Raw genomic sequence first — 133,250 nt, 5'->3', positions numbered from 1 at the left:
TTAGCTATACATGCTGACCCTTTTGACCTAGACTATGAATTGCTTAGGGATAAGGGACTGTATCTTCCCGTGCTTCACTGATGCTTCTCGAATGCTTTCATTTTCTTTGCCTTTACCTCTTTGTTGAGTCAGAGAATCTTGTTCTCACCTACCCTCCTACAGGAGCTGCTCTAACTTTCTGAGAGGTTTTACTTTTTTTCCCCTGAATCTTATTCCAGTGGGGTGCAAAGAATGGGTTTACTGGAATGCCCCTTTGACACCATTCCTCATAGTACGTATTGGACGGTGTCATCAGCATATAAATAACTCCTTGGCTTTACAGGGGCTCTTCCAAAAATACAAGAGCTTTCTTTATCTACCATTGTGTTGGTTTTCACCAAATCTCTGGAGACAGTAGTGAGTATGATCTCTCGTTTTATCATTGTCTATCCCAAGCTAAACAGTGAACATTAGAATCAGTTACATTGCTCACAGACATTGTTTTACAGAATGTGTGATACAGAGTACATAACTGAAGGAACTGGTAGAGTTGAAAGTGCAGCCAGAAGGCCCAGGTTTGAGTCCTGGCTCGGCCATTTAATGGCAGATCCTTCTCATTTCCATGTCCTCAGTAGTTAAATAGGATAAAAATACCCACTTCAGAGGGCTGTGAAGATTAAATGAGAAAGGTTCTTATGAGTTCTCCAGTACCATGGTTAGTATTGAAAGTCCTGCAGCATGGCTTAGCGCATAGAGCTTTGGCCCTCAGACATGGATGGACAGAGGAGAAGGAGAGAGGACACTGGTGCTACAGGAACCTATGGAGAACGGGCCTCCCTTCTCTGGAAGAGGCTGGCCTCAAGACTCTATAGTTTCCCTAAGAATCCTCTCCAGGACCACCTCACCCTTTTCTACCTTCAGGCCTTTGCTCTCCCTATAGCCTTTGGGTTGCAAGCACTGTACTTTTCTCCTAAGCCCTTGCCTGAGTGAGTGAAGTCTCACCTGCTTCAGGATGCAGTTGTTTGGTGCTCCAAACCACTGGCTTCTCTTCCTCCTCATTAATATTCCTAGTATTAGATGGATTTGTAAGGTCCTTAAAGGATGGCCTAAGCCCTAAATATCCAGGATGGTACCAGTCACAGGAAACATTTGCTGAAAGAATGAACACATTAATAACTTTTTGAACATCTATCGTGTCAGGCTTTGGTGTTTTGAAGTTGATAAAATTCCTGCCCTCAAGGAGCTGACCACGTAGTGGGGTAATGTAAGAGGCATTTATAATACATGATCTTGTTTCAGAGCGACCCTTGAAGGAAGTTGGAGGTAAAGAGATCCACCCAAAGTGGTAAAGTCAGGCCAGGGCTAGTCTGAGAGCCAGCCAGGCCCTGGCACTGAGGGAAAAGTAATAGTTCCCTATGGCCAACTCCTGGGGTGCTCCGAGACTCACTCCTCGCTTCCACGAGTAGTGCCTAAAGATTGGAAGGAGTTGGGAAGGTGGCCACAGTGTGCATCAATGAAGAGCTCTCGCTCCAGGATCTAACTATGTCCCAGCTCTGTCACTCATTAGCTTTGTAACCTTGACCAAGCTACTGCGTCTCTCTGAGTATCAGTTTTCTTACCTGTAAAAGAATACTATAGTGGGCATCCATTGTTTTTACCTGCACAACATCCAATCCTACTTCTGCAAACAGCACTCAGTTGTGGCTTTCCATCTTCCCAGTTGTCAGTAATATGGGTAGGGATGCAGGCATGTTATTCAAGCTAGCCAGTCATTTGCTGTCTGGAAATGAATCATTAGTGGGATTATCCAAAGATGGAATCCCACTGGAGGTCATTCATCCAGGTGAGGCCCTGGTTCCTACTCCCTGGAGAGGGGGCCTATCTGGTTCCTGACCTTTTATGACTAGTTCTGCTTCTCCTTCTGTTCTGTGAGCTCCCCACCACATCCCTCTAATAAATTTCCCTTTTTGTTTAAGTTCATTATGGTCAGTTTTTATTGCTTGCAACAATAAAAAAAAACTAGTTGATCCAGACACCGACCTTGGGGTGTTGGAAGGACTAAATGGTCGAGTGGAGTTTGTGAAGTGCCTAGCCCAGTCTTAGCAGCATAGCAAGCCATCCATAAAAGGTGGTGGCTGTGTGTAAGTTAACAGAGGGGCAAGGCACAGTGAGGTGGGGAGGGAGATTGTTACTGATTTTGGTTCCACTCAAAGAAACCTTCCCCCAACAGACAGGACAACAGAAGGGAGGGAAGTCCAGGCTATGGTATGCTCATTTATTCAAAATGTCTTTATTGAAACAGAATGATAGAGCAAGAATGAGGTCTGGGAGGATGTCTTTGGGCACAGGATGGAGCCCAGACCTAGTGGTTAACACTGTGGAGCTCACTCCCTGTCCCCTGACTCTTGCCAAGGAAGTGAACACAAAGCAGCAGGGAGGAGATGGGGGTGGGGACAGCCCTCTGAGCCCTCCTTGATGGCTGGCGTGAGGTGCCTCTCAGCCTTCTGGGCAGCCCTGCCTTCCTCACTCAGTGCTCCCAACCTGCTTGCCAGGGCCTTATGCCACCTTTCAGTATGAGCCAGCCTCCTGCCAGGGTGCTCAGAGGCCACTCAGAGGGCAGGGTTGGGGGTGGCGAGCAGTGGGACATGGTCACAGCGGTTAGGGGGTGGCTGCCGCAGCAGGGAGGGCCGGCGGCACAGCTCCCCATCCCGGAGCACCTCGGGCAGGAGCTTGCGCTTGGTCTCCGGCAGAAGCATGATGCTGAGGATGCAGAGGAGGGCACAGGCCGCCAGTACCACATGCTGCAGGAAAGCTCCATGGCCCATGTGGAGGCGCTGAGCTGGGCCACTCAGCCCTCCAAGAGCCCCCAGTGCCATGATCAGGCCCAGGCCTCGGCCCCTGGTAGAGATGGAGGAGGCACTCAGCCTCTAGCTGTGGGCCTCACCCCAACCTTTCTCCAGCAGCCTTCCCTCCCTCCCTCAGGCCCTTCCTTAGCCGGAGAAGCACTGCTCTCACCGGACAGTGGTAGGGATGACTTCAGCAGCAAGGAGGGTGCTGAGGATGCCAGCGGCTTGGGAGGAGAAGAGGCCAAGGACAGAGAAGGTAGTGATGGCAGCCTCGTTCAGATCTGGAGTACCAAGAGGGAGGATGTGAATGGAGGTGAGATCATGCTTGGCCTAGGCCCTGGCATCATCCCCTTGGCTCTCTGATCCCATGGCTCTAGCCGGGTGGGCTCTGGGCATCCACTGATGGGGAGAACAGACAGGGTTGTGTGGCCACGGGGAGGACTGTGGAAGCTCTGGGCAGGGTCTGGTCTGGTCCTGGGGGGGGGCCTGTGCCAGAAGCAGTGGCTGAGCCTGTCGAGGCACCTCTGCTGGGGTTCCTTTGCTCAGCCCACACTGTGGGGAAGGGAGGATGCTCACAGTCCCACAGGCCCAGCAGGACCAAGGACGCAATGCCAGTGAGGGTCATTGAGAGTAGCAGGATGCCCCGGCGGCCAAATCGGTCCACGGTGACCCCCAGGAAGACACAGGCCAGGGCTGCTGTGCCGCTGGCTAGCAGGGAGCACAGGTAGAAGTCCGATGGGCTCCCTCCTCCTCCCACAGGCTGGTAGCAGTGGCGAATGGCGTGGGCAATAAAGCTGTGAGAAGGGGGGGGTAAAGCAAACAGCAGTGTCTGAGTCCCCATGCACGGCCTTCCCCTGCCCTGGCTGCCCTCTGCAGGGGTCCTCAGGCCTTCCCCACCCAGCCAGCCCCCATTCCAGCTACTGGCCTGGCCCTTGGCTCGGACACCCAGGCTCACTTGGTGAAGCCCAGGATAAGCAGATTTTTCCAGATGTTGCGGTAGTTGAGGAGGGAAGCGAAGGAAAAGGAGGATGTTGCAGGGAGAGGGCAGGTGTTCTCCAGGTCTTTGGGAAAGAGAGAGGGGCTGTCAGAAGAAACGGCTGAGAATCCAGGGTCCTCCCACGTGGGTGGTGGGGACCCTGGGAGGTGACACAGCTATAACCATGGAGAGGGTACTATCGTGTGCATGTGAGGTATCACCTATAGGGACCCCTGTCTCTTACCCTGCAGGGCCTCCTGGGCCTCTTCTCCCAGCATCTGCCCATGGGGCCGGTTCCGCTCAGCCAGGATCCTCAGCACGGATTGGGCCTCCTCAATCTGTCGCTTCACTATTAGCCACCTTGCAGACTCCAGAAACAGACCAGGCCAGCTAGGGATGGGGTGGGGATGGGGGTGCACTCTGAGGTCTCCCATCTCCTGATCCAAGGGTGGGAAACTCCCACCTCTGAGGGGCCGGGGCTGGGGCAGGTCTGGACAAGGGGTAGTAGAGAAGAGGAAGGGTCTCTGGGCTAGAGCCAGGCTAGAGAGAGAGGTCGGGATGGCCAGACAACAGGTGGAGGATGATACTAACCCATAAAACAGGAAGAGGATGCAGGGAGCGGTGATCATTCGCTGCAGAAATCGCCAGTCCTTAGAGACAAGGGCCAGGCCCAGGAACAGGAAGTGCCCCCCCACCCCCACCAACTCCCCTGCCAGGGCCACCCGAAGCCTCTGGGTTGGGTCGCACAGCTCCAGGCCTAGAGATACAGGAGGATACGCCAGGGAGGAAGGAGGAATGGGAGAGAGGAGAGGGGGAGGGAGGACAGAGAACGAGGTCAGACCCCGAGTGGAGGCCGCAGCCATCACCTCCCACAGACTAACCTCTGAGTGGCAAAGAGTGGAGAGACTGTTCAGTTCTCTCTTCTCTCCTATTCAAACCTGGGAGGGCTCAAGGGCCAGAGTCCCTGGTAAGTGTTCATTCCTATTTTACAGGCCCTTTCACATCAGACCTCTTATTTGACCTTCATATCAACCCTTATCCAAGGGCATACAGCTATCAGGATTTCATTTTTAAATAAGGCACCATTCTCTGACAGCAGTAAGTCAAGGGCAAGGAAGGCCTTAAAGATTTGTGGGGCGGGGGGGAGGGGGCCTAAGGAGGAGGGGTGTGGAGAGAAGCAAAGTCCCTGGATTCTTCAAAGGCTAGGGCAAAAAGACAGCTGAGATCCCGGACAGCTGAAATTTGGGGCTAAGAAGGGACTGAGGGGACCCTAAGGGGCAGTTGGAACAGCCTGGGGATGCAGACAGGCAGGCAGGAGCCTCAAGGGAAGGACATCTGGGAAGCTGCCACTCACGCATCAGGTAGACACCAAGGTCAACTCCAGCAAGTAGAAAGCCCAGGAGGAATCGGAGGGCCATGACACCTGTGGAGGAGCCTGCAGCAGCCCCTCCCACTCCACAGGGGCCCACCAGCCCCAAGGTCAGCAGCACGATCCCTCGACGGCCGAACCTGGAAAGGGAGGAGGGCCTCTGGTCACCCAGACTCCCTGGAAGAGGAGTTGCTGGGTGGGGCCAGGGTGCCTGCTTCAAAGCTGGAGGTGTGAGGATGAGGCCCTGGGATAAAAAAGTTGGACTGAGGCTAGAGAAGATGGGAAGGGATGGAGACCATGGGTAAGCGATGTCTGGGTTCTGGGCACTGGGGCGTAGCTATGGATCTGCAGGGGATTGACTTGTGGATGGGCCTGTTGGTCAGAGATGAGAGCGTGGAAGTGAAACCGACCATTAAAGGAGATTAGATACTGCTTAAGGGACATGGAACCATTGATCCTTGGGGAGAGAGCTATTCGCCAATGGGGATAGAGCTTGCCTTGCTCAGACTGGTCAAAGGAGATGAAGTCATTGATATATGGGGTTGGAACTATAGATCTATGGAGGCGAGGTCATTGGCTACTTATGCATGGGGATAATAGTGAAGATGTAGCTATTGATCTTAGAGAACTGAATCATTGATTTTGGGGGATGAGGCCATTGTTCCATGGGTTGGTTCATGGGTCAATTAATCCATAAAGATGGTCAGTGGGGATGGGGTCACTTGCCAGACGATCCAGTGATCCATGGGAATATAACTACTAATCCATGGGGTAAACTATTGATCAATGGGGATGATCATTAATCTTTGAAGACTGGACAAATATCTTTTGGGATGAGGCCATTGATTCATGAGGTGGGGACATTAGTCCTTGGGTGGAGGGGGCTGTTGGTCAATGGGGAATGAATCTATGGGGGTATGATTCGTGGTGATAATCCGTAAGCAGGGGTTCACAGATTAGGGAAGCTGAGACTATTGGTCAGTAATGATGGTCACTGACTATGAGTCAATGAGGACAGGGCTACTGATCCTTGGAGGCTGGACTATTGATCTTTGGGGATAAGACCACTGATCTGGGGTGCCTGGGTGGCTCAGTTGTTAAGTGTTTGCCTTCAGTTCAGGTCATGATTCCAGGGTCCCTGGGGTTCGAGCCCCGCATCAGGCTCCCTGCTCAGTGGGAAGCCTGCTTCTCCCTCTCCCACTCCCCCTGCTTGTGTTCTCTCTCTCGCTGTGTCTCTTTCTGCCAAATAAATAAAAATCTTAAAAAAACAAACAAACAAAACAAAACCACTGAACTATGGGGATGAAGATAGGGGTCACTGATCATTGGGAAGGGGGACTGATCCCTGACAGTGAAGCTTCATTTTCCCATGGAGGTGAACTTATTGGTTAATGAGGCCAAAGCTACTGAATTTAGAGACTGAATTATTCGTGTTTAGGAATGAGGGTATTATTCCATAAGAATGATGCTACTGGTCTGTGGGAATGAGACCACTAATGCATGAGAATGAGGGTTGTTGACCTGTGGGTTTAGGAACATTTGCCTAATGGGTGTGTGGCTATTGGGCAGTGAAGATAGGTATTGATTTTAGGGATTATTGAATGTTGGACTGCCTTTGATCCATGGGAGTTGAGCTATGAATCCATTTGGATGGGACTGTAGATGGGTGGAAATGAGTCTAATAATCCATGAGGATGGTCAGTGGAGATGGAACACCTGGTCAGTGGATGGTGTCAAGAATCAGAGGAATTGGGAGTTTTGATCCCTGGGAAGAGCTATTGGTTGGTGGGAATAAGCTGTTGATCTTTGAGATGAGGCCATTGATTCATGTGAATTGGGCTTTTGATCTGAGAGGATCTAAGAGCACTGAAGACCCATGAGGATGGGACTATTAATCTCCGGGGGGGGGGTGCTATTGTGGTTATTGATCCATGGGGTGACCCATAAGGGTGGAGTCATTTGTTTGTAGAGTTGAACTACACAGGTCAGTGGGAATGTGGCTGTTGATATTTAGGAATTAACATAATGATCTGTAGGAATAGGGCCATTGAGATGAAACCTGTCATGTAGATGGGGCTATTATTGGAGATGAGTCTATTAATCTATGAAGATAGAGAGGTGGTTAGTGGTGACAGGGACAGTAGAGGAGGAGCTAGGACTTTTGATCTGTGGAGGCAGGGTTTTTGGTCAGTGGGGATGGGGCTGTCTTTGGAGATGAGCCCTTGATCCATGGATATGGGGATGGGGGAATGGGTGGTATGTTATTCCCTTGTGCAGAAGAGGTATGAAAGGAGTATTTCTTGATGGGGAGTGAAGTTGAGACAGGGCTGGGGCTGCATATCATTGAACAGAAGTCCAGAAGACTGTAGAGTCCAGTGAATCCTCTTCCACCTCGCGCAAGGGCCACCTGTCTGTGTTAACCACCCTAGCATCCCCTCCTCTCTACCTGCCCTGTCCTCACTGCAGCCCTCACCTGTCCGCCGGGTAGCCCAGGAACAGGTAGCCAGAGGCAAAGCCCAGGATGAAGAGGATCTGCTCCAGGATCACCTGCCAGCCCAGGTCACACACTAGATCCCACTGGGAATGTGAGAGGGATATAGCCGCGTGAGGCCCGGTGCTCCCGGCTCTGGGCCCACCCCCAGACCCGCGGCCCAGCAGGCCGCCTCACCTGGCCGATGGCGTTGGTGGTGAGTACCGGCAACCCATTATAGTCCCAGTCCTTGAGACAATGGTTGAAGTCCGGCGGGGCGAAGCCGCTGCACGACGGGTCCGTACTGGTGGCGACGCGGCTGGCGGCGCTGGCTGCTAGGGCCGCGCTGGCGACGCTGACGCCGCTGGCATTGGGGGGCTGCTCCCAGCCAGACGCGTTGGGGGCAAAGCCCCCATAGTGGCAATGCAGTGGGGGCGCAAGGGTGAAGATGGGGTCCGAGGCCATGCCCAGCGCCACGAAGAGCACGGGCAGGCAGCAGAGGCCGAGCTGCAGCTGCTGGCCGCCGCCCAGCGCCCCCACCTGGGCGAGCAGCGCTTCAAAGCTGAGGGGGCCGGGGGGCACGGCCAGCGACAGGCTGCTGCCCATTCCGTCGCCGCCCGCGTCGCCCTCCCCCTCCCGCTCGCGCTCGCGCTCCCGCTCACCCTGCAGCTGCTCCGTGGGCACCGCATCTCCGAGGGTCCCGACCTGCTGGGGGAGGGCGGGGGGGGGGGAAGGGTGAAGCGGAGAAGCAGAGAAAGCCGCAGACCAAGGGAAGAGGGCGGGCGCGAGGAAGGCGGTCAGGGGCGGGGGGTGTGCGGGAGGAAGATGCCAGGCGCTTGGCGCGGCTGCGGGGGGGTGGGGGTGGAGGGGGATGATGGCGTAGCCCCCAGGGTGCGGGCACTTACTCCGTTGGGGCTGGGGGTGATCTCTACAGTGCTGTCGATTTTGCTGCCGCCCCCGCCATTAGGCTCGGGGGTCCCGGTGGCCACCCGGGGAGCCAGCTTGCCGACCGCAGGGGCCCTGCCGGCCTGCACCGAAAGGATGCGCTGTCCTCTGGCCCAGTGGGGGGCCCGATGCCCGGACACAGAGGCCGGAGAGACCCCGCTCTGCAGCTCTGCAGCCGCGGGCGCCTCCTTCGTCTCTGCGATCTATGTGCTGCTTTCCCCTCCCCTTCCTCCAGACTCTCCTCCCCCTTCCCCACGTCAGCAGAACCTTCGGTCCAGACTCTTCGTCAGAGGGAGGAAGGGGGGCCAGGGCCCAGGGGCTCTGTCTCTGTTCCCGGGGTCTGTGGGCCATTGCGGTAAAAAGGAAAGAAAGCTGAAGGATAGTAGCTACCCAGGCAGTTGCCAGAGAGTCCTTCTTTGCTTCCAATTCTTCCTCATCATTCATTCATCCAGCTATCCAGCCATCTTTCCATCCTTCCACTGATTCATCAGTAAAATTTATTAAGCGTCTGTTATGTGCCTGGCCTTGTGCTAGGCTTTGGAGGATGACAGGATGGACAAGACCACCTTGGAGTAGCTTACGTGGGAGACAGCCGTGTATACTGGCAACTACAGTTCAGGGTATGTTCATGGAGGACTGGGTTGGACCCTGTAAACAGCCCTCGTTGCGGTCCTCTACAAGGCCACCCTGTCTTGTCATTTCTCAACATCATTTGGCACTGTTGACCACCCTTTCCTCTAAACACTTCCTTTTTTGGTTGCTAAGTCTCATACATCGTTTTCTTTCTCTTGCTCCTCTTTTCTCCATGGCAGGCTCCTCCTCCTCCTTTTCACCATCATTGTGTCTGTGATCCTGGGTCCTCCTCTCATTTCACTGTTCTTTCCCACCTTGAAATCTCACCTATGTCCATGGCCTCATTCACCCCCGATATAAACAATACAAACCTGATCTCCAGATCTACATCTCCAGCTCCCACCTTGCTTCTGAGTCCCAGACTTTTGAAGCCACCACTTATTCATCCTCTTAACCTTGGGTGACTCACAGGGACCTCAAACTCCATACGTCCAAGACCAAACTCATGCTCTTCCCTCTGTAACATGGTTGTTCTCTAGTGCTGCTTTCCCCCAGTGAATGGTACCGTCAGCACTCAACTTTGGCCAGGTGCTCAGGTGACAGCCCTTACAAGGCCTCCTCCTTACCCCCATGTCAAATGCTTTACAAAATGCTGTCCATTTTACTTCCTGTGTAGTTCTTACTCTGCTTCTCTATATCTCTACCACCGTTAGTCAAGCTACCTGCTGCCCAAACTGCTTGAGCCTCCTAACTGGTGTTCTGCATCCACATCGTTTCTGCCCCCTTCCCCTAGCCTTATTTCTAGTGTAGGTGGAGTGATTTTTTTCAAAATGCAGATCTGTTCGTGTCCCTTTCCTGCTTAACAGCCTTCAGTGTCTCCTCCTCACCAACAAGGTAAATACTAATATTCCAGAAGCCTCATACATGCTCCTGCATGCTTGATCCCATGGGCTCCCTGGTGCTTCACCTCGCTTCTCTCCCCAGACTGCACTCATCGTACGGGCCTTCTTTCAGGTTTTCCAATGGCACAGGGCCCTTGCACAAGTTGGTCTTTATGTCTGAGGGCTTCTCCTCCCCTAGTCAAGTTCTCATCCTTCAGCTATCAGCTCAAGCATATCTGCCTCAGAGAAGCCTTCCCTAACCCCTAGACCTGCTACTCAAAGTGTGATTTAGAGAACACTACTCCCATGTTATCCAGGAGCTTGTTAGAAATGCAGAATCCAAGCCCTTGAATCACTATCTCCCTTTTAACCAGATCCCCAGGTATATGTATACTCAAGTTAGAAATACACTTCTCTAAGATATTCAATACCTAATACATGCTGTATTCTCTAGTCTAAGGTTAAGGGCTAGAAAGGAGTGTGCTGTTAGTCTCAACCAGGAAATCCATTGCCTCTTCTCTCTACTGAACCACACACTTCCAATTTGTCTCCTCTGTTCAGAAATTTTCCAAATATGGGAACTCTTCTAATACATTAAGCAGCTTCCCACTGCTCCTTTACCCCGACTCATTTCGGTATCTCTTTAGGATTTACTTTGGTGCAGTCACAGCCAACATTGCTTGGGGATCCAATTGTCCTTGTGTCTGTCCTGAAATTGTATATAATCCCTTAACTTTATGTGGCACTGGGCCATTCACATGCATTATCTTTGTTATGGCCTCACAACCCCGTGAGACCATTATGATCATCCTCCTATTAAAGGTAAAGCCAGGGGGCACCTGGGTGGCTCAGTCAGTTAAGCATCTCCCTTCCGCTCAGGTCATGATCCCAGAGTCCTGGGATTGAGTCCTGCATCTGGCTCCCTGCTGAGCAGGGAGTCTGCTTCTCCCTCTGCCCTGCCTCTGCCTGCCGCTCTCTCTGTCAACCGAATAAAGTCTTAAAAATAAATTAATTAAAAAAAAAAGGTAAAGCCAGGACTCAGAGGGACTGACAAGGATTTACCTGCAGACACATGGGTGCATGGCAGATCTGGGACTTGCACTGAAACCTCTGACTCTATTTCCGGGTTGATCTCTTGACATCCTTTCTGGGACATGATGGAGGATAGCCCTGTTATAAGTCTTCAACACACATCGGTGAATTTGGATGACCCCAGATCCTGGAAATGAGTTCTCTTGGAGAGTGAAATGAGAAAGAAGGAACCCAAAATGGAGAAGGCAAAGGCATAGAGGGGGCCAAGAGACTCAGACTGTGACTGAAGTTTGGGGTGCCTCTAATCCAGTCACGGTGCCAAGGTGTCATCTGGGGAAAGTACAACGGAAGCAATGGATCTGTGGCTTGGACTTCTTCCCTGGGTAAGTGGCTAGAGTGATCTCCCATCTAAGTCATGGCTTGTCAATTTCACCAGCGCTTGAAGACTATGGACTAACAGCACATTGCATTCACTTGGCGTCTTGGCTCCTCTAAAAGGTGTGTCTAGAAGGACGGTCAGCAGGAGTCCTGGGAAGGGGGACTGAAGAGGCCAGACCTTCTTGCGTTAACCTAAGGGAGAGGGCAGCCAGGCCAGCCAGCAGCACTGTCCAGTTGGCCAGAGCTCTCCTGTGGCGCCAAGCTGAGGATAGGCCTTCACTGGGGTGATCTCTTCAGCATGGCACCTCTCAAGGCTCACGTGAGGCCAACCTCCCTCCGCATATGCACCTCTCTAATGACATTGTGTGACAGTGAAGTCTTGAAGGAAAGGCCCCCACCCCAGTCAGTAACCTGTCTGCTTTCTGGGAATGCTAGTTCTCAGACTCTTCTTGGTGCTCTCATCCCTGGGGCCTCAGCTCAGATATCACCTCCCCACCATCCTGTCCAGTCTCCTTCAATGGCCTTTCCCTCATCCAGTTAGTCCCTCATATCACCCTGTTTATTTCCATTACCAGCAACTGATGAATCTGTGGCAGGTATTTTTTTTTTTTTTATTTACTTATTTTAACTGACGCAGTTATGTCCATCCCATCCCGGTGTACCTTCAGAACTGTGCTTGGCACATCATGGGAGCTGAACCCCGCCGAATGAATAGTTACTGAAAATAACAGCAAAATCTCCCCCCAAACCTAAGGACATCCTGCCCAGTGTGTGTCCCGTCGGTTTGGCCAAGGGCCACCAGGCCCAGCTCCTCCCCCAAGCACCCAAGAAGCAGAGGCAGAGAACCAGACAGCAGGGCTTACTGAGGCCCAGCTCTGTCCTGCCTCCCATGGGGAGGAGCCCTCGGGCCTCTCCCAGACCTCCACATTTTGGGCGGTCAATGTCCTGCCCTCACTCTCGGCCAACAGTGAGGTGCTGATGTTCTAGAGCCAAGAACCAGGACAAGAAAGGGGCTCCGGGTGGGCCCAAGATTCAGGCACCTGCTTCTCTGTGGGGCCATTTCCAGAGGTGGGGGCCAGTGCAGTGACCAAGAACCTCCACCCCAGGCTGAGAGAAAAGAGTCCAGTTCCTCCCTGCCCCAAAGGGCCTGGCACTTGCCCCTGACAAAACAGGGAATAATATTAAATATAAATAATTTATACAAAATGGCTCGTACAAAAAGCTGCGGGAGGGGGAGGAACATCTCTGTGAGAAACTGAGATGACTGGAAGGGGAAAGACGCCCCCGCCTCTCCCGGTCCCTAAAACGGAGCCCTCCGGCCACCCAAGGCCCAAAAGGGGGCTCCAGCAGGCAGGAGAGGGGAGGAGCAGGTCCTGGAGGGGGCCCTCAGGGGGCCAGGCTGGAGAGCAGAGAGGTGAACTGCAAGGCCTGCCCTGCCAACTCCGCCACGCGCTGTGCCATCTCTCGGGCCGCAGGGTGGGATGGGTAGCCCAGCGCGGCCCCCTTGACAGCCAGCACCGTGGCCCGTAGTGCCTGGCCCAGTGCTGTACCTGCAGCCCCGACCTGCGCTCGCAGAGGCGCGGACGCTGCCAGCCGGCCCAGAGTGTCCCCTACAAACACCAGGCGGTGAGCGGCCACCACCACCCGCTTGCCATGGGGCACGAAGAGGCGTGGGGGCTGCTTGGCCTGGGTGCTGGACATGAGGGCTGCCACGGCTGCCTGCAGTGCTGAGTAGTGGCTCTGGCACTGGCCTGCGTAGAAGTGCAGGAGCTGTAGGTCTCCGGTGGGCAGATCCAGCGGCTCCCCTGGGGACGGGGCCTCCTGGTGGCAAGAGGAGTGGTTGGCAGGCACGCTCCAGTGGTGCTACTCCTGCACTGCTTTCCTCCCTCCTTCCCTTCTTCCGTTCCTCATTTCTTCCTTTCACTCCCTCCTTTTTACCCGAGCTCCTCCCTCCGCCCACCAGAACGTTTAAATTCTCATAGCCAGGGCCAGGAAAGTGCCCGGAGGAGCTGATGTCAGATCAATCTGGATTCAAACTAGTCTCTGAACTTGGTTCCTTATCTCTAAAATGGGGCATCTGTCCCATTTTATGCTGTCCAGTATCAACATAATGGGAACCACATGTGTAATCAAAATTTTTCTAGTAGCCATGTTGAGAAAAGTAAAAAGATTTTTCTAACTCCAGATATAAAAATTGTTGTAATTTCAACATGTAATCAATATAAAAAAGACTGACGTTTCTTTTCATTCTAAGTGCAAAATCTGGTGTGCGTTTGTTTTATACCTACAGTGCCTTTCAGTTCAGACTAGCCACATTTCAAGTGCGCCGTAGCCGCATGTGGCTAGTGGCCACCTTATTGGATAGTGCCGTTCTAGCGTCTGCCTCCCACGGCTGCGGGGCAGTGAATGCCACAGCATGCAGAGAGGGCTTAGAACAGAACGTTGCACACGGTGAGCACTGTACCAGTACTGACTGTGGCTGTGATTAGTGCTGACCTGTGCGATGTGCTTAGCACAGGGTCCGCACTTGGCATCTACCTGATAAATGGTAGCTATGCTTAGGACCATTCTAGACAGTCGGGGAGACCATCTTACTTTCCTGAGGCCCAGAGAGATTAACTGGTGACTTCAGGGCCCCGGCTTCTTACTGGTGGAGCTGGGATTAGAAGCCCCGTCTCTTAGGAACCCAGGAATTCACTTGGAAGGAGCTTCAGAAGTCACCTGGTCCAGCCCAAAATTCTGCTTCCTTGGCTGCTTGGTTTTCTGATTCCTCTCCAACACATTCTTTCCCCTCTTTCTGAATTCCTGATATCCTTTTCCAGGTTCCAGTCCTTCCTGCCGAATTCTTGCTTCTCTCTACCCCAGATCTGGCTCCCTGAGTTCTTACCCCCACCCTAAATCTCTCTCCCTTGCTGCTTCCTCCAAGTTCCTGTTCCTCCTTCCTGTGCTCCTTCTCTAGCACCGTCCCCACAGGGTTACCTGCTGCTCCGGTGACCCCCTCTCCAGCAGTTCAGGATCCCCTGGGAAGGCCTTATCCAGGGACCTAGATCCCTGAGCTTTATCCATGCCCTGTGGGAGGGACCAGGGTCTCAGAGCAGGGGTGGAGGAGCAGGGCAGGTGCCCCCCACCCCTCTCCTGCTGTGTTCCTGCCCCTTCCCCCTCCCCGTTTCTTCCCCAGGTCTCTACGGCCATCAGAGGTTGCAGGCCCTTGACTCCAGGTCTCGGAGAGTTCTGGTGGCAGGTCAGATGGCTTGGGGACCCCAGGCTGGGTTTAGGAGTGTGGCACCGGTACACGTGGTGGGACCAAGTACTGGGGTCCCAGGCCATAGGGTGCAGGGCCAGTGGAGGAAGGAAGGAGGGAAGAAACGGAGGGTCCCTCTGGGCCCCAGGCCTCCTCACTCCTCCCTCTGGTTATCTTGGGGGGCATTTCTGGTGGGAGGGGAGCTCACCTTCAGGTGGACATAATCGTACTCCTCAGCCATCGGGATGCCCTCATACTCATTATGGTGTCCTGTTGGATCATCCTCTACCTCCCCGCCCTCTGGATCCCCCTCAACCTTGGGGCCCCCATAGCCAGGCAGGCGGGGTGGGGGTGGGGGTAGAGGTCGATCCTGGATGCTGCCTTTCCGGCCTGGAGCAGGAGAGGGAGCAGGGGAAGGGCTGGGGGCCTCAGGGACAGGCAGGGCAGGCAGAGGGCGGCGGGACAGGCTCTCGGCTGAGGGCAAGCGGGGCCTGTGTGGGAGTGGGGGGCTTCTGGCCAGAAGCAGGGCCACGGTGTCCAGGTCATTGGAGGCTGAGGCTCCTGGGGGCTCTGGAGAAGGGGGTGCCTCTGGCCCCAGCAGGGGCACATCGTAAATGCCCTCATCGGTGCCTCCACCTTCCCCATCTGCTAGCAGTTCCTCCGGCGCTTCGTATAGATTGAGCAGGGCTGAGGCCCGTTTCAGGTTGGAGGGGGCAGCGTAGAGGGGGGGCTCGGGTTCTCTGCCCCCCTCCCACTCCAGATCCGGTTCCAGCTCTGACGGTAGCTTTGGGGTCAAGGGCACATCATAGGGAGCTTCATCCTCTCCAGGGGGCTGCGGGGCAATCCGGGCCAGAGGGCGGGTACAGGAGGCAGGGGAGTCATAGGGGCCACTGGATGGAACTCGGACGGCAGTAGGGGGCACATCATAGACCTGGAGAGGGAGCAGAGCCATCGGTTATCCTGACTCCGCGGTGGACGCCCAGTGAGAGCCCTCTGTTCCCTGCCAAACATACACATGGATGTCTAGCCCTCACCTCCAGCGTGTCTCCAGGGGCAGCCGGTTGGGCCCCACTCCCTCTGGGGACCTTGTAGATGGGATCAGGGGAGGGCAGGCAGGGTCCAGCCGGAGGTCCTAAGGTAGGACAGGGCCGAGCTGGGGGTGGCACCACATATACCTGGGGGGTCAAGACAGACAGGTGGGTCAGGAGTGGGGACGAGAGAAGCAGCTAATATATGCCATAGAGGAGCTAACACCCCTTCCAACCCCCCCCCCCCGGCCCCCGTGCCAATGGGATGAGAGCCCAGGAAGGGTGGCAAACAGGTTTCACCCAGTGCCGGGTGGGTGAAGAGCAGCGGTCTCAGGGATCGTCCTGCCCCACCTTGCTGCAGGTTCCAGCAGAGCGCAACGGGGCTCTTCTGGCCTGGGGTGGGGAGGGCTCCAGCTCTCACCTCCTGGTCCTCATTGCCGTGCTCTGGGGCTGGATGTGGTGAGCCAGGCTGGGCTGGGGGCACCTGGGTGACGCTGGGCTGGGGTGCCGGGCCCGCAGGAAGAAGCTTCACTCTGTTGGCGGGCACAATGCCCTGCTGGCCGTGCAGAGAGCAGAGGCACCAGCCATCCAGCCCACCAGCGCCCTCCCTCTGCAGTACCCGTAGAACGTCCCCTCGGCGGAAGGACAGCTCCTGCGGGGACTCAGCGGTGTTGTCGTAGAGTGCCCGGGCCAGCTGGGCCTGCTGGGTGAGGCGGGGGCGGGGAGAGGGGTCTCACACACATATCAGGTCATCAGGTCCCTTGCTCAGAAATATCAGAGAGCCCCCCCATTCCCCTCAAGCTACAAATCTGAACTGACTCAGCTCTTCTTGACTGGGTCCGGCCTTGTCTCCAGCTTCATCCCCTGTACTCTTCCTCTTCCCTTCTATTCCTTGAACTAGAGAAATTCTTTCCCGCTTCAGAGCCTTTGCGCTTGTGGTTTCCTTGACCCAGAATGCTCTTGGCCTGACTCATCACCTGACTGGCCCTTTTGCATCCTTCACTTCTGCTTAAGTGTCTCCTTCTCAAAAAGGTCTTTTCTTCACTCTTCTCCCTACCCCACTCTGTGTCTGTCTCCACCATTGTTTCCTTCATCTTACTTTATACTATTTGCCAATTTCATTTCTTATTATCTACCTCTTCCCTTACCCTGTAAGCTCTGGGAGAACAGGGACTGCTATATTCCTGGCCCCTGTGAAAGGGCTTCACCTGGAATCAGGTCTCAGTGAACATGTGTTGAATGAATTTCCTCCAAAGCTTTGTGCACATGAGAAAGCCCTGCTAAGGTCTGCCAGAGAATCTCCTTCACCTTCCCTGTTTCCCAGTCAGCATCCCCTACAAGCAGAATTAGATTGAGTGGCAGCAGAGACCCATCAGTCTGAGAGAGACTGGGAAAAACCCAGCCCAGACAGTGCCTAGGCATAAAAAGGAAGAAAACAGAGACTGAAGCAACTGTTTTGTTCTCAGTCTCAGCAAATAAGGTTCTATCAGAGGAAGCTGACGTTACCATGGAGAGGAGAAAGAGTATACACTCTACTGTGTGTGTGTGTGTGTGTGTGTGTGTGTGTGTGTGTGTGTGTGTGTGTGTGTGTGGAGGAGGGCCTGGCAGACCAACCAAGAGCAAACATCTATCAGCCTGTTTCCAGTCCTGTCTGGTAGGGACATCTAAGCTTTGTTGCTCTGAGAGCCACCTGCTCAGGTGGTAAGTCACAGATACCAAGTGCAAATTATGTATCCAGACATGGTGCAAGTCTTTACACTAATCATCTCATCTCATTTAATCTCAAAACATCCTTATGAGGAAGGAGCCATCATTATCCCCATTTGGAAAGGAGGCCGGGACAGAGAGGGTAGGACTCCGCCCACAACGGAGAGCTGGTGCCGCTGGTGGAGGTGACTTGAACCCCAGGCTGTTTGACTCCAGAGCCAGCACTCTCAATCAACCCCTACTGCTTCTCCACGATCACAAAAATGAGGTTATACTTTCTTCTTCTTCTATTAGTAACTTAACCTCTTGGTTAAGTAGAGTCCATGACTCAAACATGACTCAAGCGCATACGAAGTCTTCATTATACTCGACTTTCCTTTGCATTTCACCCTTCACAGGGCTCCGGTCCCATGCTGTCCTTCGGTAGAATCAATCTTACACCACTCAGTATCGAAATATATTCTGGTTGGGTTATGCTTGCTAAGTGACCATGCTTGCTGGCAGGACCCCAAACAGCGGTGGCAGAAAGCAGGTAGTTAGGCATCACCAGAGTAGGGAATCCATGTGGCCTAATTCAGTAAAACATCTCAAGCTAAAGATCTCCGGCAGGGGTGCATTTGGCCCCCAGACCCTGGAGAGAAGGAGGCCCTGCTCAGCCAGCAGGAGTGCATGTTTCTCTTGATTGGCATTTCCCATGTGCATGGAGAGGTGGTCCAGCCCTCATGGCTGGGTGATGTTAACAACAAACTGACTTTTCCTCTTGCCTGGTTCCAGATCAAACCATTTTCTGATTATATTTTGGCTTCTAAAGGATATTATCCCACAGAAAGAAAACATGCTAACCAGATGGCACAAATTCCTGGTTAGTTCAGCACTCTTCTTTCTAATTGTAAATTAGAAATTAGTGTTTTGGATTAGGCAGGGGGTGAAGAGCAGAGTTCTGAGGCAGACAGACCCAGGGTTGAGTCCTGGCTCTGTCCCTTTCTAACTGGTGACTTCGGGCAGGTTGTTTGACCTTCCCAAGCCTTCGGTCTCCTCCTTTGTAGACTTCCATGTCCATATCCAAATATCCAGTCCCGGATAATAACAGCACCATCCTCACGGGATTGCGGCGAGGACTGGAGGAGATAATGCACCAAACAACCAGGACAAACCAAGACAAAGCTTAGGACCAGCACAGGGCCAGTATATGCTCAAAAACTATTAGCTGTTATTAGGACCCTGTGAGTTTGATTAGCGCAAATGCCACTCCCCACCTCTAGGTAAAAAATCTACCTCCTGGGACTACAAAGCAGACCAGCTGACCAGCTAGCCCTGAGCTACTGTTTTCAGGACCTCCCCCTCTCCAGGCTCTGAGTTAAGGTCTTCTCACCATCATACAGACTGAGCTAAAAGGAGCTTGGTCTGAGAAGGAGTGAAAACTGAACTCGTCCTCGAGGGGTATGGGAGGATGTCAGGAGCCATGCTTCTCGCCTTTCCAGCCTCACAGTCCTCCTTCCCAGAGTACCCATTTGGAGGGGGCCAGAAAGCAAGCAGCAGCCTTGCCTTCCCCGGGAATCACAGGGTCTAGGGAAGGGTGGAAAGGGGACAGAGTTGCTTGGATTCACACCACAAGGCTTGCTGGGCAGAAAGCAGAGGTGGGGCTGTGGAGAGCTCCTCCTTGTGTTAAGGTTTGAATTCCGTCCAATGGGGCCAAACCTCTGGGCCTCACGGCTTCAGGAACCCAGGCCAGAGTTGCTGATAGACTGATTGATGATGGGTGTGGCCACCTCTGCCCTACCCGCTCCTCAGGGGCCTGGCTGCCTTGCGAGGGAGTGGCTGCCTTAACTTGGGGGTGGCAGTGGGCCACACGCTCTCTGGGAGGCCTCCTCCCACCGTCCCATCATGCCGGCTGTCTCCTCCCTTTGTCACCAGTCCCCGGAAAGTGGCCAGAGGCTGGCTGACATCACCTCTCCTGCTCCCTCTATTTTCTCTCTCTCCCCTCCTGATCTCCCTCTTTTGCTCTATCCCCCCCTTTTCTCCATCCTTCCCCCAGAGAAGGGCCTCTTTGACCTCTCCCATTTTCCTGGAGCCACCTCCGTTCTTTCAGCCCCCCCCCCAACCTTTTACTTGCCTCCCAATCACAAGCCCCTGCCAACCACCGGTGGCCATCTGTTCCCGCCCCTAAAACAGCAGATAGGACTCGGGCTAGGCTTGCCCCCTCCCCTCCATCCAGGGACAGCCTCTAGAAAGAAAAAGAGGAGAATGGGGAGGAGGAGGGGAGAGGGGGAACCTAGACCCAGAAGCAGCTAGGGAAGGGGAGTGAGAGGGAGAGAGGGAAACAAAAGTGGGGGTGGGGGGTGGAGGACACAGCCTCTCGGAGAAGAAAGGGCCCAGGGAGAAAGACAAAGAGAAAGCAGAAATAAAAGTGACAGGAGTGCAGGGCAGACCGTGGAGGCCTATGGCCCGCAGCCTCCACTCCCTGGTGGACTCACCGACGTGGCTATGGCCATGGCCTTGGCCTCCCGCGCGGCCCGCTCCAGGCCAGGCTCGCTTTCGCTGACTTCAGCAGCGGCCGCCCGGCACCATGGAGGCGGCCCCCGGCTGCGGCGCCTGAGTCGTGGCCTCCGCGGAGGTTGGAGGAGGAGAAAGAAAACCCACAAAACTCCCCAAATGGGAGGCAGCTTGGCCGGGCAGGAGGAGGAGCGGGGCGGGCCGGGGCGTCGCTGCGGGACCTCATCCAAGGGCGTGCGCTCCGTGCCGTCCCGGGGACCACGGGCTTGGCCAGGCCCCTGGAGCTGCCTGGCCTAGGCCGCGGAGGGACCCCGGGTCCGCATGGGCCGAAAGCTCCCTCCCAGGGCCGGGGCACCGAGGAGGCGGGAGCTGGGGCCGCGCTCGACGCCTCGCCAGGCCGCTCAGGACGGCCCCGAGGGCTGGGAGAAGCCGCCGGGGCGGTTGGGCTGGACGAGCGAGTTCAGGGGCCAACGCTCCCCAGCCGGGGGCCGCGGCAGAGAGCGGTGCTCCCAGGGCTGTGGTAGAGCGGCCCGGGGCCCTGTGGCTGCCCAGCTGCGAGGGGGTGGGGCGAGCGAGCACTGAGACGTTCGCCCCTCTTCAAACTCGCCCAAGTTGGCGAAAGGAGGCCAGGCTGGCGCCGGAGGCCTCCGAGAGCGTGGCGGTTGGGCTGCGTCGCCCGAGGGCAGCGCTCGGCCCAGACACTCGCACGCCCGGCGGCGAGGCGGGCTCACACTCACGCACACTCGCCCTCTGCACGCCCGGAGCTCGGGGGACGCCGCGACGGAACCTCGCTCCCCGCACGCGGGCTCGGCCCGAAGGGGCGGGACGGCCTTCCCCACGCCTCCGCGGGGCCCCCCCCGCGCGCCGCCACCCCGCGGCCCGCTCACGCGCACCCTCCGCAGGGCCCCTCGGCGCGCCCTGGAGCTCGGGGCAGCTCCCGGGTGTCTCTGGGGACGGAGAGAAAGGCCACAAAGCAAAAGAGGCAGCAAAGAGAAGGCGAAGGAGGAGCAGGGGCCAGGGGCCCGTGGACTCGCCTGGAGGAGGGTCGGGGAGGGGGGACACTGAGGGGGCTGCGAAGGCTCCGAGGGGTCTCGCGTGGCCTTCGGGCTCAGCCCCCGCGCGCGCGGCTCCCCTTCCCTCCCCTTCCCCGGCTCCCGGCTCCCTCTCGGGGCAGTTCCTTTCTCCTCCCCTCGGGCCCTCTCCGCTCCGGCGCGGGGCTCAGTCCTGGGGATTAAAAGAAAGGAGGGAGGGGAAAAGGGAGGGGAAGGGAAGGGGCGGAGGAGAAAGGAGGACGATCCCTCCAAAGGCGGGTGTTGAGTTTCAGCTCGGGACCCTCGGGCCAAACTGCACGCCCCCTCCCGGGCCCGCTCCCCGGCGCCTCTCGGCTCCGGACGTCGCGACGGACCTCCCGAGGTCTGGTGCGCTCGCTCCTGGGAGCTTCCCTCACCCCGCCACGCCCCCGCTCTGCCCCGCCAGCCCCGCGCCCCTCTCCGCGTCCCTTTCATGAGCCCCACATGTCTTTCCCGTGGGAGGGAGCGCGCTCCTTCCTCCTTTCTGGGGTCCTCAGCCGAGCGTCTCCTCTCCTTGGCGTTGCCTCCGCAGCGGTGACAGGGTTGGCTGGCCGTGCCTGGGGGGCGAGGGGGGAGGGGACGACGAGTGGGGGTCTGAGCCTGGTCCCAGAGCTGCGGGCGGGCGGGTCGTGCCGCCTCTTACACTCCTCTGCCAGTCTGGGCCTGTCCCCCGCCCTCACTCTGGCTCGCTCTGCGGCCTCGGCCTCGGGGAGCAGGAGTGGGGGCTGCGGGCACAAAAGGGCAGACCTCTTTCAGAGGAGCTGGGATCAGCTGAAAGGACAGGGTTCTTGGGTCCCCACTCTCCTTAGTGTGTGCTGTTTCCCTCCACCCACCCCCATCTCCTGCTTCTTCCTTTTGGGGCACACCTCAAGGCCTCTTAGGCTGGAAGGGAGCCTCCCTTCTTCCATTTTTGAGGTTCCTGGTGTTGAAAAAGTGAGATGCCACACAGGATTGAAAAATTGTAGTAGATTTTCAGTGTTCACCTTGAACAAATTAACACTTCAAACCTATAAAACAGACGATGACTCTATGTATAACCTCATATGGAGATAACATCAGAAGTCTAATTGCAGGCCCTTTGTGAACCTGAGGCCTTGAACAGGTGCTCCCCTCCTTCTCTCCTCCCATTGCACAGGCCCACACATCCAGGCATGTCCTAGCAGGGGAGGGGGCTGGCTCCCCCTCCCTGTCACCTGGGCACCTGTGAAGAATCCTGTGCGGAGGGGAGAAGTGGTACCTATGGGACGGGTTAGGAAGAGATTCTGGGGTGAGTGGGGGGATGGACAGTACAGTATTGGTTCTGGGCTTGGCTCACAGCTGGGGTGCAGACCTGAGCATGGGCCTGGGGATTCTGAATAGACTTAGACCCCTCAGGATGGTAGAGGAACTTATAAATTTCCAGATGGATCTGAAGGGAGAGCTCCGCATCCCAGTCCAATCTCCTCCAGACCCCAGCCCCAGGGCGGGGGCGCGGGTGGGGGGAGGCCGGCTGCCTGCAACACCGACATTCAGTTGCTGGGGAGTGACTTGCTTTGCTCTGCCTGGGGACTGCCAAGGTAAATTGGGGCCCGAGACAGAGGTGGGCAGGAAATCCAATTCCCAAAGATGAATGCTCAGAGGGGCACAAGAAGAAATAGATGGTGGCCAAATAGGCAGGACTAGGCAGGAAAGAAGTGCTAGGACCAGGCGAAATGGTGGTTTGGGAGGAGGGCACTGGGGCTCACTGTCCGAGCTCAGTGCCCGGGGAAATAAATGTAGGTGAGGGGAAGCAGAGTACAAACCTGCAGGATAACGAGACAGTGCTTCTGGAGTGCCCAGGCATGGAATGGAGCCAGTCGGACTCAGAAATGAACCCTGGTTTATTAGCTGTGTGACCTTGGTCAAGTTATGTAACATCTCTGAGTCTCAGATCCTCATCTGCTGCAGTGTCTTCGGTGAAGAGTAAATATATGTGAAATGCCTAGCACAGAGATCTCCCTCCGTGGCTTTTCCTCACCTTGGCTCCCTGCCCCCGCCCCCTCCTCCCCGCTTGTACTTTCATGAAAACTGAAAGTGTTTCTTTGTTGAGGCCAAGAGGAGTCTTTTCCCATCCTTATCTCATCTCTGCCTTCTCCTTTGCAGAGGTTTAAGGCGATTCTACCTGTTCAGGGAGAGCTCTGGGCTCCAGGTGAGGTTGGGCAGAACCCGGGCTGGGCAGTTAGACCCTGGGTGGGCGGTGGGTGGCAGCCTCAGGCAGCTGGGCCCTCCCCTTCAGGGCTTGTCCGGGCCATATTCCAGGGGTAGCAAGGAAGGAACCCCTCCATCTGGCTTTCTGGGCCCCAGTTTCTCTCCCCTTCCCAGCAGGGCCAGCTGCTGGTTTCTTCCATCCCATATCATGAGTGTTCTTGTTCCTCTTGCTGCTCAAAACTCAGGTACTCAGGGCTTCTTCCAGTTCTCCTCTCTTGGGACCCCACAGCAACCAGATTGTCTGGGTTCTAATCCTGGTTTCAACACTGGTTAGTGACCTTGGCATGACCTCCTGGAGCCTCTGGTTCCCTGTCTGTAAAGTGGGAATAATAATGAAATCATTAGGGGCTCCTGGGTGGCTCAGTCGGTTAAGCGTCTGCCTTTTGCTCAGATCATGATCCCGGGGTCCTGGGATCAAGACTAATCCTCAGTGGGGAGCTTGCTTCTCGCTCTGCCTGCCGCTCCCCCTGCTTGTACTCTCTCTCTCTGACAAATAAATAATAATGAAATCAATAGCATCAGACTTTTTGTGAGGATTAAGAGATTCCTGAGAACAGTGCCTGGCCCATGCTATGTAAATGTTGGATAAAAGCAACTATTATTATTGCTATTTGATGCAAGCCCTATGGGGGCAGCAGAAGGCCAAGGACACAGTGCATGCCCTTAAGAAACTCACATCACATAGATCATGCTTGAATCCAGTCAGGACCTTGGAATAAAATCCAAATACTCTGTCACAACCGGTAAGACCCTCTGTGATCTGGCCACTGCCCCCCTCTTTGCCTTATCTCATCTGGCTCTCCCCTTATCCTTTGTTCCCCATCCACATCGTCCTTTCTGCTCTCAGATACTCCCAGCTCTTTCCCAGCTCTAGGACTTTGCCTATCTTGCCACCTCTGCCTGGACCACTCTTCCCCCACACGCTTTCCATCATCAAGTCAAATTCCTCATCCTCGGAAAGGCCTTCCCTGGCTTTCCAAGTCCCAGCAGCACCCTCCTTCTACCTTCCTTCGCCCCCTGTCTCATAACACTGTTGCATTTTCTTCATAGCACTAATTATTATCAAAAATGATCTGGTTTCCTTGTTTATCATCTGTCTCCTCCTAAAACGTGAGCTTCACGAGGGGCAGAGACCTTATCTGGCTTGTCCTCCTCTGTACTCGTAGCATTCAGAATAGTGTCTGACATATACTGGTGCTCAATAAATAGCTGCCGAGTGGATGAATGAACAGGGCAGCGGTGACTATGGGAGAAATCTGAGCAAGCCCAGGGCTTCCATGGGCGGGCAGCAGCACTGGGCTGAGGGGAGGGAGTTGCGGGGCTATTTGTCCAGTTCACCCGGATTTTCCATGTGTCTCCCAGGCCAGACGAGTTTCTCTCTCTTATTTTCTTTCTTTCTTAAAGACTCATTTATTTATTTGAGACAGAGAGAGAGAATGGGGCAGGCAGAGGGAGAAAATCTCAAGCAGACTCCCTGCGGAGCGTGGAACCTGATGTGGGGCTTGATCTCAAGACCCTGGAGATCATGACCTGAGCCGAAACCACGAGTTGGACACTTAACTGACTGGGCCACCCAGGGGCCCCAGAGAAGGTTCTCTTTGAAAGCAGGCTCCTAAGCCTAAGCATCTTCGTAACTAAAGGTGATACTACCAATAACTAGCAACCAGGACCATTATCACTTAGTAATCAGGGCACGGGAGCAGTATTCTAGAGGCCTCCATCCGGGCCAGGTGTTCAGTTGCTGGCTTATAGGTAGGTTGTGATCCCAGAGATGCCCCCGGGACCGAGGACAGCATGGATTTATCAGTGGGGGCAGAAGGATTTCAGCATTTTAACCGCCGGTGCTGGGCCCTCACGTCAGGTGTGTGCAGATGAGCTTCTGCAGACCCTGCTGAGTCCTGTAGTTTCAGCAGTATTTCGGGAGAGCAGGTGAGGACTGGCGTGTCTTTCTGTGGAAGGGCAGGACAGCCACGTTCTGGCTTCCTGCAAGCCCGCAGGGTCTTGCCTCCCATCCCATCTCCCCTGCCCCTCCCTGCTGGGTGCGGATCCCTCCCCCCAGGGGCTTGGCCAGCCCCGTCTGGCTGCGGGGACCATGCCTAGGCAAGTGAGGACAGGTGTGAGGTGAACTTTCCTTTGCTTCCGCCTCCAGCGTTCTTCCCATTGCCACCCCTATCTCCCCACACCCCTAAGGGTTCCCTGGAAGCTGAAGTGACTCAGGGATTCCAAAACTAGTTCCCCCAGGAGGAAAACCCTCTGGAAAATATTTCTCATGGCAGGGAATCACCCAAAGGAATCCCACAGAGCGGCTGGGAGATAAGGACAGAGGCTGAGCAAACCGGAGGGGGTGGGGTGCGTGTGACTCAGAGCCCGGGTTCTCAGGTCAGAGCCGATCACCACAGTGGGGGGAAAGGCCAGCCCTGGGGGCCACTGTGTGCTCGCAGGGGCCTTCCCTTTGCCCCTTAGGGCTTTCCTCAGAGGACGTCCGGGTACAGAGGCAGGAGGACACCCCAAAGACCTCTCCTGAAAGGTGGTGTGGGTCTCTGGCAGCATCAACAAGCCCAACAAGCACTTCCAGTTCTTTCGAGCACCCCTCCTGGACAGGGCCAAGATGGGAAGATCTGGGCCAATGTCAGGCTCTGAGGCTCTTATTGGTTTGGGGGACACCCATAGGGATCCAGCTCTTGTGGGAGAGCAGTGCCCCCTCACAGCCTTCTCTGGCGTTAGGGGTTTCTCAGGAGCACCAAAAGCCACCCTGGTAACCATGTGCCAGGCCAAAGGCGGGGGAATATGGAGCTAGAGCAGTGGATCCCAGCCCGCAGGGCTGAGTGCCCGAGTGGGCAGGAATGTCCCATGGTGGCCTCTGGCAGGTTCAGGTGAGACCTGTCCCGGCCCAAGCTTGGGTAAGCAGGAAAGCACAGACGGGGGGGGGGGGGGGGGGGGGGGGGGGGGGGCGGGGGATGGGGGGGGGTGGCGCTTCTCTTCCATTTGCAGCTGACTGGGGGTCAGCCCAGTGTGGCACCTGTGTGCCAGGAGATTAGATTTTGAGCTGGTCAGGGCTGGAGTAAAAAGTCAGCTCTGCCTCCTCCTAACTGTGCAACCTTGGGCAGGTTACTAAATTTCTCTGGGCCTTAGTTTTGTCATCTGTAATATGGGTGTATTAGTTTCCATCTCGTGGTTTTGTTGTAAGGATAAAATGAGCTGATGCATGTAGAGGGCTTGGCCCTAGCCTGGCACATGATACACAGGAGCTGAGGTCAGTGGCGTGCAGAAGCGAGAGGGCGTTGGGGAGCATAGGGCAGACAGCAGGGCAATGGGAGTGGGGTGGCATGTTCCCCGCCTCAGTGCTTTTCCTAAGAGCTCCTGCTCTCCCAGCTACCACCTCTCTCCCCTACGCCCCCGCCTCACCCCCAGTTCCACGCTTCCCCAAAGCCACTACAACAGCTTCTCCCAATTCTCCAGACCGCCCCCTGATCTCATCACTCCTCTGCTCTGCAGCTGCTTTTCCCTGCAGCATTTGAAGAATTCCTCCTCACTCTGCAGTTTCACTTATTCCTGGTTCCCTTTGTTTACTTTCGGAGTCCCTGGTTACTAGAGGAGTATTTTCTAAGGGAAAGCACATGCAAATCAGAAAACATGATTCTAGAGACCATGTCTGTGTATGAGTGTGTGTGTGGGGGGGGTTGTGGGTGTGGGGGATGCAGGGGATCAATGGGCAAGATCGATAGGAGAGAAAAGGCTTGGAGGGAAGTAGGTGGCCCGCTCTTGGCACAGTGTCTCGCAGGAGCAGTGACCCCTGGCTGACTCATGTCTTTGGGGTTAGGCCTAGTTAAAGCATTTCTGAGCACATATGCCCCTTCCTGGCCAACAGTGGCCCACGGAGCTGGGGGTGGAGCTGAGGTTGGATGGACTTGTCCCATGGTCTGAGAAGGGCAGCTACCCCAGCTATGGCCCTTGTCCCCAGCACCCTTGAGTTGGGGTAGGGGCAGGCCTGCTCTGGAGCTGGGACCACCTGCTGGGTCTTAGGTGAAGCTGTTAAGAACTAAGCCCTTCCCCTTCCTGGCTTCACCTCATTCATGCAATGGAAGCAACCACCCACATCTTCTTCCAACAGACCTGCACGTCCAGCCAACAAACTGATGGGGTCAGGGCATTCCTGGCAGTCCTGTGGGTTTAGGCATCCTGCATCCCTGGCCCAAAGGGGGTCAGGGAAGGGTGAGATGGAGGGTGAGGCAGCCACTGGAGAGGGTGAGGGGAAGTTAGGGAGTGGGTAATGGACAATGAGGAAGAAGTCTTGGGTGATGGGGGTCCTAGATGTTGGCATCATCGAAAGCGAGGAAGGGGTCAGAGAACAGAAGGGTTAAGGGTCAAAGTAGATAGAGGGAAGTGTTCACTAAGGTGGGTGATCAGGAGGCTTTCTGAGAAGAAAGGGAATGGCTGAGACAAGGCCCTGGGTGGGGCATGGAAATGAGGCCTCCTGAAGACAGACCAGATGATGTTCCCGAATTTGGGGTACCAAGCCAACCAGGGAAATTCCCATAATGCCAGTTCTCCAATGCCCAGAATAGCAGAATACTATTACTTTGACCCCACACCCAGAAAGGTGCAAAGAACAGATTTTCCCCAATAGGCTCCCCAGGTGTGATGTGAATTATAACTTCCATGAATATAACATTTAAGCAGCTTTTGGAAACACTTGCAGGGTTTTTTTGGTTTTGTTTTGTTTTTTAATGTCAGGTCACTCCCTCCAAAAGGTCGTGGAAATAAATTTGAATAAACAAAACAGGTTTGCTGAAAATAAAACCAGGGCGCCCCAGCTGCTCCAGTCAGCCTGCTTCCACAAGGCCCCACCTGTCAGCCAGTGCAGCACCGTGGCTGGGCGAGAAGCATCAGGCATGAACCAGGTGAGTGCGAGGGGGCCTGACAGGTGCTGAGACGTTGCTGAGGGTGGAGAGAGGCCACGCTCTGGGTTTGGGGCTGGGGTCCAGGTGGAGCTGGAAACCAGGCTCTCAGGGAACAGCTGGGGAGGGAGCACCCTGATTAGTTGAGAGCAGTTCTCTCACTGGCCTTTCCCCGTAGGTGATTGTGTTCTTGGTAATGGCCATGGGAACCCACAGCCTCAATTTTCGGATCCGGAAGGACTGCACCCACTGGCCCAGATGCTGCCCCAGCAAAAGGCAGGACCCCGCTCACGAGTCTCTGAAGGGGAACACTGTGCTCAAGCTCCCCCGAGAGGCCACTAGCCTCACCCACCACCCAGAATCCTGCAGGGCCAGTGAAGACGGACCCCTCAACAGCAGGTCTATCTCTCCCTGGAGCTATGAGTGAGTCTGTCGCCCCCTCCCGAATGCTAGTATGTCTGTCCATCAGGGTGTATGTGAGAGGCCCCGGGGTGGGGGGGGGGAAGGGGTTCCACCCAAGTCCAGCCTGCCCGCCCCGCAGAGAGGCCATAAAGGTTTGGGTGTTAGGCAAGGCCTAGTCTGGGTTCTAGCTCTCACTCTTAGTGGGTGACTTTGAGCCACTTCCTTAAGGTTTCAAAGCTCAGTTTTTTTCATCTGTAAAATGAGGTAATACCCCCCAGGCCAACATGCAGATCAGGTGAAATAATGTACGTCAAATCTGTACTTAGTACAGAAAAGGTCGGTTCTCTCCTTTTCCTCTCTTCCTCCTCCCCCTCCTTCTTCTTCTGTCCCTACAAATGGGACATGTTTTTCTAACTGAAATATCAGGGAATAAGGGTATGCTACAGGTATGAAGCACCCCAATACCCAATGTGACTGCCCCGGTCCCTGGATGGGTTATAAGTGTACCAGGCTAGTGAAAGCCTCCACTCTGGGGGTGGTTATCTGTGATTATGGGCGGTCTTACTCTCGTTCAGTGTGCCACACAAATATTAAAATTCTCTATTGGTGCCATGCTGCAAAACATATTAGGAAGCACAGAAATTGGAACAATGTGCAAAATATTAAATATTAGGGCCTTAGGGATCTCTGTCTTGCGTCTTCTTGGGGTGCCTGGGTTCCCATTCCCCATAAGTCTAATTCCGGCTTGACCTTGGCTTTGGGGATGGCTGGACAAGTTCAGTGGGTAAGGAGAAGGTCAGCTTAGGCTGAGACTAGATCCCAGGTGGAGACTCCAGGTCATCATGCTTTGAAGTGGTCTTGGAAGTCTGGCTGGGTCCTGGGCTAACTCCAACGAGGTGGGAACCACTTTGGAGAGGTTGGGTGCCAGATGGCTGACTTGGCTGGGGTCCAGAACTCTTGTTTGGGGGCCACGAACCCCTGATGACTACTTGGCTGATCTTCCCCAAAGTGTTCTTTGTGATACTCATCCCACAGGCTGTTCCTCAGAAAAAAGTGATGACAGTGAAGTGTGGGGAAAGCTGTTCCAGCCCTCACCCCTCGGAGATTCATAATGTGCCCAGCACATTGAAAGTTGCAAGAAGTCCACAGAAAAGAAACCATAAATTCAGCGTTTCCCAAACTCATTTGGCCCCGGGCCCCCTTTCTTGCAGGGTACTTATTAGGGAACCCACGCCGGGAAACGCGGCTCCAGCTGAGCCCCAGCTCGTGAGGGCTTGTCTGCATAGAGAATGGTCTTAGAACCCAGCGGCTGTTTCCTGCTAGTCCTTGGGAGGACCAGACCTTTGGAGGGTCTACATTTCAAGTCTTGTTTTGGCCACAAAACCCTTTCAGAATAAGTAAATAAGTCTTACCGTGCACGCTTACATGTGCTTATAACAGATGCATGAAAAGTCTGGAAGGATGTGCAAGTAATGGTTGACAGCGGCTCCCTCTGGGGAGGGGGACTGGTAGGGAGACTGATGTCCTCACTTTACAGTGTTTCATACTGGGATGTAAGAGCAGTTTTTACTTTATAATAATAATTTTAAAAAAACCTAATAATGTAATAACAATTACAAAAAGAAACCTCATGCCCGAGCCCAGTGGGTACATCAGATGGAAGCAGTGCCTGTGTGGTGGAGGTCGCTCACCTTCCCCTGCCTCTGCAAGGCTCCGAGGCCAGAAAACCACCCCTCCGTCCCTGCCCCTCACTGCCCGCAGGGGAAAATAACTCCCAGAGGGGTGGGGGTCACTCAGGAAGTGGGTGCAAGAGCTGGGACAAAAGCCAGGCCCACCTCACCACATTTCCTTCCTCCAGCATCACCACTCTGGCACCCCACCCCATCCCCTGCCTGCCCGCCCCGCCAGCCTCCCTCCAGGGTCTGATTGAGTGCTACCCCCACAGGTTGGACAGGGACTTGAACCGGCTCCCCCAGGACCTGTACCACGCCCGCTGCCTGTGTTCACACTGTGTCAGCCTACAGACGGGCTCCCACATGGACCCCCTGGGCAACTCGGAGTTGCTCTACCACAACCAGACCGTCTTCTACCGGCGGCCATGCCCTGGCAAGCAGGGTGCCCATGATGGCTACTGCCTGGAACAGAAGCTCTACCCTGTCTCCTTGGCTTGTGTGTGTGTGCGGCCGCGAGTGATGGCCTAGCCGTGCCGCCCGTGCCTGGTTCCTGGTCGGACCACCCGCCACGGTGAGCCAGGACGCCTGAATGCTCGACCCCTCCAAAGCATTACTTGGAGCAGCAGGACCGTGGGGCAGGATCGGGGACTTTGGGGGGAACCGCACGTCTCACTTTTTGGAGTGGGTGGGAAATGTGGGGTGAAGCAACAGAGCTGCTTATGGCTGCCAGAAGAGGACATCCTGGCATTTCCCCTTGGGAAAGGTCTTTAAGGCTCTAGAGCCTACCACCCCCATCTCTTCCTTGTCTCCCATCCCCAGCTGCCCTGGCACAGCACAAGCACTTTCTTGCTACTTCCCCCTTTGCCAATGGAGAGCCCCTCATTTCATGTGTTCGTCCGTCCATCCATCCATCCATCCATCCATCCATCCATCCAGCACTCAGTGACATCTACTTTGCACATACCTGGTGCAGTTACTAGGCTCTGAGGAAGAGGCTGTTATTGAGAATGGAGAGACTTATCCAAATAAATAATCTGTGTTCAAAATGGCCTAATTTGTCTTGGCGTCCCTGGTGCCTGAACACCAGGCTCCCCAGCCTGATCCCTTCTCTTCCCGCACAGTCAGCCCTTACCTACTACCCTGTCCTTCTGCCTTCCAGAGTTTCCGCTGTGGCCTCCCATCCCTCCCTTTCTCTGGCTCCCTGGGGTGGGGGTCAGGCTGCCCTCCTGGCATGCTGGACAGACAGAGGCCCATTGAGGCACTGCAGCAGGCACACAGCGCCCCCTTGTCCCCCCAACAATCTGCCTTTGTCCTCCGTCTTGGCTGCTACAGCCTGGTCCTGGGGGGTGCTGCCTGGGCCGGCCTCCAGCTCCCACCCTCCCTAAAAGGAAAAGGGAGAAAGGACAGCCAGGAAGACAGGAGTTAGGGGAGGGGGATGCAAACTTCTTCAGGCTTGGGTCCTTGGGGGGCTCCTAGTCTAGCTCCTTCCTCGGCTCACCTCCCAGCTCCTCCCAGTTTCTGTGTGGACCTCCTCCTTTCCCCCCTCCTCCCTGCTCCCCTTCTCTGGGTGGGGGTTGGGCTCCAGCAAGGGGAGGGCTGACCACTCCTCCCCGCCCCGCCCCTCCCCTCCCTTCCCCACGTGCTTCTTGGGGGGGCCAGTGCAGGCACCAGCAGGGGCACTCTGGGCAGCTGGGAGAAGGCCCATCTGGGCAAGCCTCTCCCGCAGGCCCCTCGGCCGGCCTGCCTGCTTCTCTTGCAGGTTTCTCCAAGTGCCTCCCTGCTCCTGTTTGCTTTCCCATCTCTCCAGGTTTCGTCTTCCCAGTTCCCTTCTGGGCTGGTGGCAGTGGGGGCTGTGCCTGGTGGGGTCCACGGAGATGCTCAGTGCTCGGGATCGCTGGGACGGGCCCCCCGCAGAGGGGGCAGCTGCGGGGCTCCAGGGCTTCGCCGTGGACAAGACCTTCCTCTCCTCCCTCAAAGGCATCCTGCTGGAAACTGAGCTGGTAATGGCCACCTCCCCAACCTGGCACCTCCATCTCTCCCAGTTTGATCCTACTCCCCCCGCCTCTGCCCAGTGCCCCCACTGGGCTCGCCCCTCAGCGGTCCCCTTTCCCGGGCTCTCTGGACACCTCTCCTGCCCCAGCTGCCCTGCCCTCACCTCCCCGCCCGCCGGCCCTCTGGCTCCCTCTCCATCTGAAGGCCCTTACAGCAGCTTCAGTGGCAGGAGGAAGAACTGAAGTTAGGACATAAAGGGCACGCTTCCTGCAGCCCCCCTTTATCTGTGTCTGCCCCCCCCCCCCCGTGAACATCTGCTCTCGGGACAGGATCTTCCCCTGTCACTTAGCAAGACCTTAGTCTCAACCTAAGTTCACTGAGTTATGTGTCACCGACATCGCCAGAGCTGAAGCGTCCCTTAGAGTCCACCATGGAGCATCTGCCTTCTAAACCTCGTCTCTTGGTGTGAACCAAAGGCCTTGTTTTGATTCTTGTTTAGAGGAGTTTCAGACATCCGGGAGTGGGGAAAGTACTGTGGGATGGGGGTCCCTCCTGGGGTGCAGGGCTGCTGTGGGTGTGACTCCAGGGGCTGATGTTCACTCTGTACCCTGGGCTTCAGCAGGACACCTCTTTTGTGGGTTCCATAGAATGGTGCCCCCTGGAGGGGTGCAGCTTGGTCAAACTGCTGGGGTTGCTGGGAGCCAGGGGCAGGGGGAGCTGGGAAGCTGGAGACTGCCCTCAATGGGCAAACACCTTGGAGTGTGGCTCCCGCTACCAGGGATGGGCAGACCTCCAAGGATGGGTGGTGGGGGCCAGCCTGGGGGAGTTCCCGAGGAGGGGAAGGCAAAAAATCTGGCCAGGCCTGTGTCCCCTTCCTGGCAAGCTTCACACACTTGGTCCTGCAGGCCCTGACCTTCATCATCTTCATCTGCTTCACGGCCTCCATCTCCGCCTACATGGCCGCAGCACTGCTGGAGTTCTTCATCACGCTCGCCTTCCTTTTCCTCTACGCCACCCAGTACTACCTGCGCTTCGATCGGCTGAACTGGCCCTGTCTGGTGAGGGACCCTGCCCCCTCACCATTCTGGTCCCTTTCTTCTCTGAAGGCAAAATTTTCCTTTTCCCTCCCAGCCTCTGTCCTTTCCCTGGGGCAGTATGGGGCCCAGACCCTACACGGATTTCACAGCTATCAGGCACTGACAAGGGGGACGACCTCCCACTCACCAAAGGTCCCGCCCCACCCCTGCCCCTGGACCTCCTGGCCCGCATGCCCCAGCCCTGCCCCACCTGGAGTCCTGGCTCCTAGTCCTGGCCGCTCTGCGTTCACCTGCATCCCTTCCCTGGCTCTGTCTCAAGTGCTTTATATCGTGCCCAGGGGTATCTCCATGTAGGGGTTCACAGTGCCTGAGGGTCAAGCCCCTGAATAGCCTGGAAAACTTCAGGGTGATGTTCTCTTGCCCTCTGACTTCCCTTTGACCCTGCATCCCCCCCCCCCCCCCCGATCCCCCAGGACTTCCTCCGCTGTGTCAGTGCCATCATCATCTTCCTGGTGGTCTCCTTTGCAGCTGTGACCTCCCGGGATGGAGCTGCCATCGCTGCTTTTGTGAGTCCAGCCCCACAGAGCTCCCCAGGCTCTAAGGGCCTCTGGCTGGCGTTTGCACACTCTCGGTGCCTCCCCACAAGCCCAAGCCAGCGCCCCGGGCTTGGGCTCACACCGTGCCCCGTACCGCCCACCTCCCTCTCCCTAGTATGTGATGGCCAGCGGCCTTCGTTGCGTCATCCCCATGCCTACGTGCCTACTCCCACAGGTGTTTGGCATCATCCTGGTCTCTGTCTTTGCCTACGATGCCTTCAAGATCTACCGGACCGAGATGGCTCCCAGGACCACCCAGGGTGAGTGTCTGTGCTCTGGGGAGAGGACGTGCCCCCTCCACCCCGTGCCGTGGCTCCCTGATCCTGACACGCCCTTCCCGGCCTGGCTCCATATTCACAGAGGACCAGCAGTGACCCTGAGCTACCTGGCTCCTAGGACTAGCCAGACAAAAGGAACAGTGCAGCCCAGACACTTTTTCTTTGGATTCACTAGCCCACAGCCCACTGCTCCCCAGCCAGGCCTTCAGAGATGGAGTCTGGCCTGAGAAGTCACCAGGGACTTGTCTGTGGGGCTCAGTGCTCTGAGCTCTGTCTCCCGATGAAGCTCTACCAGGAAGGAGGTGTTTTGGGGAGGGAGGGCAGGAAGAAGCTGGTCATTCCCAAATTAAAATATTCGAATCCTACTGGTGAGTCTTTTTCTTCCCTAGGAATTAGGCAGATCAGGAAAGCCAGGAAGTATTCACAAAAATGGTCATGGTCCCTCCTCTGCAACCAGGTCTGAGCCATGAGGGAGGGGGACTGGACTGAGGTGCTGAAGACTTCCTTCAACACCAGACTTCCGCTCTACGATCTCTGTGTGCCAGGTCACTTTGTGGTGGGCCTGGTGGCTGGGCTCCCAGAGTCCTGTGTCTGAGAAGGCACAACCTTTCCCATGTGAGTGCCCACCTGGCACACCTGCGCACACAGGTTTGTTAGTGGGTTTGGAGCCAGGTGCTTGCCTGGGGCGTGTGTAGAGCTCCCCCTTGTGGTGTGGGGAGGACTTGGCCCACAGGCCACAGGAGAGAGGCGAGCCGTTGGCACCAGATGAGGGCAGAACTTCCCGAAATGCTGGCTCTGGAAGAGCTCTTAGACATCAGCTGGTCCCATGCCCTCATTTCACATAAGAGAAAACAAGCCCAATTACAGGAAGTGACCTCTTCACTTGTGACAGAGCTGGGACGAGAACCGAGCTTGCCGCACATCTCTACAGGTGATCAGGATACAGTACGGAACTCCTGCTAACTCAGGAAAAAAATGGCCCAGCCTCATCTCCAGCTCCCTCCACCAATGGGTCCACTCTCCCAGCTTGCCAGGGCCTCAGCAAACATTTCCTGAGCATCTCCTGTGTGCAGACCCTGTGCTGGTCCCCAGGAATTCAGAGGTGACAGGCAGGCCTGTCCTTGGGCACTCACAGCCTGGCAAGGAGACAGGCTAGTGAAGGACAGCCATGCCTGCCTGCAGTGAATGCTATGGGAGAGTTTGGCTGGGGGTGTTTGGAGAGCAGGCACTGCGACCACCCAGGAATCAGGCCTGCTTGGCCCATGATAATCCAGGGCAGCTGGGATGTCCCTGCCCACCCATGTGGCCTAACTCAGTGGCTCATACAAGCTGGCTTGCTATCCCTCTGATGCTGGTTTGCTCCTGCTCTGAAATACCTTCCCTTTTTTCTGGGGTGCTCCTTCCAGAGGCAGGCCCCAGCCCCCAAGCCCTGCCTGAACCCTACAACTCCAGTAGAACGGCTCTGCTCCCCTTGGTGATAATCATGGGTCTGTCTGGGTCTGACTTCTCCAACTTTCCTGTCCTCATATCCGAGCTCCTCACCAGGACTGGCAGCCTCCCCAGGGCTAGAACCAACTGGATTTTGTGTTTTTCTGGGTTTCTGCTAACATTCTCAGGGCTCTATGCATAGTCCACTCTCAACACTGATTGGGCACCCTTGGGGGAGGTGGGGTCAAGGCTTTAGAGGAGGCATAGCAGGGGCTTAGCCAGGGCAGTTTAGGAGATGGGGTGCCAGGTGAAGGGATGAGAAGGTGGTTAGGAGAACCTGGGCTATAAAGCCCAGCAAGGGGCAGGGATTCGCCTGGAGCCGAATGGGGCCGGGACAAGCCCTGCCCCCTGGGCAGGCATATAACCTGGGCTAGACTGTCCCTGGTGGGAGCTCAGAGAGAGTGGAAGTGTGATCTACGGTGTGTACCTGCTTATGTGCCTGTGCCCATCTGTGCCCGTGTGAGAGGCCGAAATGAAACAAGCAACACTTGGCTTTGGTCCACAGAGCCTGCTGATTCAGGCTTGGTGTCAGCTGGTCCCAGGGTCTTAGGATCCCCTCACAGTGAGGTGCTGACCACAGAGGCCAAGATCAGACCTGGGCCCCAGCCGACTGTGCCTGGGACTCCCTGTCGGTTACTCCTAAGGGTCTAGACAGAATGGGACCTGTACCAACCCCTTTATGGACCTCCACCCCCAGTGAGCCCTGAGCCTCTCCTGGTGTCAGTGGGAAATTCATCTGGGAGGGAACGGGTGTCCCAGGACACCTTGAACCCCTGCAGCCCAGAGCTGGGGTAGGTGGACGGGAGCTTCAGCTTCGACACGAAAATTCTCTCGGCACACAGAATCGGCTCACCCTTCTGGTACCTTTGTTTTCTCCCCTCCTGACCAGGGCTCTCCGGGCCTTGGCTGCCTCCTCTGTAGATGTGGAAAGCTTGGGCTCCCACAGCTCTGACACAGGGGCAGGGCCTCCCTCCGCTGGGGAGCTTTAAGACAGCTCCTGGCTGGCTGGCAGCCGTGGCGGGAAGGACAGGGCGCAGGCAGAGTCCGGCATTCAGGTTTATTACAGGTTGGCAAGAGGGGGCTTCCTGAGGCGGTGTCACTCCTCGTCATGCAGTTTTTGCTGAGAAAGGAGTAAAAGGTGTGAGGGGCCAGCTGGCAAGAGGGAGGCAGGGTGTGGGGAGGAATCTCTAGGGCTTTCAGGGGCCTAAAGGGGATGGCTTTAGAGGGAGAGGTTCTGGCCTCGGGGTCTTGGGTCTCACTTGGGGGCCTTTGTAGTTTAGTGGGTGGGACTGGGCTTTCTTCAGAGGTTCAGGGGGTTCTCAGGTGTGGGTGCTGTGGGACCCCCAGGTCTGCCATAATATAGGGTAAGGAGTGCCCATTCTGAGGGCCACTGATATTGGCGGATGTGCTGACACGGGGCGACTAGTGAGGCCCAGGGGAGGGACCCACCTTGGCGCCGATGTCGCGGCTCTTGGCCCGCAGCTTGTTGACCTGGGACTCGGCGATGTCCGCGCGCTCCTCTGCCTCATCCAGCTCGTGCTGCACCTTGCGGAACTTGGACAGGTTGGTGTTGGCCTGCTCCTCCTGTGGGGGTTCGGAGACAGGGAGGCTGAGGTGAGAGGCAGCAGGGGGAGGGGGAGGAGGTGGAAATTCCCAGCCTCCCAGTCTGAGAGATTCCCTGTCCCTGAGCCAGGGCTCAGGGCTCTCACCCCTCTACGTTCCTGCAACAGCCTTGTCAAGGGTATCCTGCTCCCGGCTTGGCACCCTCCTCAACTTGCCCAGCATTCAGAATCCTGCATGGCCACCCACTGCCTGAGATGAATTACATGCTGCCTGGTCCAGTCCCATTCAGAATCCAGCTTCACTGCATCTGCCCAACTAGGACTCTGATAGATGCTCCCAGCTCCGGGGATGTTCCCAGCTCTGGGGTTTCCTGCACATGTGTGCTCATCGACACCTTACTTTCACACTTTTCTGCCCACCCAGAATCTTCCCCACTGCCCTATGGTCAGGTCCTCTCCTGGGCTCACTTCCACGGCCACCTTCCAGCCTTGAGCACTGTCTGGCCCCGTGGCCTGCTTAGCAGCTACACTGCCTTCCCTCAGGTCTATGGGAGTACGGGTTCTCAGCAGTCTGTAGGCATTGCTCGCTCAGAGTGCCCGACCCAGCTCTGAGCACACGGACACGTGAAACATCTAGCCCCCAGGCTGGGCCTGACACCGTGGATTCTCACACATGGGAGGTGTGTTGACAGAGAGTAGAGAAAATCATGAACTCACCGCCTCCTCGGCCTGGCGCTTGTAGGCCTTGACCTTCAGCTGCAGCTTGTCCACCAGGTCCTGCAGCCGCAGCAGGTTCTTCTTGTCCTCCTCTGTCTGGGGGCGGATGGATGGGAGAAGCCAATTTGGGGGAGGAGCAAGTGCAATCATTGTGCCCTCCCTCAATCCGTCACTCTTCTCCCCAGGCCTCAGCTGTCTTCCCTCCCTCCGCTGGGCCAGGTCAAAGAAGGGGGGTGTTGGATTCCAGCTCTGCCTCAACTGGTAGGTCAAAAGGCCATGGCAAGGTCCTCAGTCCAGATCTAAAAAGCAAAGAGGGCTGTGGCCCTAAAGCTGGAAGTGGGGCAAGGGGCCCAGAACCAAACTGAATTCCTTCATCTGATAACATGGAGGTTACTGGGGCTGTTGCAGCCCCAGCCTGGAGCCCCGTCGGTGCTCTTGGCCGGTGGGTTTAGAGTGAGCGGGGAGGACTAATGAGGAACACAGGGTGAAGGCGGTACTGTCATAGGCAGACCATTCTAACCTATCAGATACGTAGATTGCATTGGGCAGATTTGGGCACCACGATCACTGGCTCTAATGTCACCTGATCATTTCTATCTCATCATCACTGCATGTGCTAGGGTGCCGCTCCCACTTATGTACACAATAGATCTGCCGTTCTCCAGCTGTAGCTCTTTCTCCTGTCTCTCACATCCAGCTGTTAAATGGACCAATACCCCCTTTCTCTGTCCTTCCTTCCTAGGCGCACTGTGAAAATAACAGGACAAGGGCAAAAGCTCTGAGCTACACAGGTGCAGGTCTTAGAACATTTTGGGATCATCTTTATCTAAGGCCATCTATCTGTTGTCCCACAAGTTCCAGGGGAAGGTCTGAGTCTTTCCCATCTCTGACTTTTATCCTGAAAGTGCCATACTACGTCCTTCCCTTTCAGGCAGGTAGAAAGGTTCTGTGGACTGTGCTAAAGCCTTTATGGTAACACTTTGGGTTCTTAAAAAAAAAACCCGAGGAAATGCTGGTTAAAAGAGCTTTCAAGAAGTAGAAATAGGTTCTCATTCGCTAGAAAAAATCATGGACTCAAGCCAAATGGACTCCAGGGAATGTGAAAGAAAATTCATCTAAAGACAGCTTCTCAAGAAGTAGGTGCCAGGGGGTTGAGGGGCATTCCCGGACAGTGGCTGTGCGTGGGGCCTGTGTGGCCAGGAAGTGGGGCAGAGGAAGTGCTTTCACATCTGCCCTTGACTGCCCCCCAGAGCAGCCACCATGCCCGCACCTGGTAGGTCAGCTCCTTGATGCGACGCTCACTCTTCCTCATGCCCTTGATTGACTCCGCATTGCGCTTCTGCTCGGCTTCCAGCTCATTCTCCAGCTCCCGCACCCGGGCCTCCAGCTTCTGCAGCTGCTTCTTGCCCCCCTTGAGGGCGATCTGCTCGGCCTCATCCAGCCGGTGCTGCAGGTCCTTGATGGTCTGCTCCATGTTCTTCTTCATGCGCTCCAGGTGGGCGCTGGTGTCCTGCTCCTTCTTCAGCTCCTCTGCCATCATGGCAGCCTGGGGTCAGGAGAGAGGTCTAAAAGAACTGGGCCCAGGGCCCCCTGTCCCTCAAGGATCGGCGTTTTCCCAGCCTGGTGTCTGTTTCCCGAGGCCCGCCAACCCACGTAACCATAGGAGTCGGCTTGTCACGGCGCAGCAGCTTGGCCGGGACCCAGGGCCCTTGTTCATGTCTTTAGTGGGGGCGGGAGGGGAGCAGTCACTCACATCGGTGATGGCCTTCTTGGCTTTCTCCTCGGCGTTCCTGCACTCCTGCACCGCCTCTTCCACTTCTGATTGGAGCTGGGTCAGGTCTGACTCCATCTTTTTCTTTTGGCTGATGAGGCTGGTGTTCTAGATATAGGTAGAGAAAACTATCAAATATATACTTTGTTACTAGATTCTACACTTTTATCCACAGAAAATTAAAACTAGTCATTTGTAATTTATTTTTATTATTTATTTTTAAAGATTTATTTATTTGGGAGAGAGAGAGAGCGCGCGGGCATGAGCGGGAGGCGCAGAGGGAGAAAGAGAAAGAATCCCAGGCAGACTCCATGCTGAACACAGAGCCTGATGTGAGGCTCGATCCCACGACCCCAAGATCACAACCTGAGCCAAAACCAAGACTTGGAGACTTAACAGACTGCGCCACCTAGGCTCCCCAAAAAACTAGTCACTTAAAAAAAAAAGTCTTGCTTTTGTTTATTTGTTGTACCTTTGTTATTGTATATTCCATGTTTTGTATCTGCTTTTCCTTTTCCTATGAAAACAGATATGTTCTAGATGTTATATCTAAAATTACTCAGCTCTGAAGAAAGACTTCAAGCAGCAAAAGGTCTACAGTTCTACTTCTGACATCTTTAGTAATGTGTCTATTCAGGAGCATGAAAACATTCCCAGGAAAATGGGAATAACTTTGTTTACCAGGACAATATCCTGGAAATGATTATAGTTACAGAAAGAATGTAGTGGAGTAAGGAAGAGGGGACGGGGTCAGTGCATGACGTCATTCCCACATGTACCAGATTACCGATAAAAGCCCCATGGGACCCTGCCGTAAGATAGACACAAACACTCATTGCAGAGAACAGCTGGTGACTGGGTGTAAGGGATTGCGGAACAGTGGTGTTCCTTGAGAATTTAGTTTGCACGTGGATGCATTTGTACTTCTTTAAACTCCCCTGATCTCATCTTTACAGAGCAAGCTGGAGGCTGTCCTCTAGATCAGGGATGCCAAATTACAGCAAGCTATCCACGACTCCCAGACCTGTGACTTCAGTGGACATCAGCAACCAATCATGACACCATTAGCTTTGAAGTATAGGCCCCCTTCTCAAGGCAGTGCCATGACTAGCAGAGGAGGGATGGCCCAGGAGACGAAGTAATTTGCCATCCCAGTTGGACATGCTCACTCGGGGCACCTGGTTCAGAACTTCTGTAGGTGTGCTGGGCTCTGCCCCTCGGCAGGTTTCTCTGCATGGCCCCTGAGCACCTCACCTGGGAGTGCAGCAGCTGCACCCGCTCGCTGGTCTCGATCAGCTCCTGCTCAGCCAGCTTCCGAGACCGCTCTGTCTGCTCCACCATGGCCCGCAGCTCCTCCAGCTCCGCCTGCAGCAGGTTGTTGCGCCGCTCTACGATGGCGATGTTCTCCTTCAGGTCGTCGTTGGCACGGACCGCGTCGTCCAGCTGGATCTGGGTGTCCTGGAGGGGGCGGGGTGGGGGGAAGCATGTTGGAGACCTGCACCCATCCCATCAGGGCTTCCCATTTGGGGTCTGATACACCTGATGCCATGTTCACAAACCTTCCGTCAAGCATAGGGCCAAGGGGCACATCCCCTCGTCTATTCTCTAGGCCCCGGGGGCTGGTCTGGTCCAGGACATGCTTGGGGTCTGATCAGTTCTCTTTCCTCAAGCCTCCAGGTACAGGAGGTAAGTGGCTCCCAGTTTCTCATATGCGTTAGCCCAGGGCCCTCACCAGACCTGTGGGCAGCTCCCTTCTGAGAGTCCCACCTTCTGTTACCTTCAGATGGGCCTGGGCAATCTTCAGGTGCTTCTGGGCCTCTGAGGCTATCCTGTTAGCCTGGCTGAGCTGGATCTCCATCTCGTTGAGGTCGCCCTCCATCTTCTTCTTCACCCGCAGGGCCTCATTGCGGCTGCGCGTCTCCGCGTCCAGGGAGGTCTGCAGCGAGTCCACCACCCGCAGGTGGTTGCGCTTGGCCTGCTCCATCTCCTCGTCCTTCTCTGCCAACTTCCGCTCCATCTCGGCCTTGATCTGGTTGAACTCCAGCTGGGCCCGCAGGATCTTGCCCTCCTCGTGCTCCAGGGAGGCCTGGGAGGGGGTGGGGAGGGAGGGTCGGAGGCAGACTGTCAGGGCACAGGGCGAGGTGCGGAGGGAGGCCAAGGAGAGGCAGGGTATCAGCCAGGACTACGGCTTGGAGAAGACAGTCTGGGAAAAGATGCAGGAGGTGGGACCTGCATCCCAGGATGCCCTGGGTCTCCTCTGTCAAGGAAAGGGTTTGGACCTCACAAGTGCCAAGGCCCTCTAATACTAACACCGCACAATCCTGACCTTCTAAGTATCATAGAAAAGGGGGAGGTTTTTATAACCACATATTCCAAACTTTATTTTTATTTTCTGAGTTACTTACCCTTCAGTGAAAAAAGTTAGAAGCCCTGAAACTCAGGGCTCTCCCTAGGTTCTCTACAAATGAACAGTTAACAATAGCAAATACATATTAAGTGCTTAAGTTTGTGACCTCATTTAATCTTAGTAACAATCATGCATAAAATCTTATTGGGTGTGTACAATTCATTCCATCAGAAATAAGAAAACTAAGGTACAGAGATGTTAAGAAACTTGTCCAATGACACAGTGGAGGTCCTGAAGCCAAGTTTCTTTTTCTTTCTTTCTTTCTTTCTTTTTTCTTTCTTTCTTTCTTTCTTTCTTTCTTTTTTCTTTCTTTCTTTCTTTCTTTCTTTCTTTCTTTCTTTCTTTCTTTCTTTCTTTCTTTCTTCTTTCTTTCTTTCTTCTTTCTTCTTCTTTCTTCTTCTTTCTTTCTTTCTTTCTTCTTCTTTCTTTCTTTCCTTTCTTTCTTCTTTCTTTCTTTCTTTCTTTCTTTCTTTTCTTTCTTTCTTTCTTCTTTCTTTCTTTCTTTCTTTCTTTCTTCTTTTTTTCTTTCTTTCTTTCTTTCTTTCTTTCTTTCTTTCTTTCTTTCTTTCTTTCTTTCTTTCTTTCTTTCAAGATTTTATTTATTTATTTGACACACAGAAAGAAAGAGAAAAAGCAGGGGGAACGGCAGGGAGAGGGAGAAGCAGGCTCCCGCTGAGCAGGGAGCCCGATGTGGGGCTTGATCCCAGGACCCTGGAATCATGACCTGAGCCAAAGTCTGACACTTAACCCACTGAGCCACCCAGGCGCCCCTGAAGCCAAGTTTCAAACTTAGATCTGCTTGACTCTGAAGCCCACACTCCCACCTACTGTCTGAGGGGTTATTATGATGACCATATTTCAACTTTCTAAACACTGTAGGAAACATAACCTTTTGGCGTATGATCAGACTGTGATGCTTTCCTTGGTGCAGACCTTGGCTTTGGAGGCAGTCGTGGGTATCGGGTTAGTGAGTAGACTGAGAAAAAGGAGCTAATAAATTTTGTCTGAGGGTCAGTGTCACCCCCGGGGTGAAGGAGAATGGGGAGTCAGAAACAAGAGGGGGTGGGTAGGAGAGGGTACAAGGTAGGGGTGCAGGCAGAGCCTGGATCACCTCAGCCTCCTCCAGGGCCGACTGCAGCTCCAGCTTCTCAGCCTCCAGCTGCTTGCGGACCTTCTCCAGCTCGTGTGCATTCTTCCCTCCTTCTCCCAGCTGCTCGGTCAGGTCGGAGATCTCTTCTGGGGGTCAGAGGGCCAGAAAGCTCAAAGCCTGAGCTCTCCCTGCTCCAGCGTGGCCCTCCCTGCCCCTAGCCCCTCCCCAGCCTCTCTGGCCCCAGCGGACCCTGAAGGTTCTTGTTCTCCCGTTTGAAGGTCTCCAGATGCTCCAGGGACTCCTCATAGGCGTTCTTGAGCTTGAAGAGCTCTGTGCTGAGGGAGCGCGCCTCCTTCTGCGAGGACTCCAGCTCTGACTGTGACTCCTCATACTTCTGCTTCCACTCGGCCAGGATCTGTGGGGACCCGGCTCACTGCACAGCCCCCAGCCCCCGCCCCAACACCCTGCCACCCCCTATCCCCTCGGCCCTCCAGGGCCTGTCCAGGCCCCTCGGCGGGGCTCAGCCTCCTTCCCGGCCCCCCAGGAGGAGGTCCCTGGCTTCCTGGTGACGCCGGCCTCCCTGCTCTGCCCCTGGTTGAGGCCCCCAGCCCAGGCCCACCTTGTCGAAGTTCCTCTGCTTCTTGTCGAGGGCCGCAGCGGCTGCGTTGGAGCGCTCCACGTCCACCATCAGGTCCTCGATCTCATTCTGCAGCCGGTGCTTGGTCTTCTCCAGCGAAGAGCACTTGGCATTGACGGCCTCCACGGCCTCCTCAGCATCCTGCAGCCTCTGGGCCAGCTTCTTCCTGCCCGGGGCAGTAAGAGTGTGTGTGTGTGTGTGTGTGTGTGTGTGTGTGTGTGTGTGTGTGTGTGTGTGTGTGTGTGTGTGTGTGTGTGTGACCCTACAACAGCAGGCCCTTGGAACCACCTCCTCCCCAGACCAGGGTGACCCCATTCTCTCCCATAGCTCCCTGGGATCCTGATCAGCCCTTCAGGCCCCAGGTCCCCGATCAGCCCTTCAGGCCCCGGGTCCCCAGCCTTGAGGGACCCAAGCCTGCAGGTAGGTGGAACAGAGAGTCCTCCCTATGTGTAGCAGCATCTGGGTGGCAGCCTCCATCCCTCCCCACACCAGGCTGATCGATGGAAGCTCCTCTGACCAACAAGCTTTTTGCTCGTCTTATACGTGAGCATCAGGTATAACCCGAGCCAAAAGCTCATGCGTCACAGGAAATGAGTCAGGGCCAGCCAAGTTCACTCAGAGGCCAGGATCCAGGCTCCCTTTCAAGCACCTCTTGATCCCAGGACCCTGGAATCATGACCTGAGCCAAAGTTTCCTCCCCGCCCCCCACCTTTTCCCACTCTCCTCAGATCTCCTTCCTGTGCCCACTCTGCCTGTCCCCATCCCAGGCCCTCTTGCTCCTTCTTCCTTTAGAATCAGGGTGGTGGGCCGCCCGGGACTCACTTGGCCTCCTCGAGCTCCTCGGTCCTCTGGATGGCGTCTGTCTCGTATTTGGTTCTCCACTGGGCCACCTCCGAGTTGGCCTTGGACAAGACGCGCTGCAGCTCGGCCTTGGCCTCCGTCTCCTCCTCGTACTGCTCCCGCAGCAGGTCACAGTCATGCCGGGCCGACTGCAGCGCATGGGCCAGCGCGTTCTTCGCCTGCGGAGGGGCCGGCACCGGGAGGAGGGCTTATCTCCCAGGAAGGTGGGAGGGAATGCCCCCCCCTCCGACCCCAGCATTCTCTAGATCTTTTTTATATCCATGAAGTTCAAATAAGCTCAGCCTCGCTCATTCAGGGTGAAGGCTGGCGTGGGGTCTCCCCATCTCGAAGTAGCTTTCCAGCTTGCCCACCCCACTCCTTGCAAATAAGGAAAGACGCATTCGATGATGTTCAGGTGTGGCTTAGCTGGTGCGTAGAGGAACCTAGACTGGGGGGGGTGGCTTTCCACCGCAAACAGAGGCTTATCTCCAGCCTCCGGGCTCCATTCCTGGTGTTGATGTAATTTAATTACCCAGGGCTGCCATCAAGCTTGTCCCACTGTCCCCTAGCTGAGCTTCACCTTGCCCTCCTCCTCCAGCTGCCTCTTGAGGTCCTCCAGCTGCTGGGTGTAGGAGAGCTTGCCTCGGGTCAGCTGGGAGATCAGCGCCTCCTTCTCATCCAGCTGCCGGGACAGCTCACCTGGAGGTGGGAACAAGAGAGAGTTTGTGGGCTATGGAAGGGGGCAACTGGTGCCTGACCCTGGGGCAGGCGCAGAGCCGTTTAGGGGCACCCACCGTTCTCTGTCTGCAGCTTGGCTCGCTGGGTGGCGAGGTCATTGAGAGAGCGTTGGGTCTCTTCCAGCTTTGCGCGGTACTCATTGGCCTGGTCCTCCAACGTCCGGGACACCTTCTCCAGGTTTGCCTTCAGGCAGTAAGGGACAACTTGTCATGGAGAAGGGGCTGGGTGGACCAGAGAAAGGAAGGGAGGGGCAAGATAGGGAGAGCATAGGGCTCAGGGGCTGAAATGGAGAGGTGCTGGAGGGCACAGTCTGAAGGGGGTGCATGAATTAAAGGAGGGAGGGTGAGGAGCTGTGGGTGGAGGCAGGGAGGGTGAGAGAGAGAGAGCGAGACAGAGAGCAAGGACTGATGAAGGAGAGACAATGAGAAGACAGGGCAGAGAGAGTGGAAGTAAGACCGCTGTGGGAGAGAAGGGTGCAAGGACGGTGAGCAGGCAGCCTACCTTGGCCTTGATGATCTGCTCCATGTTGGAGGTGACATCGTCCAGCTCCAGCTTGAACTCGCTCTTCTCCTTCTCCAGCTTCTGCTTCACGCGCTGCAGGTTGTCGATCTGCTCGCTCAGCTCGGCCACGCTGTCCGCGTGCTTCTTGCGCAGGGCCGCCGCCGTGGCCTCGTGCTGCAGCGTGGCCTCCTCCAGGTCCCGCCTCATCTTCTGGAACTCGGCCTCGCGCTTCTTGTTCATCTCGATCTGCACGGACGTGGCCCCCCCAGCCTCCTCCAGCCGCTCGCTGATCTCCTCCAGCTCCCGGGACAGGTCTGAGCGCAGCTTCTCCGCCTTGGCCCTGGCGGTGCGCTCGGCCTCCAGCTCCTCCTCCAGCTCCTCGATGCGAGCCTGGCCCGGGACACAGAGGTCTCAGCCCCACCGCCCGGAGCCGTCCGGCGGAGCCCCCACCCCAGAGCTCTAGGACATTCAGGTCCCTCTAGAGCAATGGTTCTTAACTAGGGAAAGTTCTGTGCCACAGGGGATAGTTGGCGATGTCTGTAGACACGTTTGCTTGCCGTGACTTGCCATCTAGTGGGTAGAGGCCAGGGGTGCTGCTAGACATTCTGTACTGCACAGGCCATCAGTAGCAATTTGGTCAAAGCTGACCCCTCAAGGCGTTTAGACTCAGTCTATTATCTGCAGCCCTGAATCCTGAGAATCTATGTTCAGATGGGGATTCGGAGATCCTACGAGATCCTGGATCTCAAAGATTTCACAGATTCACTAGGCTCTGCTCTGCTAAATATAAGGTGGGAAAGCCTGCGTTGGTATCTTACAAATATTTGCAACCATATGCCATAAGACAATAAAAACTTCTGTAATTTTCCAAGTTAACCACAAAGTCCAGTCAACCATGTTCTTCACTCTCCAGGGCTTGCCTTATTTATGCCTAGGCTCAGGTCCACCTTGACTGTTCCCTTCTAGGCCAGGCAAGTGCTAGCAGGTTGCCCTTATCATCATCATGTCCCTACGTCATTTTTTGGCCTTAGCCTTGGCCTTGACTAAATTGGGAGAATGTCCCATCTGTCATTTTGATCTGTTCCCTGACCAGCCAGGAGCAAAGGGGAGTGTTGATCAGTGGGACCCCTGCATTGGTGGTTGTGGACAGTATTTACAGGATGTGTGTGGGTGGGTGCTGGGAGCAGGAGAGAGAGGAACACCATGCCTCTACTCCCAAGATGAAGAAAGTGGGACTGTGTGCAAGAGCTTGGGCAGGAAGAAGGAGGAGCCACAGCCCTTTGCCGAGACCTGGTGAGGATAACAGCACTGTTGCTCTGGGTCTAAGAGCCAAAGAATTTGCCTCGACCCAAACAGAAGAACCTGGAGAATGTCCTCATATTCTAGCTAAAACCCAGAGGGGCACCCAAGAAAATGGGAGGGCAAATTATCACTGAAGGCAGGCCAGCCCCTGAGCAGCTCCCCAAATGAGTGGAACTGTGTCCATGCGTCACTTGTAGCCTGGACTGTGGGCTCCAAATGCTGAGGGGTGATCAGCTCTCTCCAGTAGCCACCATCTGACCAGAAAATTAGAGGATAAGGCCCTGCCCACAGCAGCTGAATACATGTTGTCCTTGGGGCCACTCTGTCCAGATGTGGCCATGCAGCTTCCGTTGCTATAAGATGGGGATGGCAGTACCTGCCTTCCTTGCTTCCAGGGCTCTTCTGATAAAGACAGGACGAAAAGCCCATTAAAATTCAGGGTGTGCTAAAAGTAAGGGAGACTGTGGCTGTTAACTTACTCTCCTCCTGCAGAGAGATGAGAAGGCCAGGGAGAAAACAAAAGAACACCTTCTTGCTAGTGGCTGGCTGACTGCTAGCTGACAAAATGGTTTAATAAACATTATCTCCCCTGGTCCTCTGTAAGGCAGGTGTTATTATCTCATTTCATGGATGAGAAGAGAATCTGAGACTCAGCAATGGGAAGTGACTTGCTCAGAAGTTGTAGGAGTTGACTATATATCATGGGATCAGTACCTGGGAAGAGTATGATCAGAGCACCCCATAGGAAGGGGCTCCCTTCTCACCTGCATACAGAGGGGAGAAGTACCAGAGAAAGGGTGAGATGAGAATTGAACCCTGTCATTTGCACCGGAGCAAAATCCCACGACGCAGGGCATAGCTCAGCAAGAGAGCCCTTTTAGTAGGCTTGTTTGCCTCCCCCAAAGAGCCCTGCTAGAATAAGACATCATTACTCTAGTGGGGGAAGGCCGGTGCTCTCCAGTGCCAGGTGAGGGCTGGTGGGGTCTCCAAGGCTGCCTGGAGTTCTAGATACTGTCTAGAACCCTAAGCAGCTCTGCATCCTCAGCTGCCTCCCCACTGAGCTCCCCATTGGCTGTACCAGGAAGAACTTCACCTGATTCTCCTTCAATTTCTTCTGCAGCTGAAGGGCCAGTGCCTGCTCATCCTCAATCTTACTGTTCTGCTGATTAATGTCAAACTCTTTCCTGGAGGAGAAGTTGGGGGGACGGTGACAGGTGGTCTTCCTACCTCTGTACCCATTCTCTTCTCTTGCCATGGCATGCCAGGACCAGTCCCCTCCCCCCGGCCCAGACGGTGAATGCAGGAGGGCCATTTGACCTCCTCATTCACACTGGGCCCAGGACAGTCATGGCCAGTGGGGGTGAAGCACTCTATGCTCTAACCCTCAGGCCAGCCATCTCCACTAGCCCTTCCTGGCCATCTCAGGCTCCTACTTCTTGATCTTTTCTTCCAGCTGCAACTTGTCATTCTCCAGGTCCATGATACTCTCCTGGGTCAGCTTCAGGTCACCCTCCAGCTTCCGCTTTGCTCGCTCCAGGTCCATGCGCACCTTCTTCTCCTGTTCCAGGGACCCCTCCAGCTGGTGGAAAGAACATAATAAACAAGCAGTAGAAAACTTGAGATCCACAGTGTGTGCTCTTCTGCTCCCTTCTAAACTCAAAGTCCAGTGAGATTGGAGGGCAAACCAGCAGAGAAATCCCTGCGAGTACAAAAAATTCTGAGCCCCAGCCTAGTGAGGAACTGCAGAGAACAAAGAGGCCCCTTCGCTGTTGATGTTGCCTGCAGAATCCTGACCTGAGAGAGACAGAGCATGGTTCTTACTACTCACATCATCCACCTGCTGCTCCAGCTTGACCTTAGACTTAGTCAGTGTGTTGACCTTGTCCTCCTCAGCCTGAAGGTCATCTAAGGCCTGCTGGTGGGCTTCTTGCAGAGCCTTCTTCTCTTTGGTCAGCTTGGCGATGATCTCATCTAGCCCAGCCATCTCCTCTGTCAGGTTCTTCACCTGTTGACCAAGAACCCCATCCCCTTTAGGGTTAGAGGTCATCGGCCTGGAGACATCTATGAGGATGTCCAAGACCAAGGACCAGGACCACACTCTGGTCTGGGAATCCTGAGGAGACCTGGGATAGAGCCAGAAGGAACTGCCCTCACCTTGTTCTCTGTTGCGTGCTTCTCCTTCTCCACCTTGGCCAGCGTCAGCTCCAGGTCATCAATGTCCTTCTTGAGCTCAGAGCACTCATCTTCCAGCTTGCGCTTCTTGGCAGTGAGCTCCGCATTCATCTCCTCCTCGTCCTCCAGCCTCTCGGTCATCTCCTTCACCTTGGCCTCCAGCTGGATCTTGTTCTTGATCAGCTGGTCGCAGCGTTCCTCTGCATCATTGAGGTTATCTTGTTCCTGGAGAAGAGGACAGAGAGGAGAGTTGGTGATTAAAGAGAGGAAAGATCCAGCGTCTTAGTTCCTGGGGATGAGATGGGCTATAATCCAGGGGAGGAAAGGGAAGGAATGAAGAGATCATCGTGTGGCCTCACCGCCTGCACTTGGAGCTGGAGATCATTCTTCTCCTGCAGCAGGGATACCATCTTCTCCTCCAGCTCCTTGCGGCGAGCCTCTGACTTTTCCAGCGCCTCTTTGATGCGTGCAAACTCCTCCTTCATGGTGGCCATCTCCTTCTCTGTCTCTGCACTCTTGAGTAGTGGCTTGATCTTGAAGTAGAGCTTCATCCAGGGCCAGTTCTTGACCCCCATGAAGGCCCGAATGTTCCACTGGATTACCAGCAAGGCATCCCTGGCAAGGAAACACGGAGGCAGGAAGGGGCATTCTGAAAGAGCACTTCCCAAGCATGGGACCAACTGCAATTGGCTCCCAGCCCATCTAAACAAGCTCATAGGCACCTGAGGGCAGGAGCCCTGTGTTGTTGCCTTGATATGCACCCCCACTCCAACATTATCACACTGAACATGGAGTTGCTCAATAAATATTTATTAATTAATTCAACAAAAGGGCAGTTTATATCTTCCCTACTGGGGCATTAGTAGTAATGAAAGCTACACCATTCAGAGAGTGTCTACTAAGTTCAGTGTTTCTAATCCCATAAGAACCTCAGATATGTTAAAAAAATTATATTTTACATGTAAGAATATCTATAGTGTACATGTAAGTTATGAAGCATGAAACAAAATGACTATGCATGAACCTATCAATCCTTCAAACAACAACTAGAAGAGCATGTTGCCAGTGTTGGCTCTCTCAGTGTGCTTCTCAATCCCCTTTCCTGGTCCCCCCACCAGAAGCAGCCACTATCCTTAATCTTGTGTTTTTCATTTCCTTATTTTTTCAAAACATACTTTAACAATATATGTACATGTCTTTAAACAATATGTCACTATTTTTTAGTATCTCTGAGATTTATAAAAATTATATTACATTTTATGTATCCTTCCGTGACTTGCTTTTGTTCACTCAACCATAGGCTTCTGAGGCTCAAACACATTGCACCATGTGGTTGTAAGTCCCTCCTTTCATTGCTTTATAATATTGCACTGAACAACTATACTATTTACCCATTCCTTTGGAGATGGAAATTGGAGTTGTTTCCAAATCTTTGCTATTTTGGCCAATGCTGCTATGAAGATTCTTTTTTGTCCCATTTTGTATACATGCAGGAGTTTCTGTGGGAAAGCACTTAGGAATGGAATTGGAAGCTATGCAATTGTCCATATTTTTTATTTTTTTTATTTTGGGATGTTCTCTATACCCAAAATGGGGCTCAAACTTATGACCTCGAGATCAAGAGTTGCATGCTCTATGGACTGGGTCAGCCAGGTACCCCTGCAATTGTCCATCTTTAAAAGATAATGATAAGTTGTTTTTCAGGGAGATTGTGCTAATTTATGTACCTGTAAGCAGTGGGTCAGACTTCTTGATTTTTGTCAAGCTGGTGTTTTAAAATGGTATCTCATTCTTTATGGGGAATTTTCTTTTTGTAAAGAATTCAAAATGAGACCTAGCATGGTAGTCACTTGCTCAAGCCAGCTAGTAAGTGGTGAAGTCAGGGTTTGAACTCAGGTCTTCGGAGTCACACCAGTTAGCATTGCTTGTCTACCTTTTACATCTCTGGGAGAGCCTCACCCTTTCCCTCGCCTCACCTGCGCTCCACAATCTTCTTGAACTCAATGCGCATGAGCTGGCCCCGGGCTTGTGCCTGGATGCGGGTGATGATGCGGCTCAGCCTCTCATCCCGCATCTCCTCCAGCAGCCCCAGCAGCCCTGCCTTGAAGAACACCTGCAGGCAAGAGGGCTGCAGCCTCAGAGAAGGGTAGCCAGGGTGGAGGAAGAGGGAAGGAGGTGCTGACTAAGCTCCCAGGTGACCCATTACCCATATATCCTAGACCTCAGAGTGAAATATGAAGAACAAGACAGAAAAGAAGCCTGGGTTCCAGCCCTTGGATTAATACAGGAAGCCAGGAATCAGAGGCCTGCTTTCCAAACTCCCAGCTGCTCTGCTCAAGGTGGCGACATGTCCCGCAGTGCCACCCTGTGGGGCTCTAGACCCACCTTGGTGTGGCCGAACTTGTACTGGTTGTGGTCAATGTCCAGGGAGCCCAGCAGCTTCTCTGCCCCTTTCCTGCTGTCAATGAACTGGCCCTCGGGGATGGCTGTTGGGTTCAGGATGCGGTACCTGGAGAGGGAGGTGCCCCAAGTCACTCACATTTTGCACCAATCTGTTCTGCCCACAGCATTCGGGGCCACCTGTGGACTCCCTTCCTCACTAAGTCTGCCCAGGCTTCCCCTGTTCCCTGAGCTCTAGGGTGCCCCTGTACCCACCTCTGCCTGAAGTCCCCATAGAGGATGCGGTTGGGGAAGCCCTTCCTGCAGATGCGGATGCCCTCCAGCACACCGTTGCAGCGCAGCTGGTGCATGACCAGGGGGTTGTCCATCACCCCTGCAGCAGGAGAGGAGAAGCTGTCAGTCTCAGGGCAAGTGGATGCCAAGTGCCCTCCCCAGACTAAACCTTTACACATCGCTCACCTGGAGCCTTCCGTTCATTGGGGATGATGCAGCGCACAAAGTGAGGATGAGTGGTCCTCAGGTTGGTCATAAGTTTATTCAGATTCTCCTGGGGTGGATGAGAGTGGGGAGTCAGGAGCCACAGGGACCATCTTTTTGGGCCCTGGGTCCCTGACAGCCTGTCTCCAGAATTCTCCAAGGGACCAAGAGTTGACACATAATTTATGATGGGAGTTCAGGTTTGGGTAGAATTTACATGCCCAAAATGACCACATAGCTCTAGCTTCTTTCCTCCCCAGACTCAGAGAATCAAATTAGGGTGACACAGTCAAAGGGCTGGGCCTGCCCACCACAGGCCCCCTGGCATCTCTGGGACCTTCTTACCCGGTGGAGGGCCGACACTGTCTGAAAGGATGAACCCTTTTTCTTGCCTCCTTTGCCTTTACCGCTGTCCCCTAATAACAAGAGAAGGGATGAGGAGCCAGAGTCCGAAAGCTGAGGAACCCTTGGTCAGAGGCAGGGCTCTGCCTCTCACTAGCTGTGTGACTTCACAAAGTGATTCTCCATGTCTTGGTTTTCCCACGACGAGAACAGTAACTGCCTCTAAAAACTGGGATGGAGATTAGATAAGCTTGCTTGCCACATAGTAGGTGCTGAAATCGTATGAGTGCTCTTCTCCCACCTTCTTCGAACCCCTCCCTTCATGCCTGCTTCTTTCCACGGTCTACCTTCCTTCCTGTAGTTCCTCCTCCTCCCAAGCCACAGCCTTTCTCTTCCTTCTCTGAACGGGACACTCACCCATGCTACCAGATGTTCGGTGATCCTTTCAGCATTTACCAAGACCTCCCACAGGCACAGCTCTACACTGGGCCAGGCACAGCTCTACGCTCTACACAGCGATGCATGTGCCTCACTCACCTCCAGTTGTTCAGTCTTGAGGAGACACTCGACATGTACACCAATATCCATTAACACAAAGTGGAAAATGGCCCTTCTACAGATCAGTGGCAGAATGACTACTGTGAGATTTCCTGACCCCCATCCCATGGTTCGTGGGTTCTCTTCTGCCTCTAGAATCCTGTGCTTTGAAGCAGAGGGACCCTGGCCCCTGGCAACCTCAGAATTGCTCTGGCCCAGGTCAGGGGCTGCCGTCTTACCGACATCAGCAGAAGCATAGGTGGAGAAGAGTGTGGCCATGAGCTTGAGGGAGGACTTCTGGTACAGGCCCACCACTGTCTCGTTGAGTGGGTCTTTGTTCTTCTCCAGCCAGCCCAGGATGTTGTAGTCCACTGTGCCAGCATAGTGGATCAGGGAGAAGTGGGCTTCCTGCTTCCCCTTGATGTTGCGTGGCTTCTGGAAGTTGTTGGACTTGCCCAGGTGGTTATCATACAGCTTGGCCTTGAAGGTCATGTCAGTGGCCTTGGGGAACATGCACTCCTCCTCCAGGATGGACATGATGCCCATGGGCTGAGAGCAGGGGGTGGGGAGGTAGAGAGAGCATCACTGCATGCACTCCCAGGTTTCCAGAGCCCCACACCTTGCCAGAGGAAAAACTACAGCCCAGTAGGGCTGGCAGGCTACAGTGTCTGGGCTAGCACCTCTTGTCCCAATATAGGACCCTAATATTCTTGGAATTAACCTAAATCTAATTCTATTCAGATCTGGCCTATAACCTCTTTCTGCCTCAGTGGACCTAGTGAAGAACCCTGTGCTCCCAGCCACACTGCCAGGTCCCCAAGGCCTTGCAGCAAGTCCCTCCTTCTTGGATTGCCCCAGGGACAGGCGTATGTCAGAGGTGCCAGACTGAGGGGCAGGCCAGACCTCTGCCTATATGATGGGTAACAGTTCTCCAAGGGATGGTTAGAGGGATCCATGTTCTGCACAACATTCTGCTTTTCAGAGAGTCTGGTGGTTCTTGACTTTCCTTGGGACAGGAATCCTAATGAGAATTTGATTAAACTGAAGATGCCTCCCTGGAAAAATGCATGTAAACACATGTGTGTGTGTGCGTGCACGTGCATATATACACACACATACTCTTTTCCATATACTTTCAGGTGATTCTGAGACCTCTGGAAGAGGAGCACCTTGGATAACCACCCAGACCTTCTGGGAAGCTCCAGTTTTCTGAAGGGCACCGGCGGGCCGGGTGAGGGTAGTTATTCTGGGCTCTGGGCTGTACCAGCAAAAGCACACTGAGAACAAGCCAGCACTGGGAACCTCACACCAGCTCCGTTCTTGTCTCCTCTGAGTCTGTGGACAAGAGGAGCTGAAGACTGGCTTATTATCAGCTATCAGGAAAAGGATGGGAAGCCAAATGTCTTTAGTGTCAGCCTAGGATCTTTCCATAGATGATGCTTCCCATGAACTGTCAGAGGGTCCAAGAGTCCTCCCCTCACTACATCTCCTTCTTAAGATTCTGGGAGGTGACCACCATACAGGACAAGGTCTTAGGTCCTGGGGAGAGGAGAAGGGGGCTCATCCCATGTATGACTTCACAGTGGGTAGAAGCTGGGTCTGGGAGAGGCTGGGGATTCTGGGGACTCTAGTTTCTTGGCTGTAGAAGGGACAGCCCTGCCACTCTGGCTGGGATGCCAAGGGAAGGAAACACAAGCAGTGGGTGGAGGCAGCACCTTCTCAATGAGGTCGATGCAGGCCTGCAGGTCCATGCCAAAGTCGATGAACTCCCACTCGATGCCTTCCTTCTTGTACTCCTCCTGCTCCAGCACGAACATGTGGTGGTTGAAGAACTGCTGCAGCTTCTCGTTGGTGAAGTTGATGCACAGTTGCTCAAAGCTGTTGAACTGCAGGGGGTGGGGGCGGAGCGGGTCAGGCAGGCAGGGGTCTGAGGGGCCAGTGGGGTCAGCCCAGGCCCGTGCCCAAGCCCAGCCAGGGGTGTGACTGGTCCCCTCCCCTGTCAGGCCGGGAAGGGGGAGCTCCCCTGGAAGACAGGACGATGTGTCTGCCACCCCTGAGCCCCACTGTCTCTCCCGCGACTGGCCACTGGCCATGATGGTCACAGGTGCAAATGAGTGAGTCACTGCCCCCTCCCTCGCACATGTGCACCTAGGCTCCCCCCACTCACGTCGAAGATCTCGAAGCCGGCGATGTCCAGGACCCCTATGAAGTACTGGCGTGGCTGCTTGGTCTCCAGGGTGGCATTGATCCGTGTCACCATCCAGTTGAACATCTTCTCGTACACTGCCTTGGCCAGTGCCCCGATGGAATAGTACACCTGCTGTACGCTCTGCCCCTTGGTGACGTATTCGTTGCCCACTTTCACCCGAGGGTGGCACAGCCCCTTGAGCAGGTCAGCTGAGTTCAGCCCCATGAGGTAGGCAGACTTGTCGGCATCTGGTAGAGAAGGAAAGAAGTAAGCAAGCACTTTCGGCAGACCCTCTTTCCCTGCTCCAGGGCCAGAGCCTTTCTGAAGCATCGGGTCCATCCGCTTTCACTTAAGAGTTGCACATCCAGGCCTGGAAGGGCACGAGGCTTGCCAGGGGGCACGTAGCCAGTGTGCAGAATCAGGTTGGAGCCCAGGCCTCCTCGTCTGTCCAGAACCTCCCCCCACCCAGCAGTTCCTGTCGTCTCTGTCTTTAACATCTGCTCGGTGTCCCTGGTCCAGGCCCTTGACCAGCATTGTTATGAGCACATTCCCATGTCTCCAAGGCAGGGACTGTGTCTGACAGAGATGTGCGCTGCTCCCTGCCTCCTTTGCTCCCATCCCAGGATCTGATCCAGGACTGGGCCTGTTCCATTCTTAATCCATGTGGTGAACAACTTGAAATCAAGGTTCCTAACAGCATGTTACCCCTCCCACCCTAACTCTCCACCTGTGCCATCCAACATATGATCTCTATTTAGAGAAAATGTATTTGATTCAATTTCAAGAGTTTTGTGATAGCTGATGACATCCTGTCATGAAACCCAGGCTTGGCATTTTGATCTGGATAGACACAGAAGGGGTCCTTGAAGGTAGGCTAAGAGGAATGTTCTTGGGCATTTGTCTAGCTAGCCCTGTTCACACCTTGACATTTCCTTCTCAACAAATTCTTACAACAGCCCCAGAGTGAGCTAGAAAGGACTGTTGTTCCATTTCACTAAGGAGGAAACTGAGGCCCAGGGAGGTATGCGACATATTAATGCCAAGCTATATCCTGACCCCTGGCCCTTACCTCCCAAACAGAACATGGCACAGGGCTTGAAAGGGGCTCATCCAAGGGCTGGGCATGCTCCACATACACGCTGCATTAATGATCAGGATGTGCAGAGCTCTAGAGTCTGTGCTTTCCTGAGCTTGGGCGAGTCTTGGGCCCAGGAGGAGACATCCTGAACTCACTTCTGGTCAGTGCAGCTGGGGTTGAAGATTTGGCAGGATTGTGGGGGGGCTCCCTGTCTGCCCATCTCTCACACATCCTTGCCCCTCCCTGGTTCTCACCCCATCCATCTACCCCACAGGCCTCAGGTCGCCAAGAACCAGCCTGTCTGGGGACAGTGGGTGGCCTCTGACAAGGATCTAACAAGGAGAAAGCCTAGAGGTAGGGCTGGATAGTGTGAGGGCCCTGCCCCTGGGAAGAGGTACTGCCCACTGACCACGTGCTGGTCATACTTCTGGTTTCCTCCCACTTTTGCTGTCATGGTCCTAATAACCTTAATAAAACTAGGTTGTCAGCCTAGCTCTTCAAGAATTGTTGAAAAGCACCACTTTTGGACATAGAACAGGAGACCCTGCTCCCAGTGGACTATGTCCTCATGACAGGTGAACACCCAGCACCTCAGGCCTTTTCAGCACCTGCCCGCACCTTCGGTGCCATCTGGCTCGGCCTGCTCCTCCCGCTGCTTCTGCTTGAACTTCATGTTCCCGTAGTGCATGATGGCGCCTGTTAGCTTGTAGACTCCAGCTTTCTCCTCAGGAGTGAAGCCCAACACGTCAAAGGCGCTCTAGGACAGAGCAAGAGAGGCAAAGAGGGTGGTTGGATTTGGTGGCGCAGGAACCCTCAGGAGCTCTCATGCTGCCTCCTCACTCACATCTGTGGCCATGAGCTCCTCGGAGTCATCGATGGAGGCCACGGACACCTCTCCCTGAGACACGAAGGCGTAGTCGTAGGGGTTGTTGGTGACCAGCAACATGTCTGTCCAGGCAAGGAGCAGGGAAGGGGACGGGCAGGGAGGGGTTGGGAGAAGGGCACGGTGGGGGTGGGGCAGGGACAATGGAAGAGAGGACCAGGAGCAGGGAGAGAGGAGGAGAGTCAGCAAGGACCATGCAGAGAATCCAAAAGACATGAAAAAGTAGGCAGGGGACTGGGGAGGGAGGACAGTGGGAGAATGACACCTGGGAGCAGGGGAGGCACAAGGAGGAGAAGGGGAAAACCAACCAGGAGGAGGAGAAGAAATATGACAAAGAAAGAGTGGGAAGAGAGGCGAGAGGAGTTGCAGGCAGATCTGAGTTGGGGAAGGAAGAGAAGACCTAAGCAGACTGAAGGAGGAGAGAGGTGAACAGGGGCAGGTGAGCAGGAGGAGGACACCCAACCCGCCTGGGGAGGGCAATGGGGGCACTGAGGCATTAGGCAGGCTCACCCAGCAGCTCTGGCTTCTTGTTGGACAGGATCTGGTAGAAGATGTGGTAATTCCTCTCAGCCTTCAGCTGGAAGATCACCCGGGACTTCTCCAGGAGATCTGAAGTGAGGAGAAGGGAGGAAGGCAGGTAAGGACAGGGAGAGAGCTGGTCCAGCAAAAGGGTGGAGATTAGGGGAGAAATGCTCTTATAGCAAAATGGAGAGAGCCAGGGGAAGAGGAAAGATGGAGAGGGAATGTTGAGATAGGGTGGCCCAGCTGGGAAAGAACACAGAGGCGGAAGACACAGAGGGGTGTGCAGGGCTCCCTGCCATACTCACAGGTCTCTATGTCTGCAGAAGCCAACTTTCCGGTGGCTCCAAAGTGGATCCTGATGAATTTCCCCTGGGGGTGGATGGGACAAAGAGTCAGGGAACTGGCCAGAAGGGACAGAGTGGAGATCTTGGACCTCAACACAATCCAGAAAGCCCTGGGTAGTTCTGGAAATGTTAATGACCTATTTGGTGTCCCAGTTTAGTTTCAGTAAAACAGGGGAAAGCATGCTTATCTCCATATTACTAAGTATCTCTGAGCAGAAACAACAACACGGGAATGAACACAGATACAATGCCTCCCGTTTGTACCTCTGATATGATCTCAATCCTTTCAGTAACCTGCAAGGTAAATATTGCTACCTCTGTTTCATAGATAAAGGAACTGGGACTTAGAGAGGTGTGGGGACTTGCTGGGCGGGTGGGATGCTGGAGAATTGGCTCCAGTACCTATGCTCTCTTCCCACTTCCAAGAGTTCTGGAAAGAGTTCTGGAAGAGTTCTGGAAAAAGTCATTTGGAAAATCTAGAATGTGATACATCAGCTCCATTACTTGGCTATGGAATAGCTATGGTGACTCTGGGTCTCTTTTCTCGAATTCTCAGACCTCAGGGAGCCAGGCTGAGTCAGGAGGGTTTGAGTGTATGTGTGTATGTGTGTGTGTGTGCACACGCACAGGCTGGTGCACCGCATGCTTGTTGATATCCCAAAGCCAAACACAGGATGATCAACTGGGTGTAGTGACTGTTGACAAAACAGCACCCCCCCTTTTCTTGTCGAGACCAAATGAGGCCAGTGGGCAGCTGTCAAAGGCACTCACGAAGCGGGAGGAGTTGTCGTTCCGGACGGTCTTGGCGTTGCCGAAGGCCTCCAGGGCGGGGTTGGCCTGGATGATCTGGTCCTCCAGGGTGCCCTGTAAAAGCAGCAGAACCCCGAGGGTTTATCTTCTGTCCATCTCCAGCAGTAGGGAGGACAGGGGGCTGCTCTGGTCCTGGGGAATGGGGGTGGGGCTGGATGGACTGCAGGTGGGTCTGTGGCTCCGAAGGGCCATATACGGACATCAGAGTGTGTATCTCCTGCCAGGAAGGTCTTTTTTTTTTTTAATATTTTATTTATTTATTCATGAGAGACAGAGAGAGAAAGAAAGAGGCAGAGGCAGAGGGAGAAGCAGGCTCCCTACAGAGCAGGGAGCCTGATGTGGACTTGATCCCAGGACCCTGGGATCATGACCTGAGCTGAAGGCAGATGCTTAACCGACTGAGCCACCCAGGCACCCGCCAGGAAGGTCTTGAGCACTGGCCTCGGTAGTGCTGTCCCCACTGTTCCTCAGGGCAAGGCTAGGGATCACCTGGGTCAGCCTGCCCCCAGGTCCCCTCTGCTGAGCCTGTGGCCCACCCCGTACCTTGTTTGTACTGGCATTGTCCTTCTTGCCACGGTCACCTATGGCCGCGATGCTGGCAAAGTACTGGATGACACGTTTTGTGTTCACAGTCTTCCCTGCACCAGATTCTCCACTTGAGGCAAGAGGGACCCATCAGAATCCAAGATTTCCCCTAAGCTCCATTTGGAGTTCAGCCCACTGCACCCTCTTCCCTCAGAATCCCGGCCTTCTAACCTCCTGCACCAGGACCCAGGGCCCTGCAGAATTTGCATATCATTGTAGGTCACTTGACACCCCTCCTGAGAGCCCAGCTCCCCGCACTCCTTGCAATCACAACCTTAAACCTTTCCTCCCCTCTGCACCCCCAGGAATCAGCCTGGGTCTCCGCCAAATCCCTAGGTGGGTGGATGGCATTTGCTCACGTGATGAGGATGGACTGGTTCTCCCGATCTGGAAGAGAAAAGAGGAGAGGCAACAGGGTCAGGTCCACCGGTACGGGGCTGAGGGGGGGGGTCACAGGTCAGGGCTGCCAGACTCACCTGTCAGCATGTACTGATAGGCGTTGTCAGAGATGGAGAAGATGTGGGGCGGCGCCTCGCTCCTCTTCTTGCCCCTGTAGGCGGCCACCACCTCGGCGTTGTACACCGGCAGCCACTTATAGGGATTGACGGTGACACAGAAGAGGCCCGAGTAGGTCTGGAGCAGGAGAGAGGGCAGGCATGAGGGGCTGGAGGGGGAAGCCTGGGGCAGGTGGTGACAGGCAGGGGAGTCCCTGGTCACCCCCACTGGCTCCTCTCTTCCTGCAGCTGACCAGGGGTAGGAAGGGGGCAGAGGGGAGCTGGGCCCCTTGGGAGAGTTCTGACCCCTCGCCTTGAGAGAGTTGCCCTGGCCTACTTTAGCCTCCATCCAGGACTGGCTTCCTGCCACATGCACTCACGTAGATCATCCAGGCGGCGTAGCGCTCCTTGAGGTTGAAGAGTACGGCAGGCTCGTGCAGGAAGGTCAGCATGGCCATGTCCTCGATCTTGTCAAACTTGGGCGGGTTCTGCTGCAACACCTGGTCCTCCTTCACGGTCACCGTCTGGGGTGGGTGCATGGACAGGGATGACCACACTCCCACCTTGCCAGTCGGCGCTCACCAGCCTCGCCCACCTACCTCCTCCCAGAACATGGGCCACTACCTGGCCTCGCTCCCCCAACTCTTCTTTGACCAGTGCCCAAGCCCTGCCCCGTGGCTCCCCCATAGCGCTTTCCCCAGACAACTTACTGCTCACTGGCCCTTCATGCTAGGGTCTCTGTGTCTTGCCAGTGCCCAAGGCTTGTGCGCATGAGCAGCACCTTTCTGTCCCTGCTTCAAGCATCTAGGGGCAAACTTGGCGGGGCTGGCAGCTCTCCAGTCTGTGCACACACCTTACCCTGACTCCTGGGGGCATTGCTTGTGGGCATCAGTTGCTCAGGGCAAACCATGCCCTGCTGGAAAACAACTCACCTACCAACCCTACACTCCCCATTGGTCACCATCAGTGTGGTTCGATTGGTACCAGTCAGTTCGCCATGCCCTAATGTGATCAGACCCTGCAGGTAGGTATTCTGGTATTGTTTTTGACGTGGCGGAAGCTAGGGCTAGAATAGTTAAACGGTGTTCCAGCTTGGTAGATAGCCAGTAGCAGAGCCGGGATCAGAGTCAAAGCCCCCAGCAGATTGTGGCCTGTCGTTGCACACCTCGTTGGGACCCAACATTCAGTTGGCATGTGTGAAGGCAGACAGTTGTGAGCTGCTGCTAGTGACCAGTGGCAATTCTCACGGCTTGCGTGAGGAAGCAGGTACTGTGGACTTCGGAGTGCTAGTCACCAGCCCCGGGACTGAGCGTTCAGCTCAAGAGTTCCTGCTTTTTGCGTTCATCTGGGTCTAAGAGTTTGCTCTTGGTTGAGTGAGGTGGATTTGGGGGAGTTGGTCCATGGAGGAAACTGAGGCACAGAGAGGAGGGATACACATTCAAGAGGGAACTTTACTTGATGTGGTGTCTGTGTCTTCTCTATCTCCAGGACCCTGCTGAGGCAGATACCAGGGGAGGTGCCCCCACCCTTGCCCCAGCACCATATCTGGCAAAGGGCACACATCCCTGGTGTGGTGCCCTGTTACACCTGCTCAGGTCCATTTGAGAAACGTCAGAGTTCTCACCGAAGAGCTGGGTTCCTCGAGGGGGCATGTCCTGCACCCCTGCTGACTTTGGCTCTTCTCCAGAGCCTTCAGCTCCCACTGCAAGTGCCCCCCCCAATGCAACCCCCACCAAACCTTCTCTCCCTTTCCCTGGCACTATGCCCCACACACCTTGCCATTCTCTGTTTCAGCAGTGACCTTGCCCCCTTCCCGGGACAAGATCTTGGCCTTCACAAACTCCTCCTTGTCATCGGGCACGAAGCATTCAGTGCGGATGTCGAAGGGCCGGGTCTGGGCCTCCAGACGCTCCTTCTCTGACTTGCGGAGGTACTGGGCTGCCGCCCCAAAATCGGCCATCTGCGCATCAGTCATTTTAGTGCTTCCCTGTGCCTGCGACAGGAGGCCCCAAGCCTCAGTGGGTGGCACCTACTCCTGGCCACACCTCCTCACCACCTGGAGCTGTGTTCTTCCCTCCCACTGAGAAGATCCGGGCCTGGGTCCTGTCCTCCCCATGCTTCAGGTTCTACTTCCTTTGCCCTCTGACTGAAGGAGCTGAAGGAGCCTCTCTAAGGGTCTGCACGGGGAGGTGCTGAGCTGCCTGGAGGAGAGACAGGGGGCCCTGGTCCAGCAACCTGGCTCCCAGGAGAAAATTGGGGGTGGTTCTCACCTGGTTATCTCTTCACAGAGAATCCTGAAGATTCTGAACCATGGGTGGAGCCACAGAGACGCAGGTAGGCAGAGGGAAGACCAGACAAGGAGAGAGAACAGTGGAGAAGGGCCATTGGGGAGAAGTGAGCCAGGTGGATCGACCCAAAGAGCCGGATGAGCAGGACAGACCAAATGGGGAATTTGGGAGAGAGAAGATGCAGAGAGTCAGCGAAGAAAGGATGCAGAGTTAGTGAAAGCGCCAGGGGCGGAGGTGGGATCAGAGTAATAGAGGTGAGGCGATTAGAACACGCAGCCAGGAAGGAAGGGCAAGGGGACAGACAAAGAAGTACCACAGTGACGGGTATTGACAAAGACCAGGAGACAAAATAAAGCCAGACAAAGAGCAGAAAGCCATCCGAGGTGGGAGGAGGATGGAGACAGAGCATGGAGGATACAGAAAGTAGGGGACAGCAGAGGCAGGGAAAGAAAGGCAGATCAGAGGAGAGAAGTTTCTGGTTTTTCCCTGGGAACCTCCCCGCTATCAGTGGGAACTTCCTGGGGTTGGAGCAAGGCAGTTCTAGCAGCACCCTTGGGCCTCAGACCACCCTGCACCCCATTCTCCAAGAAGGCAGAGTCCCCCAAGGTGGGGGCTCTGGGGACTGGCCAAAGAGTCTCCCAAACTCCCTCTTACCTTGTTCAGAGGAGTGTCTGTCTGTCCTCGGGAGCAATCTCCTTTATACCCTGCTGCCCCCACCCCCTGCCTAAATTTGGAGTCCTTCCGGAGGGACCCTCCCTCCCAGCTCCTCCTCCCTTGATCCCTTGGCTCTGGAGGTGACAGGAGGACAGCAGGGCCTCTAGATTTGCCCATGAAAGGTCTGTCACCCTAGCCCCTCTGGCTCCAGGGCCTTTTTTTAGTCCTTGGGCACATTCCTTCCCTCCAAAGAACTGATGTATGGCAGATAGCAGGAAGACAGGACCTTCTCGCACAAACGCCCGTGCCCGCCAGGCCCTTACCTTTGTTATTTTTAACCTGAAGGGTGAGCTGAGCACACTGGGCAAGAGTCACTTTCTCCTACAGGTCAGATGCTGTCCCCTGCACCCCAACCATGGGTTCCCCACCCTTCTACCCGTTTCTACCCTGGCCTGTCCTCACACAGCCCCAGGCTGGGAGCATCTGCCTACCCTCTCTGACCTGAAGTCCCACAGTGTTAGGGGCTGGGAGCTGGAACCGGGATGTCCAACAACGGGAATCTACTGCCCAGCTCCATGACTCCCTTTGTTAGAAAAAAAGAAGATGTTGGGCGCCTGAGTGGCTCAGTCGTTAAGCGTCTGCCTTCGGCTCAGGTCATGATCCCAGGGTCCTGGGATCGAGCCCCGCATCGGGCTTCCTGCTCCGTGGGAAGCCTGCTTCTCCCTCTCCCACTCCCCCTGCTTGTGTTCCTGCTCTCACTGTGTCTCTCTCTGTCAAATAAATAAATAAAATATTTAAAAAAAAAGAAAAAAGAAGATGTCTGTGTTACCCTCTCTCTGCACAAATGCAGTGCTTGGTTTCCTTCTGTTCCCCAAATCTCCAGGCAGGTATCCTCCTGAGGACTTGAGGCTGTGCTGCTTTGGGGACACATCTGGAGCCCTTGGCCCCTCCCGCGATGCTCCCGATGAAGTGGCCACCATCTGTCCTCTCAAAGGAGAGGGAATTCTCCCAGGCCACCACAGCAGATTTACACTCAGACCCACAGTCCTGTACCCTCCCCTATCGACCTGACAAACGCACGTCCATGTGCATTCTTAGCCCCACACATGCAGATCGTTCACACTTACACACTTATGATCACAGATTTTCCCACTTGCTGTTAGGCACACTGATACGCACATTTGCACACCCACTTTCACTCACAGAAGTTTTACCCTCCGCTAATCCTGGTGTGGGACGGGGAGGGGGTGGGGAAAGACAGGAGGCATTAATCCTGGCCTGAGGGAGGAGGGGTGGGGGTGGGGGGCTGCTCCCTTCCCGGCTGCCAGAGGGTGCAGGTGCTGCTGAGGCTGGCTGGGGCGCCTGGCAGGCCCAGGGATTTACACCAGCTGGGCCCCAAGCTCTGCATTCCATGGGGTGGGGCGGGGGGCTCTGCAGTCCGTCTCCCCCTCCTCAGGTAGAACTCTGGTGTCCTCTCCCAACCTTCCTGGGGCTCATACTCACATGCCCTTCTTTGCAGGCGTCCCCGAGTGCCCCAGGCCCTCAAGGCCCCCCTCCCTGGCCTCCAGCGATGCCACCTCTCAGAGGCAGTAGGTGTCGGGTCTTCAGCAGGCCGTGCCTGGTATGACTAAGTGGACATTGTGTTCAGGAAACAAAGCCAGACTCCCCTGCTCTGGCTTTTCCACACACCCTCACATGCAGGAACACTCTCCCAGCTCCCCCCTCCCACCCCATCCACTGTCACCTCTCAATATAGCTCTAGAGTGTGGAGGGGGGTAGGACAGACAAGGGTCAGTTCCTCCGGGTAGGAGAGGTTTCCATTAAACATGTGGCTTCTCCCCCGAGGTCCCCAACTCCCTAGGACCCTCCACTGCCCCATTACTAGACTCAGGAACACACATCTGTTCCAGGGGACTTGTACCCTATACCCAGTGTCCTTGCGGGGGGGAACCTGTGTCAACCCCACATCCACATCTCCTTCAGGTACATACACCAAAGTGTTACCCCCCAAGGGATGCAGACCACCTGTCCCCAGCTCTAGGTCACTTGAGGCCCTGGTGTGCAAGCTGGGGGGTTAGCCCAGTGCGTCAGTGCCCGGTTCCCATTGCCCTGGGGAGGTGATAAGGGGCTGAGAACACCAGGTCAGGCTGGGTTAGGTCCAGCCGACAGAGACCAGGCTTTGTCCTCAGGGAACCCTGTGTTGTGAGCAGGCCAGACTCAGTAGAGGTGGAGCAGCGGGTGAGGGGTGGGCAGGCCATTCCCACTGTCTCTCTCCAGTGGAAGGAGGAAGAGGGAAGAGGTTAATTCCAGGGCTCAGCCTCCTTCTCTGGTCCATCTCCCCCCAACTTCCCCCCCATAGGTCCCCTCCTTTCCGCCAGCTTTCACATCCATCCCTGCGCTCTGTCCTCCCTCAGCTACCTCCCACAGCAGTATCTCATTGTGCTGCAAGTTCTGGAGCGTGAGGGCACGGGATGGAGACTCCTGTCACAGGTGAGGGGACACCAGGTCGCCACCCTGTGCCTGGCTCCCGGGATCTCTGTCTGTCTCTGGCTGACCTCCCTTTCCCTCTGCCCGGTTCCCTGTCTCAAAGTTGGGCCTGGCCTCCGAGTCTCCCTGGAGCCAGGTTTCTGCCCATCCTGGGGGCTGATATGCCGACATTTCCACGAGTCTGCTTGCTCTCAGCCCTACCTCCGCTCACCCTCTGCCTGTCTCATCTCTGCCTCTGCGTCTTGCTCCAGGGTCTCTGTCCGCCCCTCTCTAACGTCACTACTCCTGGTCTTGCCGATTTTCCTCATATCTGAAGGTGACCCAGGATTTCTTCCCTTGCCCGGTAGCATCCCCCTCAGCTCCTGCAGCATCCTCTCTCCAAAGTTCACCCTGCCTTTCTGCTCCGCCACCCATCAGCCCTCTCCTCTCGCCCGTGGCCGGGCTCCACCATGCTCCCCACCTCTCTCCTCTGCTCCCGCAGTCAGCTTGTGTTCTCAGGGCTCTCCTGCATCTCCCTTTCCTCTGCTGACTTCTTCATTGCTCCCCAAGTCCTTCCTAGGAAGAGAAGTGGTCCTGGGGTGGGAAGATGGAGGCGGCCATGAGGACAAGGATGAGAGCCCATGGATCTTTCTGAGGCCTCCTCACTGCTTGTATCTTCTCTCTCTCTCGGTTCCCCTGGACCCCTGGCCCCCAATTTCTTGAGCCCTGCCCCCCCCACTGCCACCCTCTTCAGTTATCCCCCCTCTCCCCGCCGCCCCTTCCTCCTATTCTCTGATTCTTCCTAGGGTAAGCCCTCTCCCTGGCTGCTCAGAGCGGGGCTGAGGAGGAGCCTGGCTGGAGCGGCTGTGTGGTTGGGTGCGGGAGATTCGGTCCAGGGCTGAGCCAGGCCTTCTGGGGTTCCCAGTGGGTGGCTGACAGCCCCATGCCTTGCGAGAACCTGCCGCCTATGGCTCACAGTGCCAGGCCTTCCCTCAGCAACCCAGGTGTGGCCGTGACTCCAGGGGGCTGGGCTTGTTTCGTTGGGAGGAGGCTTGCTCCTTTCTCCACTTCCCAGCCCTCTGCCACCGCCACCGTACCCAGCCCGTGCCCCCCACCTCCCGCCAGAGGCCTGTTCACACAGGACTCTCCTCTCCACAGTCCCTCATCTGCCTGCCTCCCCTCCAGATGGCCAGCCATAAATGGGCCAAAGATGCCTTATCTTCCAGCAAGCCCAGATGAGGAGGGTCTTGGGAAAGGAAGTCACAGCAGGAAGGGGTGAAGGAGAAGAAAGGAGCGCTGTGGACAGAGAGGGACCTAAGGGGGATCTGAAGACGGTGGGCTGAGGGTACAGTTCTGGCTGTGGTGGGGTGGGGGCCCTGGCCTCGGGGTGGTTGGAGAGAGTGGTGGCTGTGTCTACAAGGGTAAAATGGACTGCAGTCACAAGTCCCTGTGCCCTCTCAGACACCTGCCATTACCCCACACCTCAGAGGGCATCCCTATACTTAAACCTCTCCCGGCGGCCCTCTCCCAGCAGCCCTCAGTGGTGCTGTCGGTGGTGGGGGTCGTGTCGGTCAGCGTTAAGTCCACAGCAGATGGGCTCCGCATGCTCTAAGCAAGCCTTAAGGGTTTTTCTAAATTTTGAACCCTGAGGGGCGGGTCTCTGGACCAGGGAGAGGGCTGAGAGGACAGGTGTCACCTGCTGAGGAGGAGACGAAGGGGACCATCTGGGCCAGTGCTGCCCCAAGGATGCTCAGAGCCTCCAGGCTCTCCAGGAAGGCCTCCTTGGGCTGTCTGTGAAGCGGCCCCTCCTCCCTTGAGCCACCCCCCCCACCCCATGTTCATGTCCCTGTGGCTGGCGGGCAGTGAAGAAGAGTCTGGAGGCCGGATCTTGGCTTCAAGGAAAATAACTTTATTCTGCTTCCTCCAAAGGGGCTGCTATAGAGGCTCTGGAACTGGGGCTTCATCAGCACCCTCAGGATGGGGCCGATCAAGACGATGTGGCAAAACTACTCTTCATTCAAGCCCTTTTGAAAGGAAACAAAGTCCAAATTAACTCTGGGAAGGTGGGTGTTGGGCAGGGACGGGCACAGAAAACAAAGGGGAGATGGGGCACCCAATGGGGTGGGGGACCGCTCTGGGCCTGAGGGAGGCCCCCCTGGTGGTGAGAGATGTGTCCTAGGGGTCGGTGTGGAGGGGTGAGGGCCCCGAGGTCGGCCAGAGGGAAGCTGCCTGAGTGAGGGCAAGGGGGTCCTCTAGGCTGTCCACTTTAGGGCTGAGTTACTAGGCTATAGGCCAAAACTAGGTGGAAGATGAGAGAAGACCAGCAGTTGGGGGGAACTGGGACATAGTGGGTGTATACAAATTGGGGTCTTCTAAGGTTGCTGACCACACTAGGGCTGGGAATCACAAAGTCATTGAAAGTTAGAGCTGGAAGAATCTTAGAAATCACGGATGACTGCATTACCTGGCCCTTTGGGCCTCCAGGGTTCAGTTGTGGGGGGGGTGAATGAAGAGGAGGCATCCCTGGCATGAGTGGGCTCGGTCTGAGGGGCACTGATATTGGCGGATGTGCTGACACGGGGCGACTAGTGAGGCCCAGGGAAGGGACCCACCTTGGTGCCGATGTCGCGGCTCTTGGCCCGCAGCTTGTTGACCTGGGACTCGGCGATGTCCGCGCGCTCCTCCGCCTCATCCAGCTCGTGCTGCACCTTGCGGAACTTGGACAGGTTGGTGTTGGCCTGCTCCTCCTGTGGGGGTTCGGAGACAGGGAGGCTGAGGTGAGAGGAGGCCAGAGGTTCTCTCAGCCTCCCAGCCGGGGGCAGGGCGCAGCTCCCCAGGGTCTCTCCTCCAGGCCTAGGCCCTAGCAGGGCCACTCACCGCCTCCTCGGCCTGGCGCTTGTAGGCCTTGACCTTCAGCTGCAACTTGTCCACCAGGTCCTGTAGCCGCAGCAGGTTCTTTCTGTCCTCCTCCGTCTGGGGGGCAGGGTGGTTAGGAGTGAGGAGGGCATGGTCATGAGAGGCAGCCTGTCCCCTCCCCCCGCTTGTTGACTTTACCTGGAATGTAATATCTTCACCCACTTCTTTCTGATCCTTAACAAACTCTTGCACTCGCCTTATAATTTTTTTTACCATCAAAAACTATTAATATTTTTAATGTTTTGTTTCAGGAAAGAGTCTAGGGAGCTGATGGAATCCTGAAATTCTGCACAAAACCATGCGTGTGCACTGTTCCAGGGAGGAGGCCCTTAAGGGTCCTGGGGCCCCATGGAAGATAAACACTCCTGTTCTAGAAGCCAGCACGCACTGGCAGTAACGCTGGGACAGCATACTGAGCTTTCCCGGGATACAGGAAAATGACAGAGACTTGATCTAAGGACATGTGTGTCTCGAGATGGTAACTTTCTGGATTGGAACAGAAGCAAAATCTAATTAGGAGTCTGATTCTAGAAAACAAACCAAAAAGTTCTGAGATGTGTTGAATGACTTTGGGGTAGTTTTTGGTGTATTTTGGTGGTCATGGCACCCAGCCAGAGCTTGGTGGCATACTTGCTTTCTGGGAATCTGTGCTGCGTGAGCTCTGTCTGGAGCTTTGGGTGTTGTCCCCAGGGGACAGGTAGAGGGCGAGCTTGGAGGCAGAGCTCCCAGGCCAAGAGGCTCAGAGGTTGACCTCTAGCCAGGGGACAGTCAGGGGAGAACAGGGCTCGGCAGAGTGGAAACGGGGCAGCCGGGGGCCGCACTCCCACTCCTCGCCCTGGGGGAGGCTAAGAGAGAACACTTCATTCCTGTTGGTAGTATCACCCTGGCTTCAGGCGGTGGTGCAGGGGATCCAGCCCAGAGCAGCCACCATGCCCGCACCTGGTAGGTCAGCTCCTTGATGCGACGCTCACTCTTCCTCATGCCCTTGATTGACTCCGCATTGCGCTTCTGCTCGGCTTCCAGCTCATTCTCCAGCTCCCGCACCCGGGCCTCCAGCTTCTGCAGCTGCTTCTTGCCCCCCTTGAGGGCGATCTGCTCGGCCTCATCCAGCCGGTGCTGCAGGTCCTTGATGGTCTGCTCCATGTTCTTCTTCATGCGCTCCAGGTGGGCGCTGGTGTCCTGCTCCTTCTTCAGCTCCTCTGCCATCATGGCAGCCTGGGGTCAGGAGAGAGGTCTAAAAGAACTGGGCCCAGGGCCCCCTGTCCCTCAAGGATCGGCGTTTTCCCAGCCTGGTGTCTGTTTCCCGAGGCCCGCCAACCCATGTAACCATAGGAGTCGGCTTGTCACGGCGCAGCGGCTTGGCCGGGACCCAGGGCCCTTGTTCATGTCTTTAGTGGGGGCGGGAGGGGAGCGGTCACTCACATCGGTGATGGCCTTCTTGGCTTTCTCCTCGGCATTCCTGCACTCCTGCACCGCCTCTTCTACTTCTGATTGGAGCTGGGACAGGTCTGCGTCCATCTTCTTCTTCTGGTTGATGAGGCTGGTGTTCTGAGGATCAAGGTGGGCGGAGGTCGAAAAGCACTGAGCATCCAGGGGTGGCTCCCAAACCTCACCCACTGGGCCCCGCCAGCCGTGCTCCCCTCTGTGACTTCGCAGGGGAGCCGCTCACCTGGGAGTGCAGCAGCTGCACCCGCTCGCTGGTCTCGATCAGCTCCTGCTCGGCCAGCTTCCGAGACCGCTCCGTCTGCTCCACCACGGCCCGCAGCTCCTCCAGCTCCGCCTGCAGCAGGTTGTTGCGCCGCTCTACGATGGCGATGTTCTCCTTCAGGTCGTCGTTGGCGCGGACCGCGTCGTCCAGCTGGATCTGGGTGTCCTGCACACCAGGAGGGTGGGCACGAGAGGGGGGTTGGCCTCTGGGCCCATCAGAAGGCCGTTCGGCTAGGCTGGGTGCCCGGGGAGGTGGGGCGGGAGCTCGATGTGCTGGGTCCGGAGGGCCTGTGGGATGTCTCTGCAGTAGCCAGGAGGAATCTGCTGCTGTAAGGGGACACCACCACCCAGCATGGCCACGTGGAGGCCAGTCCGTCTCTGGGTAAGGTGACTTCCTGCTTCAGGAGTCTCCCCGTACCTTCAGCAAGCTCTGGAGACCCTTGACTTGTTTCTGGGCCTCAGCAGCCATGCGGTTGGCGTGGCTGAGCTGGATCTCCATCTCGTTGAGGTCACCCTCCATCTTCTTCTTCACCCGCAGGGCTTCGTTGCGGCTGCGCGTCTCCGCGTCCAGGGAGGTCTGCAGCGAGTCCACCACCCGCAGGTGGTTGCGCTTGGCCTGCTCCATCTCCTCATCCTTCTCTGCCAGCTTCCGCTCGATCTCGGCCTTGATCTGGTTGAACTCCAGCTGGGCCCGCAGGATCTTGCCCTCCTCGTGCTCCAGGGAGGCCTGGGAGGGGGTGGGGAGGGAGGGTCGGAGGCAGACTGTCAGGGCACAGGGCCAGGGGCAGGGCTCTGTCCCTGAATCATGGATACAAAGTGAGTTCAAAAGTGGTATTAAGTGGTTCAGTCAAAGAAGCAGAAGGAGGAAGAAGAAAAGAGAATTTAAAAGAAAAAAAAAAGGCTTGGGAGAGGTGGTTCAGACCTTCACAGAGGAGAGCGAGTTATGAAGACAAAGAGGAAAATGAAAAGAAAGGTGTTGCCAAGGAAACGGAGGCAATCAGGCACGGAATGTAAAAATCCCGAAGTGGGAGGCAGAGGCAGAAAGGAGAGGGGAGGGGATCCAGGAAATCTTGTCTAAGATGTAAAGGGTAAAATGTCTGTGTGAAGGACATAGAGTGACCTATTCGTTCATTCATTCATTCATTCATTCATTCCACAATGTTTGTTGAGTGGCTGCTATGTGCCAGGTACTGTTCTAGGCTCTAAGGATGGACCAGTGAACAAAACGGACAAAAAGGAGATGAGAACAGGGACCACAGCTCGACTTCCCTCTGCCCCCCGGCCACATCCTGCACACACACCTCAGCCTCCTCCAGGGCCGACTGCAGCTCCAGCTTCTCAGCCTCCAGCTGCTTGCGGACCTTCTCCAGCTCATGGATGGTTTTTCCACTGGAACCTAACTGCTCAGTCAGGTCGGAGATCTCCTCTGTGGGAGGGGCCGGGCCACTCAGTTGGGGGCTGCCATGGTCCAATGTGGGGGGCACCCTTCCTGGAGCCCCTGGGTGGCGCCACATGAGGAGACTACCCCCAGCCCCTCCCCGGCCTCTCCTGCCCCAGCGCACCCTGAAGGTTCTTGTTCTCCCGTTTGAAGGTCTCCAGATGCTCCAGGGACTCCTCATAGGCGTTCTTGAGCTTGAAGAGCTCTGTGCTGAGGGAGCGCGCCTCCTTCTGCGAGGACTCCAGCTCTGACTGTGACTCCTCATACTTCTGCTTCCACTCGGCCAGGATCTGTGGGGACCCGGCTCACTGCACAGCCCCCAGCCCCCGCCCCAACACCCTGCCACCCCCTGTCCCCTCGGCCCTCCAGGGCCTGTCCAGGCCCCTCGGCGGGGCTCAGCCTCCTTCCCGGCCCCCCAGGAGGAGGTCCCTGGCTTCCTGGTGACGCCGGCCTCCCTGCTCTGCCCCTGGTTGAGGCCCCCAGCCCAGGCCCACCTTGTCAAAGTTCCTCTGCTTCTTGTCGAGGGCCGCAGCGGCTGCGTTGGAGCGCTCCACGTCCACCATCAGGTCCTCGATCTCATTCTGCAGCCGGTGCTTGGTCTTCTCCAGCGAAGAGCACTTGGCATTGACGGCCTCCACGGCCTCCTCAGCATCCTGCAGCCTCTGGGCCAGCTTCTTCCTGCCCGGGGCAGTGGGGGTTTGGGGGATGGGACAGGGTGGGGAGGATGGAGGGTGTAGATTTGGACAAGGGGAAACAACGTTGAGTGTTCTAGAAAACAATCCTTGAAAATTCAGAAGTGTTGGAGAAGCTGAGGAGAGGCCCCAGGGGGCTGAGAATCAGGCCGGCAGAGGGTCTTGGTGGCACGCTAGGAAGACCCACAGCAGCCAGGAGGGCCTTCCAGGTGGTCTCCTCTGACCCTGGGCCAGCCTCTAGGCTACAGACATGGAGGAGGCATGGGCTTCCGCAGCCTACCCCACTTCCTCTGTCACAGCACCCCGCCCCTGGTGGGAGCACTCTGCCCTCAGACAAACCTTTTGTTCGTCTTATATTCGGATGAGAAACATAACGCGAGCAAAAAGCTTCCCTGAGAGGAGAAGGAGGTGGGGCCCTGGACAGGGTTCTCCTGTGTTGTCAAAACCTGGCCAAGCATCCATCCCCGGTGAGGAATCTTCCCAGCATTGGGCTGGGTTGTGTCCTGCCTGCAGAGGGGCCTCAGCTAGAGGTGGGCCGCCTGGGACTCACTTGGCCTCCTCGAGCTCCTCGGTCCTCTGGATGGCGTCTGTCTCGTATTTGGTTCTCCACTGGGCCACCTCCGAGTTGGCCTTGGACAAGACGCGCTGCAGCTCGGCCTTGGCCTCCGTCTCCTCCTCGTACTGCTCCCGCAGCAGGTCACAGTCATGCCGGGCCGACTGCAGCGCATGGGCCAGCGCGTTCTTCGCCTGCGGAGGGGCCGGCACCGGGAAGAGGGCTCAGCTTTCTCCAGAGTACACCCCAGTCCTCGCCCATGTCCTCACACTAATTTCTCCATCCTCCCCAGGACCTCCCCTATCTCTAAATCCCCAGAAGATCTGGAGCAGTCTACTGAGGACTAATAACAAGGAATGTCCATTTGGCATTGCACATGAGTCATGCCCAGCACCCTGCTCCTCACTGCAGCAGGTATTATCAACCTCATCCCCAGTGACAGGGGAAGAGGCAGGGGCTCAGAGAGGCTAGGTGGTTTCCCCAAGATTATCAGGCTCTAAGGGGCAGGTTAGGATTGGAGCCCTGGCCTTTTTAAAAGGTCATATTCTTTCCCCCTTTTGTTCACGAGGCCAGCAAAGTACCCCAAATAGGCTCCAGTTTAGTTTCTTTCTCCAGCTTTCAGATTGTCCTGCTAATCCCAGGACCCACTTGAGCAGTTCCTGCACCCCACACCTGAGTCCCACCAAGGCTGCCATTCCTCCCTAGTGTGTTTCTCTCCTCTCCCTCACTTTCCCCTGACCCAGGCCCCTCTCCCTCCAGAAATGGCAGCAGAAAGGCAGAGGGCCTCAGACTGGGCAATAGATTTAGGAGGCATGTGCTAGGCCCTGGGCTATTACTCCGCTTGGAAAATGGGAGAACAATGGAAACACAGCAAGCCTCATTCTTGGGACCTGCTTGCTCCTGGCCTGGGCCAAGTGGCCTGAGTCTGAGCCTCACCTTAACTTCTTCCTCCAGCTGCCTCTTGAGGTCCTCCAGCTGCTGGGTGTAGGTAAGCTTGCCTCGGGTCAGCTGGGAGATCAGCGCCTCCTTCTCATCCAGCTGCCGGGACAGCTCACCTGGAGAGGCACAAAGGCACACTCAACTCTGGAAGGTCAGCCACCCCTCTCTCTCCCCACCCCTTCCCCTTAGACCCCATTCTCTGGAGATAGATGTGTATGTATGTGTTTGTGTGTGTGTGCACATGTGTGTGAGTGTCTACCCAAGGCTGGGTGGCTTAGGATGTCAGGGGAGATGGGGGGCGCGGCGCGGCTCACCATTCTCGGTCTGTAGCTTGGCCCGCTGGCTGGTGAGGTCGTTGACCGAACGTTGGGTCTCCTCGGCCTTGCTTCGGTGCTCATTCATCTGGTCTTCCAGGGTCCGGCACATCTTCTCCAGGTTAGCCTGAGGGAGGAAGGGGAGTCATATGACAGATGTAGGGGGCATTGAAGGGTGGTAGGGGGTGCAGTTACAGAAATGAAGAGGAGAGACATGGAAGGGAGAGGGAGAGGATGGGAGAACAGGGCTGGAGAAGGGAAGTGGGAAACTGAACCGTCAGAGAAGAGAGGAGACATGGACAGAAAGTGGAGGTGGGTGGAGGGAATTGGGTGCGAGGACGGTGAGCAGGCAGCCTACCTTGGCCTTGATGATCTGCTCCATGTTGGAGGTGACATCGTCCAGCTCCAGCTTGAACTCGCTCTTCTCCTTCTCCAGCTTCTGCTTCACGCGCTGCAGGTTGTCGATCTGCTCGCTCAGCTCGGCCACGCTGTCCGCGTGCTTCTTGCGCAGGGCCGCCGCCGTGGCCTCGTGCTGCAGCGTGGCCTCCTCCAGGTCCCGCCTCATCTTCTGGAACTCGGCCTCGCGCTTCTTGTTCATCTCGATCTGCACGGACGTGGCCCCCCCAGCCTCCTCCAGCCGCTCGCTGATCTCCTCCAGCTCCCGGGACAGGTCTGAGCGCAGCTTCTCCACCTTGGCCCTGGCGGTGCGCTCGGCCTCCAGCTCCTCCTCCAGCTCCTCGATGCGAGCCTGGCCCGGGACACAGAGGTCTCAGCCCCACCGCCCAGCGGAGCCCCCACCCCAGAGCTCTAGGACATTCCTGGCTTGTCTGGAACAGCAAATCTTTTCAGTTCTACCAGCAGAGAAGTAGAAATGAAAGGATTTGGAGAAGATGTTTTAGACAGCTGAACTAGGCTTCCTTTAGGCCAGAACATTATACATGTTCTATTGGAAAGAAAGTGGTTGAAGCTTGCTCTTTAAGAGGGACAAAGAAACCTGTGTTCTAGGGATATTTTAAGAAGTTTAGTGGCAAAAGTATTAAAAGTTTAGAATGAGAGAGCCATGTTTGTCCAAAGACCTAACATGGTGTCTGCTCGAGGGGTAAGAATCAAAGTCACAGACTATCAGGGCTAAAGGGATCTTAAACGCCATTGGTAACAAGGGAGGACACAGAAACCCAGATATCAGGAGTGGGCACCCCACAGTTGCCAGCTAAACCAGAGCTGAGACAGGAAGCCAGGATTTCTGCCCCCTACACCTGTGACCTTTTCAAGGTCTTTTCCTGTGTCATCCTTGGATCGCCCAGCCCCTCTTAGGGGTGCTCCATGGGTGAACTGTGGTAGCTCAGCATCACCCTTCATGGACACATGGCAAGTTCCTGTAATGTTGGGGAGAGGACATCCTGGAGGAGGGGGTGGAGGAAGCTGACGGCCAGCCCAGGGGCTCCAGCCTAGGCATCCCGTAACTTACCTGAAGCTCTTTGAGCTTCTTCTGCAACTGGCTACCCAGGGCCTGCTCATCTTCAATCCTTGCATTGAGGGCATTCAGCTCAAAGTCCTTCCTGTGGGGAACGAGGGAGAGTAAGATGAAGAAGGTCGGCTGGGCAGCAGGAGGGCCCGTCAGTGGTTGGAAATGGTGATACAAAAAAACGAAGAGCAGGATTTCATCAGAAAAATAGCATCTGGGGCTGATGTAGGGTCCATGCTGAAGGCCTAAAGTCCAGCAAGAATGTAATGGGCAGAGCACCACAGGTGGAGTGACAAGACCTGGGCTCTGTGGGACTTCCTCTCTGGTCCTGTAGAATGACGGCATTGGATTAGATGGTTTCAAAGGCCCCTTTTAGCTCTGATGGCCTTTAATTCTATCACTGTTACTTTGGGCACTTTGGTTAAACTTTCTGAGCCTTTGTTTCCTCTTTGGTAAAGTGGGCCTCAAAATACCATCCTTAGAAGGAGGTTTGAGGATCCTTGGGATCATATACTCCTTCATTCGTTCAACACATGCTGTGCCTGGAGAAGTGTGAGGACTCCTGGGCAGACACAGGCCCCATGAGGATGCAATCATGATGATTCTCAGAGCCTTTCAAAATCCAGACCCTAAAGCCACATAAGATCTTTGATTATCCAAATCTACCCTGCAGGCTCAGTTTTTCAAGTGTGGGAAGTGGATCTGTACATCTTGGTAGGACTGGCAATAAGAATTGGATCCATGAGTTGATCAGACCCCTGCACTGCTTAAGCGTGGTGGCTGACCCATTTCTCTGTGGTCGTCAGAGCTCTCGGAGAAGGACCCGAAAGGCCTTTCCGGAGAGGCTTTTGTGTGGAGCCTTCCTCCGTGTTAAGCAACTGGTCTCCAAAGAGACTTGTGTGTAGAAGGAGGTAAGCTATGAGTTTCCATCCCACTTCGCTGCCCAACAGGAAGAAAAGCCTTGAGGGATCCAGGTTAGACTTTCTGCCAGGGAGGACTGCAGGGCCCTGCTGCATGTGTCTGGGGAAGGAGAGCCCTCTTCCTGGAGGCCTCTGCCCATGGTTTTGCACCCACTGATGGAGACTGCGTGAGGCTGTGGCCTCTGAGGATGGACATGTTGGGGCAGCTTGCGCTGTCATAGGTAGAACAGGCTGCTGAGCTGTGGAGGAGGAAAGGCGCTGGGGAGGGGAACACGCTACTTTTTCAGCCGCTCATCCAGTTGCTGCTTGTCATTCTCCAGGTCCATGATGCTCTCCTGGGTCAGCTTCAGGTCACCCTCCAGCTTCCGCTTTGCTCGCTCCAGGTCCATGCGCACTTTCTTCTCCTGCTCCAGGGATCCCTCCAGCTGGTGGGGAGAAGGACCAGTGTGCCCCATAAGACAAATCATCCTGATTTGGAAGCTCAGTCACTCCAGGTTTGGGGCATCCTAAGAGATGTCCAGGACTTGGAAAAGCTTTCCCAGAGTGGGCCAAGGGACTATGAGACTGCTTAGCATTGAGGGATGCTCAATAACTATTTGATAATGATTTCATGAATGACTGTGTGATGAAACCCAAAGCTCCATTCATTCATTCAGCAGCCTCCTGCAGTCCTGTGCTAGGCATTTCAGATGCAAAACTGAATCAATCCAAGTTCTCACCTAAAGACAGCTTACAGTGTTATGGCTGAGATAGATACTTCGATAATGATAACATGGGTGATAAATGATCCAATGGAGATAAGCACAGAGAACTATCTGTGGAACAGTGATCACTGAGGGCCAGATCCCGCTTAAAATATTAGAGGTCTAAAGATCCTCAGAGCCTCACAAAATTCCCAAAGAAATGTATTGGATTCTTATGTGATAACTCTCTAGACCCTGTGGTCGAAGGTAGAGATATAAAGGCTTGAACCTAATTGAAAAAAGGAAGTCCATCTCTATTGTTGATCATATCAATGGGATGAGATACATAACTCATAATTGATCATGTTTCCCTTTTTCTATTCCCCAGCTCCCTTCTAGAAATGTACCAAGGGAGGGAACACTCTCCAATCCCATCCTTCCAAACACACACACATGCACACACACATACACACACACACATACAGACCTGGTATATCTAGGCCCTGTGACAATCTACTTACATCGTCCACCTGCTGCTCCAGCTTGACCTTGGCCTTGGTCAAGGTATTGACCTTGTCCTCCTCAGCCTGAAGGTCATCTAGGGCCTGCTGGTGGGCTTCTTGCAGAGCCTTCTTCTCTTTGGTCAGCTTGGCGATGATCTCATCTAGCCCAGCCATCTCCTCTGTCAGGTTCTTCACCTGTTGACCAAGAACCCCATCCCCTTTAGGGTCAGAGGTCATTGGCCTGGAGACATCTATGAGGATGTCCAATGCTAAGGACCAGGACCACACCATGGTCTAAGAATCCTGAGAAGACCTGGGCTAGAACCAGAAGGAGCTGCCCTCACCTTGTTCTCTGTTGCGTGCTTCTCCTTCTCCACCTTGGCCAGGGTCAGCTCCAGGTCATCAATGTCCCTTTTGAGCTCAGAGCACTCATCTTCCAGCTTGCGCTTCTTGGCAGTGAGCTCCGCATTCATCTCCTCCTCGTCCTCCAGCCTCTCGGTCATCTCCTTCACCTTGGCCTCCAGCTGGATCTTGTTCTTGATCAGCTGGTCACAGCGCTCCTCTGCATCAGCCAGGTTGTCTTGTTCCTGAGGACAAGGCACATAGGGGAGGCTTTTCAGTGGGTGGGGTCTTCAACTTGGCAGGTGCAGGGAGGGAGAGGCTCAGCGTGTAGGAGAGGAGCTCCAGGATATCTCCAGCTGAGAAGAACCTCAGAAGGATGAGGAAGGGAAGAATTTCAGGACAATGTGATGGGAACATGATGGAAGCAGAGAGGAAGGGAACCCAGAAGTTTCTTTACTTGGCCCTATTCCTCTGGTCTACTCCACTGAAGGGAAGGAACTGCATTTACTGATGCCAGCACTTTACATATTTATCGCCTGGTGAGATGGGCAGCTTTATCCCTGTCCAGAGATGAGGACATTGAGACTCAAAGATAATGCATCTTGCCCAGGTTCAAAGAATTACTGAGCTGTGGATGCAGGTTGAATCCAAGTAGAAAGCCAGTGTTTTTAAAAGTTGGTTCTTTCCCCCTTCCCTTTTGTTCTCTAGAGGGACCTCCTTGGAGGTCTTTGGAGTCTTGATTCCAGAATCCTGTGTCTGTGAGAGGACAAGGGGAGCCCTGGGTGGGAAGGTACAGGATGTGTGGGGAAATGTCAGCTGAGCAGGGTGGGCAAGTCTACAGAGGCCCAGGAGCCTCACCGCCTGCACTTGGAGCTGGAGATCATTCTTCTCCTGCAGCAGGGACACCATCTTCTCCTCCAGCTCCTTGCGGCGAGCCTCTGACTTCTCCAGCGCCTCTTTGATGCGTGCAAACTCCTCCTTCATGGTGGCCATCTCCTTCTCTGTCTCTGCACTCTTGAGTAGTGGCTTGATCTTGAAGTAGAGCTTCATCCAGGGCCAGTTCTTGACCCCCATGAAGGCCCGAATGTTCCACTGGATTATCAGCAGGGAGTCTCTGCAGGGGCCCAGCAAGAAGGTGGTGAGAGAGTCCCATCTCTCCTTCCTGTCCTGAAGCCCTGACTCCTGAGTAATAGCCCTTCCTTCCTCTATGATGCCCTGGCCGTGAGGCCCACCCTGGGTCCATAGGAGCCCCCTCCTGCTGGTCTGCTTATTTCAAGTCTCAGTGAGCTTTTTCCTGACACTGCCCCTGAATCAGCCTGGGCCTTAGATGGCCAGGAGCCTCCTTTTGAAGCCCTCACCTGCGTTCCAGCAGTTTCTTGTACTCCATTCTGGAGAGCACACCCCGAGACTGGGCCTGGATGCGGGTGATGATGCGGCTCAGCCTCTCATCACGCATCTCTTCCAGCAGCCCCAGCAGCCCCGCCTTGAAGAACACCTATGGGCAAGGGGTGGGTGGGCCAGGAGGGGAAAGAAGAGAGGGTTCTTTTAAGCAGTGTAATACCCTAGGAAAGAACTCAAGGGAGGAGGCCAATGGCATCGGGAGCTGGGACAGGGAGTGGTGCTGGATGGTCCATGGGGAAGGGAATCATGCAATTCAGAGATGGTCCTAAGATGATTGGTAAAAGGGAAGGAGCTGTGAGGTGAGGAGCCAAAGGACAAGAGAGGTCTTTCTGTAATCAGCTTGCCTCCTCCCTTCCCTCACCTTGGTGTGGCCGAACTTGTACTGGTTGTGGTCAATGTCCAGGGATCCCAGCAGCTTCTCTGCTCCTTTCCTGCTATCAATGAACTGGCCTTCAGGGATGGCTGCTGGATTCAGGATGCGGTATCTGGAGAGAGAGGTGCCCTGAGTCACCCATATTCTGCACCGATCTGCTCTGCCCACAGCATTTGGGGCTACCTGTGGACTCCCTTCCCCAACAAGTCTGCCCAGGCTCCCCCTGTTCCCTGAGCTTTAGGGTACCCACCTCTGCCTGAAGTCCCCGTAGAGGATGCGGTTGGGAAAGCCCTTCCTGCAGATGCGGATGCCCTCCAGCACACCATTGCAGCGCAGCTGGTGCATGACCAGGGGGTTGTCTATCACCCCTGCAGCAGGAGAAGGTGGGAGAGGAAGGTGTGGGGAGATTAAGTGAAAGTTAATCTTTGCCAAAAATTCTGGGCTCTGATTCTGGCTCTGCCACTCACTAGCCAGCAACCTTAGCAAGTCACTTAATAATGGTCCTTTTTTTTTTCTTTTTTTTTTTCCTAGCTGTACTCTTAAGAGTAACCAAAAGGTTTTCACATTCCTTCTTTTATGTTGTGTTTATTTATCATAGGCAGTTGCCAGGGTGGATATGTCCCATTTTCTAGAGAAGAAACTAAGCCCAGAGGAGTAAAGCCCAGAGAGGTTAAGACACTTCACCAAGTTCACTAAGCTGACAAGAGCAGAGCCAGGCCTTTAACCCAGGCCCCTGAGGAACTGGAATTCCTAATCAGTCAAAAAAGGCTAAACAATCTCTGTATGTCTCATTGGGGGTTGCATGCTGGGAGGCAATGCCCATGAAAGTGCCTTACAAGCCCCCGCCCCCCGCCGAGTCACACTGCAAATTCGAGGAAATGGGGGGAGAGTAGTCTGCTACCTCATGGTGATGGAGGAGAGTGTCATTTGGAAACCACCATGGTGGGGATTAAGAGGTGGCTTAGGAGTCCTTGTCCCCAGGGTATGGGGCATGTGGCCAGCAGGGGGCTGGGCTGAGTTCTGGGCCTCACCTGGAGACTTTGTCTCATTGGGGATGATGCAACGCACAAAGTGGGGATGTGTAGAGCGCAAGTTGGTCATCAGCTTGTTCAGATTTTCCTGTGGCCCAAAGCACAGGAGGGAAAAGTAATGCAGGTGAAGGAGAGAGAAGTAGGGAAGGGAGAGGAGAGGAAGGAAGGAAAAAAGAGACAGAGGGAATGAAGGAATGGTGGGAGAGGAATGAAGGAGGGAGAGAGAATGAAGGAGGGAGAGGTTGGAAGGCCAGAGGGAAGAGGAGAGCAAGATGGGAAGCAGGGAGAGAAGAGGCCACCCATGAAGGGGGAGAGAATGGAGAGGAAAAAAGACAAGGAGGGAAAAGGGCCACAGGGAGGGAGGAGACAGAGGAGTCAGGCATGGGAACTGTGGGAAGGAGCAGGGCTGATGGGTGCTGGGGAGCCATGCTGGTCTGGGGCTGGGGACACACACTTACCCTGTGCAGAGCTGACACGGTCTGAAAGGATGAGCCTTTCTTGGCTTTGCCTTTGCCCTTTTCGACAGCTGTGGGAGGAGAGTCAATGAAAGGGATCTGAATGGACGTGTGGGAAGCCAGGGCCTCCATCACAGACTCTTTTTACATCCTCGCTGGCATTTGATCTCCAGGTGAGGGTCTTCACTGCGAGGGGCTCAGCTTTCTCCACCCCATTCTATCTCACTGAGCCTGTAAACCTTAGGGCACAACCTGACACAAAAGTGGTAGAGTGTCGCAATGGACTTGCCTCAGGACCATGGCAGAAACCCTGCTCCTTAGTCCCCAGGGTTCCAGTCTCTACTTACGTGCATCAGCCCCCGCATAGTTGGCAAACAGGGTGCTGAGCAACTTGAGGGAGGACTTCTGGTACAAGCCCACCACAGTCTCATTGAGTGGGTCTTTGTTCTTCTGCAGCCAGCCCAGGATGTTGTAGTCCACGGTGCCGGCATAGTGGATCAGGGAGAAGTGGGCTTCCTGCTTCCCCTTGATGTTGCGTGGCTTCTGGAAGTTGCTGGACTTGCCCAGGTGGTTATCATACAGCTTGGCCTTGAAAGTCATGTCAGTGGCCTTGGGGAACATGCACTCCTCCTCCAGGATGGACATGATGCCCATGGGCTGAGAGTAGAGGGGAAAGCATCACTGAGCATGCTTCATGCAGATGCCGAAGGATCCTGCTCTAAGGTCAATATTTGCTAATGATGATGCCCCTATAGGAATTAAGGTATTAGGCTCAGCTTTGAGTACAGTCATTTGCCGACTTGTACCTGTTCATGCCTTCCCAGAGTGGAAGACTTTGTTTGATTTCAGAGGGACCTTTGTGAAATCTGGGAATGTGGATGTTTTAGATGCTTTACACACAACTCCATTGCCCAGATCCCTGAGATGTTGGGGTTGAAAATAGGTATACTCTTATGATTCCCTGCCCCACACCCAAACCAGGTTAAACGAAGGTTGTTAAACATACCAGTATGGGAGGATTTCTGGAGCTGCCCATCCTCCCTGTGTCCATTCCCAAGCCCTTAGGACCTCAGCTCTCCCTGTGCCACCCTGTCCTGGGTGGTCAGGACACAACAGGCCTCGGGCTCCAGATCATGTTCCCCAGCAGGGCGAGGGGCTACCATTTTGACTGTGACATTCAAGTAGGGCGTGAGTGGGGAATTCAGGCACTCTGGCTGGGATGCCAGGGGAAGGAAACACAAGCAGTGGGTGGAGGCAGCACCTTCTCAATGAGGTCGATGCAGGCCTGCAGGTCCATGCCAAAGTCGATGAACTCCCACTCGATGCCTTCCTTCTTGTACTCCTCCTGCTCCAGCACGAACATGTGGTGGTTGAAGAACTGCTGCAGCTTCTCGTTGGTGAAGTTGATGCACAGTTGCTCAAAGCTGTTGAACTGCAGGGGGTGGGGGCGGAGCGGGTCAGGCAGGCAGGGGTCTGAGGGGCCAGTGGGGTCAGCCCAGGCCCGTGCCCAAGCCCAGCCAGGGGTGTGACTGGTCCCCTCCCCTGTCAGGCCGGGAAGGGGGAGCTCCCCTGGAAGACAGGACGATGTGTCTGCCACCCCTGAGCCCCACTGTCTCTCCCGCGACTGCCCACTGGCCATGATGGTCACAGGTGCAAATGAGTGAGTCACTGCTCCCTCCCCCGCACATGTGCGCCTTGGCTCCCCCCCACTCACGTCAAAGATCTCGAAGCCGGCGATGTCCAGGACCCCTATGAAGTACTGGCGTGGCTGCTTGGTCTCCAGGGTGGCATTGATCCGTGTCACCATCCAGTTGAACATCTTCTCATACACTGCCTTGGCCAGTGCCCCGGTGGCATACGCCACCTGGAAGGTAAGGGAGAAACCAGATGAGCAGATTAGTGCGAAGAGTGAATTCCAAAGCCCCCACTGCAGCATGGCAACCCCCACCCCATTTATCTCCTGAAGATGACCCACCTGCTGGACATTCTGCCCCTTGGTGACGTACTCGTTGCCCACTTTCACCCGAGGGTGGCACAACCCCTTAAGCAGGTCAGCTGAGTTCAGCCCCATGAGGTAGGCAGACTTGTCAGCCTCTGGAAGGAGAAGGCAGGCAGTCAAGTTGGTCAAGGGATGATTCCTCTACAGATGTGGCCCACAGCTGTCCCCCAGCATCCCAAACTCCCACCTTCAGTGCCATCTGGCTCAGCCTGCTCCTCTCGCTGCTTCTGTTTGAACTTCATGTTTCCAAAGTGCATGATGGCACCCGTCAGCTTGTACATGGAGTTCTTTTCCTCTGAAGTGAAGCCCAGCACATCAAAGGCATTCTGTAGGCAGACCCCATATTGGTGAACCCCAGAAAAGGAAGTATGGCAGGTAAATGAGATCCCTCTTCAGTTGGAGAGAGAACTTCTCTCCTGAATCCCTACAGCTTCTGAGATTCCCGTACCCAGTGAGGAACTCCAAAATGAAGATGGGAAGTGCAAGAGCAGGAGAGTGTGCATACTGCCGCAGATCTGGCATCAGTGGTCATAGCTGTCCTCTGGAGCTGCTCTGGTTACTCACTCATGTTTTCTACTTTTGTCCCTCTTCTAGGCCCTACACTTGCTTCCTGCTTAAACCTTCCATACCTGTCTATATCTAGTCTTCACTTAATAGCCTGCCCCAACCCCATGGCCACTGCATGACCCACCCCCCCCTTCCCTTGGTGATGGCTTGCTTCTTGGCTTGTCTGCTTCTCTGTCCCATGGTGTTCAGCCCTTTCTGTTTGCTCAAACACCAAATATTGTCCACCCCATCTCAACATACCCATTCCCCAACACACCCTGGTAATAGGCCATGTTCTGGTCCTTGGGGGGGTGTCATACCACTTTGAATAACAGATAGACAGTGTCTCAGCTCTCCTCCTGAGCCAGTGAACTGGCCTCATTTACTCCTCACTGCCAGTGCCCTCACCTCTCGACCAGGTTCTTACACACTTACATCAGTGGCCATGAGCTCCTCAGCGTCATCAATGGAGGCCACGGTGGTCTCTCCTTGGGAGATGAATGCATAATCGTAGGGGTTGTTGGTGATCAGCAGCATGTCTGGGAGGAGAAGATGTGGTGAGGATGGGGCACAAACCTCTGGCTCTCACTGGGGCTGCCTACCACAGCATAGGGCTTGCAGGAAAACACATGACAAGGCTTAATGTGGTCCCACATCCCACAGAACTGAATCCAGCAGTGCCATAAACCCAGGGCACGCCAGCAAGCTGCCGCAAGCAGAGGGGACCAGGTTGCCATGGAGATAGTTGGTCTCGGTTGGTAGCTCTGACTCACCCAGCAGCTCAGGCTTTTTGTTAGACAGGATTTGGTAGAAAATGTGATAATCTCTCTCTGCTTTCAACTGGAAAATAACTCTGGATTTTTCCAGAAGATCTGTGAACAATAAGGGGAGAAGAAAGAGAGAAATTTGGGGATTTAGGTACAAGGAAATAGAGGAAAATGAATGATAAATGTAACAAGCAAAAGGCAGAGGAAAAGGGAGAGATGAAGAGAAAGACTCTCATACAGACATGAAGAGACAGAGGTGGAGAAAGACTAGAGGGAGTCTCAGGGGGAGATGAATATACAGACCCAGAGACACAGACAGACAGAGACAGGAAGAGAGGGAGAGAGACTGAAAGGCAGAGACCTAAAGAGAGACATAGATGGAGAGGCAGAGAGAGAAGAGAGAGAGGTTGGGATCATGATCACATAGAATGAGGGTGAGCTTAAGCCAAGTTCTAGTAGATTCATGGCACTCACAGGTCTCTATGTCTGCAGATGCCAACTTTCCAGTTGCCCCAAAATGGATTCGAATGAATTTCCCCTGGGGAGATGGAGGAGACCAGTGAGGAGTTGAGGCAAGGCTCATATTTGATACCATCCCTCCACCAATCCAAATCCCGAATCTAAGGTCAGGGACCACTCACGAAGCGGGAGGAGTTGTCATTCCGGACGGTCTTGGCGTTGCCGAAGGCCTCCAGGGCTGGGTTGGCCTGGATGATCTGGTCCTCCAGGGTGCCCTGCAGAGGTCAGGAAGGATGGTGGGTGAGAGGCCTACCCACCCCCCCCTTTTGGCAGTGCAGGTCCATGGAGGATAACAGGCCTACCTTGCCTGGTGTCTGATCCTTCTTGCTGCGATCCCCAATGGCGGCAATAACGGCAAAGTACTGGATGACCCTCTTGGTGTTGACCGTCTTCCCGGCCCCGGACTCCCCACTGTTGGGACAGTCAGGGCCTCATTAGGCAGTGAACAGACACTGCTTGAGACGAACAAGCCTCAGGTCAGGAGAGAATGTCTGGTTCTACTTGACAGTGGGAGCCCCAAAGCAGGAAACTGCTGGGTAATGTGCATCCTGAACACACATGGGATCAGGGGGAGCACTAGGAAGGATGCCACAAGAAGATGCTGGGTCAAGCAGAAGGAACCTGGTCTTAGCTAGGCAAGGTCAATGTGAGGAGATGGGTCTGGGCCATTTTGGAAAAGAATAGGTAAGGGTGGCAGAATGGGGGAGGTTTCTGAAGGTAAAGATGAAAGAAAATGAGGAGGGGATGAAGACACAGTGATACTGGGCTTATGGATAAGTGAGTGATGAGTTGGAGGAGAGTGAGCATAGGCAACGGGAGAGGAAAACTCCAAAAGGGGCGGGAAGCAGAAAGGAAGCGGGGAAGCAAAGGCATGGGTAAAGGTCACAGAAGAAAGAGGAGCTGGCATGAAGGTGGAGGGAAGTGAGAACTGTGGGTCCATGCATGGGGGCTGTGGTCCATGATGGGGGCTGGGGTCAGGGAGGTTCTGGAAGGGAACGGGTTAGGAGCTACACTCACGTGATCAGGATGGACTGGTTTTCTCTGTCTGTTGGGAGCAAGTGGGGAGGAAAAGTCAGGTGCCACACAGGGTGCTCTTGCCTGGCATCCACCTACCCCCTGCTGCCCCACCTCCCGGCCTCTCTCCAGGCATCTCCCAGTTGCCCAGACCAACTGCGCATTCCCTCCCATGCGGCTCCCGAGGAAAGCCTGCAGCCGAGGCCTGTCACCTGTCAGCATGTACTGATAAGCGTTGTCAGAGATGGAGAAGATGTGGGGCGGCGCCTCGCTCCTCTTCTTGCCCCTGTAGGCGGCCACCACCTCGGCGTTGTACACCGGCAGCCACTTATAGGGATTGACGGTGACACAGAAGAGGCCCGAGTAGGTCTAGGATAGAGAAGGAGGGTTGAGTTGCTAGTGATGAAGAGGGAGCAATGGCAGGTTTCAGGGTTAGAGAACAATGCCAGGAGGGGAGGAAGAGAAAGAAAAATCTATGAAAGCACTAAATCTGAGTAATCCTAGCCTCGGGGGTATTAGAACTGAACCAGGGATGCAGGGGCGGGGACAGCATGCAGTAATGCCTGGACACAAAGAACAGAAACTGAGAAGCTACTAGACTCAGAGGGTGTCCTGGATGGCGCACTTACATAGATCATCCAAGAGGCGTAGCGCTCCTTGAGGTTGTAGAGCACGGCGGGCTCGTGCAGGAAGGTCAGCATGGCCATGTCCTCGATCTTGTCGAACTTGGGTGGGTTTTGTTGCATCACCTGGTCCTCCTTCACGGTCACTGTCTGCAACAGCCCCCATGCAGGCCCAACTGTCAGCCCTCCCTCTGCCCGGAAAGGAGTCAGGCAAGTTCTAGGAGAGCAGTGTTCAAGAGAGAAGGACTGGGATCATAGAGAAGACAGATGGGATATTGGGAATGAGAAGGGCTGTTTGGACGGTGTGGATCCCTTCTCCGAAGAAGGGAAATCGGACTGTCCTCAGGTCTGTGTGGGATGGGTCCTGGTGGTAACCTCTCTGTGTACCCCAGCTTGTGGGGGGAGGGGGTCCAGGAGGGCCTCTCACGCCAACCCTGCCACCTACCTTGCCACTTTCGGTCTCAGCGGTGATTTTGCCCCCCTCTCGAGACAAAATTTTGGCCTTGACAAACTCCTCTTTGTCATCAGGCACAAAAACATCTTTCTTGAGGTCAAAAGGTCGGGTCTGGGCTTCCAGCCGCTCCTTCTCTGACTTGCGCAGGAAGGGGGCGGCGGCCCCAAACGCGGCCATCTCCGCATCCACCATGGCTGTGCCTACAGTGGGTGGGAGTAGAAGATGCTAGCTGCCCTCCCATCCCCCACCCTCCACTCCCTTCCCGGGCTCTCTGTCCTTCAGTGGGAGCCCCAGAGCCTAGCACTGTCCTCGTAAGTCAGGGGCGGGTCACCATGCATCCCTTATTCCTTGAGCTGATCCCTCTACCCAAGAAGAGCCTGGCAAACCTGTCAGGGCAGAAGGGTAAGCTAACTTTTGTTCAGCCTGGGGCTCTCCTAGAGGAGGGAAGAGTGTCCTGGGCTTCTCTGGGAGCAGAAAGCTAACTACGTCCATCTCTAATCCTTATCCCTCCCTGGCTCTTCCCTAGTCACAGGCAAGGGGCTCTTGGTTGCCAAGACACATTCCCCAAGGCAAGGCAGAAACTAGAGTCCCATAGCCTGGCTTTGGGGCTGTCATGGCCAATCTTCCCGGATTCCCCCACACTCCATCTTCAGCTTTCCTTACCTTGGCTTCTCGAGTATGTGTACTAGATGAAAGGGGCTCAAGCCTGCAGGGGACCTGGAAAGAGGGCAGGCTGTGTCAGGGTCACCTCCCCGCTGCTCCCTGGCTCTGCCCTTCAGCACTCACCCTCCCCCAGGCCTGAAAGCAGGTGGGGAGTGGTGGACAGCTTCTCTGGTCCTGTCCTCTGTCTGGCTTTCCAAACACTGTGACCTTTTCTCCTGAGTGATAATTCTAAAATTTCCTGATGTCTATTCCTCCTCCTCCCACCTGGGAGATGGTCCTACCCTTGCCTATACTCACCTAGTGGAACTTGCCTACTTGGAGCCACCTGAGAAACAGTTAATGGTCGCATTTGTTCAGTGCTTTACAGTCTCCAAAGCACGTTTATGCACACTCTCTTACTCAATCCTCACCCTGTTCTACAGATGAAGACATCAAGGTTAAGGGGCTTTCTTGTCCAAGAACAGATAAGAACAAGTGGCAAAGCTAGGCCTTGAACCCATGTCTCATGACTCCAAAGCCAGTTCTATTCCATCCTGCCCCCATTTGATTGTCAGTCTTGGTGGACACTCTCTGAGAGGAGACCATTGTGGGCATCCTCTCAGACACACCCATCACACAGCCAAATGCCCTCCACATGTCCTCTGACGAACATGCATGTCCACTGCTCATGCACATGCCTCATACAGACATGTTGCCTTCCTATACCTCGCCACACACATCCCTCCCAGTGTGACATCACGCCTTGGCAACAGACACGCACGTTAAGTATGTGTACAGTATAAATAAGGGCAGATCGCTGTATATTCCCAAGTATACAAAGACCTGGAACAGGGCCGCCTGAGTGGCGCAGTCGGTTAAGTGTCCCACTCTTGGTTTCAGCTCAGGTCATGATCTCGGGGTCGTGAGATCGAGCCCCGTGGCGGGCTCCGCGCTCGTTGCAGAGTCTGCTTGAGATTCCCTCTCCCTCTCCCTCGGCCCCTCCTGCTCAAGCTCGCCTCTCTCTCAACTAAATAAGTAAATCTTAAAAAAACAAAAGGCCTGGAACAGCCACACCATGTGCCTGTGAGCTCCTTTTGCAGGGTGTACACACTCTGTAGCAGTCTCGACTCCTGGATGTGCATACAAGCACCTCCGCATGTATGGATATGGGTAGTTACCCATGACAGACCCCACAGAACTAGCTTCTGAGCATATATACTTGCTAAGTCATTGTTCTTTGCCATCCTCTTCTCCCTCCCCTCAAATGGACCAGCTATTCTCAGGCATGATGATAAACACGTCTCCTGCTTGATATTTCTGTATCTTAATTAGGCAGTGAGGTACACACCCTCCCCTCACCATGCATTGAGATTGCGCATGCTTGTACACAAAACACACAAACACACACACACACACCCCCAATACCTGAGCCCCCTTACTCGCAGGGCACCTACACTCATGTTTAGACCTGCACTTGTGTGCTCAATGATCAGACCTCGTACTCTGCACGAAGCCCTGCATGCAGCTTGCTGTTCCTAGAGGAGCCCCTTCCTAAAGCTGGGGCCCCCTTATCCCAGAGGAAGGCCTCCTGCTCGGCGCTCCTACCTGAGAGCAGCAAGGAAAGACAGAGCACAGGGGAGAGCTGTGGAGCTTGACCTGGTCAGGGGCTGTATATATCAGGCAGCAGGCGACCCCACCCCCACCTGCACCCAGTCCCTAGCCGGATTTAGAAAGGGCTGTTGTCACTAGAAGCATTTCCCCCAGGCTCCCCCCCCTTTCCCCAAAGTGCTCCCCGCCCCGCCCCCCACAGCTAGGAAACAATTGGAAGTGGTCGTCATTGTTATGGCATGGAGTGTGCAGGGTCTGAGTTCCAGGGGGCGGGGATGGCTCAAAGTGCAGCCAAAATATCTCCCAGGCCAGGCTTCACATTCCATAGCTGACAGGAGAGGGGACTGGTCAGACCACCATGACCTCAGGCAGGCAGGGGCCTGGCCCTCCCCTAGGGCTCTCCTGGCCTCTGACACAGCTGCCCCTCTGACCCCTGCCCCCTGCCCCCTGAGCTGGCCCAGTCCCACGCTCGCAGTGTCCTCTCTGCTTCCTGGCCTGGGTCCTACATCCAACCGTGAGATGGGAGGGGGTGAGTGTCAGCAGCAGAGGGGTAAGGCAGAGCTGGGGACGTGGCCCCCCGGGTGGGGGCTAGACTGGGGCAGCTGGAAGGAGGTTTCCCAGCCAAGTGGCCAGAATGACCAGGGAGCTTAGAGATGGGGACTCTGGCTTGGGCACTGATTTCCTTGGACCTGCCAGGCAGTGTATTGAGGTCACTGAACCTGAGAGCCAGGCAGGCTATTTGTTAGTCCTTCATTTTATGGAGAAGGGAAGTGCCTTCTGTAAGGTCATGCAGCTAGGCAGGGCAACAAGATTCAAGGCGGTGAGGGGGAGCTGAGCAGACGGGGGATAGAGGTCAGCATGTGGAGGGAGGGCTGGAAGTCCAAGGAGGCAAGGACCCGCTGTGCTCAGAGGGCAGACCCAGCTGCCGCCTGATGGTCCTAGTGGAGCGCCGTGCCTGACTCATTTTCCTAGCTCAGCCTTCAGGTACTGAATTCTCTAGCCCAGAGCCAGACACACTTGGAGGCATAGATAATACAGCTGCTCGGACCTAGGAGACCCCTAATGAAGAAAGCTGCTGCCTGGCCCACCTATCCTCTTGTGTTCTGTGAAGTGGTCTCTCTCCAGACCCGGGGAGACTAGTGTTCTGGCAAGTGGGGCTGAAGGACAGGAAAAATGTCCCCCTTTCCTGCAGGCCCTAGAAGCAGCCGCAAAGGAGGTGAGGAAAGGGGGCTGGAGCTCAGCTCCCCCTGAGCACAGAATGTAGCTAATGCCACCCTCTTCTAGCTACCTTGTGCGCAAGCTTCACTGGCTCTGTGTCCAGGCAACCACCGCGTTTACTTTGAAATCCCCCTCCTTCCCGGGCACAGCTCTCCAGCGCATGCGGATTGATCCATCTGATTAGCTGTCAGCTTGGAAGGAGAGTGTCAGGCCGGGAGGGGGTGGGGTGGGGGGGGAACAGATACATTTTGAAGGTGGGGTAGGCACAGCAGGGAAGGGCAAATCCAGGTGGGGGCCCAGTGAGGGGGGCTGCTTGGTAACCCAAGCACAGTCTTGGGGCCTTGAAGAGCCGTGGGGTGGGGGGAAGGGTGCAGGCAAGTGGAGGGTCGATCCCCAACCACAGGGGCTGCTGAGGTGGCCTGCACAGGCTCTGCTGCTAACAGGACTGGCAGGACAAACTCTGTGGGTCCGGACCAGGCCCTCTCAGGGGCTGAGGAACTAAGCCCACTGGTAGAGACCTCAGGGTTTGGTGACAAAGGGCAAAAACTTCTCTTTATCCTCCCCTTGCACCGTCCCAAGCCCAAAGCCACCACCCCTGCCTGATTTCCCAGGGCTCAAGTGGTGCAGATGCAGGTGACTGAGATGCAGAGGATGCCAAGCCCTTTCACAGTCCGTGTCTTCACCAAGGGCCAGCCTCCTTGGCCGTGGAGTTGGAAAACCTTGTCTACATTTAGGAGATCCGTTGAACTTGGTTTCCTTCTTCTGGGTTTTGGGGGTGCTGACCTATTGGTGTTACAGCATTCTGCGCTCTAACACTCCACTGCAGGCTGGGTCTTACCTCCCTGCTGCCAAGTTCTCTGCCTCACATCCCCAGGCTCTGGAGACAGACTGGAGGGTCTGACATCCTTAAAGACCCCCACTCACGCCCCAGCCCTCGGGCACCTGCTCGTGGCTCTGTCAGGATTCTCTTCCTTCCACTAATGACTGTCTGAAGACCAAGCAGCTTTGCTGATCCCTTCATTTCACAAGTAGTTATTGAGCTTCTATTAATGCGGCATTGTTCTAGTCAATAAGGACGTAAGAGTGACCAAAATAAAGACCCTTCCTCCTGACAGCTCTATGCAACTGTTTGTAGAAGTGGGATATGGGCCTCAGCTTATGGCCAGGGCCTTTGCTGGCAGGCACATTCCTGGTGGGGAGAGTGAGGGGCCGGGGCCCCACCATGTGGGGGTGGGTGGGGATAGTGCCTCGTGTATTGCAGAGTGAGAGCAGACAAGACAAAGGAGAGCAGAGCAAAATGCTATAAATAAAGAGGGGCTGGGGGGAGGGCAACTTCACCAAGGTAGACCAAATAAGGCCTGGAGAGAAAGGAAGGTGATCTGTCTCCCCTGCCCTGCCCTGCCCTCCCCTCCCCGGCATGGTGCCTGCTTTGTCTGGGCTCTGTCACCACCCTGATCAAGTGTCAGGCCCAAACAGGGGCCATTTGCTGTGACATGCCAGCCGGAGTTCAGAGAAAAAGTTGCTAAAATTACTACCAGGAATGGGGAAGGAGGGGGTGCACCAGGACAAGTTAGAGTGGACCTCGGTATGGAAAGAGGGAACACAGAAAGAAGCCCCAAACCCCAGAAAGGAGAGCAAAAGAGGGGGAGGAAAATGCAGGGGGCTTGGCCCAGGGAAAGGAATGAGGCATGAGTTGTTTGAGCACATGGGAGAAGGGGCCCACCCTGCGGTGGGGCTGAGCGCTCCTCTCTGCCCACCCCTAGAATCCCTGACCTTGGGGGGACCCCTACCCTGGCTCCACACGAGCCTGGGATTAGGGCCTGGGCTTTGAGCCTGTCTCAGGTTTCCCTTTACAAACAGCTGTTGCTTCTTGTCATTCTTTTGTTTTTCCTGATCGCTCAAAAATCTTTTGTACCCCTCCGCACCCTGCCCCCACTCTCCACTACAGTCTCTGCTTTCTGATAGACAATGAGCAGCTGGAAAGGAAAGAGGGGAGAGGGCTGGGCTGGGGCTGGCTCAGTTTAGCTTGGGGGTCTTTGGGAAGTTGGGTCTGGCCTCCAGGGAGTGTTTGTAGGGGTACAATTCATCAAAAAGGAGGCTTGGGGGGCATAGCCAGTCTAGATCCAAGGCTGGAGGCCTCAGAGGGCTTGCAAGGAGCAACCTGGTGAGCTTCCATGTCAGTCACAAAGATCCAGTTTGAAACCCATCTTCATCGTTTCCCAGCTGTGTGTTCAATGTCAGTCACAGAACCTCTCTGAGTCAGTTTTATCATCAGTCACATGGGGATGGTCACATTTCCGTTCCAGGACTATTAAGTCCATCAGGGTTTGCACAGGTAAAAGACCTAGCACAGCCCCAGACACATAGTGGGTCCTCAGGAAATGGCAGCTCTTACCCTGAGGAACACAGACCTGACTGCGGGTGGTAGGACTGGTTACCTTGCCAGGGGCTCTTTGCTTTTTTGCATCTCTTGCAGCCTCATTAAGTCCACTCAGTGTAAGGATGGTCCTGGCCAGGGTAGATCAGCGATCCAGCAATCCCGTGGCCTCTTCCGCCCAGGTTGGGGCTGCCCTTGGGAACACCATGACTGGGAGGCCAAGGGTTCAAACTGTCCTAGGCTCAGTCCAGGACTGCAGGCTAGCCTCGAAGCCAGGAGAGGCAGCCGTGCCTGACTGTTGCCCATGGACTTGCCCTCACAGCAGGTCAATATGCGAGGCCTGCCAGGAGTCACCCAGGCTCAGTGGTGGTATCGGCCAAGGACATCTGATGGGAACAGAGGCCCCCAGGTAGAGGTTGCTTGGCCATTCGAGTCAACTGTCAGCTAGGTTGTTTTGTGTGTGTCCTGGTTGAGGATCTTGGGGATCCTGGGTGGAGCTGCCCGGTGGAGCTGGGCTGGCTCTAGGATCCAGGAGCTGGGTTGTGGAGGGGAGGCAGGTTAAATTGAGGCCCTCAGAGATGGGGCTGACCTGGGTTCCTTCAGCAGTCCTAATCACCACTGACCTGGAGCCAGACTTAGGATACCGGGGGGGCTAGAAACTTCTGGAAGGAGAATGGCCAGGGTATTGTGATGTGAAATAATTGGGCAAACTGAGAAACAGCATCCCAGAGTTGCCTGCTGGATACTTTGGTGTCTAGAGCTGGAGCCTTACACTGCTCTCTCTCTGCTGGGCCCCAGCGGGGGACCCAGCATAAGCCCTGCTCCTCCACCCAAAGTCCTCTGCTCTGCTCACAGGCATCCCTGGGGCAGTAGCTGCCAGGCCTGGATCAGCCCAAGGTATGGACAGCCCATGCAATTTACAAGGAGCAGATGGTAATTGCTCAGTGAGGAGCCAACAGGCTGAGTAATCACCTGCCCGCTTCCCGAGGGAGAAGGGATCCTCTACTTCATTCTTTCTGTCAGAGGCCTCACTTCCTTAAGCAGGCCTCCCTGGCCCATCACCTATCTCTCCATCTCTACCCCCAACTATAAATGCAGGTGAGTGCATACAGCACACATGCCTACACACGTACACACATACATACATGTGTATGTGTACATCTCCGCACATGCCTAAGACACAGAGTCTGAGCTACCATCTATAGCCAGTCTGAAGACACGGCACTGGTGTTCGTGAACTTGCCAGGAGTGCCTCCCTCCCAGCTTCCAGCCTAACTCATCCTTCCTTCCCCACAGCTGGGTCCCAGTCAGTCACTTAATCAGATGCCTTGCTGCGTGCCCAGTTCTGTGGTGACTATAGAAGGATACATGGCATCTGACCCACAGGCATTGCCATCACCTCGGGAAACCACAGGTAACATATTGGAAACCAAAGGAGAATGGTTCAGGGCTACATGGTGTGGCCCACATCCAGAACAACTTAAGGGCAGAGAAGCTCTTGTTCAGTGTGGGTTGGAACCATCAAAGCTTTCTAGGTGGGGGCCTGAAACTGGGGATTGAAAGGTGGGTAGGCCTTTGAGAAGCACTGGGAATGGGGATGTGGTTAAGAATTGTAGCATGACCAAAAGCATGGCAGGCAAACGGCATGGTGAAGTCATGAAGACTCAGGCGACATATCCCTGGTCAGACTCTGGGGAGTCTGGAGCTTCAGGTGGGGCCACACTGTAGAAGAGGGGAGACGTCTGTTTGTGTGTGGAATGCTTCCCTGTGCCAGGCACAAAGCCCGGCATTTTATACATGTTATCCTACACTTGCTTGCCAATTAAATTGCATCTTATGGTTGAGCAACAGGGTTCAGAGAGGTCAAGATGTTTGCGGAAGGTCAAGCAGCAAGTGTGGCACTAGGATTCAAACCCAAGTTTCTTGCTCTGAGGTGCTTTCTGCTGACGCTGCCATGTTTCCCAGACCAGCAAAATGGACAATATCCTGGAGGCAATCCTGCTCTGAACCAGGGGCAGTCACTGCCACATCATGACAGTAGAATTGGAGGGGCCAAGCGGAGGGAATTATTAGGTGCTTTGAGGGAGAAGAGGCTGGAGACAGGGAGACCCAGAGGAGGGCAGAGTAGCAATCCAGGTCGGGTGGAGGGCAGGGCCAGCAGATGTGAAGAGGAAGGGGCAAGGCTGGAGGGGTTTCTAAGGAAGAAAGAAACGCCTTGCTGAGAGACTGGACACAGGAAATGAGGAAGGAAGACTAATGACTGCACTATGTCGGCAAGGATGGGGGTAGCAGCAACAGGGACAAGCTCTTCGGCAGACAGGAGGAAGGACAAAGTGTTTGGTGTGGGGCGTTGGAGGTAACAGTGGGACAGCTGACGGAGGATATTTTGCATCTCTGTAAGAAGTTGGAATGGTGGGACTGGGGGGCAGGACTGGTGCCTGAGACCTACTGCCTTGGTAGGGGCGGGGAAGGGCATGGAAAAAGCTATGAGGTTGGAGACAATAGAAAAAGCCCCAGGAGATACTTGTGGTGCAAAGACGGGAGAAGGAAGAGAAGCTCACAGAGAAGGGGGAAGGCGACCCGAGAGCCAAGGAGCGCGGAAAAGGGCAGTTTCCTAGAAACCAGAAGAAGTGTTTCAAGAGGAGCAGGTGGCCACAGTGTCAGATGCCAAAGAAAGACTGAGTGGCGGGGAGACAGAGAGGAAGAACTTGGGTGATGTTGGAGCAAGGACCTTCTGTAGAGTCACAGGGCAGAGCCAGGCTGCAGGGAGGTATTAGGAAAAGGATGAGCGGCCAGGCAGGGGAGGCAGTGGGTGGCCACCGTGCATTTGAGGAGCTTGGCAGTGAAGTAAAAGAGATTAGACCGCAGCTAGAAGGGAAGAGGGTCAAATAACACGGTTTGTTGTGTTTTTAAGGTCGGGCAATCCCGAACTCATGAAGAGGGGGTGATAAGAAACGCCCTGATTTTGTCCCCCATTCCCTTTTGCATTTTCTGGTTCTGTTTTCCTATTCCTGACTCTCTCTGGAAGGCTGAGCGGTGGTTTGGGAATACCTGGAGAGCTGGGGTACCTACCACCATAAGGCAGGCTTGCAAGCGAAAGGCTCAGCCAACTCCTCCTCATCTCCAGATACACTTCCTGGTAGCTCACAGCAGAGCTTGGGGAAGCCACGCAGTCCTCCTCTGGCCCTCACCAACTTGCCTGAGAAAGGCCTTGGCCTCCGGTGGTCCAGGGTATGAGGAGAAAGTAGGGCCAGAGGGCAGGGAGTCACCCTAGAGAGTGATCCAGAGTAGCGCCCGCGGGCTGGGGCTTCTTCTGCTTGCTAATGTCTCAGCAGTTTTATTTTACCCGGAAAGATGATGTTGCTGCTTTGACCCAGCAGGTGCCTCCACCTGACCCAGCCCATAACCCAGCCAGGGGAGGGCTGCTGGTCTCTTGCAGCGGGATGTAGGGTGGAAGGCTGACCCTTCTGTGCGGCATTCCTGCTGCGGGCTGTGTGAGCCTGGGTTTACTTCCAGCCCTTTGCTGCACATGCCCCCAAGTCCACACAACCATTAGAAACTGATTAAGAACACCAAGAGATATACACATTACACCGGTCCTTCCAGCCTTGGGGAGCAGGTGGTAAGCGACTTCCCTGGGTCTGGTATGGAACGAAGGAGGAGCCCGGGGAGCTGGTTGCTGTATTCTCCCAAGGGAGTTTTTCAGCGGCAGCAGGTAGCCTGACTGCCAGATCACCTTGGAGCCACGGACCAGACTGAAGACTGAGAGCTGGTCAGGTTCTTCCACCCTGAAAACACCAGAGTTGGGGTCTTAGCTTCCCCACCGGCAGCAGGGAATGAAGGGCTTTTATCAAAGGGCTTTGGATTTACTAGATCAAAATAGCCTGAACCATTCTGAGCAGGAAAGGGGGAGGGGAGGGGAGTAATACAGTGAGCTAGTTGGTTTGTTGGGAGTGGGAAAGAGCCAGAAAAGGGTCCTTTGGGAGCCTGAGTGAGAGGGGCAGGCCAGGAGGTCCTGCGGAGGAGTGGGAGGAGGGGCTGGTAGAGCTGAGGTTCAGCTGTGGAGTGAAATAGGCCAAGAACGCAGAGAGAGTGGCAGAGCCGTGTGGCTGTGTGTCATCAGGGGAGGTGACCTTGCCCCAAGGGCAGAGTCTCAGTCAGGGCAGGGGGCACAGCGTCCAGCCTGGTCTCTCCATGCCTGGGCCCCCTGTCTCTGAGATTACAGCGTGGCTGCCAAGAGCAGCTCCATGGGGGTGGTGTGAAACAAAGCAAAAGGCCCTTTTGTGGTACTGGGTTCCTAAGAATAGCTGTGGCTGGGCTCAAGGGGGTGTCTCCTATGGCCTGCATGCCCTGAGTCTTGTTCTCAGAGGTGTCCCAATGCTTGGTGCCTGGTGGTGGTGATTTCTAGTTGTTAGGGGAGTGGAGGCTGTCAGCCCACCCCAATCTCTGTTACCTGTGCCTGTCCAGCTGAGCTTTGAGGAGGGCATAGCAAGGGCACAGAGGCAGGAGAAGGAGGAACTGGTTCACATGTGTCAGGAAATGGGCGACAAAGGCCACCAGCTTAGAAAACAAGTCTGGTGCCTGAAGCTGAAGACAGTGGGGAGTCTGGGAGGAGGAGAGGGGGTGGGGACCCCAGAAGGGACACAGAAGTGGGCAAGAAGAATCCGTATGAAGGACTTTGTGGGAGTGGTGGAAGGAAACAGATCAAGGCAGAGAAGTAGGGAACATAGGTGCAAGAGACAGAAAAGGGATGAGACCTGAGGATGGGCTGGAGGGGACGGGGGCTGGACGCGTAGGGTGGGGAAGGAATGGGTGGGGGCTAACAGAGAAGAGCAGATGGAAAGAGGAGAGAAAGAAGTGATGAAAGACAGTGAGCACTCCTTCAGAGACACAGGGCAGAGGAGGGGGTAGTGCCGCTCTTGGAAGAGCTTGGAAAAAAAGGCTCTCAGAGGCCATTCCTGTGAGATAACAATGCAGTTCAAATCCCTCCCTAATCTCCCCTCCTATTATTAGCCCTGTGTCCTCTCAGAGAAGAGGCCACAGGTCCCTGGGCTCTGTCCTTTTCCCCATGCCCTTGGCTAGAATTAGACAGCCGTGCCTGCGTGGTCATCTGCTAACAATGGTCCTTCTGGCTTCTGGCAATGTCACCGCAGAAGAGCACGAAGAGGTGGTGGGAAGGGGACGGGAAGGTCACTGCACACTCTCTGTGGACCGGGCAGCACCTAGACACTGAAAGGGGCAAAGAGCCAGGTCAGAGTCCTCCTTGTCCTCAAAGAGTTTTCAGATCGATGAACACGCACGGCCGACATGATCACAGGTCCAGAGTGACAACAGTTAACGTATGCAAAATCACTGAAAAATTGAGGGCATAAATATAGGAATGCAGACGTGCTGTCACTGAACGCAGGGCAGAGGGCAATGAGGGGAAGCTTCTCTGGAAGGTAAGCTCCAGGTGGGTCTTGAACAAAGGGTTGGATCTTGAGCAACCACGTCCACAGCCACTGGCCAGTGCTGTGGGCATTCTGAAGGATGAAGGGAGACCAAGTCTTCTAGGTTTACCTTTCTGGCCCAGCCTCTAGGGAACAAGCTTTAAGCGCTTAAACAAGGAGTAGTGGCCTCCTAGGGTTTTTAAGCAGACTGGTATGTGTTGCTATTTACTTGAACCCACTGTTTCTTTCTTGCCCAACATGTTCCTTTTACGGGTTTCCCTTCCCTCCCCTTCCCCTGCTTCTTGCCCCTAGTCTCCCTAAATGTTATTCATTGTTTAATATTTTAAATGGCCAAAAATTATTGTGTATATTTTTATCTCGAGCCCTTTCAACTCTGACAAATTGAAATAAAATAAATACATGATGAATAATACACCAAAGAAGGTGGACAGCTGCTGTTCCCTGTTCCTCTGAGGGCTCCAATTGCTCTTGCAGGATAGGGGACATAGATGAGATTCCCTGGATCTTATTCAGGGTGAGGGTGGAGGGAGCGCCTCTTCCTTTCTTTTCCTCTCTCTCTTTCCCTTTTTCCCCTTCTTTCTCTCTCTCTCCCTCTCTCTGTGTTTTTTTTTTTTTGCCTTTCTGTATATTCTTCTCTCTTTTCAAGTCCCTTTTTCCTTCTTTCCTCCCTCACTTCTTCCTTCTCTCCTTTGTCCCCAGTTATAAAAGTAATGCTCATGACTTTGAACATTCAAACAATGAATCTTCTATAAGGCAAAAGAAGTGAAGCCCCTTCCACCATTCACAGTCCCATTCCACAAAGGTGCCCATGGTTAGTAGTTAGAGGGTACCCATCTGGACCCTTTTATGTGTATGGATAAAATATACATTGAGATTTTTTTTTTAACTAGGATATACAAAAATTAAGTTTGGAGTTTTTGGAGGCTTCTCAAGCCGAGAATGATTCCAGGGGTCTCTCCTCAAGTAACTTGCATTTGCATGATTACCAGAGTCTCCAGAGGCTAACCGGTAATTCGCTCTCAAAAATGAACCAAAATGAATTTTAAAATGACTCAAGGAGGCTGATAAATGATATCTAAGAAGATGCCAACACACACCCGTTTTCTGCCTTGGCTCTTCTTTGCTCCTTGAACATCATCCTCTTAGGAGAGGGGGGCACTTGGACAGAGAGACTCTGCTTGGGGCCAGAAGTGATAGTAGGTACATGGTGGCGTCTCAGGTCATGGGAAATTATCCTAGTATGTAGTAGAAGCTATTATCTGTATCTGTGTACAAGACTTTATTTTCACAACATTGACATTGGCATGATAATGTCTCATCATTTCTTTGGCACAGCCAATTCTGAAATGTCTCAGTTTTCACACTCAAAATTTTATCTGGTCATTTTTCTCTTTCAGGCTCTGTAACTTATCCTTTAGCTCACATTTGTACCTGTCCTTTGTTGTGGAACTTCTGAGCTGGCCTTTAGCCAAAAGTCAATTAAAGTTCTGTCCAAGAGCCTAATATAGTTGATGACTCTGATAAAGCCCTTGAGCTGACAGCTGGTATAGCATGGATGGCTGCTTTCCTGATGCAAAAGCATAAGCCCAGAAACATCTGAAATACCCTGCTCTCTACTCTCACCCTGCTCTGTGCGGCTCCCATGGGCCCCCCACACCCCACTGCAGACGCCAAACTGAGTCATTACTAGGGCCTCTGCTTTCTGACTTCCCAGGGACTTACCTTATGCCCTGGCCAATCAAAGGGAAGAAAAATGAATGGAAAAAAAAGAAGAAAGAGAAAGAAAAGATGGTTTTTATGGGTCCTGACAGAGCAAGGTCGATAGGATAAGGGCCTGAAATATGGAACCATCCTGTCGTGCAAACAGGGAGCGTGCACACGGAGGACTGAGGTGGGAGGAAGGCTTGAAAGCAAGGCAATGGAGGGTGGGAAATGAGAGTGCAGGGAATGGGGTCTATAGCCCCCAAGGATATGGGTGAGCCTTAGGAAGGCCTAGCCTCCCTGGGGAGTGCCAAGGATCCTGGGGAGGAAGGTATGAAGGGTAACCTGGCTCACAGTCCTGTGTCCATTTTCTCCTCTGCTATACCTTGTCACACCTGCAGGGTCAGCCCTATCCCTGATCCGCCCCAACGCAGGAGGCATAGAATGAGCTCTGGCCAGACTTGGAGTCTCAGCATCCAGTTGTCCTTGCCCCTGTGCAGTAGTTCCAGAAACTTAGCTTCTGTCTTGTTCCTAAGACTTGGGCCCCAGACTATGCCCCAGTCTGGTAACTGAGCCCTGGTCGTGTTCCCTCTGCCAGAGGCAAATATTCACAAATATTCACAAATATTCTCTTTCCTCCCTACTATTGCTTTTTATTTTTAGCATGTTGCTCATTTCTTATACTGTTTGTTTACTTAAGTTTGTGTCACAGACTGTGAGCTTTTTGGGGTCAGAGACTGTAATATTTTCATCTTTGTGTCCCCAGAGCTGTCCAGTGCAGTAGCTACTAGCCAAATGTGGCTATTAAGGACTGGAAATGTGTTTAAAACAACTGAGAAATTGAATTTTAATTTAATTAAAATTTAAAACTAAACTAGATCAATTGATTTTCAACAAAAATTCCAAAGCAATTGGAGGAAAATGCCTTTTCAACAAATGATGCTGAATATCTACATGCAAAAAGATAAATTTAGATCCTTACCTCACACCATACACAAAAATAATTTAAAATGGGCCATAGACCTAAATTTTTTTTAAATTTATTTATTTGTCAGAGGGAGAGAGAGCACAAGCAGGGGGAGCCGCAGGCAGAGGGAGACGCACACTCCCTGCTGAGCAAGGAGCCCGATGTGGAACTCGATCCCAGGACCCTGGGATCATGACCTGAGCCAAAGGCAGACACTTAACCGACTGAGCCACCCAGGCATCCCATCCATAGACCTATATTTAAGATCCAAAACTATAAAACTTTTAGAAGAAAACATAGGGAAAGTTTTTGGTTAGGCATAAAGTCTTATATATGATCCCAAAAGCACAATCCATAAAAGAAAAATTGATAAATTGGACTTCATAAAAGTTAAAAACTTTTGTACCTAAAAGACACCATTAAGAAAATTAAAATTTAAGCCATAGACTTGGAGAAAATATTTGCAAATCATATTTCTGATAAAGGACTTGTGTTAAGAATATATAAAGAACCTTTACAACTCAATAAGAAGACAACTGAATTTTAAGATGGCCAAAAGATTTAAATAGGCATTTCAACAAAGATATACAAATGGCTAAAAAATAAGCACATGAAAAGATGTCAAATTAAATTCAAATTAAAACCTCAATGAAATACCACTTCACACCCACACTTCACACCCATCAGAATGGCTATCCTAAAAAAGACAGAGACAATAAGAAATGTTGGTAAGCATGTGGAGAAACCAGAACCCTCAAACATTGCTGGTGGGAATGTGAAACAGCATTGCTACTTTGGAAAATTGTTTGAAGGTTTCTTAAAAAGTTAAACATACATGTATCAAATACTTGGCCATCTACTTCTATTTACCCAATGGAAAAGAAAGCATATATCCACACAAACACTTGCATGAATATTTTTATAGCAGCATTATTCATAATAGCCAAAAAGTGGAAACAACTCCAGACCCCTCTAGCCTTCCTGTCTCACATAAGGGAGGGAAAAATATCCCCAAAACCTAAGAAACACTCTTGAAGGCCACAGCCCAGGGGCACAGGCTTGAGACTTAATCATAGGATGATAGAATGCTTCCCCTTTCACCTTATTACCACATCAATAGGGCTCCTGTATAATAAGTGTGGATTATAGCTAAAAGAACTGAAAGGTTTGTATTCTGTTTAAGAAGGAGTTTCTAGGGAAAACAAAGACAATGGAGGAGACAAAACCAAGGACAACAGAGGAAATTGAAATCTCTGACACTTATAGCAACAGCAAACAGTAGACACAGCCTAACTCCTGGCCAGATAAGCATAAAACCTCACATGAAAGACCTATCCACCTAAATTCCTATTATCCAACATATCATATCTGTTTTCAATAAAAAATTACAAATCATGGGGTGCCTGGGTAGCTCAGATGGTTAAGCGTTTGCCTTCGGCTCAGGTCATGATCCTAGGGTCCTGGGATTGAGCCCTATGTCGGGCTCCCTGCTCAGTGGGGAGCCTGTTTCTCCCTGTGCCTGCCTCTCCCCCTGCTTGTGCTCTCTCAAATGAATAAATAAAATATTTAAAAAAAAATTACAAGTCATGCTAAAAGGCAAACAAACAAATGACACCCCAAATCTGAGGAGACAAGGCAACATGAGAACCAGATTCATATGTGGCAGGGATTTTGCAATTACCAATCTTCAAATGTCCTCAGGATTTTGTTTTAATCATGCATGGTAAGATGACAGAGTAAATTCCCACAATCCCCAAGAGGAGGGGACATGCTATGAGACACAGGGCCACACAGGGGAGCACCAGAGCCAGTCAGGAGGCAAAACAACAGGAGAAAGCACGGGCACAATCCTTTATTGTGTCTTCTGCAGGAAAGGCAAGACAGGGCAGGGCAAACATCTTAGGATTGGCTAGTTTGAATGATTTGTAGGGAACTTTTGGCTATAGTAGAGGTCTCCAATTGTTTGGTACCTGTCCCTGGAGTCACTTAGAGCAGGAGAAATATTGGCTTGATGTGTTAGAGTTAGATAAAGGAGATGGTTGGACACACAGGCTTTGGATTGGGTGGTTTGCATAAGAAAGGTGGGCTCACCCATGAGTTGTTTGTTACCTCTAGAATTTAGCTAGCTCAGGGAGCGGCAGTCTTTCCAGGATTAGCAAGGCCCCTAAGATGTCAAAACATCATAATATACAGAAAATAAAAAACATGATTAATGTATTATTGGACTGGGAGTTTAAAATAACTATAATTAATATGCTGAGGACTCTAATGAAAAAGAGTGGATAACATGCAAGAACAGATGGATAATGTAGAGATGGAAACTCTAGAAAAAAATCAAAAGGAAATGTTAGAAGTCAGGGGTGCCTGGGTGACTTAGATGGTTAAGCATCGTGTCTGCCTTCGGCTCAAGTCATGATCTCCAGGTCCTGGGATCAAGCCCCACGTTGGGCTCCCAGCTCAGCTGGGAGTCTGCTTCTTCCTCTCCCTCTGCCTCTCCCCCTGCTTGTGCTCTCTCTGTCTCTCTCTCTCTCAAATGAATAAATAAAATCTTAAAAAAAAAAAAAAGAAATGCAGGGGCGCCTGGGTGGCTCAGTCATTAAGCGTCTGCCTTTGGCTTAGGTCATGATCCCAGGGTCCTGGGATTGAGCCCTGCGTTGGGTTCCCCGCTCCACGGGAAGTCTGCTTCTCCCTCTCCCACTCCCCCTGCTTGTGTTCTCTCTCTCACTGTGTCTCTCTCTGTCAAATAAATAAATAAAATCTAAAAAAAAAAAAAGAAATGTTATAAATCAAAAACACTAACAAAAATGGAGAATGCCTTGTATGGTCTTATCAGCAGACTAAACAAAGGCTGACAAAAGAATCAGTGAGCTTGCAGAAATGTCAGTAGAAGCTTCTTAAACTAAAATACAAAGAGAAAAAGGAATGAAAAGAAATGGAACTGGGACACCTGGGTTCTCAGTCAGTTAAGCATCTGCCTTAGGCTCAGGTCATGATCCCAGAGTCCTGGGCTCAAGTCCCAAATTGGGCTCCTTGCTCAGTGGGGAACCTGGTTCTCCCTCTGCCTGCCACTCCGCCTGCTTGTGCTCTCTTTCTCTGACAAATAAATAAATAAAATCTTTAAAAAAAAAAGAAAGAAAGAAATGGAACAGAATATCCAAGAACTGTGGGACAATATCAGAAGTTGCATGCATAATGGGAATGTCAGAAGTAGAAGAAAGAGATAAAGGAGAATAAATATTTGACATAATAATGGCTGAGAATTTCCCAAAATTAATGACAGAAACCAAACTAAACCTGAAACTTAGAAAGGTTAGAAAACACTGAGCAGGATAAATACCCAAACAAAACAAAACAAAACAAAAAACCAAACAACAACAACAAAAAAACCCCTATACTTAGGCATATCATATTCAAACTGCAAAAACCAAAGACAGAAAAATCCTGAAAGAAGTCAGAGCAAAAAAACCCAAAAAACAAAAAACTTATATCTAGAGGAATGGATAGGAATTACAGTGCATCAAATGTTATTAATGACTGACAGTGTATGGAATTGCTGAAAGAAAAAGAAAACAATAAATTTAATGATCTCGTGTTCTTTGCCAATACTTGTTGGTTGAGTCCTGGAAGAGTTTTACAAGGATTTACTGCACTATTAACTCCAAGATTTTCTTATAAAAAAGAATGGCAAGTACTTAATCATCAAAAGCAAAACAAAGCAGCATAATTTGTTTCCTCACTGACATCATAATGCATATGAACAGATTAATTTCAAGTTTCAAGGAAAGGAAAATCTTATTTGTTACCTAACAAGACAAGTATGAGAATTTATGTTGAAATGGCAACTTTTCAGGATGCCTGGGTGGCTCAGTTGTTAAGTGTCCTGCCTTGGGCTCAGGGCATGATCCCAGGGTTCTGGGATCGAGTCCCAAGTGGGGCTCCTTGCTCAGTGGGGAGTCTGCTTCTCCCTCTGCCTGCCACTCCCCTTGCTTGTGCTCTCTCTCTCTCTGACAAATAAATAAATAAAATCTAAAAAAGAAAAGTAATGGTAACTTTTCATAATACAAATCCTGACAAACAGTACAAAAATTATTGATTAATAGAATGAATAGGTTGTCAAGGCACTCTGAGATTCCATGGTGGGCCTGAAGCAGCAAACCAAAGTTAAGAGGCATGGGTACTGGATACAATTCCTACCTATTCTTGCTGAGTCCAGCAAAAGATTTAGAAACCAGTATCTTCCCACCCTGGCTGAGATATGGGGGTTATTCCTTCCTTAATTCCAGAAGACGGTTCCAAGTCAGGAGATCTGATTTCTAGTGTGAGGTCAGCTTGCCCTTGCGGGACAAATTCAAGACCGTTATTAACCTCTGCAGTGCTTACTTCCTAAGGCAGGTGACGGAAGCAATTAGTACCGACCCAATTCACTTTATCAGCCTGTGAGAAGCAGGAGTGAGTTGACATATTTTGAAGTATCGAGAAAAGATGAGGCAGGGCATAATGAAACACAAGCTGGATTTGGACCAAGTTCTGCTGCGGACCCGTGTGGCAGGAGGCATGTCACATAAATCTTAACTGGCTTCCTCATTTGTAAAACGTGCTTTCACGTCCCCAAACGGGTAGGGATGAGGAGTGTTGGGAGTGGCATATGGTGGGTCTTTGCACAGGGTCCCCTCTGCACACGACGCGGAGGCGGGTGTTCGTTTCTAAACCCTGGCTCTGGGCTTCTCTGGCCAAACTCTCTTATTTACACATAAAAAAAAGCTCAGAGACCGAGTGACATATCCAGGATCACACAAGACTACTGTCACAAAGTCGATCCAAGGGCCTTGCGGTCTGTGAGGAATCTCGCGCGGCCTGCATTGGAGCAGTCCCCAGCTATGGCTGATCCGCAACACAGTCACCTCAGCGAGAAGCCGAGGACTGCCACCTACCGGTCAGTTGTGGCCACGCAAGGGCAGGCTAGTAAAAAAGGCTGGGTACTGCGGTATCCGGGACGCCACTACGTTCTTCAGTTTGCTCTGCAAACTTCTTTTTGCCATTGGGCCTTTCTAACTGTCGATCAATCACTTGGCTCGTTTTTTATTGGTTTAACTCCAAACATTCTATACAACCCACTAATCAAGCGCTCCTTTCCACGAGCATTTTCACGTCATTAGATCGCCCCCTAAATCTGACGAAGTTAGTCAGTTCTTCCATTCTATTGGCTGGACGTGGCTCCTCCTTCCACACATCCTGTTCGGGGCGGAAGTGAGAGATCACTATTGCTATTGGCTTAGATTTGCCAGCGGCTGTTGTCTATCAAATCTGTTGCGCAGCGTTAGCTCAGAAAGTACCTCCCCGGAAGAGGCGGGCTTTGTGAAAATGGAGGCGCCGAGGAGTCCCGTGAGTTAGGTTCCTCGCGTAGCTATTGTGGGATTTTTTTCCTATACCCTCAGCGGCTTAGGGCAGATTATTGGCGTGAGGGAAGGGAGTGATGAAAGGAAGCAACCTTCCTGGCACAGCGGGGTGAGAGCAGCAGTAGGGCAATGGGCCTGAAGCTACCGCTCCTCCTAGAAACCTGGAGGACCGGCCGGCCGTGAAGCGAGGCTGCATGTGTACTGGAGTGGGAAAGTCGGAAGTCTGGGGTGTCTGAAGGAGAGAGGAGGGTTTTCCACCCCCCACGTCTTCTCATAATCCTGAGGAAAGAAGGGCTTTTCTTTATTCTCCCTCTCATAGGAGATGCTGGAGTCGGACCTGACAAGTGCCGTCACACTTTTGAAACACCTTCAGGAGCAGGTGAGTCATGTCACTCCTTTGGGACGGGTTAGTGACGGATTGGCTTTGATTTTGTGTGCTTCACCTCCGAACTTTGGTCGTTTGAAGGCATGTATTGAATGGTACCAAATACTGTGAGAGCCAAGTGACTTAATGAAAACTTTTTCAGGCTAGAATTCAAAGTAATTCATTTCGCATCCAAAGCAATACAGAAAACTCCAAAAAGAAGTCACCTGAACGAATTTCCTTTATTCTTAAAGCTAAGGAAACCAGTGCTGGGAAAAGTGGTGATTTGCCCTTTAGGTACCAGGTGTACTGGTTGAAAGTTCAACCAGTACAGGTAAAGGTACAGCACCACCCCACCACCACTGGCCCAGTTCCTATCCCTTCCCCCATGGTTTGGTAAGATGGTTTCTGTAGCTTTAAGAAGAGGTGGAAAGTTTTTTGTACTTGTTGATGAAGTATCAAAAACCATCTCTCCTGTACTTTCCCAGAACTGAAAAGAAGGTAGTGCTGCATTTTAGGCAATGTTTCTGATGATTTTTAGGTGTCACTGTTTAGTTTTTGCCCTTCATAGGTCACAGAGATGACTAGGTGTATTCTCATCAGCTGTTCTATTTGGACTAATTTCAGGTGATGGCTGTAACTGCACAAATACAAGCTCTGACAAAAAAAGTTCAAGCTAGAGCCTATCCTACAGAGAAGGTAAGACATATTTGAAGAGTTAGCACCCCCTGACTTGTTCTCAGCAGTTCTTTCATCATAGGTTTATTGAGTGTCTTGTATGTCCTAAGTGTTAGAGCTTCAAAGATGAGTAAGATTCAGTTTCTGTGCTGAAGTCTAGTGGAGAAGACAGATCAAAGCAATAGGTATAAGCGATAACAGTCACTTCACAGAGTCATCATGAGTGCTGTGCAAGCCCAGGAGAGAGATTAAATAACTGCCAGAGAGCAGAGGAAGTCAGGGAAGTCTTCTCAGAGGAGAAGGATTATGAGGAATAAATAAGAGTCCAGGGGACAGAAAGAAACAGCATGTACAAAGGCACAGAGACCTGAAAGCATGGTGATATGCTGGGAAAGGAGGTCATTTAGTGTGGTTGGGTGTACGGTGTGTTGGGGGGTGGGATGGGGAGTAGGAAATAAGACTAGAAGAGTAGTCACTCTGTGAAGAGTCTTGTTGGCCAACTGAGGAGTTACTACCGTATTTCATCTGATCTAAGATGCTGATAATTGGGGACATACCACTTATGTTGTATACTAAAAAAAAAAATGCTGCCCATTAATCTATGATATAACATTAAGATTCCATTGATTAAAAGATACATTCTGACTTCAGAGATGTTAAAATACGAAAACAGTGTGCATATTAAAAGTAAATATGGTAGGGCGCCTGGGTACCTCAGTCAGTTAAGTGTCTGCCTTTGGCTCAGGTCATGATCCTGGGGACCTGGGATCAAGTCCTGTATCGGGCTCCCTGCTCAGCAGGGAGTCTGCTTCTCCCTCTCCCTCTGCTGCGCACTCTCTCTCTCTCAAGTAAATAAATAAAATCTTTTTTTAAAAATTGAAATATGGTAGTTTTCAAATTAAGGTCTTGTAGAACCTTCTTAGGGATCATTGGATATGAAGCAGTCTAGAAGGAGGGTTCTGGGTCCTTCATACCTGCTTGAACTGGAAAACTGTGGTATTACGTACTGTTTTATGTATTGAGCTTTGGTCCTAAGATATTTAAGCAAAATATTCCATAGGTCGACAAAAGTATGAAAATCATTATGGTAGCTAAGTAAGAAACATTGAAGGATTTTTTTTTCCCTTAAGTAGGCTCCACACCCAGTGGAGTGTAGAGCCCGAAGCAGGGCTTGGATTCATGACCCTGAGATCAAGACCTGAGCTGAGATCAGTTGAAGATTTTATTCTTTTTTTTTTTTTTTAAGATTGTTTACTGATTTGAGAGAGAGTACACGAGTGGAGGGAAGAGGCGGAGGGAGAGGGAGAAGTAGACTCCCCACTGAGTGGGGAGCCTGACATGGGGCTCTATCCTAGGACCCTGAGATCATGAGCTGAGCCAAAGGCAGACACTTAACCAACTGAGCCACCCAGGCACCCCTAAAGGTTTTATTCTTAAGTAATCTCTACACCCACCGTGGGGCTTGACCTCAGAACCCTGAGATCAAGAGTTGCATGCTCCACTGACTGAGCCAACCAGGCACCCCATAGCTAATAGAATTTTTAGTCTCTTTTTGCCTTTTTTCTCATTGTGCATCTCATCAACAAGTTTCATTCTTACCTATTTTTATTTTTTCTGATATTTTTTATCTTTGTGTTTTCTTTTTGTTATTTTTCTTATATGCTTATAAGTCAGTTTGAACTTGACAGTATCCAAGCTCGTCAAAAGAACCTACTTCTCAAATTCTTGACTTGTTCTGGGCTGCCAGCATATTTATTAGATCACTATAGGGGCACCTGGCTGGCAGTCAGAAGAGCATGAGACACATTACCAAAACAAAACAAAACAAAAAAACCACACCAAAAAACTTATATTAGATCACTATATATTTGTTTATTCATTGAACAGATATTTAGTAACTTATCTCTCAGGACCAAAACCTTACTAGGCGCTTTACAAGTTACAGAGTGCTTTCATACTTTATTTAAGCCTCATAATTACTTTTTGGGGCAGGAAGGAAATATTGTATATGTTACAGATGAGGAGACTGGGGTCATAAGGTTAAGTGACTTACCCATTGTTTGACTACCAAGTGCCTCATTCAAAACTTAAACACAGTTTGTCTTTAAAATCTTTTCTCCTCCTCCTGTTATCACAGTAGTGCTGATCTCAAGAGCTTTGCATGGTGGTTTAAAGATACCTAGGGCTTAGGTGTTAGAGTCAGACTGAGTTTGAATCCCAGCTGTACTCCTAATACTCTGTAACCGCAGGCAGAATATTTAGCCTCTCTGAAATAGGTCTTCCGAGGGCTGTGGACTTTTACAGTTCCATTTTATGTCTCACAGAGTTTTTTTTTTTTTTTAACAACTATAACAAGTCTACTTTCTTATACGTAAAAGAATAAACCTCTATAACGTTTGCTTGATTTCCTGACTGTAAATATAATGGGTTTTTTAATTTTAGAAAGTTTGGAAGATGTATAAAGCCACAAAGAAGAAAATTTAAAAATAGTATAATCATAATCTGCGATAACTACTGGGATACATGTTTGGAAATTTCTTTTATTGTAAAAGTAGTAAATGCTTGATGGGAAAACACTTTCACAGTGTGCACACTCCATTTCTTCCTTTTCCTCATCTGGATCCCCAGGGGTAGCAGTTGTTAATAGTGTGTTATCTTCCCGAGATTTCTCTCTCTCTATAAAATGTGTGGAGGTGCTTGGGTTGCTCAGTCGATTAAACATCTGACTTCAGTTCGGGTCATGATCTCAGGTTTCCAGGATTGAGCCCCATGTCTGGCTCCAGGCTCCCTCTCCCTCTCCCCTTCCCCGTGCGTGCGTTCTCTCTCTCTCAAATAAAGTCTTTTAAATTAATTAATTAATTAAATAAAATGTGTGCATCATATTTCCCCTGCCTTAATCGGAACCATATTGTAGTGCAGAAAGTGTCTTGACGTGGTCAAGACACTTTCTTAAGTCCATGTCAGTATATGTAGATCATTGCTTTTAACTGTATTGCATAAACCCATTGTATGGGATAAAATCAATAACTTTTGATTAAATTAATTTAAGATTCAGCACTATATGGAGACATTTTGATTATCAAAATTTGGAGGGGCCTTAAAGGATAGAGGCCAGGGATGCTCCTCAAGTCCCAGACAGCCTTCACAACAAAGAATTATCCATTCCCAAATGTCAGTGGCTCTGAGGTTGAGAAACCCTGCCATGGTCATTTTGGGGGATACTTTATTTAGATTTTCCTGTTCTTACTGTCTTCCAGTAATTCTCAGAGGTTTGTCTCTCTCATGTTAATATAATTCTCTCTGTGACCATTTTAGGTACAATCATTTCCTTGAGACTGTTCCAGATACCGTATAGGAACTGATTGGGAAAAACTTGAACTTGGAAAAAATTATCCTGTTTATCCTAGGCCCTCCTCCTGATTCTCTGGCTAAAACTGAATTTGCATCTCTTACTCTCTTATTCACCTCAGGGTCTCAGCCTCTTGGAGGTAAAAGACCAGCTACTGCTCATGTACCTTATGGATTTGACCCATCTCATCCTGGACAAAGCCTCAGGAGGGTCTCTTCAGGGACATGCTGCAGTTTTGAGACTGGTGGAGATTCGCACGGTATGAAGCACTTGGCATCTTAGCGTTCTAGATTTCCAAAGCCTGAACTCTAGGACTGTCACACAATAGCTCTCATATAAGTGGGTGTTTTAATGATTAAGCGAGGAAACCAAATGAAAAAACTGTTTTCTTCTTCATCTGCTCTAGTTTGTATATATTTTAGGTGCTTTGTCTGGCAAATTAGTATAGAACTCTGATGTATGTTTAATTTTGGGAAGGGTATGTAATCCTGTTTAACCACATTATAGGTTTTGGAAAAGCTTCACCCCTTGGACCAAAAACTGAAGGAAGGGTATGTAATCCTATTTAACCACATTATAGGTTTTGGAAAAGCTTCGTCCCTTGGACCAAAAACTGAAGTATCAAGTTGACAAACTAGTCAAGACTGCAGCAACAGGCAGCCTCAGTAAGTGGCAGAAACTATAAGGTTATGTGGGGACCGTCATAAATTTCCAAATCTTGTAAGATCTCTTGGGTTTTTTATTTCAGGTGAGAACGACCCACTCCGTTTTAAGCCTCATCCCTGCAATATGATGAGCAAGGTAGGGAGTTGCATTATCCTGGTTTTCCTGAGGACTCTTAAGTCTGAATGAGCCTCGTGGTGATCCCGGATCTCCTGGGATTCTCTTATTACTCTTGTGCCTTAGAATGTAGAGTATGAGATTTTCCTTTCTTGCTTTTGTTTCTATTCCCACCTCCCCAGCGTACTTCAGCTTTGGTTTTTCTTATTGTCTAACACTTCCTAAGTTTATGGGCATTATGTTCCTTTTTTTTTAAAGATTTTATTTATTTGACAGAGAGAGACACAGCGAGAGAGGGAACACAAGCAGGGGGAGTGGGAGAGGGAGAAGCAGGCTCCCCACCAAGCAGGGAGCCCAATGTGGGGCTTGATCCCAGGACCCTGGGATCATGACCTGAGCCGAAGGCAGACACTTAATGACTGAGCCACCTAGGCGCCCCCATTATGTTCCTTTTGTAGTTGAGCTCTGAGGATGAGGAGGAAGATGAAGCAGAAGAAGGCCAGTCTGAAGCTTCAGGGAAGAAATCTGCAAAAGGAACAGTTAAGAAATATGTTCCACCACGGTTGGTTCCAGTACATTATGGTACGAACTGTGACTGCTGCCTCCTCAGCATAAATTGCGTCTCTCTTACCTTTTTCTCTGTTCTGGGATAACCCTTGCGGATTTTTATCACATAGATGAGACAGAAGCTGAGCGGGAGAAGAAGCGCCTAGAACGGGCCAAAAAACGGGCATTGAGCAGCTCTGTCATTCGTGAACTGAAGGAGCAGTACTCAGATGCTCCAGAGGAAATCCGTGATGCTCGGCATCCTCATGTTACTCGCCAAAGTCAGGAGGATCAACACAGGTCTGAGTCCTTGCAATTGGAAATTGTTTTCTGTGCCACTGAAGCCTGTCCTTACGTTTTGTATGAATGTGATTAAGTCTGGTACCAAGAGAACTCACATTGTAGAGAAAGTGGAGTGGAAGGTGGGCTGGTGGTTTCTAAGAATGAAGGTGGTTAAGTACAGAATAGGAACTAGAGGAAGAACGTTTTCTTTTTCCTAACTGTTGAGGCTGAACAAATGCTATACGAAGAGGAATATGCGCAGTTCCACCCTGTGTGGGGCTTTAAAAATTCTGTATTTTGCTATCACAGTTCTCACTTCTGTGTAGAAGGCAGTGAAGCCAGGTTTTTATAATGGCATTGAGCGTGCTAGATAAGTTCAGGGAAGAAAAGCCAAACTTCTCTCACTCCCCCTCCAAAATTTCATCTTTCCTTTTTTCCTTTTATCATCCAAACTTCTCTCACTCCCCCTCCAAAATTTCATCTTTCCTTTTTTCCTTTTATCATCCTCTCACCGAAAATACCCCACACCCAGTGATTCCAGTCATACAGGGAATGAAAAACAGAAAAGCAATTGTACCACGAATACAGACTTACCAATATTGCCTTGGCGACAGTCTCTGTTGTTAGATTTTAGTGAAGGGGCCCATGTAGGGAATCCTGTTTGTTACAGTGAAGTAGAAGAATTTTCTAGAATAATAGTTTAAGTATTCTTGTGGATGGGCTGTGAGTTCATTTCTAGGGAGGAGGGAAGTTCTAGCATAAAGAACATTTCGTTGAGGAAGCTCAATATTAGACATTTAGTTTGCTCTTACTCTGTTGACTTGCTGTAAAATTTCTTTTAACTATATGAACAGGGGGTGAGTAAATACCGGGGCCCAGGTTCTTGGCTGCAGCTTTCTGTGTGTATGGACTAAACATGTAAATTGTCTGTGTTTCTGTGGCAGGATTAATTATGAGGAGAGCATGATGGTGCGGTTAAGTGTCAGTAAACGCGAGAAAGGACGGCGAAAACGGGCCAGTGTCATGAGCTCACAGCTCCATTCCCTCACACACTTCAGTGACATCAGTGCTTTGACAGGAGGAACCCCTCATCTTGATGAGGTAAGGTGGTGGACACAGTGGTGGGAGACAGCCTCCTGGATTTCAGCCAGATGGATGTGGGGCTCGTTACCATGCAGAGTGCGGGGAGGGATGTTAACCTTTGGAAGTACACTACCATTCCTTCACTTCTCCATCTGTCTCCAGGATCAAAATCCTGTTAAGAAGCGGAAGAAGATACCGAAGAAAGGTCGGAAGAAAAAAGGTCAGTGCATGGCTAGGACTTGGATGGTGAAGTGCAGGGTGGGCAGTACAAATTGGCACGTCGGCTGTCCGGGTTTGCCGTCCGAGGTCTCACCAATGCCCCTAGTATCTCTTCCTTACTGGGCGTCGATCTCTTTAGAGGTGGGCTTCGCTATTCTTCTTTGTCAGGTTGAAAATCAGTATCATTCACAAAAAAGATTTCTGGATTCTAACTCTTAAGATCCCACAGTTTGTGTTCAGGCCTCCATAAGTAGAACTGTGGAAGTGCCACCTGAAGGAACCGTTATCCTGGTTCAGTTTCATTCCTACTTGTAGTCTTTTGTTCTGGGAGGATGCAGAGAGTACTGCCCAGGGGATCCACCCTCCTTGAGCCCTTCTCTCTAGGTGTTCTTTTTTTTTTTCTGTCCCCTCAGCCTCTCCAGCTGTCCTTTGCCTCATTCTTGATTTCCCTTCCTTTCAGGTTTTCGGAGGCGACGGTGATTATGGGTGTACATATTTATATGTATATTTGTTGTCATCCTGGGATACTTCTAATATCACTGTATGTAGGTTTTTTTTTTCTTTGAAATTCATTGTTTGCTCTGGATATTTGGAAAGATCTTTATTAATAAAATTAACTAATTAATTAATAAAATTGATTTTACTTATGAATTAAAGCCCCTTTGCACATGTATTGTATGACTGGAATCACTGGGTGTGGGGTATTTTCGGTGAGAGGATGATAAAAGGAAAAAAGGAAAGATGAAATTTTGGAGGGGGAGTGAGAGAAGTTTGGCTTTATACTGTTTCCTTTGATAGTATATTTTCCTCAGAAACTGTAAATTGGCTATTTAACAAAAAATATTGGGAGATTAGAGTTGTGTAATCAACTCTTCCAACCCACATTGCCCAAATTTCGGGTATGATTTGTTTTAATTGAATTCAAGTCATCTTAAGTATGTGGGTTTTGTTTTGTTCATGTGTCTTGCTGGCCACCAGGTGGCATCAGTGGTTCAGGAAACCTCCTTTGGTGCTTGCCTGGAGTAAAAGCTATATAGAAGCCTTCCTTGTCCACAAGTTACTCTTGTCTCCACTTCTGAATGTTTTTCTTTTCTTTCTAAGATAGTATAAACATAGGGCTGATGTTTGGTCAGCTACAGAGTTAGAGTTTATTTGGAGAGAATAGCAGAGTGAAGAATCAGTGTAGTCTTGTGTTTTGTAGCCTTTTTGACCCTCCCTCAACTAAGGCCCCAGTTTACCAGTCAGTAAAGGCCAGTCCTTTTACAAAGAGCTCGCAAAGGAGTGCCAAAAAATAGAATATTCCTAGCTTGAAGACCAAAAGAATGAGAATCCCACAGAAATACCAGCCTAAGTCAAGGGACTGGTAGGAATTACGTATCTGAGATCTTATATTCTGTCCCTAGAACGACCTCTGTTGGTGGGAGATCCTTCAGGCCTTGGAGTTTTTATAAGGGCTTGGGATTTCATGAAGACCTAGTTTTGTGTCTGCATTCCTGGATAGTGTCATGAAGAAGTCGTATAATTAGGTTATTACATCACTAAATCCTTGTTGATTCTGAGTTCCTATGAATTTGGATTTATACTGGTCTGCCCAACTGGGCGGGGTCTGTTTAGTCAACTGTAGCCTGGTAGAAAGCAGGAGACGGGCGCCTGGGTGGTTCAGTTGTTAAGTGTCTGCCATCGACTCAGGTCATGATCCCAGGGTGCTGGGATCGAGCCCCATATGGGTTCTCCCCTCAGAGGGAGCCTGCTTCTCCCTCTCCACCCTTTCATGCTCTCTCACTGTCTCTGTCTCTCTCTTAAATAAATAAAATCTTTAAAAAAAAAAAAAAAGTAGAAAACCTAGTACTATCTCCTATTCATTCTCTGATCTTGGGCAGATCACTTAACATCCCTGGCCTTTAATTTTCCTCAGCTTAAAAATGAATGTGTTAGACTGAATCTCCAAGACCCCTCTAGGATGGGCTTATTTCTGGGGCCTTGATCTTTTAGTCCTTGGCAGATCTGAGGGAGCCTGACCTGCCCAGGACCTTCATACTCCTGTTTGTTCCAGTGAATCTAGGCAAAGAGCCAGAAGAACAGATTTAGAGATTCTTTTCCCTTTCTGCTGAACTAACTGGACAGGAGGTTCAGTTCAAAAACGCTTTACTTAGGACCACCACATTCCCACATTGACTTCTTAGGACTAACTACTGCATTTGTTTCTAATTTATTAAGATTTTGGGGTTATGGGAACTGCAAAGGGAAAGGAAGTATTTTTTCTTTTTTAAGACCTTACTTTGTGTTACGTACTGAGCTAAGCACTTTACACATAATCCTTACAAATTATGTACCACCTATATTTTGCCAGTGAGGAAACTGATACACTTAGGCAATTTACCCAAGGTTACATGGCTCATAAGTTAGACAACCAGTGCGTGAAGAACAGAGTGTGGAGGCCTTCAAGTGTCTTGGGGTTCATGAAAGTCTTCAGGTTGTTTTTTTCCTTTTTAAAAATAGTGGTAGGTAGTTTATAGCCTCTAGCTCCCTCTTCCCTACTACCACATTTCTGTTCAAGGTCTTGCTTTCAAAGAAACCACAAGTTCCAGATACTCTTCTGCCCTCTTGGTGGTATACCAGTGAACTGAATGAACAAAAGCCCCTATCTCTGTGGATCTTATATTAATTCAGTTCAGTCTTTAATCCCAGGATATGTTGTTATCCCTGGTTTTCTAGATGATAGGCACTATTTGAAAGAGGTTTCCAACAAAATATTAAATAATTTCTGAGAATATTTGCCTCAGGGTCATCAAATACCATTTAGAGAAACACTGTTGACAAAGTTTTACTAGGATTCGCAATATGTAAAACAAGCATAAGTGAAGTTACTTTAGTTAAAGTGGGGATGAAGGATCCTGGAGCCCTCTGTTCTCATAGCCTGCTTTCCCCAAGATTTCTGAGTAGCTCCAAGCAACCTTTATAACTCCTTAGAATGTAGTTTGAAAACCACTGTTACAGTAGTAGAGCAAGGGAACTGAGAATTAGAATCTCGGCATTTCTTTATGGCTGTTCACTTTTCTTCTATCCTTTATTCCTACAGGCATAGATTCTGTTCTGATTGTTCAGACCACATGACTGTCACATTTCTTCAGTGGAGTGCTAACAACAGATCGTTTCCAGTGTTCACTAAGTAACGTCTGTCATTAGTGCACATGAGCCCCTGTTCAGTTTTGTGATGGTAACGAGAGTCTTGGCCTTGCTGTAGTCAAGTAATTTAGTGTCTCTCTCTGGCTTAGTTTTTTCAACTGAGGAGGGAAGGAAGCGGGTTTGACCAGGACCTGGTTTTGCCTGTTTTTTTGTTACAGTTTTATGAAGGCTTGGGGAGATGTCTGTCAGGAGTTCACAGCAGTCTTCATGGATATATTTTTTAATTAGAAAAATATATTTTGTTTATAAGGAAGGGATGATCTGATTGTGTCCATTTTCAGTACCATGGAGAGTTCAGGCTTTCCCATGTTGTTGCTTGCCTTGGGTAGGTGGGAAGTACATAGCTAAACCAATCCATAGAGCTGCATGGTGTAGATCTGCCACTTTGCAGAGCCCAGTTTATCTGTCCAATCTCCAGTTCTGATTGGTAGCAGATTGAGTGAGAGCCACAGTCCTGAGTATCCCCATCCTCCCTGCAATCTATTAGGTGTGTAAATCTCAGATCCATGTTTAGACTTATCCAAGGATTTGGCCAACTTGATGGAAGCGTGTGCGTGAACTCCTGCCTTCTCTGTTGGTAACATCATTTGTATTGTGATGCACAAGATTTTAAACAACCCTTGAGAGGAACTCTGTCCCCTATTCTTTGCTTACAGACCCTTGAGGAGACTTAAACTTGCTCTCTGATTTCTTATGCTCAGCCTCTCTTTCTGCCTCTGCGTGGAGAAAGGCATCACTGCCCTGGCTCTCTGCCCAGTCTTGCTTTTGTATTTCTTTGATCTCATTGTTGAGAGGGTCTCAGAGAAGCCCCAAGAGCCGTGCCTTCGCATGTTTAAGCTATTGATGCTCTTGAAATAACAGAGCATTGCTGTGTAAGAAGTATATTAAAGGTCTGTCCTGAACAAATTTGGGTCAATAGGTGGCAGTAGTCACCTAGTCCCGAGGCCCTGACACCCCCTGAACACAAGCACATTTGATGGCCATTATATTTAAGGTTGTGAGAAAGGAGGTCACATTGAAATAAAAATGGGGGAAAAACCAGCCCTTTTTGGTGGAATCCAGGAAATGCTGAAATGTACTGGATTAGTTCTGTGGGGGTGTCATATGGGGAAATTGCCAACAGCCTGAAGGGCCCTGGTAGGAAAGAGCAGGGCCTCAGGATTGGGGGTGGACTCCGTGGGTACTAGGGTTTCTGAGAGCTGGAGTAAGACCGTGTTAAATGAGGACCAGTGCTGAAAAGAGAGAGTCTGGGGTTGGGGGGGAGTAGAGAGGGAGAGAGGTGGAGGAGGGAGAGGCAGAGCTGTGTGAAGGGACCAGGGAAAGGGTGGGCTGTGATGGGGAGGACTGCGGTTAGAGGGGGAGGGGGAGGCTGCTGCAATACTGAGCCCATCGTATGGGGGAAGGGGGGGGGATAGTGGTCTGTGCTGCAGCTGCATTGGCTCCCCTCCCCCACGCTTTCAAGGAACTGGAGCAGTGCTGGCAAATCTGTCTTCATGTATTTATTATTATTAAAAATGTGACGGATCCTCCTCCCTGGAAGTACAACAAATACCACTGATCACATTTCTCTCTCTCCTCCCTCTGCAGAGCTTTTGCGTTCTCTCTTTCATTCTTTCCATCCCGGGCTCTCCTAGGTCTGTTTGACTAGTGGTGGTGGTGGTGGGGGGAACACCCTTCCTTTTCCTTCTCTGAGCTTGGTGGCTCCCTGGGGGTTTCTAATGATGGTTGGGAGTTTCAAGGCGTTGCTGGGAGGAAGCAGCTGAGTGAGGGGCATCCATTACCCCAGGGAGGGAGCTGTGCTCCAACATCCAGTGGGGAAAGGAAATCACTTGGAAATAAAGATAAAATCCTTTGTAAAGCTAATGAAAGAAGCAGCAGCACACACGTTCCTTTCAGTACCTGGCATTCCTTCCCTTTCATACCCTTTTCTACTGCCTGAATTCTGAGGGGGAAACCCCCTTGGAATGGAAAAAGCCAGGAGTTCTGTGTCCTCCCTCCCTTACCTTGTTAAGTCCCTCTTTTCCCAAGAGAGCCATATAGAATTTATTCTTCTAGCCTGCGTGTTGGGTACCGAGAAGGGCAGAAGCCATAGCTTCTCCCTCCCCACCCGTACTTCAGACTCCCCGTGCCCAGGTGGGGGCCTCTTTTGTTGCTGTCTGTAACCTTTCGCCATGCCCATAGGTGGTGCTGCTGTTCCTGAGCATGTTGGCCCTCCTCCCCAACACCATTCCTCTCCACCACCACCACCACACCCCCCCCCCGCGCCCTCCCCCTTTCCCCAGCCCTCTACTGCCTGATTGTTATTCCACCAACGTCTCCTCTACTGTTCCCGTCCTCAAATTAATTTTGTGGCGCTCTTTTTTCCGCAATGGCATCTTCCCCTCCCCCCCGCTCCAGCTCTCTTGCTTTCTCTATTTCTCTCTCTCCTCTCTGTCTGCAGGGTTTCTATCAGCCACCCCTATCTAAAATCTACACGCTTCCTTACGCCCTTTCTTTTTCTTTATCTCTTCTACTGTTGGCATCTTACAGATGACTCTCCTAATGAAAAGCGGCTGTGGATGAGAGTGGGTGAGAAGAGAGCAGGGTGAGGGGAACTGAGGAGTCAGTGTCGAGGGCTAGGTCAGGAGAGTGACAAGGCTCTGAGGGAAGTGAATGGAAGTGGGAAAGTAAAGGTATCCTTTGCTGTCCAGATCTATTCAGTGTTTGGATTTGGATGAGGGCTCAGCTGGCAAGGGAATACTGTGTTATCTGAATTCACAGAATTTGATTCCATGTGCTGGGACAATGGGAGATAGGGAGTTACAAGAATTCAGATAATAAGGGCTTCATCCAAAAACTTCTGGTTTAGAGGCGCCTGGGTGGCTCAGTCGTTAAGCGTCTGCCCTCAACTCAGGTCATGATCCCAGGGTCCTGGGATCAAGCCCCGCATCAGGCTCCCTGCTCAGCTGGAAGCCTGCTTCTCCCTCTCCCACTCCCCCTGCTTATGTTCCCTCTCTCACCGTATCTCTCTCTGTCAAATAAATGAAATTTTTAGCAAAAACAAAAACTTATGGTTTAGATTGCTAAGGATAGCCGTGCTTTTGTTACCCTGTATTTGAAGACTCAGGAAGAAAACCGTGCTCTAAAACCTGTTCTCTGGTCCCTTAGGAGATGTCCTGTTACTGATCGTTTGAGTCTTGAGAAGGTCCTTCTTGCCAGGACAGCTGTGATGCGTGCTCGGTGGGTATTCTGGCTGCCTGCTGAGCACAGTTCTGGCTGTGGGACCTCAGTTTGCTCTTGTAGCCTGCTGCTTTCTCCTGCCATTCCGGATCTCCTTTATCTCAACCAAGTTGACATGGTTGCCATGTCTGTCTTTCTCTCAGCCATAGCTGCCTTTATTGTGTAGTCTTTCCAGAATATAGCCCAAATGCATCAGACCACTACCCTAGCTCTTACCCCACCTGGCTTCTTAACTTTATCTGGAGACTGCTCATTGTGTGACCAATTACAACCCTCAGCTAACTAAGCAGTGTCGTTGATTGTAAGGTTATCCCATTTCTAGGATGGCTAATTTTCCTCTTACTGAATTATCTTTCTGGATGAATAGCATCCTAGCAACTCTCTGGACAACGGTGCTGAGTCTTTGCCTTGTGTGTGCCCTAGGAATTACGGATGGACATCCTTCCTTCATTTCCCCATAGGAGGAGATCTTCCGTACCATATGTGGCTGTCCCAGAGCAACTGGCTCCCACTTCCCTAGCATGTGTGGGTCAAAGCTGCCTCCTAGATTGGAGAGAGGCAGAGTTGCCTGCCCAGCAGAGCACGGGAAGGAGCCTCAGTGAAAATGGGGGCTAGAACACCACACCCGTAGCTTTTTCTCCAGGCCTTGCAGGTGTCTGTGAAAACCTCATTTGCCTCCCTCTCCCACCTTCCTAAGGCATGCATATTGATGGAGGCAGGTAGGCCAGTGGACTCTTTGTTTCCTCAGCTGAATTTTCTACTGCCCTTTTTCAGACCCTCTAGTTAGGGTCATGGACTTATGTAATATAGACAGTGATCCCTGTTAAGGTCCCTTTCTTAAAAGCAAGGCCCAATAAATATTTGTTGCACTGAATGGCAGGAACTTTTCAGCTTAGTACCCATCTAGAAGAGTTATAAATTAAGTTTTAACTGTTTCTTCCCTTAGTTTTTATGGTGCTGTAGCTAAAATTGGTTGATTTTTGTTTCTTTCACTCAGGCCTTACAGAGGGAAGTGATTTGTCCAAAACTTTATTAATAAATCATTAGCAGAGCTGGCATGAGAGCCTATATCCTCTCAGACATCTAGGTCTGGCTTTGTTGACTCCCTCTTGGAAACCAGTGTTCCTGTTTCATCCCCAGAGTCACTGACAGCCTTGAAACCAGCAGCAGGTCAGGTTTTATGTCTAAGCTAAGCCAGCCTTGGTTGGCCTGCTGAGGGAGAGCATTAGCAGTGGGAGAGCTGGGATATGTGGGCCGGCCGAGGCACCTGGCCAGATTCCTCTCGGGTGTTCCACAGCCCAGCCTATCGGAGAGGCCTTGACAGTGGCAAGGTAGGGGATTTCCAAAGCCCTGGCTTGTATTTCCCATTCCACATTTAATTTGACCTTCTTGCTAATATACCCCTTCCCCTAAGCCTTCTCCCCTTCAAAACTGTCTTAGAGCTCCAGCTCTTAAGTGGTAGATGCTGGAAACTCTGGTCTCTGTTCTTTCCTTTCTGCTTATTTGCAACTAACTCTTCAGTTCCAGGCCCACTAAAATAACAAAAGGTTCTATGGACCACCTGCTTCTTCCCACTCATGCCTGTGATCCCGAATCTAGTGTAAAACCATTATTGTGGCTATATTAATAAATGTCCATGTAGTTTTTTATTGTTAATTTAAACCTAGACTAGAAAATAGGCTCAGAAAGCATTCATGTATTTCTATTCTGACTGAGCCTGTAGCAACTTCCTCTGAGAACTGCTTTGTCTCATCTGCCAGCCTTGGGTTTAGCCCCATGGGTGAACTCTGGAGAATAAAGAGCCCCCGAGTTTCTACTTCCTTTCTCCCAATTGTGATTCACTCACTGCTGGCTCTTGCAGGAAGCCCTAGGAGGTAAAGAGATCAAATCAGAATTCCTAGCCAGGAAAACCCTGTCTCTTAGCTACAATGACCCCTATCTGCCATTGCATTCAGCTCTATGGCAGTTAACACCAGAAAAGCTTCATCTGGCTTCACACCCTCCTGTTTCTTTCAGTCAAGCCTTATGTAATCTATCACTGATGGCAGACTTCCTTCGCGCCCTCCTCTATTCCCTCCAAGGCTTTAAGCTCCAAAGCTTCCTAGATGCCTCCCACCAAAGGGGTGCTTTCTGAAGCCCCTTTCCTCTCTTTCTCATCCCTCAAATCCTCAAATCAACCCCCTAATGGATGTATTTCCCTCAGTATCAGATGATACCCTTAGTGAGCCAGCTGGGTGGTGCTAAAAACCCCATTCCTCACCCATCTCCCCGCTGGAGCTCCTGGAATCGGGTCTGCAGCCTCCTGCCATCCTAGCCTCCTTTTCTGTTCATTTGGAAGCTTTTCTCCATTGCTTTTGATAAATTCCTGGCTTGGCAGAAATATCCAGTATTTAGGAAGGTCCTGCGAGATGAGTTCCCTGTCTCCGGCACCTTAGTTGACCCTAAGAAGGATCTGCTCCTGCCCCTCCCTGCCTTGCTGCCTTCCCCCCTCTGCCCGGCCTAGGCTGGGTGGGATCAGTATGTGGAAGTCCTCTGCTCGGACACTCCATCCCTCTTTATCCATCGTGGCAAACAAAGCGTGGCTGTGCCCCTGACTTCCTCCTCTTCCTTCTCCATTATTTATTTCTTCTCTTTCGCCTTCTCCCACCTCTCCCTTCCCTCCTCACGTAACACTTTTCATTCCTCTTCCTTTAAATCTCCTCTTCCACTTGCTCCCCGTCGCCCATCCGTGCCTACTCCCTCCACCCCCCATCTCTCATTTTCAATAGCTGTCTTCCTCATTGCCTGCGCATGCTGAGCAAACAGGCAGGTATGGGAAGAATGGCTGCAAAGTGGGTCTCTGGTTGTCAGAGTAAGCTATCCCTTTTTCTCCAGAGGATTAGTGCCTATCTTTTCCCATCTTGTCCTCAGTGGTCCTTTGGAGCCAGGGAACCCCAGGATGCTGGCTCGCTCTTTTGGGATGAACAGTCCCTCCTCTTTGCTTCATCCAGTGTTGAAGAGGAGAGGAGTCATTGGATCCGATGCCCTCTTCTTTTGCTCTTCCTGAGTGTGGGTCTGTCCGTGTTTCTCCCCCTTTTTTCTTGTTTTCTCCCTCTTTCTGTCTCTCCCCAGCACAAAGCAGCGGCAGGACTGAACGAGTCTGTCTAGAGGCTCTGCCAGTCTGTGCCCCTCACTCTTGCCCCTCCCCCCTCGCTGTGCGTGCTATGGGAGGGGGGGTTGGAGGGCGGTGGCATGGTGCCAGCCAACCCAGAACCATCTCCAGTGCCTTCTGCACTAAGGCGGGCTCTGTCTCTCCTGCCCGCCTCCTCTCCCACTCTTCCTCTCCCATTTTTAATTAGCTGCTGAATTAATTAAATTCCACAGGCTAATTAACATTCCTACGGGGAAGCAAGCCGGGTCAGAAAAGCAGGGGGTGATAAAGCAAGGCTTCTGTCCATCTAGGATAGGAGATTTGGGGATGGGAGGTGGGGGAAAGGGGATAAAGGGTAGATGAGGAAAGAATCTAAGTGGAAAGAAACCTGAGAGAGGTATGAAGGGGCAGAGACGGGAAATCATGGAGAATGGAACCTATTAAAAAGGAAAATAATTAGAATAATTAACATGGGAGAAATGAAAGTGTCTTGAAGCCTCTAAAGGTTAGAGGTAGAGCTATGGATCTCAAACATTAGCATGCATGAGTAACCTGAGAAATAATGATACAGAGGATGCTAATTTGCCGCCTTGAATGTCTTCCAAAGAAATAAATCCCAATTTCAATAGGAGTGCTTTAGGTTAGAAATGAAGGAGAACTTCCTCCGTGCAAGGCAGTGGCATACTCTGCTGAAGGAACTCTTTGGGAGATAAATTCTTATCTGTCTAGAATGGTTAAAGTTTGCCCCAAACCGGAGGAGATGATGAACTTTGAAGGTGTTTTCTAAATAGACAAATATTAATCTGTAAGTGTGTACTCTGTCCTGGAGAACCAAGAAAATCCAGGATGGGAAAATTCAGGATTCATTCTCAGTTCCCTTTACTTACTGCATTCTGGTGAGCTTTGAGTTTGCTCTCTGTGGTCCTGTCAACTTTTTAGGGATGAGCCTTCTCCTTAAATCAGATAATTGCTTTGCTGGGAGGTTCAGAGCACTGATTCCTGGTGAGATCTTGAGAAAGATGAGTGCCTTAGGCTACCATGGCATCTGTCTTTGAGCAAGAGGTAGAGAGACGAGAACAACTGGAGTGACATGTAAGAGGGCAGAGAAGGGAGGTTGGGGTATGGATTGACAAGGGTAGGTCTGGCACCAAGGATTCCATTAAAGTCACTACTGTGGCCCAACCTGGAAAAATTAAGGACATCTTGCTTGTCATTGCTTTTCTTCTCTGAAGAGCAAAGAAAACTATATTCAATACAGCTCTAAACTCCCCCTTGTTTAGCACCCCCCCACCAAGAACTCAAGTCTGGGAGGAGTCCAGCAGGTTAGAAGAATGTTTCCCAACCATTTTGAGTCTGAAATACACCGAGAGCAAGCGCTGTGTTGTCTACACCCTTAACCAACCTTCACTTAGACGGCATTCCCCGCCATTATACTGCAGTAATTAATTCACTCAAATATATTTGCATACAAGCCATGCAGAGTGTGATACAGTGCAGTAAGTCAGCCTGTGTGTATGTACAAATGTGTGTGTGGTCCTATAGCACCTATTGGCCTGTGCTGGTCTTATGTTGTTACTTATTCTTTTTTATATCTGTGTCTGATCTGTCACAGAGATGGTGGCTCCTGGAGAAGCCAGGTCTTTAGAGTGGGACACACAGAGCACTAGCCTAAACCCTTACGTGTTTGCAGCTCCTCAGCAAATGTTGATTAACATACAGCCATATATCGAGGTTTAACAGTTGATTTAGCCTCTGTGACATTCCTAGTTGTGGCGAATATTTTCCTTTGAAGGGACCACTTATTTTTTAAAGTTATGAAAAGCGTGACGGTGAGTGAGATAATGAATCATGTGACGAGTAAGGTAAGCGACTCGACAGGGTCCTTGCTCCTTGATGGGGTTTGAGGCCAGTTTCTAAAGAGGGGCCAGGCCTGAGGAGAGGCAGCGGAGTGCAGAGAACAGGGCACAGGCTTGTTGTTGTCTGTACTGTGTTCCCTTTCACTCTCTCGTAGACATTTCCCAGCATCTTCCCACTCCAGAATTATGATTAGGCCATTCGTGCCCATTTACATCCTATTTTGTCCACTTAATGTTGTGTCATATTCTCCTATGCTATTAAAAAATCAGGTTAAAGAACACCTCATGAACATGTAGTATTCTAACATGGATGTACCATAATTTGTGAAACCATTTCTTATTGTTGGACACTTAGGATGTTTCCAGGTTGTTGTTATTGTTTCTTCCTTCTGTGATGGATATCCATATCTTAATACTTAAATCTTGGAATTTTCCAAAGTGGAATTTCTGGAGCAAAGGATAAAGACCCCCATTCTGGTTTGTGGATTGACTGCATTTGATTCACCTAAGGAAGCTTATTATTATTTAGTTTTTTAAAAGGATTTATTTTTTGAATAGGTAAAAAATTCAGACACTACAAAAGGGAACACAATGCAATTTCCTTCCACCTTTGTGCCTCATTTCCCTCCCCAGAGGTGTTCTATGCATGTATAAGTATACGTATAGCTACAGAAGTTTTGTAAAAAATAGAAATCATTCAATCCCACCTCCAGAAATTCTAATCTGGTCTTAAAAGGAGCCTTAGAATGTCTCCCCCCCGCTCCCCACCTGTAAGAGCTTTCTGGCTAATTCTACTGTGCAGGCAGATGTGGGAACAACCACCAAGTCAGATGAACTCTCGGGATCCTTTCCAGCTCTAACATTTAATGACTGAAACTCACAGAATTAGTAGTTTAAAAAATAATAATGATTAATGTTAAGACTAAATCATAATCAAGTGTCATTAAGATTCTCTTTGAAATGATCCCAGGGATCCAATTTTTGATACTGAATTTATTATTATTAATACAAATAATGGCTACCATTTATGGAGTGCTTATCTGTGCCAGGCTTTTAGAAAGTACTTTAAACATTCTCACTTAAATCTCATAGCACCCCATGAGCTAGGTAATTCTTAAAGCAAGGCTTTGGAAAGATCAAGCAGTGAGCCCATGATCGAGGAACGATTAAGTGGCAGAATGAAGATCTGAACCCAGGCATCTTCCTCTGGTGTCTATTCACCTCCATCCCCACCCGAACCGTGAGATCATACTCTGCCTGTTGTTTGGTAAACTTGCTTTTTTCACTAAAACGTGTCTTGAATGTCTTTTGTTTCATATATAAAGGTGGTATTTATGTTCATTTTTAGGGTTTTTATTTTATTATTTTTGTCATGCATTACACGTGAATACATTTCTGAAACAAAAAATTCAAATAGTACAGATAATGGAAACTCCCTTGATCTCACGCCCTCAATTCTTATAACCACCGTTACCAGATCTGTGTGTATCTGGGCCCTCTTCCATGCATTTATGTATGTACAGAAATATTTGGTTTTTTTGAGTGTTTTGTAGTTGTTATTTTACTTTTACATGAATGGGAGCACCCTATACATAGGGTTTTGTAACGTGCTTTTTTAATTATTGTATCATGAAAGTCTTTCTAGGTCTTTAAAGATCCTTTTCAATTTTTTAATTGCTACATAATACCTATAGCTTATGCAACTATTTGGCTGGTGATAGGAATTATTATAAACACTACTGTTGTGAAGAATGTTGAATTGTTTTTCTCATAGATGCATAGAAGTAGAATTGCTGGATAGAAATTTTAAATGTTAATGGACACTGAAGTTGCCCTCCAGAAAGGCTAAATGAGTTTGTACTTCACCAGCAGTGCACGAGAGTGGCATTTCCCTTGCCAGTACCAGACATACTGCAGCTCTTCCCCTGAATTTGCTTTATGTTAATTGCTTCTTCTGGATGGTCTCTTGCAGAACAAGCCAAATATTGACAGATCTCTTTTGATTAAACTCTAGGGTAACTTTTCGCCTATTATTTCTGACCTCTGTACTGGGCCTGTTCTCTGAGATACATAGACCTTTTTTTTTTTTTAAAGAATCGAATTGTCTAAGCCTTGTGTCTCTTCTGGAATGTCCTCATGCCTGTCTGCAGCCCCTTTCGCAGTCGTTAATATGCCTGGAACGGTATAGGCATAACCCTGCTTACAGCCAGAAGGCTTCTCTCAATTACCTATTGGCACAGGGAGAGGTGAGTCAAAGAATTACATAACACTTTTGTTTTAACACATTGTTTATTCGCTATTTTAATACTTTCTCTGTTTTGTAGCTATGATTTCTTCCTCTTGTAATCTTCTTAGAATGTGTGAGTCCGGCTAACTTGAGTAGACGCACTAAGGGGTGGGATCATCATCAGCTTGTCAAGAGGCCTCTTGGTTTATAGGGCAGCATTGACTAGCACCCAGAGTGAAAGGGCCAGCCCTAATGATAAGGCAGCCTCAAGCCTTACTGACTTTTGGATCGCAAACACAGGGATAAACAACAAAGAAAGACAAACAGTACTAAAATTAAATGAGAAGAAAAAAACATTGTTTGCTACATTAACAGGTTCAGTTGCCTTAATAGTTATTAGAGGAAAAATAAAAAAGATGGCGAATTTAGAAAGCCTTCTTTCTATTCCTTAAGGCCTTCCTTGATTTTTCTCCTGTGTGAGTAATGGAAGAGCCAATATGTGGAGGGCTAAGAGGTCTTTCCCAGCCAGGCAGATCTAGAGTCCTTGAATAATTTGGAGGATTTGCTTCCGTGGCTATAGAAAGTGCCATTTGGGCAATTTAGCTTCCAGATCTTGATGTTACCGACTGATAAATGAAGAAAAAAATTTTCAGGGATCATTCAAGAAATTCCGGGGCTCTAATGCTGAAAGGGAGTTTGAAGATCGTTTAATAACGGCGTATGGTTTAGTGGGTTTTGGGGATCTGAAAAAAACTGACTGAAATTCAGCCACTTGTTAGCTGCAGAGCTTTTGGCAAGTCACCTCTCTGAGCCTCAGTTACTTCGTGTGCAAAATAAAGAGAATAACTCCATTCTAGGATTTTTACGAAGGATAAAAATAAGTATAAAGCCTTTCTTGTAGCTCCTCACTTTTGGAAGGTACCTTAGTGCATGTGGTTATCATGTGGGCCAGCACCCTATTTTGCATGAGGAAACTTGGGCTGAGGGAAGTGAAATGGACATCCCAAGGTCCCAGAGTGTGTGAGTAGCAGAGCCAGAGGCCTCAGATTTAGATTTTTTTACTTTTGGCCCAGTTTCCTTTCTAATAACCTACATTTAGTCTTTTTTCTTTCTTTATTAAAAAACAAACAAACAAAAAACATGCTGCCCCTTCCCCCCCCCCCATTCTTCTTTGTCCTTGTTTTGTGTAGAGAGAGATAATAGGGGCAGGAACCCTACAGAGGTACAGGATAGGAGGAAGTATTCTGTTGGAGAAACTTAATTGACCAGCTTATCAAAATGTCTTGCCAGGCTGGCAGAAAACCAGTGATCCTGGATCCAGCTCTGGCTGTAAGCAGTGAGAAATGTATTTTGAGGTCCTCTACTCCCTCCCCCTTATTTCCTTCAGTGCCCGCAAGCTCTGGTTGGCCAGGACTTCCAAGAGGATGAGGCTGATTTGAGCTAGTATCCTCTTGGCCAAATCTGTTTGCTCCTCACTGGGAGCTGCTGAGAGGAAAATGGCTGGTTGGCCTTTGGGATGTTTCTGCCATCTGCAGAGGGAAGAAAAGAGGAGGTGAAACTGGAAGGTCCAAGGCTGACAGTCTGGCATCAGCAAAAAGATGCAAGTGTCTGGGAATCCTTGGCTCTCCTACTGCTAACTTCTGTGCAGAGACTGCCCTGTATGGATGGAGTTGGCAACACCTACCCACTCTCCTTTCTGAGCTTCTGTCAGGGACTGCTGTAGCCTGTGCTGATGAGGATGCCTGCCAGATCCCTCTTCATCTTGGCACCGTGTGCTCTCGATCTATACCTGCCTTTCTCAATAATATTTGATATTTTCCTCCTCCCGTTCCCAAAAGGCCTTATTTCTGCTAGGAGACAGTAAATAAATGACACCAGCTAATGACTGCTAACTAGTTTGACTTCTATGGTATCCTTCCTAGGTGACATAATAGGTAAGAAGCACGCGTGTCTGCAGAAGGCCCTACGTGACTCCAGGTGTGGGCAGTTTGGGCAGCATGGTATCTGCAGCAGGTAGCATTGCTAGGCATGCACTAACTCTCTCGGAGCTCTGCTTTTTGCATTAGGCACTGTGCTAGGTGCTGGGATAGGATATGAACTCCCTCTTATGGAGGAGTTCAGTTTGGAAGGGAGTCGGGCATGTTCGAATAGTCATTATGATAGTGGCTGTGCTCTGGAGCAGACCATTTGTGTAAGGTCCTATGTAAGATCAGCTGAGCAAATCCATTAGACATGTTGGGGAGATTTCAGAGCCTCAGTCCAGGCCTGGTGGTAGTGGGGAGGGGGGGCTGCACTTTAGTTGTCTGTAGACTCAGAATCATGTGGAAAGCTGATATTATGGTGGAGGCAGAACTCTTCAGGGCAGTTTATATCGGAACAAGCACAGCCTGTGTCTAAAAGGAATTTTCCTGGTAGAGCAGAAGCCTTGATAGCATTGTTCAGCCCCACCCAGGGGTAGGGACGATCTTCATGAGAATTCACCCAATTCTGGTATGGTGCAGTGGCAAAACTGGGGACTAGGGAATAATAAGACCTAGGTTGAAGTCCAAGTTTTCTTACAGAGAGCTGGATCAATTAATCTATAACTTTATTGAGTACCTACGATGTGCAAGGAGGGTATGGGAATCAGGCATATAGACTCCTTTCCTGATCCCAAAAGCCCATAGTCAGGGTTCAGGCCAAAGGTTGCATGGCCTAAAGAGGAGGAAGGATAAGTGATTAATAATTACTATTAACTTAATGGCAGGAACTGAGTTACCTACAATTACATCTTGTGTGTGTGTGTGTGTGTGTGTGTGTGTGTGTGTGTGTGTGTGTGTGTGTGTGTGTGTGTTTAATAGGTACACTGGCTCCTTGCTTGGAGGTGGGTACTAGCAAAGCCCTTGATAAATATTAGTTGACTGACTACGGTCTGTCAATGAAAGGAAAGCCAATTCTGAGGGCCTTGGTAAAGTGATGCTGCATCATTTGAAGAAATAACAAAATTCCCTCAGCTCTTAAATGTGTCTATAGTGCTGGAGGGTCCTTGGAGGGAAACGGGGAACTAAATGCAGATGCCATCATTAGTCTGGCCCATGCCATTGGGAGACCCTTGTCCTGTCATGAGACGTGACCTGCCTATGGCTTCCGTCCAGGCCACTTGGAGTGGAGGCAAGTACCTTGGACCACGAATCAGAGGCCTGGGCTCCACTCCCACTTCTGCCATTTGCCATCTGGGTGAATCTGGGGGAGTTGGCCCTGCCCGTGCTGCGTAAAGGGAATAATGTCTACCCTGTGTTAATATGGTAGTCCCCCTTTATCTGCAGTTTCATTTCCCGAGGTTTCCGTTCCCCGAAGCCACCTGCAGTCCAGAAGCAAGATGATCCTTCTCATGTGCCATCAGGTCAGTAGTAGCTTCATGCGCCTCACGCGCCTGTGTCATTCCCCTCACTGCTTCATCTCAAAACGTAGGCGTTTTATCATCTCACGGGATCCCAAGAAGAAGAAGGGTAAGAGAGACCACATTCAAATAACTTCTATTACAGTATATTGTTATATTTGTTCTATGTTATCAGTTGTTATTGTTCATCTCTTACTGTGCCTAATTGATAAACTTTATCATAGGTATGTGTGTGGGGGAGAAAACATGGTATATATGTGGTTCGGTACTGTGGTTTAGGCATCCACCGGGGGTCTTTGGAACATATCCCCTGTGGATAAGGGGGGCTACTGTATGCGGAACAGAAAATCTCCAAAGCAGAGCTTAAAGGATAATGTGTTCCTATCCACAAAGCACCCTATTCAGAGGCATTCACCCTCTAAAGTATCCCTGCTCTGTAGATGAAGTAACGAAGTCTAGAAAGGCTAAATGACTTGCAGATTATGTGTTGAGCTGATGGTATCTTTGTTTCAGGGAAAGAGATCTTTCCTCAATTGTCACCTTCTCTGTGTTTAAAATTGCCCTTTGCCCCTCCCTCCGTACACACTCTGTATCCCTTCCCTGCTTTATTTTTCTCTGTAGCACCAATACAGTTTAACATATCATATATCTTTAGAGCTGGCTTACCTACTGGACATTGCCTTATGCTACATTTTAGGCTGGCATTTCAGAAGCAAAGAAATGAAGGATAGTGATGAAAGTGAGCCCTGAACATTGGCGCTTGGGCCCTATCTTCTGGCTGAGAAGGGGTTCTGCCAAGTAAAAGGATCTTGGAAGTCTGCTTCGCTTGGGTTCAGCTTCTAGGTCAAGGGTAAATCTAGTAGTAGGTAATGTTTGCAAAAAGAGGTCTGAGAAATAGGGTTTTTGGGTTCCTTTGCTTTTGTGCTTGGTCTTGGGTTCTGTCATACTGGCGGAGGCCAAGAGGATTCTGAGGGCTCAGCTTCCCTAGAGTGAATTCTCCTACAGGCTTGTCCAGTTAGGAATAAGGCTACTGTATTAAAGCTTTGGGCTTATGCAAGATGTAATGATTAATGAAAGAGGGATTATTTACTTAGAAAAGGATTCTGGGCATTTGTGTGCTGTAGATGACAAAACCCTGGACTAAGCCTTAGCAGTCCTAGGTTCCAGTCTTGGCTTTGCAGCTAATTTTCTGGATGACCTTTGATCAGGCACTATATTTCTCTAAAGCTGGTTTTCCCCATTTCTCTCTAGGTTGTAAGAATCGTGTAAGATTGCAGCTTTAAAAGTCTTTAAAGCCTATAAAGGAAGGAAGGAAATGACTGTTAGCATTTATGAGGTGACTCCTAAGAGCCAGCTACAGTGTAAGATGTGTTCATCAGGAAAATTAGCTCATTTAGTCTTCACAAGCACTTGAACTGTTTTACAACCATTTTATAGATTAGGGAACTGAGGCTCAGGGGGATTTGTCTTCAGAGGGTCAGCAACATTTTCAGGGTTCTGGGTCTAGTGCATGAGCTCCTATCTTAGATGTGGGTCTTAGCCCTCAAGAGACTTCCAGGTGACCCTGCCCTGCTGCTTATCCTGGCGATTCTCTACTAAACTTTAAGGTGAATAAGGAAATTGTTTTTGTTATTCAGTGGCATTAAAAGGGGGCTTATGAAACACAGCAGTGCTAAGCAGTGTTTTCTGTGTCAGCAGCCTGCGTGGGATAGATTCGGGTGGTCCCAATATCTTTGTCCAAACATCGTGGACCTCAGCATTTGACCTGTTGACCTCTTCTTCTTGAAACTCTTCTCCCTTGGCTTCTGTGACACACTCTCCCGTCTGTCTTTGTATCATTCTTTTCCTTTTTGGTCTCTTTTGGTGCAGGCACCGCCTCCCCCCCTTATAGGGTTATATTAAGAGTCTGCCTCTTCTTTACTTCTCACTCAGCATTTTCTCCCTGGGTGGTACAGCAGTCATTCCCAAGGATTCAACTCCACCAATTTCCTAATAATTCCTACATCTCTATCTTCAGCTCAGATTTCTTCCTTGAGTTTCCAACTCCTCTATTCAAAAGCTGCTTGCTGGGAGCGCTTGGCTGACTCAGCCAGTAGAGCGCATGACCCTTGATCTCAGGGTTGTGAGACTGAGCTCCACGTTGAGTGTGGAGATTACTTAAAAATAAATCTTTTTAAAAAGGGTGCCTGGGTGGCTCAGTCTGTTAAGCATCTGCCTTTGGCTCAGGTCATGATCCCAGAGTCCTGGGATCGAGCCCCATGTCTGGCTCCCTGCTCAGCAGGGAGTCTGCTTCTTCCTTTCCTTCTGTCCCTCTCCGTCGGCCCCTCCCCACTGCTCATGCTTTCTCTCTCTCTCAAATGAATAAATAAAATCTTTAAAAAAGAAAACAAAAAAAATCTGCTTGATGGGTGTGTCCACCTCAATGATCTAAACAAACTTTATTTTATTTTTTTAAAGATTTTATTTATTTATTTGACAGAAAGACAGCGAGAGAGGGAACACAAGCAGGGGGAGTGGGAGAGGGAGAAGCAGGCTTCCCGTGGAGCAGGGAGCCTG

General features: G+C 52.1%; 6 protein-coding genes across 11 annotated transcripts; 3 read left to right on the top strand and 3 right to left on the bottom strand.

Moving 5' to 3' along the window:
- Window positions 1–2,247: 2,247 nt before the first annotated feature.
- Window positions 2,248–8,936, bottom strand: SLC22A17 (solute carrier family 22 member 17). The gene is given in 12 exon segments (XM_027572232.2): window positions 2,248–2,877; window positions 2,995–3,106; window positions 3,348–3,619; window positions 3,781–3,886; window positions 4,046–4,191; window positions 4,393–4,558; window positions 5,156–5,310; window positions 7,644–7,747; window positions 7,839–8,348; window positions 8,546–8,725; window positions 8,728–8,835; window positions 8,838–8,936. Coding segments are annotated over 12 exon segments (2,247 nt in total). The 3' UTR covers window positions 2,248–2,588.
- A 3,149-nt stretch (window positions 8,937–12,085) lies between these two features.
- EFS (embryonal Fyn-associated substrate) lies at window positions 12,086–20,632 on the bottom strand. 2 transcript variants are annotated; one of them, XM_027568725.2, is made up of 6 exons: window positions 19,900–20,632; window positions 16,140–16,418; window positions 15,725–15,865; window positions 14,899–15,621; window positions 14,429–14,518; window positions 12,086–13,270 (listed from the first exon to the last, which is right to left on the bottom strand). In XM_027568725.2, exons 1-6 carry the CDS (start codon window positions 19,915–19,917, stop codon window positions 12,836–12,838), a joined length of 1,686 nt encoding a protein of 561 aa, XP_027424526.2. In that variant the 5' UTR covers window positions 19,918–20,632; the 3' UTR covers window positions 12,086–12,835. The 2 variants fall into 2 exon arrangements, with proteins under 2 accessions (XP_027424526.2, XP_027424524.2); XM_027568723.2 differs by having other exon boundaries at window positions 16,140–16,421; window positions 19,900–20,631.
- A 7,309-nt stretch (window positions 20,633–27,941) lies between these two features.
- On the top strand, window positions 27,942–30,715 carry IL25 (interleukin 25). Its single transcript, XM_027571973.1, has 3 exons — window positions 27,942–28,115; window positions 28,291–28,535; window positions 30,460–30,715. The coding sequence occupies exons 1-3, from the start codon at window positions 27,942–27,944 to the stop codon at window positions 30,713–30,715; spliced, it is 675 nt and encodes a 224-aa protein (XP_027427774.1).
- Window positions 30,716–31,612: 897 nt separating this feature from the next.
- CMTM5 (CKLF like MARVEL transmembrane domain containing 5) lies at window positions 31,613–34,449 on the top strand. Of its 2 annotated transcripts, XM_027571498.1 has the most exons (6): window positions 32,047–32,187; window positions 32,509–32,642; window positions 33,085–33,237; window positions 33,690–33,782; window positions 33,988–34,072; window positions 34,173–34,449. In XM_027571498.1, exons 2-6 carry the CDS (start codon window positions 32,610–32,612, stop codon window positions 34,184–34,186), a joined length of 378 nt encoding a protein of 125 aa, XP_027427299.1. In that variant the 5' UTR covers window positions 32,047–32,187; window positions 32,509–32,609; the 3' UTR covers window positions 34,187–34,449. The 2 variants fall into 2 exon arrangements, with proteins under 2 accessions (XP_027427297.1, XP_027427299.1); XM_027571496.2 differs by lacking the exon at window positions 32,509–32,642 and having other exon boundaries at window positions 31,613–32,187.
- A 2,175-nt stretch (window positions 34,450–36,624) lies between these two features.
- LOC113909648 (myosin-7) lies at window positions 36,625–89,389 on the bottom strand. 4 transcript variants are annotated; one of them, XM_035728000.1, is made up of 41 exons: window positions 89,285–89,386; window positions 87,701–87,754; window positions 87,029–87,237; window positions 86,590–86,733; window positions 86,173–86,329; window positions 85,964–85,991; window positions 85,249–85,357; window positions 85,069–85,161; window positions 84,902–84,965; window positions 84,434–84,532; window positions 84,096–84,199; window positions 83,302–83,440; window positions 83,091–83,209; window positions 82,830–82,979; window positions 82,377–82,547; window positions 81,463–81,772; window positions 81,119–81,186; window positions 80,661–80,748; window positions 79,880–79,997; window positions 79,618–79,741; window positions 79,214–79,350; window positions 78,714–78,969; window positions 77,858–78,100; window positions 77,532–77,708; window positions 76,607–76,752; window positions 75,411–75,501; window positions 74,301–74,690; window positions 73,943–74,069; window positions 73,626–73,744; window positions 72,687–72,883; window positions 71,939–72,122; window positions 71,569–71,734; window positions 71,308–71,432; window positions 70,425–70,733; window positions 40,883–41,086; window positions 40,101–40,145; window positions 39,611–39,736; window positions 39,128–39,403; window positions 37,858–37,953; window positions 37,028–37,162; window positions 36,625–36,698 (listed from the first exon to the last, which is right to left on the bottom strand). In XM_035728000.1, exons 3-41 carry the CDS (start codon window positions 87,227–87,229, stop codon window positions 36,675–36,677), a joined length of 5,859 nt encoding a protein of 1,952 aa, XP_035583893.1. In that variant the 5' UTR covers window positions 87,230–87,237; window positions 87,701–87,754; window positions 89,285–89,386; the 3' UTR covers window positions 36,625–36,674. The 4 variants fall into 4 exon arrangements, with proteins under 4 accessions (XP_035583893.1, XP_035583896.1, XP_035583894.1 ...); XM_035728001.1 differs by lacking the exon at window positions 40,101–40,145 and having other exon boundaries at window positions 36,627–36,698; XM_035728002.1 differs by lacking the exons at window positions 36,625–36,698; window positions 37,028–37,162; window positions 37,858–37,953; ... (2 more) ...; window positions 40,101–40,145; window positions 40,883–41,086 and adding exons at window positions 67,272–67,407; window positions 67,996–68,130; window positions 68,261–68,356; ... (1 more) ...; window positions 69,722–69,847; window positions 69,969–70,172 and having other exon boundaries at window positions 89,285–89,384.
- Window positions 89,390–106,306: 16,917 nt separating this feature from the next.
- NGDN (neuroguidin) lies at window positions 106,307–114,362 on the top strand. Its single transcript, XM_027570942.2, has 11 exons — window positions 106,307–106,382; window positions 106,716–106,775; window positions 107,388–107,459; window positions 110,909–111,046; window positions 111,368–111,452; window positions 111,536–111,588; window positions 112,026–112,149; window positions 112,245–112,413; window positions 113,340–113,496; window positions 113,641–113,698; window positions 114,158–114,362. The coding sequence occupies exons 1-11, from the start codon at window positions 106,362–106,364 to the stop codon at window positions 114,175–114,177; spliced, it is 957 nt and encodes a 318-aa protein (XP_027426743.1). The 5' UTR covers window positions 106,307–106,361; the 3' UTR covers window positions 114,178–114,362.
- Window positions 114,363–133,250: the final 18,888 nt, after the last annotated feature.

This window comes from Zalophus californianus, chromosome 6 (assembly GCF_009762305.2).
Source record: "Zalophus californianus isolate mZalCal1 chromosome 6, mZalCal1.pri.v2, whole genome shotgun sequence".
NCBI classification, from domain to species: Eukaryota; Metazoa; Chordata; class Mammalia; order Carnivora; family Otariidae; genus Zalophus; species Zalophus californianus.
Note: the sequence above shows the minus strand (reverse complement) of the source record. Positions and strands in the feature narration are given on the sequence as shown.

Bases quoted from the DNA above. Each gene is read 5' to 3' on its own strand.
- EFS (XM_027568723.2), bottom strand. The intron at 15,866-16,139 runs GTGAGAGCTGGA...TTGACCCCCCAG, and splicing joins ACGGCAATGAGGACCAGGAG to GTATATGTGGTGCCACCCCC. The intron at 15,622-15,724 runs GTGAGGGCTAGA...CTCCCTCTCCAG, and splicing joins CCCCTGGAGACACGCTGGAG to GTCTATGATGTGCCCCCTAC.
- IL25 (XM_027571973.1), top strand. From the start codon at position 27,942: ATGTCAGGTCACTCCCTCCAAAAGGTCGTGGAAATAAATTTGAATAAA. The intron at 28,116-28,290 runs GTGAGTGCGAGG...CTTTCCCCGTAG, and splicing joins AAGCATCAGGCATGAACCAG to GTGATTGTGTTCTTGGTAAT. The intron at 28,536-30,459 runs GTGAGTCTGTCG...CTACCCCCACAG, and splicing joins ATCTCTCCCTGGAGCTATGA to GTTGGACAGGGACTTGAACC.
- CMTM5 (XM_027571496.2), top strand. From the start codon at position 32,062: ATGCTCAGTGCTCGGGATCGCTGGGACGGGCCCCCCGCAGAGGGGGCA. The intron at 33,238-33,689 runs GTGAGGGACCCT...CCGATCCCCCAG, and splicing joins GGCTGAACTGGCCCTGTCTG to GACTTCCTCCGCTGTGTCAG. The intron at 33,783-33,987 runs GTGAGTCCAGCC...CTACTCCCACAG, and splicing joins GAGCTGCCATCGCTGCTTTT to GTGTTTGGCATCATCCTGGT.
- LOC113909648 (XM_035728000.1), bottom strand. From the start codon at position 87,229: ATGGTGGATGCGGAGATGGCCGCGTTTGGGGCCGCCGCCCCCTTCCTG. The intron at 37,163-37,857 runs GTGAGTTCATGA...GAACCCCCACAG, and splicing joins AGCGCCAGGCCGAGGAGGCG to GAGGAGCAGGCCAACACCAA. The intron at 36,699-37,027 runs GTGGGTCCCTCC...CTCCTTTCTCAG, and splicing joins GCCGCGACATCGGCGCCAAG to CAAAAACTGCATGACGAGGA.
- NGDN (XM_027570942.2), top strand. From the start codon at position 106,362: ATGGAGGCGCCGAGGAGTCCC. The intron at 106,776-107,387 runs GTGAGTCATGTC...GACTAATTTCAG, and splicing joins TGAAACACCTTCAGGAGCAG to GTGATGGCTGTAACTGCACA. The intron at 112,414-113,339 runs GTCTGAGTCCTT...TTTCTGTGGCAG, and splicing joins AGTCAGGAGGATCAACACAG to GATTAATTATGAGGAGAGCA.